A 107,371-nucleotide genomic window follows, 5' to 3' on the forward strand; every position below is an offset into this window, starting at 1 on the left:
AGCCATCTTCTACTGTTCTGAATTCAGATTATATTTACTTTTATAAAATTGATCATAAAGTCAGTTTCCAAACTTAAAATGAGATTCTCTCTGGGCCTGTTGACTTTTCTCCCATAGCATTATGCAGTCGCATACAAAACATCCAAACAGTGTCACAATTTCCAGATTGAAGATGTGCACTTTGAGATGATTAGATCTGGGAGGTACACTCAGACATTCTACAAACACATGCAATGGGACAGTGATCTATCACACCCCATCTTAAAAAGTGTTCATTTCTGGAAGACATTTTGTGTTACTGTATCATTTCACCAGCAGGGATTGCTGTTCTTCACTGCCTTTTGCACCTTCTGGAGACACTCATGTACAAACGTGGTAATTCCACAGAAAACTGGAATTTTAACTTTATTAAAAAATAATTTTTGATGAGCCAAAGTAACCTTCATTACATGTGATGCCAGCTTACCCACAGCGCACTGGAGGTGAGGGATAAGCACCCTCCATAGCGCTGACATTATACAGGCTGGTTACAACAGAAACCACTGGGTGGGGATGAGCAGGAGAACTGCAAGAATTAAAACTGTCAAGCACTCCCCCCCCCCCACCCCTGTTCAACGTTTGTGAATACATGCTAACTCTAGTGCAAAACGTATCTCAAATTACATGGCAGCACTTTGATCATTTCTAAACCGCATCTCAAAACTAATTGAAACAAAAACAACCCTTAAAACCACAACTGATTCAACCTTAAATTTGCCTTCTTCCAGCCCAATGATACTTCCAAAATTTGTGATATTAAATATTAACTATCCAAACACCAGATAAATTCAACAGTTCTGGCTCCTGAATAAAAACAAATTGTAACAAACATTGCAATTATTTGGCCTACTGAGACAAAAGTGGTTTAGGTTGGGGTCTGGAATATCATGTTAGTTTCCCATGGAGTTCCCTCCCTCGGCTGTTCAAACTTTTCTGAAGAATCCACCAAGACTACAAGTGTGCACCACCTAGTGTCCACTATGAGAACTACGCAATTAGGTCCAAGGGAACGAATGACAATGGGCTAGGGGTGCAGGGGTCAAGAGAAAATAAATTTAAAGAGAGTGTACTGGTCACTTTTATAAAAATGTCCAAACAACTCAACTCAATATTTCAATATCAAAAAAAGGTTACTTGGATCAGGTCCCGAATTCTCCATCCATACAAAGGTCTCACAAGTGAATTGAGAATGTGGTGTTAGATGTGTTTCGATAAAAGGAACAGAAGACAAATGAAGAAAGCTTTGACAGAGCTCACAAAGGAGACAGCCTGTTGTTGTTGGCTTGTCAATTCTGTAGTTCAGACACTTTTCACAACACATCGGATGGATCTCAAAACAGGCAGATGTTAGTGTTTGTCAGCAAAGAGCAAAGTGAATTTGTCATTAAGTAACAGCTCCCAATCCATCCTCAGTGATGTCGCTACCTGCTACCTGGCTTTGGGCAACTTGTTCCTTTCAGTTGATTTACTTTTAATCCCATTTGTCATTTTATTTAGCACACCGTTGTGATTGGATGATGCAGACTTTGTTTTCATTCTCTCATCTTCCTCCTCCTCTTCCTCTGTCCCATCACTTTCATCATCACTCCTTTCATCCTTATCGATCTAGAAGAGATACAAAAAGACTACCAAAATTTTCCAGAGGGAGATTATACACTTTCAAACTCCACCACCTGGGCTAATTATACAAAATCCCAACCTGTACCCAATACCCTTCTTCCAATCTTTCTGGAATGTCTACACCATACTTTTATAGTCTTCCACTTCCACCCTGTAAATGTCCCAGCCTCATCTCAGGAGGGAAATAGAACAGTCGAGTAGAGAGTAGACATTCCTTCTTCCAGCCGGAGAATGGTCTGTTTCTTCCAAGTTAACATTATGTACTAAAACATGAAGTAGTGTTTGACTAAGAACAAATCTTTGAGCTCTGTGATACAACCTGTAATTTGCGAGAATCTTAAAATCTCAAGGACAACCTGTTGCTCTAAAAGAAAAGATTCCTTGGAATCCTGCAATGTTGATAATGTTGCTCAGCTCAGAGTACAACGGTCAAAAGCAAGCCAACATTGGGTACCAGTTCCTTACTCTTAGTTTTATCATTGAATAGGAGGGCATCATTTAGATAGTTGCAAGATCAAGAGTGTGAAAATATTCAGAACGTGGAGTGGATACAAGTCACTCCTATAACAACAGGAATACCTTTGAACAGTACAAGTTTAGCTTATCAGCCTTAAATCCAGTGGAACAAAATGTGTTGGAGCTCCAGAATTACAAAAAGAAAAGGCAGGTGGACATTGAGTACCAGGCTGTTCATGATGCATGCACACAAACCATTTTCGCTATAGTGCCTGTGGACTTTAGGTCATTTCATGCAGGAATGGATATCTCATATTCACCATTAATTGGTATCAATTCACTTAGAGGAGGACTAAAAAAAGTGATGTACTCGGGATGCTCTACCATTTGGAAATGTTTTTAAAAAAAAGTGTTGAAGGGGGTACAAGATGGAGTAGCAAAATAAAAGCAATGCAATGCTAAGCTTAAAAAAATTGATTAAGGCCACCTAAATCTTAATTAGCCACCTTGCCTGGCATTAAGATTCTAAATGAGGGCATTAAGATTCTAAATGAGAGCACATCCTGACTCTATTAATAAATTACCATTTTCTGTCAAGCTACCATGATAACTCTCACTGGGACCTTATTGATCTGTGGTTACACAGCAATTGGCTATCACACCAACGAGGAGGATCTGAAGGTTTGGGCAGTTACTGGATCATCTAACCCATTGTGAATCTGCAACGCTTTGAATACAGGATCAAACTCCTTTTCCAAATGATGATTCAAGTTGGTGTTCAGCTGACCCGTGAGTGGAGTTCACGATCTTGTTATGAAACTAGCCCAAGTCAATTTACCAGCCCCAGTTGTGTTGCTTGCACCTTTAAAGTTTGTTCTTCATAGATCTCATATTTCACATTAAACACATCCTTACCTTACCAAGAAATATGAACTTGGCTACCATTCGCAGAATGAGATAGGCCCAAAATATATGCAACAGCTGCAGGACCATCAGGAGAATATTGAAAAAATAGTAACCAAAGAAGGGCTGGAAAATCTCCATGGAGTGGTAGAAGGTGGTGTAAATTACCCTGTAAACAATAGTTTAAAACAGTTAGCAAAGACAGATGGGCAGCAGGGAAAGAAAGTGTCAAACAAGCAAAGAGATTGAGACATCCAACTCACGTCTGTTGGGTCATGATTCACAGGCATAACATTCAGTTCAGTCTCACCTTAAAAACTGCACTTCGTAAATGACAGAATGTGAAGGTCTCTTTATTCAAAAGGAGGTTGTTTAGGGAGGGGGGATTAAAAAGTGGCTGCATGGATTCTGTACAGCCAAACACATGCACAGAAGAGGTGAGAGATATCACAGTGTGAAGCTGGTTGAACACAGCGGGCCAAGCAGCATCAGAGGAGCAGGAAAGCTTGATGTTTCGGATCAGGACCCTTCTTCCGAAATTCTTTGGCATTTCTGAAGAAGGGTCGTGACCCGAAACGTCAAGCTTTCCTGCTCGGCCCGCAGTGTTCATCCAGCTTCACACTGTGTTACCTCAGATTCTCCAGCATTGGCAGTTCCTACTATCTCATAGAAGAGGTGTATCTGGATATGCTGCAGTGAGTGCTACATAGCTCAGAGTTAACGTCTGCAGTTCCTTATTAAATTCTATTTTCACATGGCCAGGAATTAAAAGGGAGAAAGAGAATTAAGAACCAGACACTTAATCACTCAACTATATTGTTAACTGATAGCTGTTCCCAAATACTACTGTTTCATTAGCATTTACTTGCTTAACCTCTATTTGATAAATTTGTCAACTAAACAGTTTCCAAAAATACCCACCACCTATAAAACACAGATACATGATATTAGGGAGGAGCAAGTTACTGCAGATGCTAGAATCGGTACTGAAACAAAAAGTGCTGGAGATCACAGGTCAGGCAGCATCCATGCAGAGAAAGCAAGCTAACGTTTCAAATCTAGATGACTCTTCTTCAGAGCTGAAGTGAAGTGTGGAGTGGGCAGCATTTATACAATATTGGTTGGGGTGGGGGGCTGCGGTGGGTGTGGTGCTTGTTGGAGTGTTGGAGGAGAAAGGATGTTAATAGTTCAGATTAAGTGATCGGAATGTGAGAAAGGCAGACCAATGGTGTGGCTCAGTGGTTAGCACTGCTGCCTCAGTGCAAGAGACCTGGGTTCGATTCCACCCCGAGGCAGAGTCTGCACATTCTCCCCCGTCTGTGTGGGTTTCCTGCGAGGGTGAGATGCTGATAGGTGGATGCAGGTAGGGGGTTATTACAATTGGTCAGTGGGAAGGGTGGAGCACATGTGTAAACAGGATGATGGGCAGGTTAGGGTCGGGCCAGGTCAGGTAGTGGGGTGGAGGGCTGGAAGGATTTTGAAGCTGGTGACGTCAATGTCAAAGCCCGAAACATCAATTGTTGTTCTGCCAGTTTACATGTGGTGTCACTGGCACTGCAAGAGACCAATGACGAATATGCCTTCAGGGGAGTGAGAGGGGGAATTAAAACAGATGGCAACTGTAAGGTCAGGTTGGTTGATGCACGTAGAGCACAGATGCTCTGCGAACCAGTCCCCGGGCCTGCGTTTAGTCTCCGATATAGAGGGGACCACATTGGGAGCAACCAATCTAATAGATCACGATAGATGAAGCGCAGGTGAACCTCTGCTGGAACTGGAAGGACTTTTTGGGGCCTTGGATGGCGAGAAGGGGAGGTGTGGGGGCAGGTTGTGCAGGGAAAGGTACTGAGTTGTGGAAGAACTAGTGGCAAGTGTACAGCTGATGAGGGAGTCATGGAATGAATACAGAAAGTGAACAGGGTGGAGAGGGAACTATCTTTTTGGTGGAGGGGTCCGATTGTAGGTGGCAGAAATGTCCAAGGATGATGCGTTGGACTCAGGTTAGTGGGGTGGTACATGAGGATTAAGGGAACTCTATCCTTATTGTTGTGGGGGTCTTGAAGGCAGAAGTGTAGGAAATGGAGGAGATGCGATCCAAGATATCCTTAATAACAGAGGAGGAGAAATTACAGACCCTAAACTAGGAGGATATCTGCGATCTCCTGGAGTGGAAAGGCACAACCTGGGGGCAGACATGGCAGAGGTGGAGGAATTGAGTATGGGATAGGATTTTTAAGGAGGGTGGGTGATAGGAAGTATAGTTGTGGTAGCTATGGGAGCCAATGGGTTTGAAACGGATGTCAGTGATGAGTTGGTTTCCGGAGAAGGAGATAGAGGGGGAGGCGTCCAAGAAGGGCATGGAGGTGTCAGAAACGATCCAGGTGAATTTGAGAGTGGGGTGGAAAGTGTTGGCAAAGTTGATGAACTGCTTGAGCTACTTGAGTGTGTCAGGCTGCACCAATGTAGTCATCAATACAGTGAGGAAAAGTTAGGGGTTAGTCCTGGTATAGTTATGGAAGAGGGACCATTCCATGAATCCTACGAAGAGGCAGGCATAGCTCGGCCCATGAGTTGCCCATGGCCACCCCTTTGGTTTGTAGGAAGTAGGAGGAATTAAAAAAGGAGAAATTGTCGAGAGTGAGGACCAGTTCAGCCAGGCGAATAAGTGTCAGTGGAAGGGGCCTGGAGGTTGGGCCTATGGGACAAAGAGGAAGAGGGCTTTTAAGCCTTCTGTGTGGGGGCTACAGGTGTACAGAGACTGTACGTCCATGGTGAAGATGAGATGTTGAGGCCAGGGAACCGAAAGTCTTGGAAAAAGGTGGAGGGCGTAGGTTGTGTCACGAACGTACAGAGGGAGTTCCTGGACCGAAGGGGAAAACAATAGAGTTGAGGTAGGAGGAGATGAGCTCAGTGGGGCAGGAGCAAGGTGTCAACCAGGGCAGTGAGGTTTGTAGATTTTGGGTAGGAGATAGAAACAGGTGGTGCACGTTTGGAAGCTGTGAATGGAAGGCGATGAGGTTGATGATGATCTGGGAGACGATGGCTTGATGATCAGAGGTGGGGTCATGATCGAGGGGATGGTAGGAGGCGACGTCAAAACGTTGGCCTGTGGCCTCAGTGACGTGGAAGTCAGTTTGCCATGCTCTCATCGCGCTGCCCTTAGTCAGCGGGTTAAATAGTGAGGGTGGGGTTGGAGCGAAGGGAGTAGAGGGTTACATGTTCCGATAGGGAGAGGTTGGAATAAGAGAGAGGGGTGGAGAGATCCAAGTGATCGATATGGCAGCAGCTGGGTGCTGCCTGGCCTGCTGTGGTCTCCAAATGGTTGAATTAAGGCAAAAAAAAATCACAACTTTCCCTAGCAGCATTGCTCTCAAAGTCTGTTGCAACCAATCGAGTAAATATTAATGGTGCATAAGGGGGATTTTTCCACTTAGCTGTGGCATGGTCACTCAGTGGTTAGCATCGCTGCCTCACAGCCAGGGACCCGGGATTCAATTCCAGCACAGGTGACTGTCTGCGTGGAGTCTGTACACTCTCCCAGTATCTGCATGGATTTCCTCCCACTGTCCAAAGATGTGCAGGTTAGGTGGACTGGCCATGCTAAATTGACCAGTGCCTAGGTTGGGTCTTTAGAGGGTCAGTGTGGACTTGATGGGCCAAATGACCTGCTTCTATACTGTAGGGATTCTATGATTCCATTCTATAAACAATGCCAAAAGCAGTTGCTCTACCATCAAGGGACAGATGGTGGCATCACTGAGCCATCTGATGTCATTACATTCAACAGCAGCCCTTCTGGGACTTCAGTGCTCCTGAAACCTCAAGAGGAGTAACCTACCCCCTCCTCCTGCCCCAACCAATACCAAAGGCTGTTAATAAGCAGCATTGGCATCTCTGCTGAGAAGGTCCTTTACCTAAAGCATCAACTCCATCCTCCTCTCCACAGCTGCTGCCATGCCTATTTAATATTTCTCATGATTTGGTTTTATCCCATATTTTTGTTCATCTTTCAAGATGCAGTCTTTTCAGAGAAGCAACAAATTAGTATTTGATGGATTGTTGATTTGTGCTTCAATTTGAGTTTGTCCTTAAATGCAGTTATCTCCAACATTGGCTTATTGCTCAGTAGGATTGGTCAACTGAGAGTTTTCTGCACTGTATTTAACCTGACCCTGAATAATGCCAGTCAGAAATGTTAATCTTATTTTCTAGGCTCTGAAACCAATTGGGTTGCATCCTGGCCACAGACCAAGTAATTTCTAGCAAGAAGGTACCTGCAGGCAGCAGAGGTCAGCATTAAGTATCTATTATTCTAGATTGCTACACAATGGGTCGAATACCTCATTCTGAATTTGTAAGACAATACTTCAGAGTTCTGAAGAAGGTCATGTCTAGTATCCCATACAATGAAAGATGATCAGAGATAATGGAAATGGCAGATGCTGGAAAATCAGAGATAACAAAGCGTGGAGCTGGATGAACACAGCAGGCCAAGCAGCATCTTAGAAGCACAAAAGCTGATGTTTTGGGCCTAAACCCTTCATCAGAAAAAGAGGGAGGGGGACAGGGTTACGAAATAAATAGGGAGGTGGCGGGGGCGGGGGGGGGGGGGGTGGTGATCAGCTTGGTTTTGTAGAAGAGTTTATTTTGAATGATGGGAGATTCTTTGTGGACACTCTGAACCCTGGTTGACAATCCCAAATTACCCAGCATGAAAACACACCACAGGCTAAGCAAGGGGATACTCACACATTTGGAAAGATGAAAAGTCGTGTAATTAGGAAGACCACAGCAAAGACCGCAAACAGCACATCACAACTCCTGCGCCATCCTGCATAGTTCAACATTTTTGCACACTGCAAATTAAAGAAAATAATGAATTAATTTTAAGCGATCCTCAAACGCTTAATGGCATTTAGGGATGGATTTTTTTTTTAAAAAACTAGCTTAGCCAGGGAAGCCCACTTCACGTGGTTGAGGAAAAGAATGAGATTTGTTTGTTCATTGTTAAGGCTACACTTCAAGTTCGATATTTGGCAGATCGGTCTTCAGTCCCAACAACAAACTATTTCCTCGGCCACTGACTGCACCTCCCTCCCTGTCCAACATCTGAGACTGAACTCCGTGTAATGTCTGTTTGACCCAGACAGGAGTTATACATCCTCTTCATTACCATTAGCATTGATAAAGAACAAAGGCCTTGGGGTACAGGCTCATTTTTTTTCCTCGAGAGCGGACTCCCAGGTAGACAGGGTGGCAAAGGCAGATTTCAGTGTGCTTGCTTTCATTGGTTAGAGCATCGAATATGGATGTTGGGCTGTCTTGTTGCAGCTGTACAAGACATTGGGACGGCCACATTTGAGGTACTGTATGCACTTCTGGTTGGCCCATTTATAGAAAGGATATTATTAAACAAGAAAAGTGCAGAAGAGATTTACTAGAATGCTATCTGGGCTGGAAACAGTGTGTCATAAGGAAAGACTGGGACTTTCTTTGCGTGGGACGTAGGAGACCTAGGGGTGACCTTAGAGAAACCTATAAAATCATGACTGGTATAGATAAAGTAGCCATGGCAGGGGTGTCTAAAACTAGAGGGTATGGTTTAAGGTGAGAGGGGAGAGATACAAGCGGGTTCAGAGGCAATTTTCTCTGCAGACGGTGGCGAGTGTCTCAGCTGGGCTGTTGGTGGTGGTGATGGTGGCGAGTACCATTTTAATCATTTAAGAAATATTTGGAAGGGTGCATGGACGGGAGAGGTGTGGAGGGATATGGACCAAACCGCAGGTAAATGGGACTATTGAAGAAATGGAACTGGGCAGCACAGACAAATTGGGCTGAAGGGCCTGTCTCCATGCTCAGATTCTACAACACTTACTTCCACCTCAGTGATCTCATTCATTTTTGCTTCACCTCAGCTCACAAACTGCTGCAAAACTGTTCAGATTACTATCCAGATATCTTCCTGGCCAGCTTTCCACTCTCCTTTATCCAAACTCTGCTACTTGTATCCCAACTTGCACTGGGCTGATGGGTGAGTGGGATCCAGGACTCGCTAAACTAAACTGGCTCCCAGTCTGATAATAACTGACCTAGCTGCACTTAGACAGAAATTCTTATCCTTGTGTTTAAAAGACCAATCCATGGTTTTAACGCTCCCTGTTTTTGGGCCCACCATCCGGCCCACATCCTCCAAGATCTCCCTGCTGCTCCAATTTCATCCTCTTGTATGTTAGATCTTGTTGGTTCTACCAGGTGGAGATTGTGCTTTCAGCAGAGAACAAAGCTCTGGCATTTTCTCACTAAATGTCTCTGCCTGTCTAAGTCAGTCCCAATTTAAGACACCCCTTTAAAACTGTTTCCTTGACCAGGCTTTTGATCACTCGTAAATCTCCGACTGTCAAATGGTGTCTGGTAAAACCTTCTAAAGCATCTGGATGGTGTAACCATATTAAAAGCACCACATCAATGCACAGTTGGTCAGGATGTCAGCCTCCTCAACATTAGGCCTCACCTGTTGACCGTCCGAATGACCCCATCGCATAATCTGAAAATTCTAGACACAAGATCTTCATTTTAGTCAGTTAGTTCTCATTGCTGGCCTCTTAGATGTTACAAAACTAGTGATTTCTGGTGACAAGTGAGAGCTGAGAAACAGCAAGTACTGAGCACTGCACGGGGAGACATGGGTATGTGCAAACTGTAGCGACCTCCAACAACAAACTCACCCTTGGGATCAGCCAATCCAGCAAAAACTGATGATCCTACCAGTCACTATCCAGATAAATTGACTTGCAGGAGACAAGAACATTAGAACGAGGAGGAATGGGCCAATCAGCCCTTCAAGCCTGCTGCCCCATTTAATATGATCATGGCTGATCTCTTCTCAGCCTCAACTCAACTTCCCTGCCCGCTCCCCATAATATTTGGCGACTTTTTATTTTAAAAAAGTCTCTCTCCTTAATTTTACTCAATGTCTTGTCATCCACTGTACTCTGGTGTAGCAAATTCCAGAAACTCTCAATACTCTAGAAGTAATTTCGCATTTTCGTTAGAAATCTGCTACCCCTCATTCTAAAAACATCCTCTCCATCTACTTTGTCAATCCCCTTTAGCATTTTTTATACTTCAACTATTCTATTTTCATTCTTTCAAATTCGAGAGTGTAGGCCTAAATTCTCAATCTCTGTTCATAAGACCATCCCCTCACCTCAGCAGTCTAATGAACCTCCTCTGAACTGCCTCCAATGCAATTACAACCCCCTCAAGGGGATCAAAACTGTACACTATTCTACAGGCATGGTCTCACTAATTCTTTGTACAGAACCAACACATCCCTACTTTTCTACTCTATTCCTTTAGTAATAAATGCCAATGTTCTATTGGTGGTTCATTAATCCACAAAAAAGCAGGAAGCTTGAACACTTGCCCACACATTCATTTGGCTAGGTCAAAAGCTCACCTCCATAATGTAGTCTGATGCATCATGGACAAGCATCACTAGGGTTCCCACCCGAATATAGTTTGCACAATAGGAGAAGCCAATCAGAAAGATTGTCGCAATGTGATGAACAATCTGCTCCTTGAAGTCCTGCAACAGAAGAAATAAAACAGAAGAAATTTAAATTTGAACCGACCCAGCACACACATGGGTCATAAGATCAAGTTAAAAGCAGTCTATTGCCTTCAGGAAATGAGCATCTCAGGCTCATCAGGTTGACAATCTCTCCTTTCAGCCAAGATCAGCCACCCCTAGGGTAAGGGCATTTTCCACAACTTCTGAATGCTCCACTACCAGCATATTATCCAAACTCATTTAAACTAATTTCCAATTTTTTAAAAAAGGTGGGAAATACTGATACATTCAGGTCTGGCAGCAGCCGTGGAGGGAGAAGCAGAGTGAGCATTTCAGGCCAAAGACTGTTTATCAGATCCTTGTGAAACTGCTTACAAAAGGTAAAGCAAAATGAACAGGAGCAATTTCTCATTTGATACAGCTGTAAACGTGGAGTTAGAGTTGATTTTTAAGCCCACATTTATATTAGTGCCTAGCCACAGGGGCCTGTCATACATAAGATTACATGCCCAGTCTGATCTACACGAGGCTCCACATCCCCAGACAGCAACATGGCACACCTAGCTTGCTAGGCATTTCAAACAGTTACAAAGTCTGAAAAAAGAAGTGATAATTGATGGATCACCCTGCACTGACCACAGAAATCAGGAGTGCCAGTGATGCACATAGCCCTGTCCATCTGCACAGTAGTCCCTGCTAACATCGGGGATATCTTCTCAACGTCCTGTTCCTAATTTGGGAAAACTGTCTCTCAAACAGTTAAGCAACAGCCCAGAGTGTGACTGTGGCAAAGACAACGCCGAACCATCCCTAGGCTCAGTCCTGCCCCACTGACCAGACAGATCAACCAGTGGCAACATAGTGTACGTGCAGGAGGGAGTTGCCTTTGGAAACCTGCAACATGAACTCCTGCCCTACACCACCAGGTTAAACAAGAACAAGCCACCATACACACCTCCCCACCCTCTGTACTCCAGAATTAGCTGTGCCCCTGGCTACATTGACATCTATTCAGCAGCACACAAGATTATCAAAGTGTGTCCTGTTCTTAAGTAGTAATTCCAATTACTACCCCATCAGTTTACTTTCAAATCCGTTGGAAGGTGTCACCAGTGCACATTCACTGTTTTGACAGAGCTGTGCAGCTCCTGATGTTATAACAGCACAAGTCCAGAGATATTTCGCTGATCCTAATGCTAAAGAAAGAGGTGTGGGTGTTGGCTGTCAGCTCAGCTCTAGGACACTACTTGGAGTGGGGCGCTCAGCCCAAACAGGTTCAGTTGCTCCAATGGCCTTCCCTATCATAAAATACGTTAAAGTGGGATGGTCATCGAAGATTGCACAATATTTATCACCATTTGTGACTCCTCAGATACTGAACAAAGAACAGTACAAGCACAGGAACAGGCTCTTTGACCAATTAAAACTCCACTGACATGATACTGTTAACTAAAAGTCTTTTGTCTCTCCACAGTCTATATCCCTCTATTCCCTGCCTATTCATGCATCTGTCAAGATGCCTCTTATGCACTGCTATTATATCCGCTCCCCCCCCCCCACCAACTACCTCTTCAGGCACTTACCACCCTCTCTTTTTAAAATAAAAAATTGCCTCATCTCGTTTAAACTTTAAGTTTTACCCTTTTACTTTAAATCTATTTTTAACCCATGTAATTGAAAATTCTATCCTGGGAAAAAAAAGACTCCAACTATCCATTCTATCTATGCCTTTCAGATGTTTACAAAATTAGAGATCAGCCCCTCATCCATTGATGTTCAAGTGAAAAACGAACCATACTTGTCCAATCTCTCTTCATTGTTAATGCCCTCCAAACCAGGCAACATCCTGGTGAACTGTATCTGTACCCTCTCCAAAGCCTCCACATCCTTCTCATAAGTGTGGTGACCAGAACTGTGCACAATATTCCAAATATGGTCTACCATTCTGTACAGCTGCAAAATGACTGGCTAATCTTTATATTCTATGCCCCAACCAAGCATGCCCAATGCCTCCTTCCCGAACACCTTATCCATTTGTGTTGTCACTTTCAGTGAGCTGTGGAACTGTACACCTAAACACCTCTGGGTGTTGATGCTAGTAAAGATTCTGCCATTTACTGTACACTTCTCTTCTGCATTACATCTTCCCAAAAAGAAAAATGCATTACTTCACACTTGTCCAGATTAATTTCCATCTACCATTTCTCCTCCCGTAGCTCCAGTCTATTTACATCCTGCCTTATCTTGGCAATCCTCCTCACCATCTGTAGCTCCCCTAACCTTTGGGTCATCTGCAAACATATAATCAGGCCACCTACATTCTCATCCAAATCATTTATGTTTAGATTACAAGCACCAGGAGGCCCAGCACTGATCCTTGCAGAACACCACTGGTCACAGATCTCCGGTCAGGAACAATCAATATCCAGGCTTGGGCCACCTGAGTAGCAAGTGACATTTGTGCCACAGAACTGCAGGCCCGTGACCATTCCCAGCGAGACAGAATCCAACAATTACCTCTTAACATTCAAAGACATTAGAACTGCCGATTTCCCCACTTTCAATTACCATTCACCAGAAAGTGAACTGGAGCAGCTATATAAACACTGACTGCAGGAGGTGGTCAGTCACTGGGAATTCCATGGCAAGTAACTTATCTCCTGACTCATAAACCTGTCTGTTATCTACAAGGCAGAAGTCAGACATGTGACAGAATACTTTGCATTTGCCTGGTTGAGCACAGTGCCAAAATAAAACTCAACACCATTCATGACAAAGCAGCCACTCAAACAGCATTCCAACTAACCCCTTCATACAGCTCTACACCTCGTAATCTCTGATTGTCCAGCATCTGCAGTTCCTACTATCTCTGGTGCAATTTTAACCCCCATTCAACATTCATTCACTTCACTACTGCCAGTAGTGGAGGTGAAGTGGCTCAGTAGCTGGCACTGCCGTCTCACTGCACCAGGGACCCAGGTTTGATTCCAGTTTCAAACAACTGAGTTCAGAGTGTGCACTTTATCCCTGTGTCCATGTGGGTTTCCTCCAGGTGCTCCAGTTTTGTCCCAAGTCTAAAGATGTGCACATTAGGTGTATGAGCAATTTAGCATTGCTGATTGTGTCCAGGGATGTGTATTTTAGGTGATTAGCCACAGGAAATGCAGGGCTGCAGGGATAGGGCAGGTCTGGGTGGGATATTGCTCAGAGGGTCAGTGTGGACTAAATGGGCTGAATAGCCTAAGTCCACACTGTATGGATTGCGATTCTCGTGCACAAGATGCATGGCAACAACTCACTAGGGTCCTTTAGATAGCATCCACTAGACTTAGAGGCACAAGAGCAGATACACGGGAACACCACTATCTACAAATTCCCCTTTAAGCCACACAACATCCTGACTTGGAACGATGTTGCCATTCTGTCACTGTCACAGTCAAAAATCCTAAAACTCTCTCCTTAGCATGTATCTACACCAAGTTCAGCTATTGGCCATGCAATAAATATTGCAGAGTATTGATGATAGCCACAAGTGCAAGATTCAGAAGTTTACCTAGCTCCGAATTCTTTTATCAAGCCTGTCGAGTAGCCACAAACCACTATCAATAGCTCATTCCACAGAAGCTGCCTTAAATATCTTGGAGTGATGAGGGTTATGGGATTTGAAGCCTCTGGGATGATAATTGCAAGATCAAGTGCAACATAAAAATGCTTCAGTCTTCAGGAAGTGTAACACAAGGCTTTATTGACCACACTGTCCAAGGTAAAAGGGCAAAACTTTGTTCCAGTTGTGGACTCAATTCTGTGTGTAATGTGATGCTGAATTGGGATATTGAAAAGGTCATCTCATTCCGTTAGTAATTCCTCATGCTTTTTTCGTTCTATAGCAAATCATCCCAAACATTCCCTTCAAAAAAAAAGTGCTGATAAACTGTAGCAACCGTTTGTCACAGAAGTAACTCAAAACTTTTGGGTTCTTTCCCTCTAGGGCACAGACAAGTCACATGTACAGACAATGGGATGATAAGTAATTATCCCTCAATCACAAATCCTGTTCAAGCTCATCAAATTACGTCTATAAAAAAAGAGCCCATGAATCCACCATTTACACAAAGCTCAATCTTATTACCATTGCATGGAGCAATCCAGCAGATAGCACTCCTCTCAATACCCCCTAGTCTCCAAAATATCACACTGTTCAGCCAACTAACATCAAGTCCTGCATGAACAGATCACTTCCTCTAATTATTCCTTGCCAGATTCCATTAAGACCCATTAACCAGATCCTGTAGGGAACTCCACACTCTGCTGGGCTTAGGCTGAGGCTGGTGGTAGTGAGGCATGGCCAGGAGCAGCACAATATTTGCCTCTGCCTTGGGGTATCTTATTACATTAAGAAGACTGTATAATACAAAGTGTGATTGTTGTTAATGAGACATTACCCTGTTGTTGATCAGGAAGTCACTTACTTTCCTCTTCACATCCCACGAGATTCTGAAGACAAGGGACCAGTAGAAAGCCAGTTCTAACATGTAGTACCAGTATTGGGAGGGCAGCAACACCTGAAACAGAACAATAACTTGGGAAAGTATAAAAAGTGGATCAAAAAAAACAGAAACCAATAAGATGACAGCACGAAAAACAGCACAATAAAATATTTTCTATCAACAGAATGCAAATAAAAACAAAACTACAGTTAAATACAAAACTGGACTTAATCAACTAAAAGGGTTAGAAAGTAATCAATTAGAAAGCAATGACCAACTTGGATTGCCCTATGATTGAGCAGCATGGGGATGAAGCCGGAATTATGGGTTTTTCATGTTTTTCTGTTTAACAGATTAGATGATAGATTGGAGAGCTAGACATCTCAACTGCTCCAAATCATTATGACAGAAGCAGTAACCAGTCAGCCTGTTAAATCAATGCCAGCCCTCCACTGCATCAATCCAATCAGTCCCATTCCCTCACTAGATCCCTATACTTCTGCAAGTTGACTTGTGCCCAATTTCCTTTTTGTAGTCATTGAATAGTCCCTCTCCTCCCACCACGCTCCAGAGTGCTCCAAATCATGATCATCCACTTTCCTTTATTCACAGCATTCTCTCAAATAATATCAGTTTTGCACTCCTTAACTTTTCTTGACTCCAATCTCAATCCTTCTTTCTCAGAGCAGGGGGCACATTCTCCTTACAGCAGCCATTGCTTTAAATCAAGGCGAGCTGGACTGAGCCAGACAGTGTGTCAGTCTATTTCCATGAATAGGACATTGATCTGGGTTGTTGCTATCATTAATTTGTTCTGACCATCCCATAAACAAGCAGTTCTTTAAAATTTCAATTGCTATGGTGATCAAAATTAATGTACAATCTGTACATTATTGCTCCTTTTAAAGGAATCAGACCAGACCCTTAACCTTTTGGTACAGCTGCAATCACCTCAAACACTAAAGAGCCTTATTTTCTACAGCCTTCACCATAACTCAACCTTTTTGAAGTCAGATGGTCATCTTTGTGACTTTGTACCACCTCTGCATTTGAATCAGTCACTGAAACAAAGTATACATTATACTCAAGAATCAAGATGCAGTACAATTAGCACAGCACAGTGTAAGCTCACCATTCACTAACTTATGGATCAACAATACCAACTGAATACACTGAGAACACTGCCAGGGATGAGTTGTCCCTAGAGGAGGGGTAGACCAGCTTAAACATGACTCATTGTATTGAACTATTTAATTTGGAAATACAGGCAGTACATACTTGCTGAGGGTATCCTTTCCAGCATTCCTTTTGATCCCAAAACCACGGTTTCTGTGAATAAAAGACAACATTATTGCTATAATTGACTACTAGATTTACAAGTTGGTTGGAGGAAATGTCGATAAATAGACATGGTTAGAGTCAGTTACGGGCAGAGGGGTGGTGGTGAAGGGTTGACAGATTTAAGTGAGCAAAATGGGCCATTGCCATGTTGCAACTTCTGGGAATTTCCATAATCAGTTCTGGATGTCTCATCACAGCCACACCTTTCACTTTAATGGACACCCTCCTGCTCAATGATCTAATAATTGAAGTACAAGAACCTGCTACAGCCAACTGAATTCATGCTTGAAGATTCCTTTCACAATGCGGCATTGCACATGATTATGCAAAAACAATACATCCTCTAACCTTCTCGCCTGCTGTGCAGCCAATTTGTTCTATCAAGCAAGGTGGAGAGGGGCACTCAAGTCAAATGTCATGATTTCATCTAGCAGTCTTAGAGATCTGTGCAATAAATCAACACCCCATTTTTCCTCCTTTGAAAAATAGGGGGCCTGTACTGATGATAATGTAAAATTGTTACATTATCTTTATACCAGAAAAGACTTTGGGAAGATGTACATCATGACGGGATCTAGATCTTAGACAATTATCACGACATAGCTGCATAGCTTTACACATTGTGGATAAATACATACCACGTTATAAATATCTGGTAATACTTCCAATAAAATCATTTTGCATGACAGATGGTTGGCTACATGCACCTGCGATGTGTTAAAGAGTCAGAGTCATATTGCACAAAAACACACCCTTCAGTCCAACCAGTCCATGCCAATCATCCCAAACTAAACTGGTGCCATGTGCCTAAACTTAGCCCGTTTCCTCCAAACTTTTCATATTCGTGTACATGTCCAAATATCTTTTAAATGTTGGATTGCATCCAACACTTCCCCCAGAAGTTCATTCCACACATGCACTACTGTGTAAAAAGAGTCAGCCCTCATGTCCTTTTAGAAATCTGTCATCTTAAAAATATGCAGCCTAGCCTTGAAATCCCTACCATTGGGGAGAGACACCTGCCAATCACCTCATCCATGCTCTTCGTGATTTTATAAAGTTCCATAAAGTAACCTTCAACCTCTTACGCTCCAGTGAAAAAGTTCCTGCCTATCCAACCTCTCCCTATAACTCAAATGTTTCATACCTGCAACATCCTGGTAATTTTTTTTTTGAACCCTCTCGTTTAATAATATCATTCCTATAATATGACAACCAGAACTGGACACAGTACTCCAGAAGAGTCTTCAGAAATGTCTTGTACAACCTCAACATGTTATCCCAACGCATAATCAAAAAGGAGTGAGCAATGAAGGTAAATATATAAGTGCCTTAGCTGTCCTGTCTACATGTGTTTCCTGTTCCATTGTAGTAGAGACTATGGTTTGTGAAACATCGTAATAAAGTGGGCCAGACACGTCATAGCATCCTTCCACAGATTCGAGTACTCATACAAAAATAGCAACCCTTGGTACTTGCCCTAGTTCAACTTGGGATAATTGTCTGATCTTGTACCATTTTCTCCCTCCATTCCAACAATGTGTGGTGTATATGAGGTGGATTGGTAAGCCTTGGAAGAAAAGATGTTTCAAGGCAGTCAGTGCCAGTAGAACTGTATTCATTAGACAAAAAAAAAATCACAGGAAGAGTGGAAAAAAGAGCTATACAAATTGGAGAAGAAAAATCTACTAAAATCGCGACACTCAAATCATTTCCCATGTTAAATAACTATTATCCTTGCTCACGGAAACAGACATTAAACATTGTTAGCTTTATCTAAGCTTAATGCAGGACATGTGTTATCTAGGTACCAATTAGAACTTTGAACTGAAGTACAGGCTGTTTAAAAACTATAGTAAAACAAACATGATAAAATGCTTCAAGTTCCAAACAGCAGTGCTATAAGCCTGTGACTTTCTTCTTGAATGTCTTGCTTTTGAAACATTCGGCATTTTACTGGGACACAATTGACTGTCTAGCTTTGTTGCACTACATAAATAACCATCAGAAGTCATCTCAGTCTCCATAGCGATTCGAACACAAGAAGGGGGTGCAAGGGCAGAATTAGGAATTGCCTGCCAAGCCCTTTCAAGCTTGGGCCTCTTTCCAATAATGCTGCCAAACAGAAGGATTCATACTTACATCAAGGAGCACATAGAGACCAGCAATAAAAGCAAGCAGGTAAAACGCAAACCTCCAACTGCAACACAGAAAAACAATGTTAAGTGATTTCAGGCTGGGGGTCAGAAGCATGAGAAGTCAGAGCCAATAAAGCAGGAGGAAAAGCCCATTTGCTTGGTGTTAAAGTTTTGCAAACGAGCATTAAGCAGACACAGTTTCACTGCCCCGACTGCACAAGCCATATCAGACAGGCAAATAGTCATTATCTTGATGAGATAATCTGTGATGTTAAACAGACTGAATATGGTTACTTGAGATAATGGGAACTGCAGATGCTGGAGAATTCCAAGATAATAAAATGTGAGGCTGGATGAACACAGCAGGCCAAGCAGCATCTCTGGAGCACAAAAGCTGACGTTCCAGGCCCAGACCATCACTGAAGGGTCTGGGCCCGAAACGTCAGCTTTTGTGCTCCTGAGATGCTGCTTGGCCTGCTGTGTTCATCCAGCCTCACATTTTATTATCTTGAATATGGTTACTTCCCTCACTTGCATCTCAAAGACAATAGTTACTGATAATGTATCAGAAAAGAAAGCCACAATAAACTCACTCCAACTATTCCCTCTCACTCACCCCTTACTATCCCTGCCAACTCACTGCCCAATCCATTCCAATTTGAGGACCGAGATCACAGATTGTCAATCTTCCTATGAATCCAGATGCCCATGTGCCCTGTCATTTTTCATCTTTCCAAATAGAAATGTCAAGCGATATTATTAAAATTGAATGATACATGGAGGCTTCAGACCTGGGCTTGTGGTAGCATTGGGAGTTGTCCTTGGACCTGGTAGTTTGAGGATTGAGGAGGGGATGAACTGAGATACATGGCCAGAGACAATAACAGTTCAGTAGACAAAGTACAGAGGAGGAGAGATTGTTGAGGCAAGACATTGTTATGAAATAGGGGAGATAAATACACCTTAGGAGGATCAGCAAGGAGTACAATTCAGTGGAAAGAAAATAGGAAGTAATTGGAAAATCAGACGATCAAATACAATATTTAAATAAAGACTTTCAGAGAAAGTGTTGTCAATTTTATAAAAAAAGAGGCATTGAACCAAAGTGCGCACCAGAACTTCAAACAAGGAAATGGTTGTGGGATAGATTGTGTTGTGGAAAGTTTTGCATAGCTTTATTTAACAGTGAGAATTAAAACCAACTTCCATTCATTGGGACATCAGGAGATGGGATACTGGGACTGTCAACTGGATCTGAAGGAATTTCATTAAAACTCTTGTAACATTGTGAAGAGGCTGGGTCAAGCTAAACAGGAGAATAAAATCCTCTCATTGTGGAACTGGAGGGTTATTTGGGATGAAAATTCCCAACCTCACCCAAGAGGCTATGGACCAAGGAGTGGTACCTGGAAATTTCAAAAGGTTTCACATTGTCTGAAACAAGTTTGTCTTACTTGGCTCCCAGCAGTGGCAACTAGTTGAATGCTGCACTTAATGGATTGAAGTTTACCTGGTGGCACACACAGACTCCTTCCTACCTCGGCGAGGCAGTGGGGCTGGCTTCACAAATGCAAGAGGCCATATGCAAAACATTCAAGCCTTTTATTCATCCAGTGTGCCCAGCAATGCCTAAGCAGAAAGCTCCCCAGCATAGCCACTTCAGAGCAATGCAGTTCCTGCAAGTGATGCTGCTCCTCATGAGGCCAGCAATTACCAGAAAGGCAACCAGTTATCTTAACCAGAGACTGCCTTGCACAGACTTTGCAAAAATAGAACCTGGTCACCTTCCTCAAATTTGGAGGACTCAGCTTTATTTTAAGAAAGGTCAAAACGGGCTGCCTCTGGGAAGATCATCTTCCACTGCTACTTCTAGGTTTTCTACCCAAAAGAATCTGCACCACAGCTCGGCCAGAATCTTCCACCTTTAAAAAGCTGTAGCGAAACAGTTTGTTGTCCCTGGACAGAGGATAGTAAATAAATGGGACCCTTCACAACAGCATACAAAGCAGTGGCTCCTGTTATTTTACTTCTAGGGCCAAATTAGACAAATTTAAGCAGAGGATGATGGAACTCAAACAGCAGAGAATTGGAATTCCTTCTGGGTTACCCCAGCAGAATGCAGGATACATTTGAAGGACTAAATGATCTCTTGCTGTAATTAGTCTTTAGTGACAAGCAAATTACACCTCTCCTACCCTTCCTGTGTGAAGTCAGGGACATGCAGATACACATGACATTTACATACATGCTGGGTTGCCTTTTGTTTCAGAAGCAAAGGTCTGTGGAGGGAGTGGAGCAAATAGTGAAACTCAGCAGCCTCGAGGTATTTATGAGACAGCAACAAACCTCAAAAGATTAGATCAGAGTGGAAGTCATCAGTGCAACTGATAAAAAAAAGTACTTAGCCTTTAAAAACTAATCGATTGCAGATAGTGAGGGTTTATGGAATTATCTATTTGGCTTTGAAGTCCAGAGACAAGCCAAACCATCTACACAGAGTTCCAATACCACAGGCTGGATTAATTGTGACGCCAAGCTCCTTCTCTGGACCACACCGAACACCTCTAGGCTACAAATTTGCTCAATACCAAGGTCCTACTGGGCATTAGCTTCATGGTCAGCTAGTACCCCCAGGATCATAGAAGCATAGAATCTGTGCAGTATAGAAGCAGGCCCTTTGGCCCAACAAGTCCACACCGATACTCAGAGCATCCCACCAAGACCTATCCCCCTAATCTACACATCCCTGAACACCATGGGCAATCCACCTACCCTGCACATCTTTGGACTGTGGGAGGAAACCCACGCAGTCATGGGGAGAATGGGCAAACTCCACATAGACAGTCGCCCAAGAGTGGAATCGAACCCAGGTCCCTAGTGCTGTAAGGCAGCAATGCTAACCATTGAGCCACCGTGCTGCTCTAAATCCTAATCAGACTGGGCATTTGTCAGGTTAGCCAAATACTGGCACCACTGATCTATGGTGTGAAGGTGCCAGTGTTGGACTGAGATGGACAAGGTCAGAAGCCACATCTCACCAGGTTATAGTCCAACAGGTTTATTCGAAATAGCAAGCTTTCGGAGTGCTGCTCCTTCATCATGTGACTTCAGACCACTGATCTAGTGATCAGGTGTCCAAATCCTTAGGAGATAGGCTGAGGTCAAATATAGCACCTTAATACCATGATGGCATGTTTTTATCAGTTACGACCAGGGAGGAAACCTACAATGTTCTTGCCCCTTTGTTTAGTACAATCCAGTTAGAAGAACTTTCCTTCATGAAATATTCAGAGGATCTCACTCCTCCTCCAACAATAGGAGCTTTTAACTTTACGTATGGCACTGTTTAAAGAACGTGAAGGAACTGTAGGACATTGAGAATCTACTTATAGAGAGAAAGTCCTGCCCTTCACTCTGATGAGCCTGCCACTCCCCCTTCTACCCCACCCCAATGTTGCTGCTACCCCTCCCCTTAACACTGCAACCCTATTCAAAATGCTCCCCAGTTTTGCAGCATCCTCTACCCAAGCCTACTCTCTCAATCTATCTCCTCCACTGTCCTCTCTGACTGGCACCCCATATCCCTCAATAACTCATGCAAGCCTCTGTAACCCTACCATTCTCTGGTGGCCCTAGCCTTCCCTGCTTACTGTGGCCAATTATCCTCTTCCCATTCATCCTGTGCCCTCCTCCCTCAAAACCATCCATCCCCACCCCCATGAACGCCGTTCTATTTCTAACCCTGCAATTCCCTCCTGCCCACCTCCACAGTCCCCCAACACCCTGGGAGCTGACTGTCCTCATTCTCAGTCTACATTCATATTTCATGGCATCCTCTGGCCACAAATGAGCTTCAGGTTTTCTGTTGCATACAGCATTGCATCTGTATCTGAGAAACAGCTTGCAAAGAAAGTATCCCCCATATATTCCCCAGGGAAAAAACAAGCCTCCCACTCAACATTTACACCCCCATGGAGCCACATCTCCCCAAAAAGGACAGGTAACAAATCTATGATGAAACACCATAGAAATTACACTGAAAAGACCAAATTATTAGAGCAAACTCCTACATAACACAAATTGTTCATTTAATCTTGCTCTGTAAAAACAGATTACATTAACTCATTACATTTTAACTATAAGTTCCAATATGGAATACACGTGCTGCAGTCCTTCCTTCATTTCTCAATCCAGTCCTCCCACTGTGATAAAATGCTGGAACGTCCTTTCTTTGCACAATTGGTGCTAAATCTGGGAACTGCCTTTTCACAAAGCTATAAATATTCAACTTGGATTAATTACTGCCAGACAAGTTGTTGCATACAGTATCTCGAATAGATACATTCCATCAAATGAGTAGTTTTGGGAGAAGTCTAGTCAAGATCTACCTGAGCAAGGACAGCAGCCAGGCGCGATCGGAGCTCAACACCTTACGTACTAACAGTAGTGGTAGAGGCAGAAGTGGGCAATCCTGTAGCATCAGTAGGTGCGAGCTCTCCAAAAGATCGCATTGCCTCCAAGAGCAGCAAGTCAAATTGTAGCCACTAACTCAGAACATGGATAGAACTGGATACTGTCCATCATGTAGTTTTGTCTCACATCAGGCAATGTACTCCCATGAGATGGTGCATTTAGCACAAATGACCATTTCGTTTCAAAGTAACTCTCAAACACTGTTAGAAAAGTGCAAAAACAAAGAGATGCATCCGAGCAAAGGAAAGGCAGCACCTCCATATCAGAATAAATGCAGATCTCTGAATTATTCAAAGCTAACATATCAGAGTCATCTCCATCTCTCTTCAGGCCAAATCTACAGCCCTTTGCTTTAGTCACGCAATCATTATTCTCACCTGGCTTCACAGAATTTCTGGGAGATACTGGGTCGGTCCTGATTTCTTCGGCGCCGAAACCATACCTTCACCTCCTGGACTGAGAGGTCACACTGCTTGGAAAGGGCAAGGAGTTCATTCTACAATAAATGGAGATCAAAGCACGCAGATTAACCTTGCTGCACGAACACAGCCTATACTGGCAAGCATACTACACTGCTACATGGCTGAAGCCAGGCAATGTGGGCACCAAGTGACCTCTCGAAAAACATTTGGAACAAACTGCAACTTAGTTTCTTTGCCCATCACTTCCAACGCCATCAGGCAGGGAAAGCAAAACTCAGAAACAAGTTCACATGTGTTGACAGACAAGTGGAGGTAGCAGTGTTTTGCATTGGGTCACCATTCCTCAAAAGGGACGTGGCACACTATTTCATCAAATGTCAAGGGTCGTCTCAGAAATTAACATGGAGACGAGCCTAAAAAGGGTCCTGTACTGAGGTGGTAGTGCCCCCACCTCTGGACCAGGAGGAGTGGGTTCAAGTCCCACCTGCTCCAGAGGTGCAGAACAACATCTCTGAACAGGTTGATTTAAAAGTTCTGCAAAGACCAGGCTATGAGGGGTTTCAGGAAGAGCTTTATTTCTCTAATGAAGGACCATTAAATTTAAATTACTACTTCACCTAGGATTTGCTAACAAACATTTCTGATAAAGCAAAGGGAGAAATTGCTGAAGAAACTCAACAGGTCTGGCAGCAGCTGTGCGGAAAAAGCAGAGACCCAAGTTTCATCAATGAGTCACTGGGCTCGAAACAACTAAGCTGCTTTCTTCTCCCAGATGCAGGCAGACCTGCTGAATTTTGCCTGCAATCTGTTTGTGTTTCAGATTTCTAGTCCTTTATAAAAACAAAATGTTTTTGTCCTTTTTTTCTAAAAAGAAAAAGAACTTTTAGTCCTTTGCTATTTCAACTCCCTATCTGTCAATCCCACTCCAAGTGGCTCTGGGAGATCATGTCTTATCCTGAGGAATGTTCAGATCCTCAGTAGGCCCACTCTTTGGCACTCAGCCAGCAAGTTGAACAAATATTTGTTCTAGGTCATCACAAGATCGACAGCTAGATGCAAACAGGAATTTCTAGCAATTATTCCTTTGTAGTGAGTGCTGAGCTACAACTCTATGTTAACAGCTACCTCTATTGGAATTCCAACACCCCAGGGATCCAATACCAATCCTGGGTCCAGAGGTTGATGCTATAGAATGACATCTGATTGTTTGTTAACAAAAAAAATAGATCAGTTCAAAGCAGACAAGACTACAAAAGTCAAAGCCATTCAAATGTTGCACAGGCCAGGTGGCAAAATGCCAGACTTGTACACTCTCCCTCTCCTATAAAGTTTAGAGTCTCACACGGAATTCAGTTCCAGTTGAATCAGGTTACCAGGCAGGGACACAGAGGTGAATAATTTATCAAACAGAGCTAGGCTTGGAGATCATCAGTCAGGCACTGTGACAAGTGTTAAATAGTAGAAACTACTGAAGGAAGTACATCAGCCACAGGCTTAATTAACACTTCTGCTGATCTAAACAAAATATTGCAATAAAACACACCACTCTCTTTTTAATTCACCCCCTATACGTTTTCCACAAGTGAAACCTGCCAAATGGCCATTTGCAGCCTATTTACTTGAATCAATGAGTATTACTGAAACCTGTATAGCCAAATGGATTTCTTAATAGTATTGCTGGATCCTTTGTTTAAAGAGCCAAGCATCCATTGTCCTGTGTTCAGCCAAATGGTCCACATCTCTAGAGTGCTGACAAAGGGTCACTGACCTTAAAACGTTAACATTTTCTTCTATCTAGATGCTACCAGACCAGAGTTTCTCTAGAACTTTCTGTCCTGGCTGCACATTTCCAAGGTTACAAATCAGTTCTCCAGCTGTCTGCCTTTCAGCGTGTTGCTGTTTCCCTAGTCTCCTGCTTCCCACATCACAGAAGCATCATCAGCAGTTTTCGGAGCTCAGGGTCAATGCCACATCCTTACATTTGGTTTTCCTCAAAACAGAAGAAATATTTCACAAGGCAAATATTGTACTAATAGTTTATTTTTCTTCTTTATAATCACTCTTCTGGGTAATAAAACAAAAATTTTTTTTATACTTTTGAGGGGGGATTCCAAGCAATATCTAATACAAGCACACAATGGTGTTAGAGGTAACCTCAGTCCTCTGTCTACTAATCCATTTGTGTCATTGATCAGGGTACACATCTCAAGCCACAAAAAGATGCTAATTATCCAATGAAAACTGTTCTTTTGCTTTGAAGCTTTTTGGAAGTGTAGAGAATTGCTTTGTCAAACTGCAAGTCCTTCCCACTCCAGTTCCTAGATTAGAATAGTTAAAATAAACTTGCCCACCTCTTTAGGACATGTGCCGTGTGATGTATACGCTTGCTCCAAGTTCAGTTTCGGAGGGGCTTTCCTTCTAGATTTCTCCTTCACACCCATCTGCTTGCTCAGAGGTAAGGCAATCAATCTGGATACGCAGCAAAAAGCAAGACTTGTCAATGCACTATCAGTTCAGTTAGTAGTAGTCTAGCAGATAGCCACAGTGGAGTGCAGGCTCAGTATGAAAAAGGTTAAAATTTAACTGTTACCACTGCATAAAGAGCAAAGAGACCACAGGTAGTTATTGCCAACAATGGCCTGTAGCTCCCTTTTCAGTTAAATCCTGATAATGCTATGTGAACATTTGTTGTACACACATTGAAATAGCACAACATTATTGCAAGCAGCCTAATTTTAAAAAATTTTTATCAAGTGTGTTGGGACAATGAGGTATCGCACCATAGAAGAACAATGACATAGGTGTCGGCGTAGGCCACTCAGATCACACTTCACCAGTCAATAGGATCATGGCTGTTGTCCTACCTTAGCTAAACCATTCCACATTATATTATCATTTCCTAAATATCCAAAAATCTTTTCATCCCCAAAAAAAAATTCAATGACTGAGCCTTGTGGTCGCAAATTGAAAAGACTTAACTCTGAGTGAAGATATTCATCTCTATCCTAAAGTGGTCAATTGCTTAATTTAGCTTTCGATTCTTTGTCCTTGACTCCCCAGCCCGACGACACCTTCCCAGCATCTATCCTGTCCAAAGATTTGTTTTTCACACGGTCACTCCCAAAAGTCATATTTTTTATTTGAGCACTGCGAGGTATTCAGAGGTTGTGGAAAAAGCCATATGATATAATCCCCATACTAACCAAGTCTGTAGAATTCTAGCTACGCGTTGAATGTATAGGGTGGCACGGTGGCTCAGCGGTTAGCACTGCTGCCTCAAAGCACCAGGGTCCCTGGTTCGATTCCACCCTTGGGTGACCGTCTGTATGGCGTTTGCACATTCTCCCCGTGTCTGCGTGGGTTTCCTCCGGTTTCCTTCTACAGTCCAAAGATGTGCAGGCTGGGGGGACTGGCCATGCTAAATTACCCATAGTTCTCAGGGATTAGGTGGGCTACAGGGGGATGCTCCGAGTGTCAGTGTGGACTTCTTGGGCTGATGGGCCTGTTTCCACACTGTAGGGATTTTTATTCTATTCTATAATTGCATTCTCAGCAAACTCAGCTGCCAGAGTTGACTGTGATACAGATCAGTCCCTGACGTGCACAGAGTTGGGATTCAATCCTGAAATTACTGTCAATGTCTTGTTCACCCAGATTAAAGCCAAAAAGTTCCTCAACTCAACTGAGCAAGAGCAGTTTTTGGCACATTTCAAATAATCACCTCCCATTCTTCAAATCTTTAAATTGTAGGCCAAGTCTCCTCCAACTCTCCACTTCCAAACAATGTAGAGAACTTTTGCTTTGCTCTTTCCTTCAAGACTAGGGAAGCATGTATTGCCAAAGGGATGTAAACTATATGGTAGTCTAGGTCTGGTCAGCCCTATACATCTGAGGCAAGGTTTATTTTACTCATGCTCCAAACCCTTGGTTAAAGTTAATAAACCATTTGATTTCTTAATTGTTCTCTGTACCTCAAGTTAACTTACTCCGATTCGTGCATAAAGACACCAGATCCCTTTGAACGCCAACATTTTGGTCTCTGACCATTTGGAACATTTCTGCTTTTCTATTTCGTGCTTCCCTAGTTGATTTATTGTATCAGCAATGCTCCTGACCATCCAGGTAACCACCTGTTTTCCTTGACAACCTCTCAGTCCTCCATTCTGCTCACTTTCTTCTTTGTATCAATAGCAAATTATGCTAATATTAGCATATGCACCCGACCCTGTGCAGTGAAAACTGGCTGGCCTCTGACATGGCTCGTGTCATTCACTTAGGCCATCAACATGGGATTCCCAAAGCTTGGTCTCCGGAATTGATCACAACAGCAGCTCAGTATAGACTGAACTCCAATCATGTAATTCATACATAATTTACAACTGGGATTCAGCCAGTTAGCTTGGATAAGTCCAAATAAACCTTAAAAGTTAGAGTACATGAATTATTTGCTTGTGCCCACTTAACTTGCAGATTGCCATTACAAGGGCATTAATTATTCAAATGGAATTTCCATAGGTGCTGTTTGGGAAGGAACAGCGTGTCATAGTCATTGCAGACAGAGTGCTGCTGGCTGGAGTGAAGCAGCAACTAAGCCAAACACCCAAGATAATAAAGACCTTGCATTTATATACAGATGACAGCTTTCCATCGAAGTGATCTCTTGCACTGCAATGATCAATTGTATTAAGCATTGCTTGGTGTGGCTCAAGTTTTCTACCCTGGCATCGCAGGTTGTCAGATTTGCTGCAGAGGAGGACATAGCGTTAAGGTACTGGACTCCTTGGCCTCTATGTTCAGGGCCTTCTCCCTGACCAGCCAAGCTCTTCATTTCTGTTCACCTCTTTCCATCCAAACCCTCAGCCTTCCCGAAGTTACAGCCAGTGACTGCCTCCCAGCTGTCAGCATCAATAGCTACAAACTTCACATCTTATTTCCTGGTGTCCTTATTACAAAGGTATGGACATCCAAGTGGCCAGTTCACTATGCAGGGGTCTTTGGGGACATGCCCTCAGATGAACTCGGCCAGGCCAGCACAGAAGACATTGTATTAAGAGTATGTGTGCTGATGGAATTGTCACCCTACAGGACCCCAGAGATGATAACCCAATCCTGGGTATCTTCTGGTAGGATGTGTCACAGAAAGGAAAGTAGAAACCATCCCTTCTTCTAACCTACATTGTCCAGATCTCATCACTGCAGATGAAGAGGGCATTGATGATGCAGGCTTTGTAGACTCTGATGTTCTTAACAGCTGCAGATTTTGCTATGTATACATTGGTTCCAGCATTGAGTGAGACACTGCTGGTGATTGATGGCCTCTCATAACTAGGTTCAACAACCTCCACTGCACTGGAATGTCAGACTACATCTTGTGTTAAAGTATTTTAGGTGGAACTTGAACCTAATAATATCCAACATTTAATTTGATACCCTCCCCTCATATCTCCCAAGATACAAGGTCTGGGATCTACACTGCTGCTTCCCCGCATCCTCTCAAAAAAAATTACAGTAGTGTATCCTGTTCCTAGCCTTGTTGTGGTGTTCTTCGAGGCGTGGAGTCAAAATTACAGCACAGAAACAGGTTCTTCAGTCCAACTCATCCATTCCAACCAGGTATCCAATATAAATCTAGTCCCATTTGGCCCATTACCGTCTAAACCCTTGCTATTCGTATACACATCCAGATGCCTTTTAAATGTTGCAATTGTACCAGCCTCCACTACTTCCTCTGGCAGCTCATTCCGTACACGCACCACCCTCAGAAAAAGTTGCTCCTTATGTGCCTTTTAAATCTTCTCCCTCTCACCTTAAACCTATGCCCTTCACTGTTGGACTCTGGAAAAGGCTTTGGACTATTCACTATGTGGAGACTCAATAATCAAAACACAGGAGGCAGCCCAAGCAAACGTCTCAACCAGTGGGAAAATCCTGCACCATGCTCCCTTTTCTTTTAAAAAGGAACCACAAAATTCCCTTTCGAATGCCCTTGACTGAACCCGCTTCGATCTCACACTCAGGAAATGCATTCTAGAGCATTACCATTCATTGCACGAAAACTACTTTTCCTCACATCCCTTTTACTTCTCTTACAAATCACTTTTAAACCTCTGCCCTCTTTCCTCCCCAACCTTCCCGGACAGCCAAAGGCTTCTCCTTATTTATTGTGTCCCAATCACTCGTGATATTTAAAACTTCAGATTGTTTCTCAGCCTTGTCCTTCCTGAGGAGAACAGGCCCAGCTTCACCAATTGATCTTTACACCTGAAATGCTTCAGCCAGGGATGATTTTTTTTTAAATTAGCTCACAGAATGGGGTGCTGCTGGCTAGGCAGCATTTGTTATCCATCCCAAATGGCCCAGACAGCTGTTCTGAATCAACCACGTTGCTGTCGGTCTGAAGTCACATGTAGGCCAGACCTGGTAAGGATAGCAGTTTCCGTCCCTAAAGGACATTATTGAACCAGATGGGTTTTTCTGGCAATCAATTTACAGTCATCATTAGAATCTTAATTCCAGATATTTATGGAATTCAAATTTTAACCACCTACCATGGCATGATGATTCAAACCCAGGTCCCCAGAATGTATCCTGGCTCTCTGGATTAACAGTCCTGCAATAATACCATGAGGCTATCACCTTCTCCACAGTTCTCAAACTCTTCTGCATTCTCTCTAAATGTATTCACACCCTTCCTAAAGTGTAGTGTCCCCAACTGGACAATAGCCCTGCTGAGGTCAAACTGGTTTTATGCATGCTATACAGATACCTCTCAAACAGATAGCGGGCAGCGATAAACACAAACGCATAGGGGATGGCGATGAAAAGATCACGAGGCCGCGGATATCGGACATGATTGGAATCTTCCATATCCTCCCACGTGATCCCTGGAGGAAGCCAATATTCATGATGCCACAGCCACTTGTCCAGGAAAGATGACATCCTAGAGACAGGAACAACAGGTGGTCAAGTAGATGTCAACAGTAACATTTTCCAGTTCACACTCTTACACGTCCCCAGAATCCATCACAATCTGTCTGAGACTTTTGAACAAAACGTGAACCAGCTTGTACTAGAGTTTGAGTACAGTGCAGAATCTTACTCGTGCTGATATACAAGGAGTTCAACCTCAAATAAACCACAAGAGAGTGGTAGACACTAGGATGGGGAGGCTCGGTGGTTAACACTACTGCCTCAGCACCAGGGACCTGGGTTTGATTCCACCCTCGGGTGTGTGTGGGGGGCTTGCACATTCTCCCCAAGTCTCCTCCAGATGCTATGGTTTCCTCCCACAGTCAAAACGTGTGCAGTTTAGGTGGATCGGCCATGCTAAATTGTCCCACAGTGTCAAGGGATGTGCAGCCCAGGTGAATTAGCACGAGAAACGTGGGGTTACAGGGAAAGCATGGAGTGGGTCGGTCCAGGAGGGATGCTGCTCAAAAGGTTGGTGTGGCTGAATGGCCCATTTCCACACTGTGCAGATTCTGTGACTATGATATATAAGAAAAACACCTGGGTACATATCTGGATGATGACATTAGTTTAGAAGAGTTTGCTTTTATGTAACTAAAATCAACTCATTTTTGAAACTGTAATATTTTCACCCTATTTGATCCACACTAATACCACCGTGCAAAGAGACATTCCAGGGCTTGAGCAGATAAAACATTGATGCTCCAGCACGGTACTCAAAGACAGCTATGCTATCAGAGGGGCCCAGTCTTGCTTTACTCTAGCGAATGCAAAAGATCCTGCAAAATTATTTCAGGCAGGAGGGAAGTTACCTACCACCACCCCGATGAATTATATATCTCAATCAACATTACAAAAGGATCATCTGTTGACATTTACGATAATAACCACATTTCTTCAATTGACTGTAAACTCCATTGAGACGACCAGTTGTTGAGAAGGATGCTATATAAATATGCATATCTTTTACACATTCAAAGTTTAGACAGAATTTCTCTCCGATGGTTTAGCTTCCAGTACAGTCACTGGGATTTAAAGAACAAAATGGACATGGCAAACATTCACATTGCCCTAGATGAATCCTGAGATGAACACTACAATGAATACTGAGCAGAGACCAAATCTTTAACAGTTAAACCCTATCCACAATGAACCACAAGTGCATATCCCAGAACTGTGAACTTATTCCACACCAAGCCTGAATATTATTTGGGATTCACCAACTGAAGAATGTTGGGTCTCTAGCTTTATTGTTGACAGAAATCCCCGTTGAGGAACACTGTCAATAGGGAGCTTTGTACCAACAAGGTGACTTCGGCTTTGGAAGCATCTGACACTGATGCCCCCTCAAAGTTTCAAGAGTGAAGATTGAAACCCTGCCCAAATGCCAGATGCTGGCCCCATGGCATGATAACCTAAATAAGGCTGTAGTGCCTGCAGAAAATGGGAGCAAGTTAAAAGCCAGGCAAAAAAGTTTCTCATTTAACCAATCTAAGAACTGCAGATGCTGGAAATCAAACAAAATCAGAAAGGTGCTGGAAAAACTCAGGGTCAAGCATTAGTGGAGAGAAAGCAGAGTTAATGTTTTGGGTCCAGTGACCCTTCTTCAGAATCTTCCCAACTCAAAACTTTTATTCTGCTTCCTCTCCACGGACGCTGCTCAGTTTTTCCAGCAATTTCTGATTTTGTTTTAAAAACATTTGTTGAGTGTTAAGAGACCTATGATGAGCCCAGGCATAACCTCCTCACAAACTTAAGGTCAATTAAAACATGTTTATTCTATCAGGCCTCCTAAAGGACAGTACAATATTCAGCTCCTCATTCCCACCCACACCAATGCTTTTCTTTACAGTAATTAATTACAAGTCACTTTCTATTGTTTTCTTGCTGAACCAGTTTCTGTCCGCATTTATTTCACTGCATCACAATTCACGTTGTTGAAACTTACTGCAGTGAGGAAGTAATATTCCTGATTTAACTCATGCTCACAACACTTCATGCTCCATTGATTAAACATTGGGGGACACAGGAAGCAGAGAACCTTTTATTTCCTAACTGTTCCTTAGATATACAGTGGCTCAATGGGTAAGTGTACTGCATGATAATGGTAATGAGCCACACACAGCAAAGAGTCACAGGCTGTAGACCAGATACAAGGCCATTTGGCCCATTAAGTGTGAACTGGTTCTATACTAGAACATTTCAAAATGCTCTGTTGGCTGCCTGTAGCCTAACACCTGTCTCACAGCAGCTTAAAGGATGTAATGGTCTCTGCCTTAACTACTCCTTAATCTGTGCAGAGTTTAGGAACCTCAAACAGGCAGGGACTACAAACAGCTCAAGCACGCAGGGCAGAATGGGAAAGGGAATCAGGCAGGGTTATGAAGACTGCTAAGTGGTACCATCATTTAGACAGATTGGTGTGCATCATACACACTGACCTACAAAAAACTAAAGAGAGTAACTTTGAACTACTTTGCACCCAAAAGAGTTGAGAAAACAGCATCAAGTTCAAAAAAAAGATAATCTCTCCAATGGATTTGAGAATTTTAAAAAAAAGTGTTTTCAGATTACACATGCAATTTAGTTTATCTGTCAAAACAGAAACCTAATGATTTCACTTTGGACACATCAAAACAGCCAACAGGAATCAGTGGAAGAGGTAGCTAAGCCCAAGGTCCATCAGTTATGATGTTGCAAAAAGAAACTGAAAAACTCTCAATGCGTCAGTGAGTTTAGCAGCCTTTGAAGATCCGACTTAGGTCTGTTCAAATTTAGATCCAAAAAAATTGTTTGCTCAATTCATTTAGCATTTTTCCCTCAAACAGAAGCTGGTGGGTTCAGGCATCACATGCTGACCCTTCGATGCAGGACTGAGGGAGTACTGCAATGCCAAAAAGAGCATTTTTTCAATGAGGTACTAAAATAAGGCCCCACCTGCCTGCTCACATTTTAAAAAACTAAAAGCAGGCATTCTTCCCACTACCTTACTAATACTCTTCAAATCAATGTCCAAAACAAATTAGCCACTCGTTTGTTTAGTGCTGTCATTGGGCTCTAAATAAAAGGGCAGTCGTATTTATACATAAATAATGACTGAACTACAGAAAGTAATTCAGACAGACAATCTAATAAAAAGGTGCTACATTATCTCCCGATTTCACAGCATCCCACTCTTCCTTTAGAGAAAGATTGATGCGCAGCTTTTGCATCTCATTTAAATATTTTCCGTTGCTGCTCCATGAGCAATACAATTTTTCCTTCCATTTAATCTGAGCAGGGTCACACCACACCTCAATCTCGAACATTTACCTATATTTAAGCCATTCACTGTCACCCTGGACAGAAGTAAAATGACACTTTTCTTCATTTATTGACAGAGAACATTGTTCAGAATGCAACCGCCCCTTTGCACCACAAACAAATAACTTCCTTGTTCCAGTTTGCACATTTGTAATCTCTAGCAACTATAAACATGCTAAAGCACACCTCGCTAATTTGAGAAGTTTAAATTTCCTTTCCATTGTTTGGTATTCTCCAACATACTCCCAATAATTCAACCAACCCTCAATATTCCTCAGCTCAACTCAAAAGGGATCAGTATTTGGATTAATATTTAAACCCTCACAAAGAACAGAGTCAAAGCTTCAAAAATCTCCTATTTCAATAACATGCTGCAATAAGAGGGTGGAAAGATAAGCAAAGTGTTCAGAGCAGATGTGATAGTGTGCTGGCATCTCTGCAAATGCAGCTAGAAATGAACCAAAACGTGAATTCTGATAGCACTTACTGCAATCAAAACCAAGTTTCAGTAACAACAGTGAAAGTGCAAGATTCTGCACCAATATTCTAGGGCATTGTAGAGTTCAAACCACATTTGAAGGCCACACTAACACAAGGAGAAAGATATTAAAATTAAACATAATTCAAATTCTACATTTAGTTATCAGATTTAATTATCTCCCTATCACACAGAGTTAAATGCTAAGCAGGCAGGTACAAAGTATCTACAGGAGGGACCAAAGATCAAACCAGCGCCATTAGTGATAGCAATTTAAAACTGTACTACAGATAAACCTTGTCATGAATTGGCAGCAACATTTCACTGGTAGGGTCTGGTGGTGCAGTGGCAGTGTCACAAAAGCCTCTGAGCCAGGAGGCCTGCGTTCAAGTCCCAACCGGTACGATAACATTTCTAAGATAATAAAACGTGAGGCTGCATGAACACAGCAGGCCCAGCAGCATCTCAGGAGCACAAAAGCTGACGTTTCGGGCCTGGACCCTTCATCAGAGAGGGGGATGGGGAGAGGGTTCTGGAATAAATAGGGAGAGAGGGGGAGGCGGACCGAAGATGGAGAGAAAAGAAGATAGGTGGAGAGAGTATAGGTGGGGAGGTAGGGAGGGGATAGGTCAGTCCAGGGAAGACAGACAGGTCAAGGAGGTGGGATGAGGTTAGTAGGTAGGAGATGGAGGTGCAGCTTGGGGTGGGAGGAAGGGATGGGTGAGAGGAAGAACAGGTTAGGGAGGCAGAGACAGGTTGGACTGGTTTTGGGATGCAGTGGGTGGAGGGGAAGAGCTGGGCTAGTTGTGTGGTGCAGTGGGGGGAGGGGATGAACTGGGCTGGTTTTGGGATGCAGTGGGGGGAGTGGACAAACTGGGCTGGTTTTGGGATGCGGTGGGGGAAGGGGAGATTTTGAAACTGGTGAAGTCCACATTGATACCATATGGCTGCAGGGTTCCCAGGTGGAATATGAGTTGCTGTTCCTGCAACCTTCGGGCGGCATCATTGTGGCACTGCAGAAGGCCCACGATGGACATGTCATCTAAAGAATGGGAGGAGGAGTGGAAATGGTTTGCGACTGGGAGGTGCAGTTGTTTATTGCGAACTGAGCGGAGGTGTTCTGCAAAGCGGTCCCGAAGCCTCCGCTTGGTTTCCCCAATGTAGAGGAAGCCACACCGGGTACAGTGGATGCAGTATACCACATTGGCAGATGTGCAGGTGAACCTCTGCTTAATATGGAAAGTCATCTTGGGGCCTGGGATAGGGGTGAGGGAGGTGGTGTGGGGGCAAACCCCACCACACCTGGCACCTTCCCCTGCAACTGCAGGAAATGCTACACTTGACCCCACTCCTCCTCCCTCACCCCTATCTTGGCCACATTCAAGACGCCCAAAGTCCACCCGATGAAACGCTGATCAGCAACGAACAAAGACCAAATAGGAATTTGATTGTGGCATTATTCCAGCACAAAGCAGCCAGCAGAGCCGATAACTTTAGGCCGAAAAACATATTTCACAGCCAGCAATTCCGTGCAATAACTCAAGTCAGAAAGGTACTTCCTCAGTACTTATTTGTTCCAATCAAGGCACAGGCACTCTCTCCTCCCACCCATATCCTAGACCTAACTGCATTCCAGCAACCTTTATCTCCACAGATTGTGCTGAGAATGTGGGCATGCCAACCCTCCAGGATTGCATTGCAGTCTTCATAATTAACATCACCACATTTAAAAATCCATGCAAAAGTGAACAGCCATTTTTTAAAATTCAAGTTTGTTTAATATGATGTAGTTATAAAAGTACTGGAGATGAGGAAAAGCCTATGTAACTGGATAGGCCTCTGGAGATGGAAGATTGTTTGATGGAACCTCCAGGAGAATATCCAATTAAGGTTGGCAATCCAAATTTCAGGAAGGCTGCTGGTCCTCTGTTGGATCAGTAAGTGGTGATGACTGGCACACAGGGAAAAGTTTGTGCTATTTCATGGTGGGATCACCCTGCAAACAGTAGTTAGCACAATAGTAGGGAGGGACTGGTTTTTACATCCATCTGCGGATCATTTTCATTTTGCTACTTGGAACTGACAGACAAGTGAGTTGAATGCAGTGTAATTTAAATGCGCCCTGACTAATTCATTTTGGAAATTCCTGCACGTATCCAAAAGCGACTGACTGCAATTGGGTTAGGGTTAGTAAAATAAAATTAAAGTAGAAATTATATGGAACATGATAACTAGTGAAAAACAACAAAAGGAAATTCAACCCTAAAAGATGGTGAAATTATAATCTTGGGACCAGAAAGGAAGTCAGATTTGGCTGTTTGGAATTGAACAAAAGTAGTTTGGGAAACCAGGAATTCTGCATAACTGTTGGATTCATCCAAAGCTTCTATCCAATAGAAAACAAGATATAAATAAGGTTTCAATTCATAACTTACTGTTGTATGAAACAGGGAGAAAATGATTTGGTTTCCCATTCTGTATATAAACAGTTCTTACATGATGATATTTACAGCATCAGATACAGGACCCAAACCCGGTCATTAATCCATAGTGCAAGCTCAAGGATCAGAATTTAGGTTTTTTTGATGGCCGAGTTTTGCTTTTAAAAATTGAGAAACAAAAAAAGTAACGAACCCACTGACCATGACAAACATCAGAGGTATTAGACCTCTAGAGCTTTACCACCACCCTAGAAATCTGCACTCCTCGAATGCTCCGGAGACTAGCATTGTTGTTCCCCCCTCCGCCCCCCCCAAAATTGACTCTTAGCAGAGTGCCTGCATCTCAGTCACTAATTATGGAATTGCCTCCCTAAACCATTGTACTTCTTTCCACTCTTCCAATATTTCTTGAAACCTTATTTTTAGACCAAATCTTTCACCTTCCTTCTGCAACTCCGTTCATAACCGAGCCAGAGTTTATTTCTCCAGTTAAAAAAAATACATAACCTTGCTTACCCATTCCCAACCGCCTACGATTACAAAGAGATCAGTTGGGTCAATGGGCTGAAGTGTGGCACATGGAGAGTGCCTTGAATAAATGCAAGGAATTGCATTTGGGTAAGACATAAAAGGACATATACAATGAAAAGGGCAGCCTTCGGCCTTGTAGAATAGAGACAATAGGGTTTGGGCAGATAAACGCAAGTTTTGTTACAACATTTATAAGACATTTGGATAAATACATGAAAATTGTTTGGAGGCTTATGGGCCAACTTCAGGTAGGTGGATCTAGTTTAGTTTGGTGTTTTGGTTGGCATGGGCTGGTTGGACTGAAGGATCTGTTTCCATGTTGCAAGACTCTTTTGGAAGAGCAGGGATTACTGCTTGTCAATTAAGCAGTGATGGATGTTAGACTTCATAAAGGAGTCCTTCTCCATTGGGGATCCAGTGCTTTTGGGCTACAAATAATGAATTTTGATTGAACAGCAAAATTTAATTTTAAAAAATTCAGTTCTGTTTAAAAAGTCAATTTGTGATGAATATCACTGAAGCCAACCTTTACTTCAAGCTTCTACTATTTACATTGCGAGCATTCACCTCCTAGTCAGAGCTTCATTGTTTCTTACCTGGGACCTTTCACGTGTTAGGCAAAGGCACTAATCATTGCATTGTGTAATATTCTCAAGTAAAACCGTAATTAAGAGCTTCCACCTGTATATAATTAAACACAATTGAAACGCAATCAACACTTCGAATGCGAGCAGTCCTGCAGAATGTGGATTGCACCCAGCCTACAGCAAAAAGCCAGGAGGAAACAAAATAAAACAGAACTGAGATGCTAGAGATCTGAAGCAAAAATGGAAAATGCCAGTCATTGCAACGTGATTGCAAGAAGTTTGTCCAATCCCAAATGAAGCCAGTTCCCAGTGAAACAAACATCCCATTGCAATGGGGAGAAGATCTCAGTTTTACAGGAAACTTGGGTGTTGTCAGCTTGTGGTGTTGCAAGGAAAAAATGTTTTTAATCCAAATACTCTGTGCCCTCTCCTCTTCATGGACGTAGTGCGCTTTGGGCACTCATCTTCCAATTCAGGGCAGAGGTTAGGGAATCTTTACCAGAACAGTGGATCTGTGTGGATAATCCAGATGAGCTATAGAAAAGGCCATTCATTTATATTGCCCATTGCTTTGGTTTACTTCCCAAGATATGATCAGCCCAATGCTCTGTGCTAATGGAGAGGCTGGAACATTGAAAGCAAAGTTATTTTTTTTAAAAGAGGGAGCACATCAGCCAGAAGTCTAATTCTCTCAATTAAGCAGCATTTTTCACAAACTCCAGGCCTGGACATAGCACAACCTTTGCACTGGGGTTAAATCCTGTTCCATCTCCAGCTAGGAAAGCCTTTAACCGGCAATGTTGACACAACAAGCAGCAATCACAGCATTGCTGTTGTCAAGACACCACCCACACAACATTTTAACCGCATGTCACAAAGTAGCTGGGTTCAGTCAAGGATCTTGTAGAAGATAGTTCATCTTAGCCTGTCCTTTCTTTTTGAAAAAGAAAGGACATTTGTATCCCAATACATGAAAACTCAAACATGCGGGTTCTTCGGTCAAGCGAAGATCAGCACTGACACCTCAGGAACCCATTCTCAATTTGAGTACTCGAATTCTTTCCCCGATCCTTCTCCTGAAGAGGGCGTCTCTTACTGGGTTCGTTCTAACACTAGCCAAACAATTATTCAGCATATAATGTCACTAGGCAACTGGGGATTGATACCAAAGCCAAGTTGAGTCCATCTTTCACCCAGAAGAGATTGTTTACAGAGGACCAGGAGAACTCCCAACTCCCATCTTCTCACAAACAAATAACTCACTCCCCAGTGCTGTCTGACAAAGGAACCAGGACAGGGGATTGAAACAGACTTTCCCAAATTGAAATGGTCTGTCTTGTCCTTTCTCCATATTTTATGTTCCACTTGATACGCCCCAGATTTCTCAACAGTATCAAGCTCATCACTGCTTTATCTCAGCACTTGCATGAATGCTCATGTCAAGATGAGACAAACAGAATTGATTCATTAAGTCTTACATTAAAATTTGGACAAAAACAAGCCCTTAAATAACCCAAAGCCAAACAAACAAGGTACTGAGCAGAGGACAAAGAGTCAATTAGAACCCTTTAATGCTGATTTCAGAAAACCTCTAATTAAAAAAGCACTCTGGTTACTTATTATTGTAGTCAGCTTCAACAAAAGGACTGGAAACTATCGGGAGTACAGGACAGCAAATAAACCAAGCTTGGAATATTTCCTTCCAAAATTGGATCGCGAAACCATATAGTGTAAATGTATTCAGCAAGAGTTTTTTTAAAAAGCAATTATTAAAAAGTAAAAGCAAAGTGTGCTAGACTTCACTTATCCTGTACTGCCCCATCCACTTCTCTAGACATTCCTGATCATATTCCTGTGGAGTAAAGCATTCCTTGCACCAGTATTCCAATTATATCAACTTATGCACATGCTCAGTTTCTATGCCATGATGTCAGAGCACATGGAACTGGGACACTAGAACACAGGCTTCCAGATACATCCCCTTGTATGCGCTCATACGTAGTCTATTTACTTAATAAAATTTTGATGTTCACTGACATTGGGTCGGATAATGGGTCTGGTGGATGCTCTTCAGAGGGGCGGTGTGGACGTGTTGGGCCAAATGGCCTGTTTACACACTAAGATAAAGCATAGAGCTGGATGAACACAGCAGGCCAAGCAGCAGAGGAGCAGAAAGGCTGGTGTTTCGGGCCTAGACCCTTCTTCAGAAAATGAAGTTTCCACACTGTAGGGATTCTATTCTATGCTAAGGGTACACTTCCTAACAACCACCCAGATACAATATTACTGCATGATGGCAAACTGCCTGGAGGACAAGCCTAGCAGTAGCAGTGAGTTGCACTGCATGAAGGAGGTGACCAGATCAGCAGTTCAACTGCAGAGGAGGGACAGTGTGTAGCAACAAAAGGAATGACGCAGCCACCAGACTAATCTAGCAATGCAGGCAGCACTAAGGCCGACACAGACTTCAGTTTGGTGAGTGGCAAATTCCACCAAGGTCAAGCTGTTGCAAGCTGAGGGCTGCAATAAAAGTAATCATTTTACAACTTTGGATCACTTAAATTGTTTGCATTCATAAAACACAAGGCATCCAACTTTAAATGTAAACTTAAGACAGAAACTGCAACTAAGGGGAAAAAAAAAATCAGACAATGGCCAATATTGGAGTGAGCTAACAGTAGCGTTGATGAATGCCATTTAAATTGGATACAGCGCTGGAGTCACTGTACTGTCAGATGGCCTTTAATGGTTGAGAAAGACTACCCTGCAGCCTTCATCTAACATCAAAACCCAGGAACCAGCCTCAAAAGATCAACTTCAAGCAATGTTGAGACAAAGACAAAAGCAAAATCTTAGGTGCAGTTTTTCCAAATATAGCCACAATCACTGTTTAATACACTGGTTCACTGCACAAATCTCTTTAAAAGTGGGAAGTGTCAACAAGCAGCAACCATAAATCTGAATAACAAATTTCCAAAACTCAGAGGCATGGGGAAATAAAACACTGTATACCATATCAAACTGAAAGCAGAGGCTAATCCTACCTGCTTGTTCATACTTAGAAATGTCCCATACTCAATTTAAAAATGGGTACAAAGTGACATTGAGCCTTGGCTTCAAACAGTTACTCCCCTGTCTCACAACTAACCCAAGTGGTGCACTGCTATGGTGTCATTTCTTAAACTGGATCCACTAGAATTTGCATCAACTCAAATTTGATTAAGGCAATACAAGTGGAGAAATGCATCAATGACTAAAACTTCATAATTCCTTCCGGGTGCTATTTCATTTGCCTGCTTTAGGATCTCAGCCACACCTTAGATTGGACATTGTCCAATGGCCAACATGTTAGAAGCTATGTAATATGCCATTTACCACAATGTCTCAACTATTGGCCCGTTAAAGCACAACAGGAAGAAAGGGTGTGGGGAATCTTGAAAACATTACAAGTTGCTACATTTAGCGGCAGGTGTGAATTCTCAAAACCAATGTCATTTTGAGTCTTGGTTGTTTAAAGAAGGAGGGAGTACAGCCAACCTGCAAAAGACAGGAATCATCAGGAAATTTCTACTGCTCGGGAAGCACTCCAATGATTTACAGCAATAGTGAGCCAGGTGGGAAAATTCCTATCCCACCTAACCCAGGTGAAAAATTCTCTCTCTGACAAGTTTTGAAACAAAACCAGGCATAACCTTGTAATGGTTAACAACTGTAATCACTTGACCAAAGCAAATGCAGAGAAGGCTGGAATCGTACCCAGGTGCCTGAGCCACCGTGCCATCTCAATCTCATCTAAAGCCAGTCTAAGTGGGGCACTTCCCACCTTGATTGTACATGATAGAAGAAGTGAATAACCAGACATCGTTGCAAGTGCAGGCACATTAGCCCGACTGCAGATGACTGGTTAGGAGGTGGTTAATGTGCCACATCAACCATCAGATCCATAGGTCCACATCAACCCAACAGCAAAAACCAAACAGCCCCCATAAGCAACAAGTAGCACAGAAGCATTACTTCCTGATAAAACAACATTATCCAAATAAAACAATAACAACAACACACAGACCATTTTAAGTCATACTAGTCTCAAGGTTGCGTGGATAACATACACAAACTGATGGAAATCAACTGCTAAAGCACAATAACAATTGTCATGCATATGATTGGGAACTTGGGTAACTTAATAATAATGCATGAGATTTTTCTTTTGTATCAGAAGGGAGATGTTTGGACTGAAATGTAATAAAGTATAAACATCCAAGACTGCCAGAGTTATTTGACCTCGACCATGGGGCACACACCCAGTGGGGCAGACATCTCAAGCTTCACTTCAATGAAGTTCAGGCTTTGAACACGGTGCTGTGTTGTACACTCAAAACCACTTGTGTCATTTAGTCAGAAAACAGCTTTTCTCAATTAGTGAGAAACAATAAATTTTAAAGGTTACAGGTTTCAAATATGACAATTACTGGCATAGCCAAATTCTTGGCCTCACTGTGCAGCTACAAAAGAGTGTTTCCCGAGGTAAGGAAAATAAATTTAACAAACATTTCAGTGACTTTATTTTACTAAGAATGAGAGCAAGATCATGTGACATTATACATCACAGGAAGTCATGCATATTACAGTTAGACATAACCTATAATAAAGGAGACATCTTGGTAGTTTAGCAGTTCACTGGAATCTTGATGCTTTTGGCCAGCAATCATAGCTGCATGCTGGACTCCCAAGGATATATCAGTCTCAAACAGAAAACCTAACAGTACCCCACAGTGCCCTCTCCTCTCTCTTAAACAGATGTTGCTTGCCTTCATTGAATGCTAGCACTCTCAGCTGTTTCTGAATCAGAAGACCACAATTTCAAACCCTGTTTCAAGGCACTTGAGCACACTTCTGACGACTTCAAATCTATTCTTGAAAAATGCTGGCTATAGGATGAGATGTTAAATTAAGGCTCTGTCTGTTCTCTCAGGAAGATATGAAAGATTCCATAGCATTGTTTAATGAGAGTTGGGTGTATCCCTTAACATTCATTATCGACAAGTTCATTGTCTACGGTCTTGATTTGCAGGATATTGTCTGTGCTTACGGGTATGTTTCTGTACAGCTACCGCAGTAGATGTACAATACCGCAAAAGACATAAATTGGTCTATCTTCGAGTCACCAGACCCGAAACGTTAACTGGTTTTCTTCACAGATGCTGCCAGACCTGCTGAGCTTTTCCAGCAACTTTGTTTTTGTTCCAGATTTACAGCATCTACAGTTCTTTCTGTTTTTCTCAAGCCTGGCAAGATCCCCAGAGGTTTTTCTCTTAGCTTTCAGCTAGAATCTCCAAGCTGGGTGTCCCTGAACCACTGTTTCCCGATTTACTGCCGTCTCTCACAACCTCTTTTCAAAATTTAAGGGATTTGGCTCTCACCAAGGTAACTTACAACTCTAGCACCAGAAAATGGCACAAGCAGGATCTGACCACAAATAGGATAGGAGGGGCTGACTAGCAGAATGCATTTGAAATTCAATTCATGCAGTTTTAGTTAAAGCTGAAGGATTTAGAAAGGTCTTGCATCTTAATTGATTGTTACTTTTGCACAATATACATTGAGACTAAGTAAACAGCATGTCACAATGTTACCTTGTTTCAAAAGCTGTTGCATACAAATCTAAGAATGCCATTCTCATGCTAAAAATACACATTAATATTATTCATGCATAGCTACCAACTAACCAGGAAGTATCAGAGGTACTCGTGTTTTAACTTACCGGATCAGGCATTGAGCAAGCATTGGTCACACCCTATTACCTGGAAAAAGGAATGAGTGGGGACCAGTGGTTATTATTACAGGGAAATAAAAGGATAAAAAATGACAATTGGATTCAGCTCAGCCTTCCTAAAAAGCTTTCTTGCAACTTAATCTGCTGCTTGCACATCACTCAACATTTGAAGCACTGTAAATAGTAAACAAAATCCAGGGTAGGGCCTTTAACCACAAACTGTGAACGTGAAACTATTTAAAAATTCTCATCCACTGATTCAAATTTCTCCATGGCCTCACAGCTCCCATTCTTTGGAGCCTCCTCCAGTTCTACAAGCCTCCAAAATCTCCTTACTCCTCCACAGTTTAGAACTCCTGCCTATCTGATGCTAACAACCAGCATTCAGCTTTCCAGACCCCAAACACTGGAACTTCATTCAATACTTGAGCTTTTAAAAAGGAGTGTAAAAGAAATTTTGGGATTCAAACAAATGTCATTCAATGCTGCATGTCATTATTTTCTGTTTACTGGTTTGACAATACTTAAATTCTACATCCTTGTAAAACTAAATGTAATTAACACACTTTCAAGCAAACCTTGTTTGGGTCACATTTATTATACAATGTACATGATGGTCATTTTATCAAAAAAAGAAACAGGCTTTGGAGAAAATGCAGAAAAAGTTTACAGGAGTGATAACAGAACTGAGAAATTACCAGGAATGTTTGAACTATTCGGGATTTTATTAAAAAAAGGGAATTAGAAAATCTTAGATAATAGGAACTGCAGATGCTGGAGAATCCAAGATAACAAAGTTTGGAGCAGGATGAACACAGCAGGCCAAGCAGCATCCGAGGAGCAGGAATGCTGATGTTTCAGGCCTAGACCCCTTTTCAGCTTGACCTGCTGTGTCCATCCAGATCTACACCTCGTTATCTTGGAAAACCAATAACATTTCCAAAGTTCTCAGAGGTCACTAATAAATCTAATGGGGAAATAGGAGACATTTCTTCACCTTGGAAGTAGAACTTACCATCACAGAAAATAGTTCAATAAGCTAGCAGTAAAGGAAACTAGATGAATTCAGAGACAAGGAAATAGAAAGATACGAAGATGGTCAGAATTTAGGCAGAGAATGAGTGTGGATCAACGGACTAATTGGGCCAAGAGGCCAGTTTCAATTTTTAATATTCATTGTCAACCCTTTCTCCCCTTCATGATGCTATTCAGGTCCAACTTCTGACTAAATTTTGTCACCTGCCCCACCTCTAGTTATGAAAGCTGGTGTCAATTGTACAAAATCACTCCCATGAAGCACCTGGAGTCGTTTTACTTCTAATCCACTTTCTTTAATAAATGCAAGTTATTGTTAACTTGTCCATTCCCACCACATTTAAATTACAACCTACTTTGTGTGTTTATCCTGTTGTTTTTTTGTTCCAATTTTTAAGATGTTGATAACGCTGCAATGGCAGTATTCCTTGTTCATCCCAAATTGCAATGTCACAAAGGTCCTTCTCAAATCATTGCAGAGTAGGAGGAAGATCACTGCACTTGTTCACATTGGCCATGATTAAATCCCTATAACTTTTGTTAAAATCAGGACGCTAGTTGACAGCAGGATCTGGGCAGTCTTATTCTCAAATGAGCTGCAAGTAGAGCTGAGTGTTGGGCAACAAACAACCCCTTTTGTGTCCTTAAGGCAGGCAACCACTGAATCAACTGAAACACAGGACTTAACTGACATTCTCTTGACACAAAAGGGAAAGACAACCACTTAGACAAATTGTGCAAATGCAGCCACCATTGTAGTTTGCAGGACAAGTGCGCCATAGTAGCTAGATATGTTGAATTCAGTTTATAAAATTCCAAAAATTTAAAATAAAGGGTCAGGTCTCCTTCTGCAGATTTTGGTCATGTTTAATCACGAGGGCCATAGATAAAGTGAATGACAGGTCTTTTCCCTAAGATGAGGGAGCTCAAAACTAGGGGTCATTATCACGGCGAGGGGAGAATGCTTGTAAAAAAAAAGACAAATTAAAAAAGGGGTCCGTGTGTGGAATGAACTGCCAGAGGAAGTGGTGGATGCAGATACAACTACAATGTTTAAAGACATTGGATACATTCATGAACAGAAAATGTAAGTGGGATATGGGCCAAGTGCGGGCAGGTGGACTAATTTAGTGTGGATTGGTTGCACTGAAGGGTCAGTTTCCATGCTGTATGACTGACTCTACAACTGCCTATCAACACTTGCAAATGGAAGAGTCTGCATGTAGTTTGTGAAGATTAGTAATAACACATATTGACAGAATAGAGTTAGGCGTAATGTACTGGATTTACTGGGGCCTGGGAGAGCCAGAGAACCTCCCGGGATTGATGTTTTGGCCTGTTCTTTAGTACAAACGATTGCTGGTGAATTGTTCCTAATGATCCTTCTCTGCCTCCACATCTCACAACAGAATAAGACCCAGGAGCAGGGGAAGGTCATTCAGCCCATCGAGTCTGTTCTGTCTTTAACAAGATTGTGGATGACCTGATGATTCTTATTTCCGTTTTTCTGCCTTAGCTCTATAACCCAAGGTTCCCTTGCTAAATATCTGGACTATCGCAGCCTTGAATACACTTAACAACCCAGCCTGAATACCCCTCTGCTGTAAAGAATTCCAGATTTATTACCCTCAAAGAATAGTTTCTTCCTCATCTCTATCTGAAATGGGTGACCTCTTATCTGGAGATTTTACCCTCTGGTACTAGACTTGCCCACAAGGAGAAAATAACCTTTCCATATCTATACTGTCAAGCCCCCAAAAGAACATGTTTCAAAAAGGTTTCCTCATTCTAATTCCAACAAGTACAGGTCTACTTGCTCAACCCCCACCTCAGGGAAGCCCTTCCACGTCCAGAATCAATCTAGCAAAGTCTTTGTGAACTGCCTCCAATGACAACCTTTCCTTAGATAAGAGGACCAAACTTTCTGTAGTATTCCATGTTTGATCCAACTAGTGTTTTAGTTTTAGCAAGACTTCCCTAATCTTACTCTGTATCCCCTTTGAAATACAGGCCAACATTCCAGTCCTCTTCCCTGTTACTCACTGAAATTGATATTCATGCATAAGGAGCCCAAAATCCCTTGGTGCTGCAGCTTTTTGCTCATTTAAATAACACTGAGCTCTTCTATTCTTCCTGCAAAAAGTGCACAACCTTATATTTTCCCACATTTTATTCAATCTGCCAAGTTTTTGCTCATTGAACTTGACCATATCACTCTGTAGATGCTATCATCCTCACTACTTGCTACCCCACCTATTTCTTCCGGTCATCTGAAAACTCAGTGACAGCACATTCACTTCTGTCATCCAGGTCATTTATGTATAGTGTAAATAAAAGTCCCAGCACTGATCCATGTGGCACTCTATTAATTAGATTACCTTGCTGAAAATGCCTCCTTTAATCAGATTAGAGAATCTTCCATCCACGCTAATATGCCACCCCCAAGCTCTTATCTTATTAATTAGCCTAATATCTGGTATGGAATGTTGTTTGGATATTCAAATGCATTACAACTAATTGTTCCCCTTTATCTACCCTGCCTGTTAGCTCCTCAGAAGAATTCGAATACATTTTTCAGGTACGACTCCCCAGTCATGAAGCTCTGCTTGATTGTGTAACTCTAATTGTTTTGCCATTTAGATTACATTGTGCATTTCTCAAGTAAATGGAAAGAACAAGCTAACAAATCTACAGTTTAAGAGATAACAAGATGTGGAGCTGGATGAACACAGCAGGCCAAGCATTTCAGTTCCTTCCTGGTTGACGGATACAGGTTTCCCCTATTTACTAAATGTGTCACCTAAATGGCATTTGTCCCATACACAGTTTTCTCAAAACACCATCCCGGGGATCGACACACAGGTGGTCGTCATTCGGCTGAACCATTATTACTCCCCAAAAACAGTACAGTATCCCTCATGGGAATAATGGGAGCTGCAGATGCTGGAGAATCCGAGATAAAGTGTGGAGCTGGATGAACACAGCAGGTCAAACAGCTCCTCTGATGCTTCTTGGCCTGTGTTCATCCAGCTCCACATTTTGTTATCACAGTATTCCTCATGGCCTATTTTCAACCTGTGACCATATCTGATTATTCTCATTCAAACAAACAAGTGCAGATAGAGTCAGAGTTGCACAGCATGGAAACAGACACTTCAGTCCAACTCGTCCATGCCAACCAGATGCCCTAAATTGATCTGGTCCCATTTGCCAACTTTTGGCCCACATTCCTCCAAACCCTTCCTACTCATGTACCCATTCAAATGCCTTTTAAAATGCTGTGACTCTGCCAGCCCCCACCACTTCCTCTTGCAGCTCATTCTGTACATGCACCTTCTATGAAAAAGCTGCCCCTCAGATCCCTTTTAAATCTTTTCCCCACTCAGCTTAAACCCAAGCCCTTTAGTTTTGGACTCCCCTACTGTGGGGGAAAAGATCTTGGCTATTCACCCTATCCATGCCCCTCATGTTTTTATAAACCTCTATCAAAGGGCCCCCTTCAGGCTGACACTCCTGGAGAAGTAGCCCCAACCTACTCAACCTCTCTTCACAGCTCAAACCCACCAACCCTGGCAACCTCCTTGGAAATCTTTTCTGAACCCTTTCAAGTTTCACAACATCTTTCCCATAGCAGGGAGACCAGAACTGAACGCAGTATTCCAAAAGTGGCCTAGCCAATGCCCTGTACAGCCACAACATGACATCCCAATACCAATACTCCTGGAGATCCGAAACAAAAACAAATTGCTGACAAAACTTAGCAAGTCTGTCAGCATCTGGGGAAGAAAACAGTGAATGTTTTGAGTCTGGTGACTCTTCAGAAGAATGTTTACATGGTCTCTGCTTCAACCAACTCTGCTAGTGCAGTGCACAGTGGCTGATAAAATGAATTTCCTGATCCCCATCTTAGGTTGTATTGACTTAATCTTATCTGTCCCCTCATTCTAGGTTCTATAACAATTGGAAGCATTCTGTTGCTGTGTATTCTAATCCATCCTCTCATAATTCTAAACACCTTCAAATGAAATTAACATTCTTCCTAATATTTCCAAGTCTGCCTTTTGAATTTCCTCATGCCAGACAGCACTGTAATTACTTTATTCACCCCATTATCTCATTCCTTTACACTGATGCAATACTCCCTTCATTAATGACACAAGCACGTAGTCCCTTAGATATGCCAACAGTCTAGGGTCTGAGCACCAATTTCTCTGCCCCTTCAATTATTTCATTGACCTTTCAAAGACATCCTTTCTCATTTGGATTTTAAACTTCACTTTAGAATAGTCACTATACCTAAGACACTCAGTCACGTTCAACTCCTTAAGCTTTGACTCTAAACTAGAAGCATCATCCTCCTAACTGGCTTGTGACCATCTAAGGAAGAAGCCTTGAAACATCTTAGGAATTTCATTTCCTTGTCTCTGTAGATTCTCTTCCGAGTACAAGTTAGTTATCATTGTTGTAGGAGGATTTAAATGCACTTACTCTGAATGCAATAGCTTTTACAGTATTTCATACAGACATCATCTGGGGCCACAGAATAGAAGAGTGGATCGGGCTTGGGGTGAAGGGTGAAGAAAATGGGGTGAGAGATAAGGAAAATCAGTGTAACAAGAAGGAACATTAAAATCCAACTGTGATAATTGGAGATAATGGACATAGTCATCCATAATGGGTCAGTATACAGGTGTCCTTCAGAGGGTGAGGCCTGGTAGGGCATTGCCTGATTGTTATGACAAGTACAAGACCCTGCTGCAACCTTCCGCCTAACTTCACCACAATCAGTTGATCAACCTTGGAAGGATTTTGTTGTAACAGGACTAAGTGAACAGCGGCCCTTGCTCATCATGTCACCAGGTGTTGTGAATTAGGTTAATTAGAGCTTTGAATGATGTAGAAGTAGTACCTCTTGCTTTATCCCATCCTCTACACCCTTCCACCCATGTTTGTGATTGGCTATTGGAGGTTTTTTAAAAAACTATCCACCACATCAACCCACGGTAACAGAGTTCCTAACCTCTCACTGTGTCAGTTTCAAAGTTAGTTTTTCTATGTCATTCAAAGCACTAAACACAAGCGGGTTAGAATGTACAAAGTGTTTGTGCAAAAATAAGATATAATAATTCAACCAAACTAACACTTCAGATTTGCATTGATTTCAATAGTATTGAAAGTCTGGAGAGAAGTATTAAACAGGAAGCTTGATATCACCTGTTAGATGAAGTCTAAAACATTAGTTTTACTCCCAAAGGTTGACAGATGGTCCAATAGAAGTTTGCTAGTCTTCATGCCTTATCCTGAACATTGCCTCTTCCACACTCAGCCCTTGCCTTGGCACAGCCAGCTCTGTCTCCTCTCACCCACATTTGCCATCTCCTCGACTTATCCAAATGCTCATCAACACTAATTGCTGATAATTCAGTCCAAATTAAACCTTCTGTCTCTCTCTCCCTCCTGCATAGCCTTAGCTAGGTACTGAATACAGGAAAATCACTAAGTGAATGAACGAACAAACTAATGCATGAATGAATAAGTTGAATAGTATTTCTCATCCACAATTATCTGAAAAATAGCAGACGGTTTGGATACAGATTCAGTCTTCCTTGCCAATTGAAGCAAACCTAATTACACTTGGGCAAACAATCCTCATGTGTCTTCTTTCCTCATCAAGATTAAATGCTGGATGTCTTCAACGTTAAACAAAGGTATCATCATTTTGATCCCCTCAGAGCAGGAGCACACCATGAATTATTGAATTAGCAGTTCATCCCAGTTAAAAAGGTCCAATACCCAGAAGCTGATTTATGTGCCTGCAAAACACAGTTTCCTGATTCACTATTTTCTCTTGTTTCTAAAGTCTCCATCAAAATGTATCAAATCCCTCAATTCTCCACCAAATAAAACTGGCAGTGATCCATGATAATGGTTTAAAAAAGACAAAAGACATGTTTAATAAAGCAACATTTCCATGCTGTGTATTAACATGACGACTTCTGTTTCACAAAAAGCTCTGCATTTATATAGTGACTTATCACATCTCAAATTGCTCCCTTGAAGAATATTGTAAAAATATTCTAGTAGCTGCTTACTCAGTAGAAATTCAACCGATGAGATGAGCAAACCATTAATCTACTATTGGAAGAATAAGTGTAGCTACTTCAGAACTCTCTGGTCATCTTTGAAATCTTTGATCATCTGGATAACTGAAGGCAGGCAGGCAGAGCTTTGTTTTAATTCTTCATTTCTGACTGCTCAGAGCTCCCTCAGTGGTCAGGCTCAACCCTGGAGGCTGTATTGAGCATCTTGTCTCTGCCACCCAAATGCCACTAATCTATTGGGAGCTAGTGAAGGATAGGCTCATATGCCAAGCAGCACATTCTAGTGCACAATCCAGAGCTTCAGTGTGTTAGCATGTAAAACACAACCCACCCTAGGTAGGCAAAACATAGTCTGGAAAAGCTTCTTGCATTTGAGCTTGTTGAAAAGAACGAACAAAGATTTCATTGTCAGGATGCCAATATCCATTCAACAGTGCAGTATTTGAATTAGAACAATGGGCAGTCTCAGCCAAAAGTTGTTTTTAAGTTTACAAGGACCTTGACATTGAAGAAAAAAAATACTGAGATTGATCTTAAATATTTTGACCCTTAAATTGTCTGTTTGTCTGTCTGTTGTGGCATTCTCTCTCTCACCTTCCCTGCTTTGACCCAAATTTGGAGTGGCTCAGAATAATTCAGAGTTTCACTGTCTCTGGAATTTTCAGAATACTGATGCAATTTTAACAAACACAGCCCACTAGAGAATTAAAACAGACATTGCTGGAAAAGCTCAGCAGGACTGGCAGCATCTGAGAAGAAAAATCATTGTTAATGTTTTGGGTCCGGTGACTCCTCCAGGGCAACAGGCAATTTGGGATGTGGTAAGTCACTAAATAAATGCAGAGTTTTTGTGAAACAGAAGTCACTGTCAATACAGAGCACAGAAGTGTTCCGAGGAAGGGTTACCGGACCCAAAACGTTAACTCCGATTTTTCTTCAGAGATGCTGCCAGATCTGCCAAACTTTTCCAGCAACTTCTGTTTTTGTTCCAGATTTACAGCATCTGCAGTTCTTTTGGTTTTAATTCTACACTTCCCAATGATTGTTCGTGTGGGATAACCATTGGAGCAGGGGCCAAGCAGGGTTTATGGAGGGATCCCAAGTGAATGGGCCACTTGAACTGGTTCCTTGCACCTGCCAGCTTATCTGATCTAATTATGAACTGTTCTTTTAACTTTGCTACAATTGCCCAGTCAAGCTATCATTTGAGCCAATGTAAATGTAAAGAACCCCCACTTACCTCCTTTCCATCCACTCCTATAAAATGAAAATATCTAACAAGCAGCTTGTCAGACATCAGGCTTAAGTTGGCACTACCACATCTTAAAAACTTAAATTATACAAGTTGATCATTCCTTGAAGATTGGAACTTAAGAGATGATCTAATTAAATGCTGTTGATGAGAGGGGTTGATGGAGTCAAAGTTGATAAGCCTGGCAACAAATTCTGCTAGCAGGAAGTTCTACAGCTAGGCCATTAAGGATATCTGATGATGTATTTCAAATAAAGGTTGTGAAAAGATGTTGAGGCCGGGAGAGGGACACTGAAATTTTGTGCTAGATTTGTATCAGGTGTTGTATTAGGAAAATGAGATAGTGAAGTAGGTTTGCATTAATTATTAAAACAAATGTGAACATGACCATTAATGTATAAAGTAGCCACCATTGAATTTAGCAGTGGTACAGTTTTGAAGGGGTGACTAGTCTCATTCTGTACACATTATGAGCAACACAGATTGACACAGCAGTGACATACATAGAGTCCCTGACAATTTGGTTCCACCCAATAGGACAACTGCCTGCCCATCTCAAAGCCAAATCACAGGAGAGTGAGTGTGCCAGAAAATGACAAGTTCATGACCCAAGTTCAAATCCCACCTGATCCAGGAGTGCATCATAGAATCCGTATAGTGTGAAAGCAGGCTGTTTGGCCCATTAAGTCCACATCAACCCTCTGAACAGATCCCACCCAGACCCACCCCCAAACCCTTACTTCATCCCTATAACCCTGTGTTTCCCATGGCCAATCCAGCTCTGCTGCACATCTTTGGACTGTAGAAGGAAACCCACATGGACACAGGGAGAACATGCAAACTCCACACAGTCACCTGAGGGTGGAATTGAACGTGGGTCCCTGGCACTGAGCGGCAGCAGTGCTAGCCACTGAGCTACAATGTGTAGCAATATCTCTAAACAGGTTCATTAGAACACATCTACACACTCAGCCAAAATAAGTCTTCTGTCAGGCCATTCCTGTGAACCAGTGTGTCTTCATCATGAGATAGGAGCTAACAACAATTCAGAAGGACTCAACTGGGACAACTGAGATCTCAGATGTCCAAAAATCAATATTCCAGATTAGATTTACACTTAAGCTTCAGATGAGTCTTTATGCACGAACCTTTGACCAGCTTCTGACTCTCCAGGGGGAAAGCTGAATCACTCTTCCCTGAATTTGGATCTTTTACCTTGGCACTTCAATCATGGATTTCAAACAAAAAAAAACCCAGAAACCCCACCTCTATTTCTATGCGCAAGTATCCAAAAGAAGAACAATTCAGAGACGTCATCTGGTGACAGCAAAGTGCCTTTTGCTCCTCAGTCAGTAATTATAAGCCTTCAGAGTATGCTGTCTCTGCAAAACAGTAGCCAACCCTTTGGATAACTCTTGTATCTAATCATTTCAATTCAATATTAGGAACAGTATGAATGTTTTAAGCAGGGGGAAGTAGAAGCTACAAGGTTGAAAGAGAATCATAGTCTATTAATTTATGACGTAAGAAACTCCACTGCTTCCAATAAAAGAGCACACTTTACATATACAATTGCAACTCAGGCAGGGCTCGGTGGAGACTTAATTCTCCAGAACTTTAGGTACAATACTGAAAGGGAAACCAACTCTACTATAGCATTAAAACTAAATAAAGACAACTGGAAAACTGGTCACATCACACGTAAGTTAGAAAGAACTAAACAAAAGTAAACCCATCTTAAATTCCTTCCCTACTGCTATCTCATTCCGTCTGCCCCACTCTCTCTGCTGTTGTCTCTTTACTCTTGCTGACAATTTTACCCTGTACCTCATTCAACCTTTTTCGACGTTTCCTTTTTTCCTCTTTTCATCTACACCCTCCTGTTCCAAGCGAACTCACACCAGCTCCAGCTCTTGCCGATTGACCAACACAAACAGAAAGCTTACGGTTAGAACTGACCAGCTGAAGTTTCTTACCGACCTGCCGCTTTTCGCTGATGTAGTTTCAAGGCACAAACTGCTTTCTGCAATAGGAAAACCGGCACCAGAGAGGACGGAATAAAATCAGGCTACAGGCAGAGAAACAACCTAAACAACAGTAAGCTAAACTCAAGCTGCCACCTAGTGCAAACTCTGCCACTACCGGCCAGCTGCTAACTGGGGGAGGAGACACATTTTCCAATCGGTGTTTAACGGATACAGCTGGGATTGGGAGAACACTGACATACACCTGTACCAGGGGCGGGGGCAGTACAGACATACACATGGAACCCACACAGAGAATGCTGGGGACATTCAGGAACTCTGGCCCCATCCGTGCAGAGAGAGAAACAGAGATAACTTTCTAATGTGGTCAGAGTGGACCTCAGAACATAGACAACTGTCCTTCAATTGGTGGCTACACCAACATGCTCCTGTACCTTGGCGCTGAGGAGAACACCAATTGGGTGTTCAGGTCCATTGTACCCTGAAGGTGGCCAAGCAGGTCGATAGAGAGGTCAAGAAGGCATACAGCATGCTTTCCTTCATCAGACGGGGTATTGGGTACAAGAGTTGGCAGGTCATGTTACAGTTGTATAAGACTTTGGTTCGGCCACATTTAGAGTACTGTGTACAGTTCTGGTTGCCACATTACCAAAAGGATGTGGATGCTTTGGCGAGGGTGCAGAGGAGGTTCACCAGGATGTTGCCTGGTATGGAGGGCACTAGCTATGAGGAGAGGTTGAGTAGATTAGGATTATTTATATTAGAAAGACAGACGTTGAGGGGGGACCTGATTGAGGTCTACAAAATCATGAGAGGTATAGACAGGGTGGATAGCAAGAAGCTTTTTCCCAGAGTGAGGGACTCAAATGCTAGAGGTCACGATTTCAAGGTGAGAGGGGAAAAGGTTAAGGGAGATATGCGTGGAAAGTTCTTTACGCAGAGGATAGTGGGTGCCTGGAACACGTTGCCAGTGGAGGTGGTAGAGGCGGGCATGATAGCATCATTTAAGATGTATCTAGACAGATACATGAATGGGAAGGGAGCAGAGGGATAAAGACCATTGGAAATTAGGTGACAGGTTTAGATAGAGGATCTGGATCGGCGCAGGCTTGGAGGGCTAGAGGGCTGTAATTTTCTTTGTTCTTTGTTCAACACACACCTGTACCTTGGCACTGAGCGGAACACCAACACACACCTGTACCTTGGCACTGAGGAGAAGAGGAATACCAAGACACACTTGTACCTTAGGACTGTGGAAAACAGCAATATTACATTCTACAAAAGCCTGGAATAAAAAGCTGTCCTAATGTTGACCACATATGCATTGTGATTTTTTGTAAAGCTCCATCTCATTCATTAACTCCCTTTAATTTGATATCCTCACCTGGTCTGGCCTACATGAGACTCCAGACCCATAACAATGTGGTTGTCTCTTAAGCTCCCCCAGGGCAATTAGGGATTTGCAATAAATGCTGGAGTAGACAGCATCACCCACATCCCATAAGATGTTGGAGTAGAAGTAGACTATTCAGCCCATCGATTCTGTTTTACCATTCAATGTGGACAAATGAAAAAGAACTCCTGTGCTATGGGAGTGGGGGCTAATGCCAACATACAGTTGTAATGTGGGACACAGAGGAATACCAACATGGAAGAGAGTTTCCCTTTTCCCACCTCCTGTCCAGGTTTGTCTCGGATTTTGCTGACTGTTGTTGGGGGTCAAACTGCAGGGACCCGATTGGAAACTTACCCCCAGTGTGTGACTGCAGTGAGGAACTCAGGAGGTGCTGCGTTAAAGCCCTATCCTGTTCTCAAACCTGCATGCATTTACTTTGTAGCTCAGTTATTGAGCTGTGAACCTGGGGCCATTCTCCCCTATCCTACATTGTACTGAAGCCAATTGCACCAGTCTTGCTCCTTACCCAGCTGAAGTCAAACAGGCCATCACAAAGATGGTGTAAAACATGGGTCTGTCAGGCATGTGGGCCTCAATTATTGACTGCCCTGACCAAGCTTATGGGCTTGTGGTCTGTTAAATCTCTGTGAATATTGAAAAAGAACGTCTTTTGCTCAGCTATCTGCTTTTCGCCGTTATCTCAATCCTGCTCCATGAAACATAGCTGTTATTCCTGATTCACTGCTCTTCACTTTATAGACATGTTTCATGTGCCCTAATCATGCTCCTTTTTTTTTGCACTTTTTATCCTACGTGCCTCAGCTAAGCCCACTAATCCATGTCCTATTCTATTACTGTTCTCCAGCTGTCAGACCAATACTGTGAATGGAAGTTCAAAGTGATAACATTGTGAGTTTTGCATTCTCCTACACTGTTATGAATCTGAGAACACAGGAGCAGGCAAAGGCCATGTGGTCCATCAAACCTGCTCCATCATTCAATAGAATGATGGCTGATCTGATAGTGTCTCATTTGGGAATGGGACATGCTGGAAGTCACCCATGCAGAACAGGAGCTGGGGAAGCTGACATCAAGGAAGGTGTTCTTGGTCTGAAACGGTTAAACTTGATGTTGAGTCCTGAGGGCTGTAAGGTAACTAAGTGGAAGATAAGATGCCTTTCCTCCAGCATCAGTCCTGAGTCAGGAATGCTGGTTTCAGAGAATAGTTTTGTGTCTCACTCCTTCAGAGCAGCAGATTAATTGAATTGAAGTAGGAGGGTACAGAGTGGGCGAAGGGCAGTAAAGCACTGTCAGCACGGACGGGGAGATGGTGTAGAGACAAATGTCGATGTGCAACATTGTGTAAACAAATAACAGTGAGCTTTAATGTCAGATACCAATGGAGATTCACAACAGGGGAGGAGGTAACCTGGCTGATGTCTGAAAGATTTTAATAGTGTTTGATAGGATAGAGATAGAGAAGAGGTTTCCAGTTGTGGGGAGTTCAATCTTGGGGGATATCAGTATAAAATAGTGACTATTAAATCTCATAGGGAATTCAGGTGAAAGCCTTCACCCAGGGAGAGTGGTTAGAATGTGAAGCAGTTACCCGCAGCAGTTGCAGGAAATATGTTTAATGGATTCAGGACAATCTAAGTGAGAAGATGAAAAAACAATAGAAAGTTATGTTGTCAAGACCGTAATTACATATAGTGGGAAGAGGTTCGTGAGGAGTGTAAAGACAAGGTGGGCTGAATGACCTATGTCTGTGCTGTAAATAGGACTGACAGGCACCAGGATTATGATAGATATAACACAGTGTGGAGCTGCAGGAACACAGCAGGCCACGCAGCATCAGCAGAGCAGGAAAACTGACGTTTCAGGTCAGGACCCTTCTTCAGAAATGGGGGAGGGGAATGGTGCTCTGAAATAAATAGACAGGAGGGGTGGGGCTGGGGAAGGTAGGTGGGATGGTGATAGGTAGTGCAGGTAGGCAGTGGTGGGGATTGGCTAGTGAGGTGGGAGGAGTGGATAGGTGGGAGAGAAGATGGACAGGTTGTGTCTGGTCAAGGAAGTGGGGATGAGAAGGAGGGTTGGTCATGGGATGAGGCAGAGTGTGGAGAGATTTTGAAACTAGTAAAGTCCACATTGAGACCATTCGGTTGTGGGCTCCCAAGGCGGAATATGAGGTGCGGTTCCTCCAGTTTGCGGTGGCATCATTGTGACACTGGAGGAGGCCCGGGATGGGAGGGGGAGTTGAAGTGGTTTATGACCTGGAAGGTGTTGTCATTTGTTGTGAACCGAGCATAGGTGCTCGACAAAGTGGTCTCCAAGCCTCCGCTTGGTCTCACCGATGTAGAGGAGGCCACATCGGGAACAGCAGATACAATACGCCACATTAGTGGACGTGCATTTGAACATCTGTTTGATGTGGAAAGTTTTCTTGGGGCCTTCGATGGAGGTGTAGGGTGAGGTGTAGCACCTCCTGCGGTTGCAGGGAAAGCTGCCGGGGTGGTGGGGCTGGTGGGGAGAGTGGAGCAGACAAGGGAATCGCGGAGAGAGCGGTCCCTCCAGAAGGCAGATAAGGGCGGGGAGGGAAATATAGCCTTCATATTGGGGTCAGATTGCAGGTGGTGGAAGTGACGGAGAATGATGCACTGAATCTGGAGGTTAATGGGGTGAAACGTGAGGACACCGGGAATTCTGTCTTTGTTTTTATTGCAGAGAGAGGGTGTGAGGGCTGAGGTGTGGGAAGTGCAAGAGATGTGGTGGAGGGTGTTTTCGACCACTGAAAGGGTGATGTTGCAATCCTTGAAACATGAAGACATCTGGGATGTTCAGGAATGGAACACCTCATCTTGGGACCAGACGTGGTGGAGGAATTGGGAGTAGGGGATCGCATTCTGGCAGATTATTGGGTGAGAGGAGCATATTCTAGGTAGCTGTGGGAGTCGGCGGGCTTGAAATATATATCAGTTTTGAGATGGTCACTAGTGACGGGGACAGAGAGATCCAGGAAGGAGGGAGGTATCAGAGATGGTCCAGGTGAACTTAAGGTTGGGGTGGATCGTGTTAGTAAAGTGGCTGACCTGTTCGAGCAGCTCCTGGAAGCATGAGACAGCGCCAGTACAAATGGAGGAAGATGTGGGGGATGGGACAAGTGTAGCTGCGGAAGAGGGATTGTTCCATGTAACCTACAAAGAGGCAGGCATAGCTTGGGCCCATGTGGGTACCCATACCCACTCCCTTTGTCTGTAGGAAGTGGGAGGAGTTGAAGGAGAAGTTGTTAGAGCTAAGGACGAGTTCGGCTAGGTGGATGAGGGTGTCAGTGGAGGGGAAGCAGAGGCAATCTGCATGGGGAATGCAGGTGTATAGGGAATGGATGTCCATGGTGAAAATGAGGAGTTCGGGACCAGGGAATTGGAAGTTTCGGAGGGTGTGGGTGGTGTCACGAATGTAGGTAGGGAGTTTCTGGGCCAGGAGGGAGAAAACAGAGTCAGGGTAAGCGGAGATAAGTTTAGTGGGGCAGGAGCAGGCCAGGGCAGTCAGGTTTGTGGATTTTGGGAAGGAGATGGGCGGTGCGGGGTTGTGGAACAATGAAGTTGGAGGCTGTGGGTGGGAGCTCACCTGAGGTGATGAGGTTAGGCATGTTCTGGGAGATGATGTTTTGGTGATCAGGGGTGGGGTCATGATCAGGTGGGTGGTAAGAGGAGGTGTCAGAGAGTTGGTGCCTGGCCTCGGCGAAATAAAGGTCAGTGCACAATATCACAACTGCACCTCCCTGGTCCGCAGGGTCGATAGTGAGGTTAGGGTTCGAGCGGACGGAGCAGAGGGCTGCATGTTCTGTGGGGGGGAGGTTGGAGTGAGTTGGGGGTGGAGAGGTTGGAGTGAATGAGAGGAGGTGGGAGGGGGTGGAGAGGTTGGAGTGAGGGGGGGATGGAGAAGTTGGAGTGGGGGGGTGGGAGGTTGGAGTGAGTGAGAGGGGTGGGGAGGTTGGGTGAGCGGGAGTGGAGAGGTTTGAGTGAAAGGGGGTAGGAGGTTGGAGTGAGTGGGGGGGGTGGGGAGGTTGGAGTGAGTGAAAGCAGGTGGGGAGGTTGGAGTGAGTGAGAGGGGGGTGGAGAGGTAGGAAGGGGGGTGGAGCGGTTGGTGAGGGGGGGGGTGAGAGGGGGGGGGTGAGAGGGGGGGGTGAGAGGGGGGGGGTGAGAGGGGGGGGGTGAGAGGGGGGGGGTGTGAGAGAGGGGGGGGTGTGAGAGGGGGGGGGTGTGAGAGGGGGGGGGTGTGAGAGGGGGGGGGTGTGAGAGCGGGGGGGGTGTGAGAGCGGGGGGGGTGTGAGAGCGGGGGGGGTGTGAGAGCGGGGGGGGTGTGAGAGCGGGGGGGGTGTGAGAGCGGGGGGGGTGTGAGAGCGGGGGGGGTGTGAGAGCGGGGGGGGTGTGAGAGCGGGGGGGGTGTGAGAGCGGGGGGGGTGTGAGAGCGGGGGGGGGGTGTGAGAGCGGGGGGGGGTGTGAGAGGGGGGGTGAGGGGGGGGGTGAGAGGGGGGGTGAGGGGGGGGGTGAGGGGGGGGGTGAGGGGGGGGGTGAGGGGGGGGGTGAGGGGGGGGGTGAGGGGGGGGGTGAGAGGGGGGGGGGGTGAGAGGGGGGGGGTGAGGGGGGGGGGGTGAGGGGGGGGGGTGAGAGGGGGGGGGGTGAGAGGGGGGGGGGTGAGAGGGGGGGGGTGAGAGGGGGGGGGGTGAGAGGGGGGGGGGTGAGAGGGGGGGGGGTGAGAGGGGGGGGGGGTGAGAGGGGGGGGGGGGTGAGAGGGGGGGGGTGAGAGGGGGGGGGGGTGAGAGGGGGGGGGGTGAGAGGGGGGGGTGAGAGGGGGGGGGTGAGAGGGGGGGGGTGAGAGGGGGGGGGGTGAGAGGGGGGGGGGTGAGAGGGGGGGGGTGAGAGGGGGGGTGTGGTGGTGAGGGGGGGGGTGAGGGGGGTGTGGTGGTGAGGGGGGGGGTGTGGTGGTGAGGGGGGGGGTGGTGGTGAGGGGGGGGGTGGTGGTGGTGAGGGGGGGGGTGGTGGTGGTGAGGGGGGGGGTGGTGGTGAGGGGGGGGTTGGTGGTGAGGGGGGGGGGGTGAGGGGGTGGTGAGGGGGGGGGTGAGGGGGTGGTGAGGGGGGGGGTGGTGGTGAGGGGGGGGGGGGTGAGGGGGGGGTGAGGGGGGGGGTGAGGGGAGGGGGGGGGTGAGGGGGGGGGGTGAGGGGGATGGTGAGGGGGGGGGGGGTGAGGGGGGGGTGAGGGGGGGGTGAGGGGGGGGTGAGGGGGGGGTGAGGGGGGGGTGAGGGGGGGGGTGAGGGGGGGGGGTGAGGGGGGGGGTGAGGGGGGGGGTGAGGGGGGGGGTGAGGGGGGGGGTGAGGGGGGGGGGGTGAGGGGGGGGGGTGAGGGGGGGGGTGAGGGGGGGGGGTGAGGGGGTTGGAGTGAGTGAGCGGGGGTGGGGAGGTTGGAGGGGGTGGGGAGGTTGGAGGGGGTGGGGAGGTTGGAGTGAGTGAGCGGGGGTGGTGAGGTTGGAGGGGGTGAGAGCGGTGAGGGGGGTGGGGAGGTTGGAGGGGGTGAGAGCGGTGAGGGGGGTGGGGAGGTTGCAGGGGGTGAGAGCGGTGAGGGGGGGTGGGGAGGTTGGAGGGGGTGAGAGCGGTGAGGGGGGTGGGGAAGTTGGAGGGGGTGAGGGGGGTGTGGAGGTTGAGGGGGGTGTTGAGGTTGGAGGGGGTGCGGAGGGGTGGGGAGGTTGGAGGGGAGGTGAGGGGGGTGAGGGGGTTGGAGGGGGTGCGGAGGGGTGGGGAGGTTGGCGGGGGTGCGGAGGGGTGGGGAGGTTGGAGGGGGTGCGGAGGGGTGGGGAGGGGTGGGGAGGTTGGAGGGGGTGCGGAGGGGTGGGGAGGTTGGCGGGGGTGCGGAGGGGTGGGGAGGTTGGAGGGGGGTGCGGAGGGGTGGGGAGGGGTGGGGAGGTTGGAGGGGGTGCGGAGGGGTGGGGAGGTTGGAGGGGGTGCGGAGGGGTGGGGAGGGTTGGAGGGGAGGTTGGAGGGGGCGTGAGGGGGGTGGGGAGGTTGGAGGGGATGAGGGGGTTGGAGGGGATGAGGGGGGTGGGGAGGTTGGAGGGGGATGAGCAGCTGAGGGTCTGAGGGGGGTGGGGAGGTTGGAGGGGGTGAGGGGGGTGGGGAGGTTGGAGGGGGTGAGGGGGGTGGAGGGGGGGCATGAGGAGGGGGGGCGTGAGGAGGGGGGGGCGTGAGGAGGGGGGGGGCGTGAGGAGGGGGGGGGCGTGAGGAGGGGGGGGGCGTGAGGAGGGGGGGGGCGTGAGGAGGGGGGGGGCGTGAGGAGGGGGGGGGCGTGAGGAGGGGGGGGGCGTGAGGAGGGGGGGGGGCGTGAGGAGGGGGGGGGGCGTGAGGAGGGGGGGGGGCGTGAGGAGGGGGGGGGGCGTGAGGAGGGGGGGGGCGTGAGGAGGGGGGGGCGTGAGGAGGGGGGGGCGTGAGGAGGGGGGGGCGTGAGGAGGGGGGGGGCGTGAGGAGGGGGGGGGCGTGAGGAGGGGGGGGGCGTGAGGAGGGGGGGGGGCGTGAGGAGGGGGGGGGCGTGAGGAGGGGGGGGGGCGTGAGGAGGGGGGGGGGGGCGTGAGGAGGGGGGGGGGGCGTGAGGAGGGGGGGGGGGCGTGAGGAGGGGGGGGGCGTGAGGAGGGGGGGGGCGTGAGGAGGGGGGGGGGCGTGAGGAGGGGGGGGGGGCGTGAGGAGGGGGGGGGCGTGAGGAGGGGGGGGGCGTGAGGAGGGGGGGGGCGTGAGGAGGGGGGGGGCGTGAGGAGGGGGGGGGCGTGAGGAGGGGGGGGGCGTGAGGAGGGGGGGGGCGTGAGGAGGGGGGGGGCGTGAGGAGGGGGGGGCGTGAGGAGGGGGGGGCGTGAGGAGGGGGGGGGCGTGAGGAGGGGGGGGGCGTGAGGAGGGGGGGGCGTGAGGAGGGGGGGGCGTGAGGAGGGGGGGGCGTGAGGAGGGGGGGGCGTGAGGGGGGGGGGGGCGTGAGGGGGGGGGGCGTGAGGGGGGGGGGGCGTGAGGGGGGGGGGGGCGTGAGGGGGGGGGGGCGTGAGGGGGGGGGGCGTGAGGAGGGGGGGCGTGAGGAGGGGGGGGGGGCGTGAGGAGGGGGGGGCGTGAGGAGGGGGGGGCGTGAGGAGGGGGGGGCGTGGGGGGCGTGAGGAGGGGGGGGCGTGAGGAGGGGGGGGGCGTGAGGAGGGGGGGGGCGTGAGGAGGGGGGGGCGTGAGGAGGGGGGGGGGGAGGTGGAGCTGAGGGGTGTGGAGGGGTGTGGAGAGGTTGGAGGTGGTGAGGAGGTGGGTGGGGAATTCTTCTCCAGGTTTTAAAGCACTTCTGGCGCCTCAAGTTCCTGATTTACTTTAGCTAATCACCAATTAGAATGATGCAGTTATATAAAAGCAAAATACTGCAGATGCTGGAAATCTGAGATAAATGCAGAGCGTCCTGGTGAAACACAGCTTCTGGAGAAGAGTCATACCAGATTTGAAATAGAAACTCTGCTTTCTCCCCACTGATGCTGCCAGATTTGCAGACTTTCTTCAAATCTCTCTGTGTTTGCTTAGAATGAAGCAGTTTCTGTCAACTGAAATCAGATCAATAGCAGTGCCACTCCCTTTCCCATTTAAAGGTGCAGGAGCCAATAAACTAGTTTAGAAATTTACTAATTGGATCAATCTGTTGATCACAGTCTCCAGTCAGTGCAATGCGCACCAGTTATAAAAGTTCTCATTCTGATGGATTGTAGATCAGAGTTCACAATGGTTTGAAGAGCTAACAAAGAGGATTGATGAGGGTAGAGCAGTGAACATGAGCTATGTGGATGTCAGTAAGGTGTTCAACAAGGTCCCTCATGGTAGACTGGTTAGCAAGGTTTGATTGTATGGAATACAGGGAGGACTTGACATCTGGATACTGAACTGATTTGCATGTAAGAGACAGAGGCTGGTGGTGACGGGTTGTTTTTCAGACTGGAGGCCTATGACCTGTGGTGTACCACAAGACTTGCTGCTTTTTGATACTTACATAAATGATTTGGATGTGAACATGGGAGGTGTGGTGAGTAAGCTTGCAGATGACACCAAAATTTGGAGGTATAGTGGATGGTGAAGAAGGTTATCTCCTGATAACAGGCTTCTGATCTGATAGGCCCATGTGCTGAGGAGTGGTGGATGGAGGTTGAACTAGATAAATGTGAGGTGCTCCATTTTGGAAAGGCAAATCAGGGCAGGACTTGTACTTAGTGGTAAGGTCCTGGGGAGTTTTGCTGAACAGAGCCCTTTGGCTGCAGGTTCATTGTTCCTTGAAAGTGGAATCACAGGTAGATAGGACAGTAAAGAAAGTGTTTTGTATGCTTACCATTACTGGTCAGTGCATTGAGTACAGGGGTTAAGAGGCCATGTTATGGCTGTACAGGACATTAGTTTGGCCACTCTTGGAGTACTGCATACAATTTTGTTGTCCCTGTTATCAGAGGATGTTGTAAAACTTGAAAGGGTTCAGAAATGATTTACAAGGGTGTTCCCAGGGTTAGCGAGTTTGAGCTGTTGGGCAAGACTGAATAGGCTGGGGCTATTTTCCCTGGAGAATTGGAGGCTGAGGGGTGACACTACAGAGTTTTATAAAATCACGATGGGAAATGGATAGAGTGAATAGCCAAAGTCTTTTTCCCCTGGGTGGGAGAGTCCAAAGCTAGACAGCAAAGGTTTAAGCTGAGAGGGGAAGGATTTGAAAAGGAACTCCGGGTCAACTCTTTCTCTCAGAGGGTGGTGTGTGTGTGTGTAGACTGAGCTGCCAGAGGAAGTGGTGAAGGCTGGTACAATTACAGCATTTAAGAGACATCTCGCTGAGTATATGAATAGTAAGCGTTTAAAAGGATTTGGACCAAATGCTGGCAAATGGAACTAGAATCATTGATATCTAGTTGGCGTGGACTTGTTGGATAGAAAAGTCTGTATCTGGTGTGCATTTCTATGATTTCTGAGATGTTACAGTACAAGATGGTAAAGAACAGCAATGGTGTGGTATCCTCTACACTGGGTTACCAAACACACAGCAGAATGCTTTACAGAGCATCTCAACTCAAGTCACCAACACGCCCCTGAACTTTCAGTTGTTTGGCATTTTGAAACAAAATCTTGTTGCTTACACTTTTATCCCAGGTTTGCTACGATAATAGTTCACGTCAGCTGGAGGAACAGCAACTCATTTTGGTGCAACTTTGAGCTCAACCAGCATGAACTCTGTTTTATGAGTTGTTTTCCCCAGTCGCGCCCCCCCCCCCCACTCCAGTTTCTAGTTTTCTTTGTTTTGTTTTCAACAGAGCCAACCAATTCTGCAATTAACATCTACAGCTAATACCTACTCCAGACCTACACTCTTCTCTACAACCTTACCACTCCTTTTACCTGTTGTTCTGCGACTCCTGTGAACTTTAATCTCCTTTAATCGCAAGCCTTACCGCTCTTATCACCTTTGTTTCTGTGTCAATTGCTCCTTCCTCATAGTATAAATCCCATCACTTTTCCAAATCTCTCCCCAGTTCCAATAATGACATATTGGACTCAGTGTTAATGCTGTTTCTTTGTCTGCAGATTCTGCCAGACCTGCTGAGTTTCTCCAGTAAATTCTGTTTAATTTTGTATTTCCAGCGAAGCTCTCAAGCCTTCAGAATCTAATATGTATTAATGAGGCTGTCTTTTGTTCTTTTAAACTGCAGAAAATATTGGCTCAATTTACCCAGCTTCTCACTGGGGGCGATGGGGCCGAAATTTAATTATACCACTTTCAAAGCAAGTACAGCCTTCCTTAACTATGGAATCCAAAATTGTACACTGTATTTCAAACATGGTTTCACTAAAACCCTGTACAAGTTTGGTGAGATTTCTTTATTCCTGCACTCTAATTCTGTTGCCAACACTAAACATGCCATCTGCCTTCTTAACCTTCACCCTATCATTAGTGATTGTGCCTTCAGCTCTTTAGTGCCTCAAAATCTCTGATTCTCTCCCTAAATGTCTTTCCCTTTTCTACTCCTTTGAGATGTTCTCTCAAACCTGCCTCACCAGGTTTCCAGTTATTTGTCTTGAATATTTCTCACAAAAACTGGGGCTAATGTACAGTGTTGAAGACACAACATAAATGCAAGATTTTTGGGTCTGTCATCGATTCATAGAAAACCAAAAGGGGGCAAGGTCTTTTCACATGAAACAATCTTAACTGAAAGCGTCCTCACCAAAAAAAGGAAGGACACAAGGACTTTCATTGCTCAGTCCACTTGAAGAGCTTCGGAAACAACAATCTGGCAGGATTGTTTTCTGCACTCCTCCTCCATGTGTTGGTGGAGCAGTGAGTGGGACAGCCCTCAGATACGTATTCACTCCTTTGGAATAGCTGCATTGCTGGGACGCTGGGCATTATTGTAACTCCAATCAAACTCTGGAGAGCGGAGTCATTGCTATGCCAGGGGCGTGTAGCCTCCCCAGTAGTGTTGTTCCATCCTCACCACCTGACCAAACAGCACACTGTCTCTGCGGAGAAGGTTCAGCTAGAAGATAGGCCTCAGTCTGGTCTGACTTTGGGAAATTGGTTCCTCTGCAGTGGGTCCAGCATCGAGGCACATCCAACTCCCTCTGGCTGAGGTTTATCTCAGACCTTGAAAAGGGCCTGAAACTGTGTCTCTGTGCACATGAGGCGACTTGGCTGATGTATGTGTCATGGAGGTCACTCATCCCCAAACTAACACTCACTCCTACCATCCCAGCCACAATGCCACACCGCCTCAGGGTGAGGCTGTGCCTTTCTGCTCCCATTGAATTTGTCATTGTATGAAATAGATTCCTGCCCAAAACCACCAGCCCCACTCCCCAGCCAAGTGCATTCACACATGAACAATATTCTGTACAGACCACAGCTGGGGGGTTTGTTAGCTCAGTTGGCTGGTCAGCAGGTTTGCAATACAGAGTAACACCAACAGCATGGGTTTGATTCCCATACTGGCTGAGGTATCACAGAACATATAGTTATTCCAGTCAAATGTTATGTGCAAACATTACATTGCTTAGGCTCGAGTGCCTGGGTTAACATTAAAGTATTATTTACGATAGGACAGCATGCTTACAGTACTGTGTCATACTTCAAGTGACCCAACATCAGATGAAGTCTGAGATCTTTACACTCTTAAGGGTCGCACCCTATGATACAGTGATGATATGATTATATGTCTCTTATGCTGGCCTGCTGACTGTGATGTCCAATATAGCAGTCTACAACAGACTCCTCCAAGGCTCAAGCACCTTGAGGGAAAATTGGATCAATTACATGGTTAACAAAAGAAGTTAACAATTGCGTTAGGCTAAAGGATGTGGTTTATAAAGATGTAAGAAAAAGTGGTAAGCCTCAGTATTGAGACAAATTTAGAACCTAGTAAAGGAGGTTGGGAAAGACCATAAGACCATAAGACATAGGAGTGGAAGTAAGGCCATTCGGCCCATCAAGTCCACTCCGCCATTTAAATGATGGCTGATGGGCATTTCAACTCCACGTCCCTGCACTCTCCCCATAGCCCTTGATTCCTTCTGAGATCAAGAATTTGTCGATCTCTGCCTTGAAGGCATCCAACGTCCCGGCCTCCACTGCACTCCGTGGCAATGAATTCCACAAGCCCACCACTCTCTGGCTGAAGAAACGTCGTCTCATTTCTGTTTTAAATTTACCCCCTCTAATTTTAAGGCTGTGCCCACGGGTCCTAGTGTCCCCGCCTAACGGAAACAACTTCCTAGCGTCCACCCCGTCTAAACCATACATTATCTTGTAAGTTTCTATTAGATCTCCCCTCAACTTCTAAACTCTAATGAGTACAATCCCAGGATCCTTAGCCATTCCTCATACGTTAAACCTACCATTCCAGGAATCATCCATGTGAATCTCCACTGGACATGCTCCAGGGCTAGTATGTCCTTCCTGAGAGCCCAAAATTGGACACAGTATTCTAAATGGGGCCTAACTAGAGCTTTATAAAGCCTCAGAAGCACATCGCTGCTTTTATATTCCAACCCTCTTGAGATAAACGACAACATTACGTTCACTTTCTTAATTATGGACTCTACCTGCAAGTTAACCTTTAGAGAATTCTGGACCAACACTCCCAGATCCCTTTGTACTTCTGCTTTACGAATTTTCTCACCATTTAGAAAATAGTCCATGCCTGTATTCTTTTTTCCCAAAGTGCAAAACCTCACATTTACTCACATTGACTTGCATCAGCCATGTCCTGGACTACTCTCCTAAACTGTCTAAATCTTTCTGCAGCTTCCCCCCCTCCTCAGTACAACCTGCCTGTCCACCTTCCTTTGTATCATCGGCAAACTTCACCAGAATGCCCACAGTCCCCTCATCCAGTTCATTAATGTATACAGTGAACAGCTGTGGCACCAACACTGGAAAGTGATAAAGGGAGAGAAAAAGAATATGAATGCAAACTATAAAGGAACATAAAGACAGGCTATCAAATCTTCCTAAGGAGTGTGAAAAGGGGAGGGTTAGTTAGAACAAAGAGAATCTATTATAGGTTGCAATGGACCAGATCTAAGAAGATAGCCTAGATCATAACTATTTCCAATGTTAAAGGTAAGTGTAAGGTATTGTGTTCCAGATACAACTTGATTGCTTAAACGAAAAAAACCTTTATTTTTATTTTTACAGTAAAGTAAAAAGGGGAGAAAGTAAAAAGAAAAGAAAAAAATTAGTTTAACTATACTTCCATCCAAATGTTTAATGGAACAATACATAAAAAACTACTAATTAACTATTCTAATATGGTAACTTCCCCTAAACACACGCTTTGCAAAGGCAAATTCGGTAAAATAGATTATCTCACATGCAATTCTAGCAGCAGGAAAAGAACCCCATTTTTAGCTGTAACAAAGAGAGAAATAAGAGCTTCCACATCCAGCTACAAGATTCCAGCAACTGCTACTGATGGTAAAGACTAAAAATCCTGGTTCTGTGAGAGCTTGCACCCACCCAATTCAAGCTACTTCTATTGTTCCAATTAAAAAAAAACCAAGGCCTCACAAGCCGTTTGCTTTATTGGCTTTGAGCAGACTGTTCTACACATCTGTTTTATGAAGCAACCAGAACAAAATACATTTCTTAAAGCCATAGTATCATCACACAGGGATAGAGAGGAGAGAATTTGTACGACAGGTTAGGGAAACCAAGGAGAAGCTAAATATTTACTTGTACCTGTATTTTCTGAAGGTAGAGGAAAATATATATGAGATACTAAGTAACCAAAGGACTTATGAAATGGAGGAATTGAATGAATCAATATTAATGAACAAATACTTCCTGAAATGATTGATAATTCTTGAAAGTTGATGACTCTCCTAAACCACATAAGCTATAATCCGGAGTAGATGGCGTAAAAAAGTGAGTGGCTCTTGGGATAATGGATGCATTAATGATTATCCATTAAATTACTACTGATTCTGGAAAGGTTCCTGCAGAGTGGAACGTAGCAAACGTCACCACATCATTGAAGAAAGGAGGAGGATGAAGAATGGAGAACTATAGAGTTTTAAGTTGGAAGGAGCTCTCAAAAAATGCTAGAATCTATAATAGCAGATATGATAACTGGACACTTGGGAAACAATGGTCGGATTGTGATTGCAGAGTCAACTTGGGATTCATGAAAAGGAATTCCTGTTTGACAAACCTGTTGAACTTTTTTGAGGGTGTTACCCATATCATAGATAAAGGTGAACCAGTGAATGTGGTGCAATAAATTTTGAGGAGGTTTTTGACAATGTCTTGTACCAGAGGTTAATAAACAAACCTTCAGTGTTTCGCATTGGTAATAACTTACTAGAGTGGATTGAGAGCTGGCAATACGCAGAAAGTGGAGGGTCGGAATAAATGGATCCTTCTCAGGTTGGCAGGCTGTTATTAGAGGGATTCTGTAAGGATCACTACTTGGGATGCCTCTCTTCACAACTTATGTAAATGATCTGGATGCAGGGACTAAATGTAATTCTTCCACAATTGCTGAAGATGTGAATGTGAGCTGTGAGTAAGATATAGGGAAACACCAAGTAATTGTGGGATGTGGAGATAATGTGGGTAAGTGACAATGAAGTGGTTGTTCAGCCATGATCTGTTTGAACAGCAGAGCAGGCTCGTGCGATGAATAGCCAACTCCCGTTCCTTTATTCTCCCACAAAGATAACAAGGTGTGGAGCTGAATGAACACTGCAGGCCGAGCAGCATCTCACGAGCACAAAAGACATGGTAGGCCAAAGCACTTCCTTCTGTACTGTAGATTCTTTTCAGTGAAACTGGTTCACATTGTTCCCAGCTTCAGGCCAACCTCTCAAGTCTGAGACGGGAAGGTCTGTTTTTCATTTCTCCTTACTCAGACATCCCCGCAACGACTATGTATGCCCTTTTAAGGCAGAGGGACGCCAACAAATGACCCCAAACAGGCTGAGCGAGCTGCTATTTCCACCTACAGTAACAAAACTGCAGTGCCCTTCTGACCAGCAGGTGGCAGCAAGTCCTCACTAGAATTATATATCACCCTTAAAAAAAGTTCAACAGGTTTGTCATCGTTTTGAAACGGAGAAAAGGTTGAGTTTCAGGATATTTAATCAGTTTGACCGGTTGTCACTCAAAGGAAAGAAAACACTTGTTTTTATAATCTCTTTCATCACTTCTGGATGTCCCGAAGTGCCTTAACAAACAAATCAGGATTTGATTTGATTTATTATTGTCACATGTATCAAGGTACAGTGAAAAGTTTTGTTTACGCTACAGTGCAGGTAGATTATACTGTATGCTACGCTGCAGGTAGATTATACAGTACAAAGTGCATTAAGGTAATAGAACAGAGCAAAGAATACAATGTTATGGCTGCAGAAATGAGCACTGGTATCCACACGGCACATCTCGTGCATCAGTCCAGTCAAATCAGCAGCAAGGATGTTACACACATGCTGTGCATGCCAATGCACTCGACCCAAATCCATCATTGCAGTATGTGAACTCACCCTGATCATTTCTCTCAGGCCTCAAATCTCTGAGCCAAAATGATACTCAGGAGCTGAACAAGCTCCTCCACTCTCAGCCCGTGAGCCCTCAGGGTATTCGAACTGATGGGTACCCCCTTTCGTGCTGTTGGTCAAGTTGTGTGTCCTGAGGCCCTCCCTCTGCACTCAGCTGAGCAAGGCCATTATCCACTCCCCAGCCCCGCCTCACTGTGTTTGTGTGCCTACAGGGGCAAGCTGTGTCTGAATAAGGGATGGGGTTGGCTCTGAAGCTTACACCTTCAGGTGAGGTCCCTGGTAAAGTCCACCTGACATTGGCTTGTTCTGCCAAATGACATGGAGGGAGACAGAACAGGATTATGAGAACCCTGCACAGTGGAGACATCCCAAAGCAACATAGGTGTTGCCAGGCTGTGACATGGGAGAAATGCACTCTATCCCCTTAATCTATGGAATTCAACAGATTTTCCCCTTCTCTGATAGGTATTCCCATCTCCATCACCACTCCCTCATGTGCCTCGACTTGTGGCATGTCAAATGCAGTAAGGTGAGATGGGACATTCTGCCTCCTGTGCGAGCCATCTCCTTGGCACTGTGTGCCCCCTTCTCCTGGTGTGATTGTGAGAGAGAGCTCACCTGAGCTCACTAGCTTGAAGCTGAACAAGTAAAGATGCCAGTGACGATGTCTGAAGTCAAGCAGATAGGTCACGTACTGCCAGAGAAAGGGTTTCCCCTGGATCACGACAAGGTGAGAGCTGTAGCAGGGATGCAGCAATGAACAGATGTGAAAGCAGTGGAACACTCTGTTGGATTTGTGACTTACTTGGCAAAAGTCTTGCCGAATTTATCAGGAGAATGTGAAAGTTTACTCACTGCTAAGGACACACTTAGGCAGTACTGGGACACAGGAAAGAAAAGCAGATTTCACGAGAATCAAACAACTAATCATGACAATGACAATGCTGAGGTACTGTGCTGTCAATGATGACATTATTGCAGTTTGATGCACCGGGACTTGGAACAATCCTTATGAAACCAAGGCAACAAATGCATTTGCATTCAGGGCATGAGTACAAGCAGAACTAAGCTACAGTTGGATACAGAAGAATGGTTGTATCATAGAATCCCTACAGTGAGGAAAAGGCCATTCAGCCCAACTAGCCCGCACTGCCCCTCTGAAGAGCAACCCATCCAGACTCATTCCCCTACCCCTGTATTTCCCCCAGTCTGATCCACCTAACCTGGGCACTGTAGGCATCTTAGCATGGCCAATCCACCTAGCCTGCAAGTCTTTGGACTGCAGGAGGAAACCAGAGCTCCCAAAGGAAATCCATGCAGACACGGGGAGAATGTGCAAACTGCACACAGACAGCAGCCCGAGGCTGGAATTGAACCCAGGTCCCTGGCACTGTGAGGCAGCAGTGCTAACCACTGAGCCACCGTGCTGTCCATTGTCTTTGCACGTGAATATTTTTATCACTATTTGAGAGATTCTGACCACAAGCCACTTTCTTAAAGAATCTTCCTCAAGCGGATTCCATCCCGCTCCAAAGAATCTGTGTGGAATGTTACTTCATTTGCAGAACTATCACCTGGATGTAAAATAGCATCAAGGGAAGAAGATTTACTAAGCTGACATGCTGTCGAGAGCAACACTCCCTAGGAAGACAGTTGGGGATGCTAGGACAGAGTGTAAAACCATCCAGATTCAATGGGAAGAAATAATTCAATATTCTCTGGAAGTCATCAACGCAGCAGAGACATTTGCCTGACTCTGATGGGATTTTTGGCTAAGTGTGACTTGCAATGAATTTTTTGGTCACCACTGACCCTGTATGCCCTCTGCACAGCATCCTCTCTCCCTAACATCCCATACCATAAACACATGATCTCTGTGATAACAAGGTATAGAGTTGGAGAAACACAGCAGGCCAGGCAGCATCAAGGAGTAGGTAAGCTGACGTTTCGATTTGGGACCCTTCTTCAGAAAAGAAGTGCCCCGACCCGAAACGTCAGCTTTCCTGCCCCTCTAATGCTGCCTGGCTTGCTGTATTCATCCAGCTCTACACTTTGTTATCTCAGACTCCAGCGTCAGCAGATCCTACTATCTCAGGATCGGACCCTGGACTGTTGGCAATCAGGGGCTTCATCTACCTGCATGGGTGGCAATGGACTGTCATTAACTTTATACTTATGAATAAATGTCATTGATTTAACCTTCCATCTAGTTGTCAGTCTCTCTGTGTAGTCTCAAAATGGCGCTGTGAAACCATCAGGCATTATTTCATGGTTCTAGCTGAAGTTCCACAGATTGGGGTCTACTTTCAGAACCATGACCCAGCTCCCAAACTGCAGACCCCCTTGACTGAGATCACCTTGAACCGACACCCAACCGTAGCCAATCGCCTGGACTCCCTTGATTTACAGCTGACTGCTCGGTGCCTCCATTGACTTTGAGACACAGCTGCCAGTTTGCTCCACCTGCAGTGAGTGTGCCTGCTGCATAAGTTACTGCCACATGGTGCTTAGTGAGATTGATGTGGCAGGCTGACGTACCACAATGCTCACCACCCCCAAAATGAGTGCTTCTGAGCTGCTAAGCAAGCTGCCCGGCTGTGTGGCTGTGATGATTGGAAACGACAAGCCAAGGAAAGGATGTTGTGAGCTTGCAGGTAGGTGCACCATGCAATGTGAGTCGTTGAGTCCTGAGTGGCCAGCTCAGCATTGGTGGGGTACCATGAAGGTCATGAGGAGTTAGCAGACAGTGACCGTGGGGTGTGCGTGGCTAATGCCCAATGATTGCGCCGAGATGCTGTTTGGTCATAAGTAACATCGAGATCATTTGGATCATGTGAGGAGTTGAATGGGCCCGGTGTCCACTCTGGTTTACGTATTGATTTTTCTCAATGTCTGGCTGGTTTGATGGCTATGGAAAGAAAGGAAGCTGAATATTGAGGTGTGTTGGGCTGCCAACAAGGGTTTTAATAAGTAATAATCCCCTTTAACTGGCAACTGGCTGCTGCCTGATGAGAAACTCACCTCACCGCTTGCGAAAACTGTGAACACTGGAGCAAGATGCTCCCAATGTCAAGATGTGCCTCGTTATTTTTTGTCCAATTCTTCCACAGATCTCACCATAGCCCACATCACTTTGTCGCCTATAAGATCCTCTACAGTGAATCTGAAAGGCAAAACCGTTTTGCTTAAACTGACCAAATCATGTAATAAGATGTAACTCCCCAAGTGCACCAGGAAGTAATGGTGAAAGGGTGACCTGTACCAATTGCTTTAAGCGAGTATTGGCTGTAAAGAGACAAAGTGATTAGCCTGAGATGGCAGCTTATATAAAAGGAAATTGGACTGTTATTTCTAAGAAGATGAGCAAAGATATATTGCATCACATCCTTGCATGCCATCAAGAAATTGAAAGTAATTTCAGAACAGTAAAAGAAGTGCTTTGCTAACCATATCTGAGTTATGAGATTAAAGAGCAGTACAGTGCTAGTAATGAATATCAAGCTGAGCAAACTAAAGAACCATTTATGACACTTGATGTCCCATTCACACCATGGGACCAAGCTTTGTACAGTGTTTGCAGGAAATGTCAACCATGCTGACAGTGGGGTGTTAGACCAGCTGCTGTCAATGATAACCAGGCAGTTTGTTGAATGCCTTCCAGACATTGCAATGATTCACAATTATCCTGAATTCACAAGTGAAGAATTGAGCCAATTCATAAAGTATTGAGAAATTCATTACTATACAGGATCACCACACTATCCCCAGTCAAATGGAAAGGTGGTGGTGGTGGTGAAGATTACCAAAGGGACCATAAAGAAATTGGGCACAGATTTGTACAAAGCAATTTCTGAATGGAGAAATACGCACCATTGAAGACGTGGAAAGTAGTCCAGTCCAGACACTAATGTCACATTGCTTCCAAACTACCCTTCCAATAGCAATAAATTACACAAGCCAGAAGTAGGAACAAGCACAAGTGACAAAATCAAGATGAAATTATGGAAAGGCAAATTAAATTTGATTAAGCTGCCGATTCATTGCCAGAGCAGAGCATTAGAGATCCAGTCAGAGTGCAAACTTTTAACACTCATAACTGAATTCTCCCAATGGGGCCACTTGTTGAGCAGTTTCACCTTATTATATACAATGAGCGTTAGCTATAAAGGATCGTATATTTTTCATTTTTGGATTATAATCTGAAATGGAAGTCAGGCATTGATATGTAGGTAAAATTCCAGGAGATTTTGCAACTTAGAAAAATCAAGTGGTGCACATTTTCATCTGTGCAAGAAAATGTAGCCTTAGGAAGCAGTGAAATTGCACCAAAAGACTCTGAGTTGAGGATTGGCTGTCTGGTGTTGATTGTTTGATCTGCAGTTTGCTACAGATCTGTAAGTATAGGGTAGCAGTGACATCCAGAGCCAACAACTTGAAAACAACTCACTCTCTCTCCCACTCTCTCTTTTCTTAGAAAAGTCCAAGAAGATTAAAAGGAGTTGTAAAGAGAAAACACCTGGATCCACCCAGTGCACTATCAACATGAAGAATGACCTTGTATTACAGACAACAGTTTGCCATCATTGCTGAAACCTAAAGAAACTGTGAGAGACAATTTAGCCTACCTTGAGATCTGTACATTTTGATCCTTGAAATATTGTTCCAGGTCTAATTTTTCCTCCCCTATATGTCAAACCAATTGCTTTGGCCTGTCTTAATTGTTTATAGTGTATATCTAGGGTTTTTCAAGGAGTATAGTTGTCATATATAATAATAGATTAATAATTCTTCTTTTCCTTGACATCTGTTCAATTGAAATTTCTTACATTAAATAGGATTACTTTTGGTGATGATGTAACATGCTGTGAATTGCTTTTGTCCTGAATAGTAGTAGGTTAGGCAAATTGGTCATTTTAATGGTCTCACTAGGATTTGATACATTTTTGTGTTAGCCTGTGAAACCATGGGACGTGAATATCGATGCACTCTGCCCAGTTAAGTTGTAACAGTATGGCTAGCTTTATCATCCCAACTACAGACAGCTATGTACAACTAAAGACGTTGTACCATCACTGAAGATGACAGATCAACAAGAAATGAGCTCACCACCTGCGCAGACTACAGGATGATAATCCACCTCAGATGGCTGCTATTCCCTAGCAACAAGTTATCCTGGCAACAGCGCTCACCACAGGAATGAGACTCCCCAGAGAAGGAACATCACATGGAATACACTGGGAACTAACCATGTGGATACAGAACTGGCTCGAAGGGTAGAAGACAGAGGGTGGTGGTGGAGGGTTGCTTTTCAGACTGGAGGCCTGTGACCAGCAGTGTGCCACAAGGTTTGGTGCTGGGTCCACTGCTTTTTGACATTTATGTAAATGGTTTGGATGTGAACATGGGAGGTATGGTTAATAAGTTTGCAGATGACACTAAAATTGGAGGTGTAGTGGACAGCAAAGAAGGTCACCTCAGAGTACAATGGGGCCTTGATCAGATGGGCCAATGTGCTGCGGAGTGGCAGATAGAGTTTAATCTAGATAAAAGTGAGGAGCTGCATCTTGGAAAGGCAAATCAGGGCAGGACATTTAGTGGTGAGTGTTGCTGAACAAAGAGACCTTGGAATGCACGTTCATTGTTCCTTGAAAGTGGGATCTCAGGTAGATAGTATAGTGAAGCAGGTGTTTGGTACGCTTGCCTTTATTGGTCAATGCATTGAGGAAAGGAGTTAGGAGGTCACGTTGCAGCTGTACCGGACATTGGTTTGGCCACTATTGGAATACTAAGAGCAAGTCTGGTGTCCCTGCTATAGGAAGGATGTTGTAAAACTTGAAAGGGTTCAGAAAAAATTTACAAGGATGTTGTCGGGGTTGGAGGGTTTGAGCTATAGGGCGAGGCTGAATAGGCTGTTTTGCCTGGAAAATCAGGGGCTGAGGGGTGACTTTATAAAGTCTTATAAAATCATGACGGGAAATGGATAGGGTGAATAGCCAAAGTCTTTTCCCCAAGGTGGAAGAGTCCAAAACTGGACAGCATAGGTTTAAGGTGAGAGGTGAAGGATTTAATAAGGAACTCAGGGGCAACGTCTTTATGCAACAGTGGTGCACATCTGAATGAGCTGCCAGAGGAAGTGGTGGAGGCTGGTACAATGAGACAAATTAAAAGCGTTTGGATCGGTATATGAATGTCAAGGGTTTAGAGGGATATCGGCCAAATGCTGACAAATCGGGTTAGCTTAATTGAGAATATGTGGTCGGCATGGACGAGTTGGACTGAAGGGTCTGTTTCTGTGCTGCGCAAGCCCTGTCTTTCTATAACACTATGACTCTATGGCCCTAGGAATGAGCAGATGCAAGAGGAACAGACGGTGGCAATGTGCATGCATACAATTGAATGCCCTGTCTGATTGAAAAAGTATGTGTGCAATGCATGAGCAGAGATTGATGAAGTTGGAGCTGGCTAAAAATATACTTTTTTAATGAATGCAATTTTTTATGTTAGAAGGGATATTTGGAGAAATGCAATTGTACTCTCAGCATACTGGCTGGCTTGTCATAGTCATGTGAGTACAATCTCGGCTTTTGTGTGCAGACTGTGGGAGCCATTAAATACACTTTGCTTGAAACACATTGCATATTTAGCATTGAGCCAATTACAGACTGATAGAAAACTAAGCCCAATATCTTCTCAGCCTGTGCTGTTACAAATCAGCAAAGTAGCTTCTTATCACAGCTGGGCTAGTTTGATCTAATCCTGACCCACTGTGGTCAGAGGCCATGCTGGGACATTTAAATGTACAAAGAACAAAATACAGTTAACAGGAGGCTAAGGTCAGAGTTCTGGCAGTTCTGCGCTGGCCTGCCATGGAGGATTAACCTATGTGTCTGTTCATGCAATGGCCAGTCTAAGGATCCTGTCAGACTCCAAAGGACAGACGACCAGTCATTTTTGGACTGTAGCCAAGACTTCAACCTGTCACCACATGGCCTGAACTTATGTTGACAGAAATTACTTGAATGCTTAGTGGGTATAAAATGGAAAACTAAGCATGTGGGCCAGGTGCCAAGCTTGAGTTGGCTGAGAGTCCCACTAACTTTTTTGTTTGGTTAGGCTGCCTTCCAAACTTTGAAAAAAAATCACAAAGCCCTTCTTAGAGTCACTGGATATCAGACTTACACAATTTTTTCTCTGTAATCTGACCTGTGCAGCGCTCACTTTTCCGCCAGGTGTTTCAATGTGAGGCCTGCCGTGTCTCCTTGTTGCAACGGTTTCACCAATTTACAGTGTGTATATCTTTGTGTCTGTACATGTCTGTCGTTGTATGGCTGCAGGTTATTGTGTATATCTCTCTTTTGGGTGTTTGCTGGGCTTGGATGTAAAATCATGGATTTTTTTTGCGTTCGAATGCACATGCTCATGACTGTCTGCGCAAGTGCATGCATCTTTATGTGTCTTCACATTTTTAAAAATTCATTCGGGGGATGTGGGCCAGTATTTATGCCCCGTCCTTTATTGCCCTAGAGAAGATGGCTATGAGCTGCTTTCACTGACGCAGTCCATCTGGTAGATTCACCAACAATGCCATTAGTGAGGAACTTCCAAGATTCAGTGACACTGAATATGCAGTGATATATTTCCAAGTCAGGATGGTGAGTCATGTTGGGAGGTGTTTTTGGGTGGTGGAAATCCTAAGCATTCACATCCCTTGCCCTGCTAGATGCTGGTCTTCATGGGCACGGAAGGTGCTGTTTAACAATCTTTAGTGAGTTTCTGCAGTGTATCTTCTAGATAGTACACACTGCTGCTGCTAAGCTTTAGTGGTGAGGGAGTAGATGCTTGTGGGTGTGGTGCCAATCAAGTGGGCTACTTTGTCGTGGATGATGTCAAGTTTCTTGCATGTTATTGGGGCTGTACTCGACCAGGCAGGTGGGGAGCATTCCATCACGCTCCTGACTTGTGCCTTGTAGATCATGGACAAACTTCGCCAAGTCAGGAGGTGAGTTATTTGCTGCAGTCTTCCTAGCCTCTGACCTGCTGTTGTAGCCACAGTATTTATATGGCTAATCCAGTTCAGTTTCTGGTCAATGATAACTTTCAAGATGTGTTTTTAATTGAATGGGGTTGGAGCAGTGCGCGGCAGTAAGGTAAATTCAGTGATGGAAATGCCATTGAATATCGTGGACCAATGGTAAGATTGCCTCTTGTTGGAGATGGTCATAGCCTGGCACTTGTGTGGCATGAATGCTACCTGCCACCTATTAACCAAAACTTGGTATTGTCCAGGTCTTGTTGCATTTGGACCTGTACTGCTCTGTATTTGAGGATTTGGAGATGGTGCTGAACAGTGTGCAATCATCAGCAAACATTCCTGTTTCTGTCTTTATGATGGAGGGAAGATCATTCATGAAGGAGCTGAATACTGTTCGCCCTAGGACACTGAGGACTTTATAGAGATATCCTGAAGATAAGATCCCTGATCTCTGACAAGCAAAACCACCTTCCTATGTAACAGATATGCTGCCAGTGGAGCGATCTCCCCATGATTCCCATTGACTCCAGTTTTGCTCGAGGCCCTTTATTCCACATGCAGTCAAATGCAGTCTTGATGTCAAAGACCCACTACTGAGCCTGTCCTGCCCTGGTGATGCTGTTGTATGGGATATTCTCAGTAAGAAATTAATCTTTGCATATGGCTATGTGAGACTAGGCACAAAAAGAGGCCACAGATGAGGCATGGGTAGCTTGTCCACTTCACACAGTAACTACCCTGCAGTAGCATAAGTCCCTGGTGGAATGAAGGACGAAATGCCGTGGAGGGAGGAGATCAATTGATGGAAAATGCAACTTGTAGATATTGTAACTGTCAAAACAGAGAATTACGTTCAGAAGAATTGGAAAACAAATGTAGATGCAAACAATCCAAATAAGCTTAATGGAGAGAGAGCAGAGCAAGTGGGCGTTGATGAAGTTACAATCAGTTTCCATCATGGAATAGTGCAAAGGAGCAAACAGATCCACAAGTGAATGGTTCTGGTTCTGGGAGCTTTGTCAGGTATTGCAATGATACAGTGAAGGGTCAGTGCTTTCTGAAGGCCTGCTGATAAAGTGATGGTTACACACTCGCAAGGACCATTTCCAGGATGAGGGTCAACTCAGTAGTTTTCACCAGAGAGTAAAATCCTTGACGTCATCCCCCTACCATTGGTGCAAGGCCCATTTTGTTGGTTTGTGGACTGCAAGCCTACCCACTGTAAACAATTCTGCACTAGATGGAGGTATCAGATGTTTGCGAGGTCCCCATACTCAAAGATCAGAAACGAGCAGTGGATTTACCAACTACCTATTAATCTCTATACAATCAACAAGCTAAATACATGAAGGACTGGGTGCTGTTGGAACACTAAGAAATCAAAGGACAAATGAGGAAATGGAGAGTACGTTGGGGGTGGGTGGTAGGGGGACGGTGAAGGGGAAACTAGTTATTGGTGGAGCCCTCCCAAGATTAACATTGAAGAGCGATTCAGATGCTCACACCAGGTGGAATTCAGCCTGCATGGAACACACCAGCATGCAGGAAATGAAGTGCAGAATAAAAAACATCTGGGGTTTGCTTCATTCATTCAAGGGCTTCAGTAAGCCAATATTTATGTCTGAGAAGCAGCCTGCACCAACCAGGAAGTGACTGTGGCAAGATATCCAGCACAACCCACAGCAAAAGGTGCATCATAGCCAAGTTTTCTCTCAGCCTCTTCAGCCCTCTTATGGGTTATCGCTTATGGGGCAGAGAAATATTTGTCTGCACATCTCTCTGAAATTTTGGCTGTGTCATGAAAATCTGGTTTATTTTTTCTGTAAACCGGCCTCTGCCAAGATATATAAATAACCCATTTTCACCGAGATCCTGCCATTGACACTTCACACTAATGTTTATTGTAAAGCATCCCAGAACCCAATGCAGGTAACAGTACAAATACTGTTCCTGTGTTCAGAAAGTGACACATAGTAAATTTTCTCGTGTTTGGCATGCAGCGTCTGGATTGATAAATGTTGTCCGTAGTGATTCCTTTCTTACAAGACAAGGTTCCTGGTGTAGTATGACTGTAAGCTGGTTTCCAAATGCTATGAGCACAGTTGCATTACCAATTAGGAACTGATTCAAACAGAGAGGTCCTGGGCTTTTGAGCCCTACTCTGAGTTGAGCTAGCTGATCACTGATGACTGTAGCATGATAGACAATAACAATCATAATGTAAGGTTACATAGCACCTTTTAATGTAACAAAAGATCTCAAGGCACTTCACTGCAGTTTTATTTAAAATAGATGCCAAGCCAAATAAAGAGTCTTTCAAGGGGGTACTATGGGCCCTAAAACTGGAGCTATGTTTCTTCTTCTAAACATTATACAGTGCCCTCGGATATACCCTTCTAGAAAGAAAGACATCCATTTCTCAAGCATCTTTTGTCAGCTCAGGGCACTTTGCAGTCAATGACCTACTCTGAAATGCAACAACTTGTTCATTCTAGAGAATGTGGCAGTCAATTTGCACACATCAAGGTCCCATAAGCAACAAGGCAATAAGTGACGAATTAAGTTGTTTCCAGGGACAGAATTTTCCCTTTATAGGTTAATGTATGGTGTTGAATGTGTTGGATGGTGTAATTTCCACAAATACTAGGGACAAATTATCTCCCCTGATCACACGCTTCCCACGTCATTCAGTATGAAAGTGAAATGTTGTGCAAATTTGCACGTGGCAAATCACACAGGGAGCAAACTGGATGTTGTCTCCACTTGCTGAACTTTCTGAGTTCAAAGAGTCTGACACTATTTTGAAAGGCCAGCTAGACAACACTTCAGATGCTGTAAACTGTGCCCTTTCTCTCAGCCTGTGTTGGTCACTCCTGTAACACAAGACATGCCAGCAAAAAAGGCTTGGTCCTTTTCTACTTCGCTTCACAGCCTATGTCATGCAGAAATGGCTAAAAGGGGCCACAGAAAAAGGGGACGTCCTCTTCCTGCTGCATAGAATCAAGATGCCATCACGTCATACCCATCCAGCCTGGCACAGATGGCAAACAGTAGATCCCACAAAAGAGAAAGCAAACAGTGGTTTTATGTGAAAAAATGGCAAAAGGTGTCATTTATATACAATGTATTTATGGTCTTCAAAGTTAGTGAGGGAACCGGAATACTAAACTGGGGAACAGATCAATTGAGAAGCAGTGGTAGATATTTGAGAGGCATTTCAGAATACTTTAAATAGGCATACTTTTTAGTGAGTGGGAAAAAAGGCATGAAAATAATTTCTAACCAATTTATTGGAGTTTGTTGAAAGTGTAACATGCACTGTAGATAAAGAGGAGTCTGTAAATGAACTTCCAGAAGGCACTTGATGAAGTACCACATAAAAGATTATTGAGCAATGTAAAAGGTCATGATGCAAGACTGTAACATCTTAGCATCAATAGATGGCAGAAAACAGAACATGTGCGTAAATGGCTCTTTTTTTTTCTGATTGGCAGGATGTGACAAGAGAAGTATTCCAGGGGTCTGTGTTGGCAACAAGTCTTTAGATTTGTGGATGATTCAGAGATAAATAAAAAAGGATGTTGCGTAGAGGGTGTGAGGCCGTTACAGGCAGATATAGATGGTTTGAGTGAATGGGTAAGCAATGTTTAGCAGTTAAAGGACTACATGGGAAAATGTGAAGTTGTTCACTTTGACAGGAGAGAAAGTATAATATTAAATGGAGAATCTTGGCACATTTCCAAAGTACAGGGGAAGCTAGTTGATCTAGTGTACACAGGGGAGGCTAAGGGATCTAGTGTACAGGGGGATCTAGATGATCTAGTCTATCAATCACATCATTTTAGTAGGCAAATAATTAAGAAGGATAATGGAGTGCTTTCCTTCAGGGTGAAACGGATTGAAATAAAAAATAAGATTACAATGCTTTGGTTGTACAGGGCATCACAAAACCACCTGGGGAGTACTATGTACAATTTTGGTCTCCTTAATTAAGGAAGGATGTAAATGAATTGGACGCAGTTCAAACAATTTTTACTGGAACGAAAGAGTTGTCTGTCTTATGACGAAATGTCAGACTGAGTGGGTTTGTTTCCACTGGAGTTTAGAGCGGAGCGTTGACATGATTGAAGTTTATTAAATCTTGAAAAGGATGGATGTCAAAGTGATGCTTCGTCTTGTGGGTGAGCTCAGAATTAGGCAGCACTGTTAAAAATCAGGAGTTACCTGAGGAGAAATCTTTCTTTTTCTCTCAGAAAGTTGTGTGATTTTGGCACTTTTTGCCTCAGAAGTTAGTGGAGATGGAATTATTGAATATTTTTAAGGCTGAGTTTGAGAGATTTTCTTCGGGGAATGGAATTGGAGTTATTGCGATTAGGTGAAAGTGTGGAATTCAAAAACCATAATCTTACTGAATGGCAGAGCAGTCTCAAGCTATGCTTTTGGTCCTAATTCGTACATTCATATGATGGCAAGGCTCTGATTTCTGGACTCTCTTCCAGTTAACTTATTACATTTGCCACGTTATTCTTGTCACCTCTGAGTGGGGAATATTCCATGCCAAGGGTTGGCTGAGGGCTACAAATTGACCAAGACATACTGAAAAAATTAAATTGTTCTCCTTCAAATAGTACTGTGGGATCTTTTATGTCCATGCAAGGTTAGAGTCAAACAGTTAGTTTAACATTGCATCTGAAAGGCAGTATCCCTGACTGTGGTACATTCCCTCAATGTTACAGTGGTGTTAGCCTACATTATAAGAGTGAATGATGTCGGCTCACACAGCTGGATTGATAACAGGTTTACAATGCAGAGTAATAGGTTCAATGCCCGCTCTCCCCGAGGTTATTATGTAGGACTCTCCTTCTCAACCTTTCTCCTCGCCTGAGGTGTGATGAATCTTGAGTTAAACCACCACCAGTCATCTCTGTCTAATGAGAGAGCAGCTCTAAGGTCTAGTGACTTTACCAACTTTTCTCTTTGAATCACAGGAGATTGGTTTGAAGGCACCCCCTACAAAATTAGCACCACAGTGAGCCAAAGCTGAGACATCAATATCAAGTATCACTTCTTTCTGTATCGGACTAGAAATATATTGGCCCAGACAGTATCCTGGATGCATTTTAAAGAATGGTCCCCATCCTAACAATATACAATACTCATATTCCAATCCATCCAGCATTGTGGACCTGGTGAAATCACATTTCTTTCTGAACTCTCAGGAACTCTCTCCAACCCTTGATTCCCATTTCTGGTGGCCTGCAATGTAAACCAAAACCTGTACCTTTTCACTGCAGGAGGCTTGTTGATACAATTATTCATCTGATAATTGTGGCAGCATGGATTTGTGCTTTGAAAGGAGCAGTATACTGGACATCGAGCCCCACATCTCCACAAACCACATGTAAAGTCTAAACATTTTATTTCATAACCAAAACGGTAAACTTGTTTATCTTTTACACACAATCAAGAACAATACAAATATTGACAAGACTTCTTTAATTAACTTAAAAATAATTTGTTCATTTTAAGCAAACATATTCTTATAATAAGTGACAAAACTGGTTAATAACTAAGCCATTAAGCAGAGTTAAACTATATCCCCTTAATCTCAAACACACACATAATAGACAAGGCAATCCAACCAAGCAGAATGAACAAAAACTGAAGTTTCTGGAAATGTTCAGCAGGTTTGGCAGCATCTGTGAAGAAAATATCAGAGTTAACGTTTCACCTCCAGTGACCCTTCCCCAGAACTGATGGTAGCTAGGAAAATGTTGGTTTATATGCAGAAGATAGGGAGGGGAATGGAGTAGGGAGTAAATGATAGGAAAGAGGATAGAGTCCAAGAGAGGGAAGAGCAGTTGGATAGGGAAAGGACTGGATGCCAATCTGGCTAGGAGGGTGAATAGCTGTTAATGGAGACTGTAAGTGACTAACAAAAGGGAGTGTGTAGTGGCAGGCTATGTGATAACAAGGCCTGGTGTGTAGGGTAGGTGGCTACCAAATGGGAGAGTTTAGGCCCTAAAATTATTGAACTCAATATCGCAGGGTTTGCAAAGTGGAAAGTGAGGTGTTATTCTTTCAGCTTGCACTGGGTTTCGCTGGGACACAGCAACAAGCCTGAGACAGAGATGTTGGCCAGGGAACAGGGTGATGTGTTAAAATAGCAGGAAACTGGAAGCTCAGGGTCTTTTTTGTCAGCAGAACATAGATGTTCTGCCATACTGTCACCCAGCCTATGCTTTGTTTCCCCAATGTAGAGGAGACCACACTGTGAGCAGCGAATGCAGTTGACTGGGTTCTGGCAAGTGCAGGTGAAGTATGTTTGGGTCCTTGGATACTGGGGAGGGAGGAGGAAAATGGGCAGGTGGTACATCTTCAGCGATTGCAGGGAAAGATGCTGTAGGGCTGTGAGGAGTTGTTGGGAAGTGTGGACCAGGGTGTCCCAGAGGGAATGGTCCCTGCGGAAGGCAGACAAGGGAGGGGAGGGGAATATGTGTTTGGTGGTGACATCTCACTGGAGGTGGCAGAAATGGCATCTAATGATCTTCTGGATGTGGATGCTGGTGGGATGGTAGGTAAGGACAAGGGGAACCCCAGCGCTGTTGCAGGAGGGAAGACAGGGGGTGAGGGTGGAAGTATAGGAGGTGGGTTGAGCCTGGTTGAGGGCGCTGTCAACAATGGGGCTGGGAAATCCTTTGTTGAGGAAGAAAGTGGACATTTTGGAGGATCCCTTATCAAATTGGCAAAAATGATTTGGGTTGTTTGAAAAAAAGGAAAGGAAAACACTGCAATGGGCAAAGATCCAAAATCAAAGGATAAAATGGAAAAACCTCTCACCAGTTGAATTTACTGTCAGAGAGGTTGTAATGCTGAAAGAAGGTGAATCAATAGATCTTCAAATTAGGCTTAATTTCAGGAGACAGTTAATTAAAAACCATGATATTTGACTTTGTTAGATTCCCACTATATTTCAGCTGAGAGAGAGAAAGATCATTCAATGGTTCAGCCACAGGATTTTCTGTTTCGTTTTCAGGAGAAACAGAATCTTCTTGTTGGAGATAGGTTTACTGGGAAAAAAAACCAGTTCAGAGGCTGTTGCTAGATAACCTTCAGCACAGGTTCTCTTCCAAACAAGTTTATCTAGCAATTAAAGTCATAAAATTTATCTGTTATCTCTCTTCTGTTTGCCTTTGCTCTGTAAATTCATTTGATGTTTTGTAACCATAAGGTGAACGCTTTAACCTTTGATTTTTCAGTTCCAATAAGCTCTTTTCAATGCAGAAATTGTCCAAACATTTCTATCTCTACCAGCTTGCTTCACATAATTTTTTTGCATTCCCACTCATAGAAAGGAGATAATGGAATAAAGACCGAATGGCAGTCAATCAATCTTTTGGACTCAGGAATTATATAAGTAATCAGATCATTGGCATTAATCACATTGCCCATCTCAATATGTAATCAAATAATCAAGTTTTTAAAAATATAAATAAAAGAACAAATATTTCTAAAACAAAAGGATTGCATACCGACCCGGAACTGGTCATAAAGGAGAGGTGTTTATGTGGTGGGGGTGGAGAGGCTAATTGACTATGAAATCAGCAAACTTCCCTGCATTAACCAACTGACTTACCTTCTGACCCATGGAACTTTGCCTGTCTGGCAAATAAAAGGTAATTCTGTCAAAACTGCAAAGTCTCGACAGAAAACAGTCTGCTTCAGCAGACTGCCACTCCAGTCTGTGTTCAGGAACTGTGACACATGGCTAGACATACAGCTGTATTATAAGTTAAATTTTATTTTATACACTTTTTGCCCAGATGGAATCGCTGAATGTACAGTCCATCACTTTGAACACTTAGCTACAAAGGCAACGAACTAAGGAAGTGTGATTGGAAGCAGTGGCCTATCTTTAATGAGAGCAGATTGACTGTAAGATGAAGCACACTAGCTGGTGCGCACATGTATTTTACTGAACACAAATAGAGTTCTAGGAGACTCAGAATGTAGACAGCTGCTGAAAGTAATTCACTTTCAACATGTTCTGTGTTGCAGAAAAAATAAATTCAATCTGGGCAGGATTCTGCTTTCTTATAAATGTCCAGGTTAAGAGTGAAAAAAACAGTGGTACATTGTATTTCTCCCTCTCAGCATGTTGCTTTGTATCTCTGCGTGTCTCTGAGTATGTCTTTCTTCCCATCTGTGTGTGCTGCTCTTTCATCTGGAGTCTTTTTCTATCTGTCTCAATCTGATTGTCTCTAACTGTCTGCCTCTCTGTCTCTTTCTCTGTTTTTAATCTCTCCCTGTCGTGGAGTATGTGCGTGTGAGTGTTTCCATGTGTGTGTGTGTGTGTGTGTGTGTGTGTGTGTGTGTGTGTCTGTGTGTGTGTGCGCGCGTGTGCGTGTGTGTGTGCACGTGTGCGTGTTTCTGTGTGTGTGCGCACGCGCGCGCGTGTGTGTGTGCGCATGCACGCGCGTGTGTGTGTTTGTGTGCGCACGCGCACGTGTGTGTGTTTGTGTGTGTGTGCGCATGCGTGTGCATCTGTGCGTGTGCACGTGTATGTGTGTGTGCACGTGTGTGTGCGTGCGCGTGTATGTTTCTGTGTGTGTGTGAGTGTGTGCATGTGTGTGCGTGTGTGTGTGTATGTGCGTGTGTGTGTGTTTCTGTGTGTGTGCGTGTGTGTGTGTGTGTGTGTGTGTGTGTGGGTGTATGTGCACGCATGTGTGAGTGTTTCTGTGTGTGTGTGTTTCTGTGTGTGTGTGTGTGTGTGTGTGTGTGTGTTTGTGTGTGTGCATGTGTTTGTGTGTGTGCGCGTGTTTGCGCGTGTGTGTGTATGTGTGTGTGTGGATAGCTCTCTCTCTCTCTCTCTCTCTCTCTCTTGTTGATATCTCTGCCTGATTTGCTCCATCTCTATTTGGGTGGCATGGTGGCTCCATGGTTAGCACTGCTGCCTCACAGCGCCAGGGACCCAAGTTCAATCCCACCCTCAGGCAACTGTCTGTGTCATGTTTGCACATTCTTCCTGCGTCAGCGTGGGTTTCCTCCCATAGTCTAAAGATATTCAGACTAGGTGAATTAGCCGTGCTAAATTGCCCATAGTGTTCAGGGATGTGTAGATTAGGTGGGTTATAGGGGATTAAGTCTGGGGGGTGCTCTGAGGGTCATTGTGGTCTTGTTGGGCTGAAGGGCCTATCTCTACACTGTAAGGATTCTATGAATCTCAACTGGATCTTATGTTGGCCAAGTTCCAGTTACGCTGAGACATTTGGACCGTTTTTCACCATGAGACCTAACAAGATTTCACACCATATGTTACCAAACACAACTCATTAAATCCTTACTCTTCCCCTATGATGTTTCTCCCTTTCTCCTCCAATTCTAGCTACATCTTGCCAGGCACCCATTCCTGGAACAGCTCGCAGCTCGGTGGATATCCACTGAAAGACTGACTTCCCAGGTGGCCATGCCAAAGTTAAGGGGCTATTGTGCACAGGATGAGCACTGGCATTCCGAAGTTTCCCTACTCAGAGATGATGGCACCATGACTCTCCAACTCAGACCGAATGTTGCAAACATCCTCGTCCCAGAGGGCCACCAGATCTGGGCCAAGAAAATCACGTTAAGGCTTTGCATCTCCTCACTGTCCAGTTTTGCTTCCACATTATTAGACACTCACTGTAAAATCCCATATTGAGCATCTAAGGCTGTCCTGTGTGAGTCATTCTGTTTCTAAACATCCAGCGCCATTACATAACTAGAATAAACATTCTGCAACCTCCTCACATTTATGTGTAGAAATAAATATGAGACAGATGCTCATGCATTGAGATGTCAATGACTGAGGAACTGAAGTTAAGGTCGGTGATTTATGAAGTAATCTGTTTGACCATGTCACCATTTCAGACAGATAGAGAATTCTATTGGTGTTAATCAGTTAGAATTTGCTAACAATAAGTTGAAAGTAACAATGTTGAGTTAAAGGTTTCCATCAATCCATCTGGAATTTTCCAGAACTTTCTCTAAGTGGAATAACTAACCAGTTTTGTTATTGCATGGACCTATCACTTTGAGCTCATTATGAATTGTGCCACTCCTGGGCCCCCGTAATAAAATGCTGAGTGTGTCTGACATTTAGTCATCAAATCATGGTGTGCAAAGCAGTGGGGTCCTTGGAAAGGGGCAAGCACTTTTTTTATCTTGTTACATCTTTGGACCCCTTCCGGAATATTTCAAACTGTTATATATTATACCACTCTTTAGACTAAGCCCCAACTGTCTAAATCACTAAGAATGTTTCTTCCTTGCCTTGAGAGATCAACATCTTAGGGTAAATGAGCTGCAAACCAGACTTGGCCATTGTCTTCTTAGAATGTCAAACATCTGCTGTAAGGTGACTCTTCAATACTTTAAAAGTGACAGAGCTTCATAACATTTAAAATTCAACATAAGGTATTTTAAATGAATAATAGACAGTTGGGTAAATAATGAAACACCGATATCGTATCCTTTGTCTTATGCAGGAAACTAAAAGATAGCAACACCAAAATTGAAAATCAATTTTGAACTCACACACACAGAATGTTTTGTCTCAGTCTTAACTTGACAGCTTGTAGCTTTGGTGTCCCATTCAAGGTAGGGCTGAGTTTCTGATCCCGTATATACTTCATCACAAAGACCAACTCCTTCCACCTCTGCAAAGTAACTTTCTACAGCAGTGCCAATCCAACCTTTGCTGAAAACCTCATCCATAACTTTGCCATGACAATCCCAATGTTTCCCTGATTGGTCTCCCACATGCAAATCTCTGTAAACTTCAGTTAATTCCAACTTCTCACCATTTGATGACCCTTTCTTTGGTTCTTTATCTCTTCAATCTCTGTTTGTGCCTCTGAAGCAGTTTGGGATATTTTTTCAAAGTTAACGATGCTGCTGTTGTAATAATCCTGAGGAATATCAAACTATTCCAAAGTTTTAAAACAGCTATTTTGGTCCTTAAAGATCCAAAGATGTGTTCTTTTCATATTCTGAAGAAAGGCTTGGGATTTCCAAGAATTCTGAGTCATTGATCTCTGAAATTTAAAAGGGAATCCCCAATTAGACATGAGCTGAACAATGAATAGTAGGCTCTCTTTCAGGTCGTTTCTCACAAGAAAAAGATTTGCAAGGTCATATTAGAACCAAGTTAGTGCAAACTGCTGACCCAGGATGGTCCATTTAACTCATAATGGATGCAACTCCTCTTACAGATGGTAGCTAATGTCCAATTAACTTCCATTTATGCAAGCAGTCACACATATGTGCAATCTTTTCCCAACCTCGATTTTGTGTGTTTTAACTTTTTTGCTTGAAGTAAGTGCCTCCGTTTTGTTCCTAAGGAGACTTGGTACAAACCCGTTATCATTTAACTGCCTGGATTATAGGTTTCAGATTCTTCTAATCAAGGCATCTGTCTCAGACGACCCTGAGCCTCAGGCTGGTCCTGTTTCCAGGTCTCTCCTGGAAAGCTTTTACCCTGTTCCCAGGCTTCTTCAGATACTGTTGCCAATTCTGGTTGGATGTATTGCTGGTGGTTTTATCACTCATGTCTAACAGACACGTCTAATCAAACAGATTCTTTCTCTCCAATTTTTTTTTAGACTGGTAAACAAAGTGCTCACAAAAAAATGCACTGTTTTCAAAACTCCAACGGTATTTTTATTCTGAGTTGTTGCAGCAGGAATTACTCCTTCATTTCAGGAGACTCCAGGGGAATCCTGGAGTGCTGGCAACACTGTTTAGATTGTATGGCTGTGCTCCAGCCTTCTCTCCTCTGACCCTTCTCCTCTAAGATTTAGTTTTCAGTTCCCAACTGATTCCAAAGCTGTAGGCAATGTTGTGAATGCAAGTTTGCAATGTTTTATTGAATGTGTTGTTTCAATTTTTTCCCCCCAATAGTGTCAGATTTCCATCTCTCTAACAAGATTTCACACCTTTCATTGAAACCCGCGCCTTTGCCACAACGTTAACATTCCAATGCACACCTGACTGCCCCACCCCTCACTCTCTATCGACCCAAAGCCCTACTGTCCCTATCCTAGCCCTCACTCGCTTCCTCTCGCACTTCAACCCTGAGCTCACTGAGCTATCTCCTCGTTAAGCAATGCCTTCATTTTCAAACACTCATTCTTGTTTTCAAACCCTTCCAAAACCTTGATCAGATGGGCCAATGAGTCAAGTGAAGTTTAATTTAGATAAATAGGAGGTGTTGCATTTTGGTAAGGCAAACCAGGGCAGGGCTTTTATAGTTAATGGTAGGGCCCCGGGGTTTCACAAACATTGAGAAGGTCACTCCTCAGCCTCTGATGTTCTAGGGAAAAAGTCCCAGTCCATTCAGCCTCTCCCAATAACTCAAACCTTCCAACTCTGGCAAAGTCCTTGTAAAGTTTTACTGATACTTTCAAGTTTAACAACATCCTTCCTATAGCAGGGAGACCAGAACTGAAGTGGCTTAACCAATGTCCTGGACATCCATAACATGACCTCCCAACTCCTATACTCAATTCACTAACCAATAAAGGCAAGCATACCAAATGCCTTCTTCACTATCTTGTCTACCTGGAACTCCACTTTCAAGAAACTATGAACCTGCATTGTAGGGACTCTGTTAAGCAACACTCCCCAGGGCCCTACCATTAGCTGTATAAGTCCGGCCCTAGTTTGCCTTACTGAAATGCAACATCTCGCATTTTTAGAAATTAAAATCCATTTCCCACTTATTTAGGGCATGGATAGAGTGAATAGCCCTCTTTTTCCTCGGGTAGTGGAGTCCAAAACTAGAGGGAATAGGTTTAAGGTGAGAGAGGAAAGATTTAAAAGGGACCTAAGGGGCAACTTTTTTCACACAGACGGTGCTGCGTGTATGGAATGAGCTGCCAAAGGAAGTATTGGAGGCTGCTACAATTACAACATTTAAAAGGCATCTGGATGGGTATACAAATAGGAAGGGTTCAAAGGGATATGGGCCAAATGCTGGTAAATAGGACAAAATCAGTTTGAATATCCAATTAACATGGTCAAGTTGGATCAAAGGATCTGTTTCCATGACATATAATTCTATGACTCTTTAACTTTGTCAACTCTTCGTAATATCTGCACTCATATTTCTGGCCTCTTGAACATTCTGATTTTAATCACTCCGCTATTGCTGGTGTTGTCTCCAGCTGTCAATTCACTAATCTCTGGAAATCCCTCCCTAAATCTCTCTGCTCCCACTTATTTTTCTTCTTTGAGGTGAACCTTAAAACCTATCTATTTTGACTATCTATCCCAATGTTGCCTTAGATGGTTCAGTGTCTTATATGACTTTGCAACAGTCTATGCAACATCTTTGATTATGTCATTTCATGAAAGACAGGTCCTAATTAGTAATTAATTAATCATTAAAAAAGATCAAAATGACCATCCAAGTGTGCTGCCATCTGATGAATAAATTGATGTCTCCCTGCCAAATGAAAAATAACGATGATCCTTTCCATTTCTGTGTCTTTCAGGCCCCAGATCCATTTGCTATGAGGTTGGTCTCATCAAGCGTAAAAATAAAAAAATGCTGGAGAAACTCAGCAGGTCTGGCCACATGTACGGAGAAGAGAAACACAGTTTACATTTTGAATCCAATACAGACTCTTCTTCAAAAATAAAAATAAAGGTTTATATACTGGATTCTAAGCCAGATGCTGGATTTTATACTGTACGAAAAGATGAAGAGGAGCAAGTAGAGCAGAAGGGAAGGCCAGGGGAAGGTGTCCCAGAACAAAAGGCGGAAGCAGTTGTGTGGTAGAGAAACAATACCCCACTACCTTTGCCTTCTGTCCACTGACACATTTCCCTGACCTTCCTTTCTGCTCCACTTATTCCTCCCCAACATTTTCTACAGTATAAAACTCATTACTTGTATACCACCCTTCAGGTCTTAAGAAGAGTCACATTGAATTTGAAATGTACATTTTGCCTGCATCTGCACAGATCTGCACTCGACTTGCCGAGTTTTTCCAATACTCCCTATTTTTATTTGCAATTTCCCACATCCTGCATTTATTTTTTGCTTTTGGAAAGCTGTCAGATTTGCAATAAGGCCACATGGGCCTCATTTTTTAGCAGGATCTCAATGTGATTTGTGAATAACACTGTCATCTGTTCAACACTCCGGTTGCAACTGTACAACCTGTGGGAAGGCATTGGGACTGGAGAAGGTATGATGCTGTCCTGGTAAAAGTGCCCACCAGCCTGATTTACATTGGGTGGATAGAATCTAAACTGCATCATTAGGGTTTCAGTTCTGAATTTTTTTTTGGTAAAAGCTATGTTTCAGCAATTTTCCTGATACTTCCGTACGTGGGAAACCTCAAAAGTCAAGAGTTGAACTCAATAAAATATTTCAGTTTTTACGCCTTTTAAGTCTATTTCATGGATATCCTGATTAATGGCCTTATTAGTCAAAAAGGAGAAAGGTGGGGAATTAAATAATTTTATACAACTGGTTACCAGTGGGATGGATAGAATGCTGAATGCCTCTGGAGATCGATCAATGAAGTTTTACTTAACAAAAATAAATTGTAACACCTACAGTTTTTGAGAGGGATAAACACTCTTTCCCTGTTGACTGATCATTTTTGACAGCTCAGGAGGGAATGACCGGTCAAAGGTCGTAGGTCACAGATCTCTCTTTGTTTGGGGGAGCCCTGCTGAGGCTCTATATGTTTCTTGAATAGTGTTCCTGTTCTAGCTGCCTGCATTTATACCTCTGCTTCAATGTCCAATGAAGCTGCGTGGACCTCTTTACAGATCCAGCTATTCAATAAAAGAGAGGTGACAACTGGAGGGTGTTAGAATTAAGCCAATGGTCAAAATAAAGCTGATTTACATTGAAAAATGTGGACATTTAATTGAGTGTTTCCCACAGGGTCCATGCGCACTTCATATCAGTGAGTAAAGCTGAACGAAGTATAACTATAGAAGATTCATGGAATTGATGGAATACCAAAGGAGCCATGTGGCCTGATTACCTTGTCCCTGCCTTCTCTCTGAAAGAGTACCTAGCTAGTCACACTCTCCTGCATATTTCCTGTAGCTGTGCATTTGTTTTTCTTGACAGAATTATCCAATTTCATTTTGAAAGCCATCTTTGACTTTCACCTATATCCAGCGCAGTGTCAGGCAGTACATTCCAGAACTTTATTCATTCACTGCATAAAAGAACTTTTCTCTATGTCATCTCTGGTTCTTGTGCCAATCACTTTAAATCGGTATCTTTGGTTTTCTCTAAAGGAGGGAGGAAATAAATGCAATAATTATCACTTGAGAAAAAGTGCTGAAGAACGTAATGGGGCCAAGGATAGACCTGAGGCGGTGTAGCCTAGGATCTTTAAGAAAACAGTAGAGATTGAGGATGGGCTGGTAGTACTTTTCCAAGAATCCTTAGATCTGAGTAAAGTCCCAGAAAATTGAAATCTGGCAATGTCATACCCTTTTTCAAAAAGGAATAGAGATAAATTAGGCTATCTCTGGATAGAGGTTAAGGTAACCATCCTTAGGAAAATGTTAGTGTCTATTACAAAGATACTTACGCAAGATTTAGGATGCATAGGATGGGGAAGGAAACTGCAGGAGCTGGGTACAATTGAAATGTGAAGCTTGTTCAAGGAACAGCTACTGTGTGCTCTTGATAAATGTGTACCTGACAGGCGGGGAGGAAGTGGTTGAGCGAGGGAACCGTGGTTTACTAAAGAAGTTGAATCTCTTGTCAAGAGGAAGAAGGAGGCTTATGTAAAGATGAGGCGTGAAGGCTCAGTTAGGGTGCTTGAGAGTTACAAGTTAGCCAGGAAGGACCTAAAGAGAGAGCTAAGAAGAGCCAGGAGGGGACATGAGAAGTCTTTGGCAGATAGGGTCAAGGAAAACCCTAAAGATTTCTATAGGTATGTCAGGAATAAAAGAATGACTAGAGTAAGATAAGGGCCAGTCAAGGACAGTAGTGGGAAGTTGTGCGTGGAGTCTGAAGAAATAGGAGAGGCACAAAATGAATATTTTTCATCAGTATTCACATAAGAAAAAGACAATGTTGTTGAGGAGAATACTGGGATTCAGGCTACTAGACTAGATGGGATTGAGGTTCATAAAGAGGAGGTATTAGCAATTCTGGATAGTGTAAAAATAGATAAGTCCCCTGGGCCAGATGGGATTTATCCTAGGATTCTCTGGAAAGCTAGGGAGGAGATTGCAGAGCCTTTGACTTTGATCTTTATGTCATCATTGTCTACAGGAACAGTGCCAGAAGACTGGAGGATAGCAAATGTTGTCCCCTTGTTCAGGAAGGGGAGTAGAGACAACCCTGGTATTTATAGACCAGTGAGCCTTACTTCAGTTCTGGATAAATTGTTGGAAAGGATTGTAAGAGATAGGATTTATAATCATCTAGAAAGGAATAATTTGATGAGGGATAGTCAACACGGTTTTGTGAAGGGTAAGTCGTTCCTCACAAACCTTATTGAGTTCTTTGAGAAGGTGACCAAACAGGTAGATGAGGGTAAAGCGTTGGTGTATATGGATTTCAGTAAAGGGTTTGATAAGGTTCCCTACGGTAGGCTATTGCAGAAAATACAGAGGCATGGGATTGAGGGTGATTTAGCGGTTTGGATCAGAAATTGGCTAACTGTAAGAAGACAGAGGGTGGTGATTGATGGGAAATGTTCATCCTGGAGTTCAGTGACTAGTGGTGTACCGCAAGGATCTGTTTTGGGGCCACTGCTGTTTGTCATTTTTATAAATGACCTGGATGAGGGCATAGAAGGATGCATTCGTAAATTTGCGGATGACACTAAAGTCGGTGGAGCTGTGGATAGTGCAGAAGGATGTTGCAGGTTACAGAGGGACATAGATAAGCTGCAGAGTTGGGCTGAGAGGTGGCAGATGGAGTTTAATGTGGAGAAGTGTGAGGTGATTCACTTTGGAAGGAGTAACAGGGATACACAGTACTGGGCTAATGGTAAGATTCTTGGTAGTGTGGATGAGCAGACAGATCTCGGTGTCCATGTACATGGATCCCTGAAAGTTGCCACCCAGGTTGATTGGGTTGTTAAGAAGGTGTACGGTGTGTTAGGTTTTATTGGTAGTTATTGTCATATCTAGCAAATGTATTGCAATTTTTGGGGTGGTAAACAGCAGGATAGATAAAGAGGATAATGTAATATATTTGGATTTACAAAAGGTATTTGATGATATAGCACGCTAAGATAAAGCTACGTAATAAGATAAGAGGCAATTGTGTTCGGGGTAATATATTAGCATGGTTAGAGGATTGGCTAACAAATACAAGACAAAAAGTTGGGATAAAGGGATATTTTCATAATGGCAACATGTAACTAGAACAGTACCACAAGGATGAGCGCTGGGTCCACACTTAATTACAATATATTAATGATTTGCATGAGTAAAATAAAGGCATTATTGCTAAATCTGTGGATAACAGATAAATAAATCAGGAGGCAGATCATGAGGATGTCATTAAGAGTCTGCAGAGAGATATAGATAGGTTAAGTAAGTATAGACAAAACTTAGAAATTGGAATATAAATGTTAAAAAATATGAGATTATGCAATTTTGCAGCAAGAATAGAAAGGCTGAATATTATGTAAATATTATGTAAAACTGCTCACACAGCAAAAAATCTGCAGCCCAAAGGGATTTTGGGGTCCTTGTGATTAAAAAAAAGCTAATGCACAAGTTCAGCGGGTAATAGGGAAGACAAATGGAATGTTGGCCTTTATTTTAAAGGGAATGGAGTATAAAAGTAAAGCTATACAAGGCTCTAGGCACTAATACAGTGAATAGTTTTGGTCCCTTTGTGTAAAGAAAGATATACTGGCATTGGAGGTAGTCCAAAGAAGGCTCACAAGGTTTATTCAGGTCATGAAGGCCTTTCTTATGAGTGGGGGTTGATTAGATTGTAATTTTACTCATTGGAGTTCAGAAGAAGGAGAGGGAATCTAATTGAAATATAAGATCCTAGTAGACTTGATAAGGTTGATACAGAGAGATAGTTTTCCCTTGTGGAACAGTGTGGGGTCTAGAATAACTTAGTTGTTCACCAGTTAATGCTGCTTGTTTAGGGAACAAGTATTGTTATAATAAACAAATTAATTCTGAGTTTATTAAAGAAACCTGGGGAAAGTCTCCATTGTTCTGGATATCAGTAATAACAGGAAATGATTTGGCCATTTTGGGAATTGAATTAAAATATTTACACGAATAGTAAAGTTTGTGGAATATTGAGGCTTGGTTTCTAGTAAAACTCCCCAGTCAGGGTCGTAACACTAAACACAAGCAAGAGTGTCTTTGTTCAGGGTGAAACTGTGCCAAAATGAGAGGCAGTACTTTTATGTGAGCCTCTAAGCCAGTGAGGAACAATGGGCTCAGGTCTTTTCTTGGCTATGTGTGAGTTGTGTTGAGATTTTTGTTAGATTTCTTGATGTATTCCTGTTCAGCACATTCAGTGAGATAGGTAGCTGATTATTAATGAGGTGAGTTGGACCATTAATAAGATGTTTAACAAACAATAATGCCCCTTAATTGGCAACATGCTGTTACCTAGTGAGAAACTCTTGACACGGCCGGCACAGGCATAGAAGACACAGTGAAATGCTCCCAATGTTGAGACAGTATTCACCAGTTTCCTCGTTCGATCCTGCCACAAATTTTGGCATTAACCACATTGCTTAGATTCTTATTGGATTCTGCCCAATAATCTCAGGGTGAACCTGTACACCAGTGAGAGACACTACTTTCAGTGTGAACCCTCATACCAGTGAGAGACAGTCGGTTCTGAGTGATCCTGTACACTAGTGAGATACAGTATGTTCAAGGTGAGCCCAAATACCAGTGAGATACAGTACCTCCAGGATGAACCTATATACCAGTGAGATACTGTTTGTTCTGGGTGAACTTATATCCCAGTGTATCTTTAAGGAGAGTCTATAGCACAAAGGAAGCCAGTATCTTGGGAAAAGAGAGGAAGGGATGAATTGGAGCGAATGAAACAATGGGAATAATGTGTGCTAAACAGATGTTCTGTTCTGTAAATATAATTAATGTCCGATCCACACAGATATGATAAAATGGGACCTGGGTTATATCTTGATTTACAGAGCTCATGTGATATAATCTCACGACTATAGCAATAAAGAGGCTCTAAATTTTAGTTAAACTGTTCCCAGTGTTGCACTTATTTTGCATTCGCTGTGAGTTTCACAGAAAAAATCAGGTTCATGAAGCACGCTCCGGGGAGAGTATTCTTCTCCCACTTCATCTATTGTCCATGTCACAACATTCATTTTCATTTCAGTGAACACTATATTCATCATGGCTCCATTGCTTGTTTATTCAGCTGAAGTTAGTATGAGGTTTAAGAGCACTCTGGAATTTGACTCACAATTTGGAAAGTTTCGAAGTTTATTTTTAAAGTGAATCAATTTAGGTTTGGTTAGCATCTCATCAACTCTAAGTTAGAAGGGACTTGGAGTAATAATGGTCTAGTACTGTGTTAGTGTTATGTTTGCTTTGAGATGTTACAGTGAAACGCTTTTGGCCTCTTGAGGTAGATGTTCTCCCAGTGTCCTGAGCAACATCTCGCATTCTTTAATGCCATTAAAATTAGATTAATCAATCTACCTTCTCGCATTTTTAATGAAATTTGAGTGCCAGACAGCTGTTGTTTTCAGCTACAAAACAGTGGTAACAGTGGGCAGAATCTTATTAAGGACTGAGCCATACGGACTGTGGTGATATTTATGACCCTCGTTTTGGAACACTGGGGAAGACTGTGTCTCCTTCAGGAGCATCTTTTGTGCTTTTCCCAAGTGGTGACATTTGTTAGCAGCAAGATGCTGTTTAAAAGAATTATTACTTGTTAAGTCCCTTGTTAACAGCCCTACTTACCTCATTAATATTGGGACCCAGAATACAGACTGGGCCAGGCTATACCTCTGGGCTTTCCACTCACGATCTAACTGGAGTGAGAGCATCGCCACAGCATCCCTTGCTGTGCCTTCTGTTTTTGTGTAAAGTCCCATCAGATGTTTTTTCTTTATTCATTCACAGGATAAGGGAGTCTCTGGCTAGTCAGCATTTATTGCTCAACTCTAATTGCCCAGAGGGCAGTTAAAAGTCAAACACATTACTGTGGGTCTGGAGTCACATGTGGGCCAGACCAGGTAAGGATAGCAATTTCCTTCCCTAAAGGACATTAGTGAACCAGATGGCTTTTTCCCACAATTGGCAATGGATTCACTGTCATCATTAAATTCTTAATTCCATATATTTATTGAATTCAAATTCCACCATCTGCTGTGGTGGGATTCGAACCGATCCCCAGGATTTTACCTGGGTCTCTGGATTAACATTGCCGTGATAATACAACTAGGCCATTACTTTCCCAGCATATGGGAAGCATATTACATTTATCATGCCTTGCAAATGTCAGGGCAGCTCCAGAAAGGCCACGTGTGTCTATGTGCACCCCCGGGTTTTACAGATGGTGCAGGTGCAAGGGATAAGGTGAGTTTTGGAATATCTGCAGAGTGGTGAGCTTTTGGAAACAGCACATAGTAAGACAGGACCGGAACTGAACATGGGGGATGCCTTGGGTGATTAATGTGGTGAGTTTGATAAGATAGGGACTAGTTTAGTTTGTGAAACGTGGTTGGCATGGATGAGTTGGACTGAAGGGTCTGTTTCCATGTTGTATGACTCTATGACTATAAAACTCACTCGGCCTTGTGGTGGAAACCTCTCCAAAAGACTTGGACCTAGCAGCAAAAAAGTGTAAGATTCAACCCTTGTACCTCAAAGTGAATTATTATTGTAGGGGGCAGGGAGGTGAATTGCTTCTCGATTAGATTCCCTACAGTGTGGAAACAGACCCTTCGGCCCAACGAGTCCACACCGCCCCTTGAAGCATCCCACCCAGACCCATTCCCCTATAACCCACACACCCCTGAACACTACGGGCAAGTTAGCATGGCCAGTCCAACTAATCTGCACATCTTTGGACTGTGGGAGGAAACCGGAGTACCTGGAGGAAACCCACACAGACACGGGGAGAATGGCCAATCACTCTGTTCACATCCTGATGTGAATTTGGATAGAACAGAAATGCTCAGTAGAGAGCACATAGCTCAGTGAGAGCCTTTTAGTGAGTCAAAGGCGCCTTATATATCCCTCCTGAGTCAAGTTTGAATCCCTGCTCCAGATATATCCTTTTGTACTTTCTCGTCCTCCTCATGCTTTGAGCTGTCCCCAGCTAATGTGGGGTCTTTCCTGGTTCTTCCTAGATACAGCAGCTAATAAGGATTACCGTTGGAATTTTGGCATTTATTGTTAATGGAATAAAGCACAAAAGTAGGTAAGTAGGTACGGCTTTTCTGATGAAGGGTGTAGGCCCAAAACGTCAGCTTTTGTGCTCCTCTGATGCTGCTTGGCCTGATGTGTTCATCCAGCTCTACACTTTGTTATCTTGGATTCTCCAGCATCTGCAGTTCCAATTCTCTCTGTATAAGGCATTAATCAGACTGCACGTAGTGTATTGTGAACAATTTTGGCCCTCTTATCCAAGGAGGGATGAAGTTGAATTAGAGGCAGTTCAGAGGAAATTCACCAGATTGCTTCCAGAGATGAGGGGTTTGTTTTATGAAGAGACATTGAATGGTTTAGGACTGTACTCTCTGGAGTTTAGAAGAATGAGAGGAGTTCTAATTGAGGTATAAAAGGTGGTAAAAGGGATTGAAACAGTAAAAGTGGAAAATATGGTTCCTCATGTGGGGCAACCTCGAATGGGAGTTCATAGTTTTAGGGTAAGGAGTAGCAGATTTAAAACAGAGATGAGGAGATATTACTTGTTTTAAAAGGTCATAAATCTGTGGAATTCACCACCCCAGAGTACAGTGGATGCTGGAACATTGTGTAAATTTAAGGAGAGAGACTGAGTTGTAAATAGTAAGTGGTTTAAGGGGTCATGGGAAGTGCACAGGAAAGTGGAGTTGAGGCCAAGATGAGATCAGCCGTGACTGTATTAAATGGCAGAGCAGACTTGAGACGCTGAATTGCCTATTCCTGCTCCTAGTTCTAATGTTTCTGCCCTAAAACTCCTGGAGGCGAATCTTTCAAACTGTCCATGTCTGTTGTTCCATTCTGAGGCAGCCAAAAACACAGCAACTTCAGCAAAGTCTTTTCCAGTTAGACAAAGTCAGCTTTTGTTTTGATAAAACACACCTAAAAATGTCCAGAAATGAATTAACAGTTGAAATGATGAGCCAGAAGATATCCTGCAAGAGGTTTGCTGACAATTCCAATCCCAGAATACTTGCAGATTCATTCAATGCATGTTAAACTACATTTGTGCTGAAACCCATTAGGATGGATTTGATTGCTACTTTAAAAAGAATATGAATCAAATTTAGCAGTCACATAGACATTACAACTCACTTACTGAAAATGCCAATAACATTTGGAGTCTGCACATGCATGGACTGAATCTGTAAACTACAGTAAATTGTTGTCTACTTCTCCACAGAGCATGCTGCTCAAATACACCCAGAGTACAATTAATTGTATGTTACTGATCTGACAAGAATTTGACCTTTTCACTATTAGGGCCAGGTATTTGCTACGAAAAGTGAACAGCTTGAGTTGGGTTAAAATTGTGATCAGAGATGCTGCTTGGCCTGCTGTGTTCATTCAGCTTCACACTTTGTTAGCTTGAGTTAGGTAGCTCCTTAATTTAGGAAATTTGCCAGAGTGCGTCAAATGCAGATGTCCCAGTTCGTAGGATATTTCAGAGCCGGTTGTCACTCTGAGAGCTAGCAGCAGGATTGAGTTGTTCTGTAGCATCAGAAACAAATTGTAACTGGCCATGAAAATGGGCAGATGCCAAGCTGGGCTGATTGGAAGACCTGCCTTTGTTCTTTGGGACATCTTCTCTAGACATCACCCTGCATAACTGTTCAATTCTCACCTCCTGCACATCCTCATAATCTGCTATCCATCACCACACCAAGTACTTTGCCCCAACTTACCACCTCATGCTCCATGCTACCTTCAAAGCCACTTAGCCAATATCCATTGTGGATGGGCATAAGGAGATGAAATAAAGACTTCAAACAAACTAATGTAGCTGGAAATCATACAAACTTGGCAGGGAAAACTCCAATATAAAGATATGTGGAGAGTTCCTGGAATCAGTGCCAGATTCAAACAAATATTGGGAAGAGTGAAATCCACAATGCAGGAATTGCTGGATTTTTTTTGTGGTTAATATATGTGGGCTCTGGTGTTGGGAATGATGTTAGTGGCTGTGGTATTGGGTGCTGGGGAAATCCAACTAAGCGGCCTCGAAAGGTTGTGTCCTTACTGGAAAACTCACACATTTAGCCAATTCTGTGGTCCTGTTGAGTGAAGGATGTCCAACTTTACACAGTGAAGGGGGATTTGTGGCTGAGATTACTGCACTTTTCTTAGATGAGTTGCACATTGATGGCCCAGGTAGTAATGGGCTTCACCCCATTCTTCATCTTCCTCCTCTTCATGTTTCTGCTGCTTTCCATAAAACTAGTGGCAGGGGCTGACCCATCAGAATGGTGAGGCTGTACAGGAGCAGCTCTCCAGCATCAGTTGTGGCACTCACTCTGCTGAGCAGTGCAAGGCTCAGCCCGAGTGCCCCAGGTAGGTGAAATATTTCTTCAGCTTGTCAATGGTGCATCGTATCACATTTCATGGGACAGGGACAGATTTTTAATCAGAAAGGGAATAAGGGTTATAGGAAAAGGCAGAAAAGTAGAGTTGAGGGTTATCAGATCAACAATGATCTCATTGAATGATGGATCAGATTCAATGGGTTGAATGGTCTACTTCTGCATTGACGTCTTATAGTCACATGGTCTTTGCATCACTGCCTATGTGTGTGTGTGCACCGTGCACTGAAGTCTTCAGCCATGACATCCAAGAATGTCTTTATCAAATAGTAACCACCCAGTCTGCCAATATGCTTGGCATGCAGATGTCACAGGATATTGGTCATTGATTGCAGACTAGCGGCACAACAGAGCAGGGAATCCTTTTCAGCTCTGGGATATGTCAGAGTGGACTCTTCCCCCTCCTCTTCCAGCAGCTTGTCCTGCTCTGCGTGACCTCTGATCATTCAGCCAGTCACACTATATTCCAAGGGCAATGCCAATTAAGGTGCCCATATCTGGGAGCAACTGCTTTATACAGAATAAAAACCAAAAGAACTGCAAATGCTGTAAATCAGGAAGAAAAACAGAAGTTGCTGGAAAAGCTCAGTAGGTCTGGCAGCATCTGTGAAGAAAAAATCAGAATTAACATTACAGGTCCGGTGACCCTTCCTCAGAACTCTGATTTTTTCTTCACAGATGCTGCAGACTGCTGAGTTTTTCCAGCAACTTCTGTTTTTGTCCCATGCTTTATACAGAAACTTGAAGTCAACAAAAACCCTTCAGCATCTGCTTTCCTGATGCTGCCCATTCACAGTCACAAACTACCCCTGAATCCATTGACAATGGTCACAGTCTAAACTATTCCTAATATGTTCAGTTGAATTAAAAAGACAATTACTCAATCTGCATACCTTACCGCAGTTTAAAAGAGTTATTCAGGAAAGTGCACAGATCTGACCTGACCCTGCAATACCTGTCAGAATGTATTAAAATACTATGTGTGACAAACCTTCTGCAATCTCTTCAGTTGAGGACCCTGGTTAACCTGAAGCGGGAGAACCAATAAACCTACCATCTTCTTACATTGACTCTGAGCTTCATTATAAATTTAATTTAAGATTTATTTCAAATATGATTTTGATCCTTATAATTATTTCCTGTGACCTTTTTTTGAGTTTGGCTCCTTTCCCGGTTCTCCTTCCTTCATCTTTGATATGTCCGTCTGGTTAAAGTCCATGCCCAGGTGACAGAAAGACATCACTAAGTGGTAAGAACACAGAAGTTGGACAAATTTGGCGAGGAGGTTAAGATGAACATTTATAAAACATTGGTTAAGCCTCCACTGAGGTACTGCGTCCAATTCTGAGCACATATTTTACAAACATTCAGAAAAGGTTTACAAGAATGATTCAAGGAAAATGGAATTGAATTGTATAGAAAGCTTGGAGAACCTTGAATTGCTATAGAGTCATTGAGTCATCCAGCACAGAAACAGACCCTTCAGCCCAACCAGTCCATGTAGAACATAATCCCAAACTAAACTATTCCCACCTGCTCCTGGCCTGTATCCCTCCAAACCCTTTCTCTTCATGAACTTATCCAAATTTCTTTTAAACATTGTAATTGTATCCACATCCACCACTTTCTCAGGAAGTTCATTCCACACACGAATCACCCTCTTGTGCAAAAATCTGTCCCTCATGTCTTTTTTAAAATCTTTCTCCTTTCACCACAAAAACCCCCAGTCTTGAAATCCCTCATTCTAGGGAAAACACACCTACTTTCTTTGAAGATTGAGAGGAAAATCACTTACAGAGAAACTTGCCCTTTTTGCAAAATGGGAATGTTTTTTCAGGGAGTGTGGTAGAGGCAGATACAATCATAGTTTTCTAATTGGAATGAGATAAATACTTGAGGAAAAACAAATTGCTGGATCTTAAGGAAAAGGCTAGGGTCAGTTGGATTGTTGTAGCAGAGACCCAGCCAATGTTCCCTCTAGGCAACAGGGCTTTGCCACTGTGCAGCTGCTCAGAGATTCCATGCCTGTTGATTGTGTCAGTGTGTTGGCTTCTCTTGCTGGAACCCATTGTTGTGCATATCCCACAGAGGTCTGTGCAGAAGAACAATCAATTAGAAGGGATGTTGGAACCTGCATGGACTTGATGGACTGAACAGCCTCCTTCAGTGCTGTAAGCATTTGAAATCTAACCACTACTATTATTAAATATTCAGACATTTCTCTTTTTCTCATCCTAAGTAATTGACTCATTATTTGGAGACTTTAACCCTTCATTCTAGGAAACATCCTTCCATCTAAGGTTAAGGATTTTATGTCTTTCAATTTGTTCACCATTCAGTCTTCTAAACTCTTGCAAACAAAGGCCTAGTCTCTTCCAAACCTCCTCACAGGTAATCTCCTAATCCCAGGAATCAGTCTTAGTGAACTATTGTGGCACTCTTTCAAGCATGTTAACTGATTATGATTCAGGTGCAAAGACAACCAATTTATTTTGAATACCATAATTTATCAGTTTCTTGCCATTCAAAAGTTTTTTTTTATGTTTCCTTCCAACTTGGATAACTTCATATTTCTCCCAGAATATATTCCATTGCAATGTTAACGTCCACTCACGTCATAAACTTGCTTGCAGCATCTATGTGTTCTCACAACTTGCCTTTCCCTGAAACTTTGTACCGTGAGGAAATTTAGACACATGGCACTTGACCTCTTCCTTTAAGTCACGATTGAGACCATAAAAAGTTGAGGCTTGAGAACTGACCCTTCAGTAGCCTTCTAGTTATAGCCTTTCAACCTGAAATAACTATTCATTTTCAATCTCCGTTTACTGCCCATTAACTGAGCATGTGCAGATTGTTTCTTCATGATTTAATTATGCCACCTTTTGCCATTGAAGAAATACCTGAGATTGTTTCAGAAAGCTGAAATGTATTCACAGATTCACATCCTGCCTTATAAGCTAACATATTCTCTTTAGTCAGATGTTGAATACTTTATTTGGTGACCACACATGAACATGCAGAATATCTCTTCAGCGTGCAATCCAGAACCAGTGAAATTATTGCTCAGCTGCATAGGTTATTAAAGCATTTAAATATAATGCACAGAGGAATCTTGATGTAAAACTTTATAGTGAGATTATTAAGGTGTAATTAAGTGCTTTGGCCTTCAATGGTCACGTCCAATTGTGTTTCTGCAAGAACTCAGTGAATCAAAAATTGTAATATTTGCTGCTGGCTTTAATGGTTATATCACATTTTGGCATCTTCAAATTTTACGGCCAACTCCAAAGGGAGATATAGTTTAATATGGTCTGGGAAGAGAGATAGACTTGATACCCAATCCTCTCAGACTTTGTCCAAATCTGTACTTTGTAGGTTATGTAGGGAAATGCCAAGGTGGTTTCCAACAGTCCCATTGTGGACATCAGGTATGTCGTCAGCATAGGAACACAAGCAGGCCATTCGCTTTCTGGAGCCTGTTCCATTGTTCAATTGGTCCGTGGCTGAGCTGCACCTTGGCCCCATCTACTGGTCTTGGCTCTGAAGCCACAATACCCTCACAAAAAGTTTGCTGTCTCAGTTTTCAAAACTGACCCCAGTCTCAGTAAATTTTGGGCAAAATTCCTGACTTCGACATCCTAACCAGCACTTCCTGACATTATCCCCGACTGTTCAGCTTAGTTTGTGAAGATCACGTTCCCTCATCCTGGACTCTTCTATCAGACGGCAAGTTACTCTCTAACTATCTTATTAATTCCTTTACATGTGCTTTAAAACCTCAATTAGATTTCTCCTAAGTTAATCCATTGTTAATTCCTTTGACAACTTCTCATGCTTATAACCTATACTAATTAATCTTGTACATTATTTTGTTTCCTGTTTTGCATTTATTCACTTTCAGTCTGTGATTTCTATTGTTTTAGTGTTTAAATTAGCCTATGTCACTGTTTCTGTCCCAACACATTCTCCTCCACAATGTGTCCTTCTGTTTCTTTTCTGTCTTTTATCTTCCCTTGGCTCAGCCTAATATGAACTGGTAAACTCCTGACGCAGGATCCATTGATACAGATCATTGGGAGACTGCTCTTCCGTAATTCACACAACATCAGTTTCCTGCCTTAAAGGCATCTACACATGAGATCAACTTGTCAGATAGCATTCAAGATCATTTTATTGACGACTTACTCAAAAAAATTGTCTAGGTGAAAGCTTTCCAAAATTAATCAAAAAATGTCAGACCTGTAGGAGTGCTTGACTGCATCCTGTACAGACATCATCACATACACATCGATCTGAGAACATTGTTCCATGCACACTAGTGCACATTTGCAATTATAGCTGTACATGAGTCAGTGCACAAGGTTGGCTTAGATTTCATCTCATGATTCACAGTTTGTGAATCCATTTCAGGTCTCACTTTTTTAACTGCCAAGGGCATTACTGAAAGTCCTAGACAAGTTGAAAGTTTGTTGACTACAATAATCAACTCTTCTTGGTGTCTGGCACTCAGCCATTATGTAGACATATAACCCATTGGGCTTTGAACAAAGGTGATTGCTAGATTTGAACATCATTGAGAAAAGAGACATGTTGTTGAAATTTTACATCTTGCACTCATCAGGACAGATGCTAGAAAGCCAAGTTTCACTGGGAGCAACAATTTATACTGGATAAGGAAGGGGAGCTGACTGTTTGTCAAAGTTGATTCTGATTGATTGAAATGATGTCATTGGAGAATGCATTAGGGAGCTATTTTCCCTCATGTTTTGCTTAATCCAAAAAGTGCAATGCATAGACAAAGCTTGGCAAAATGCAGGGTGCTAGAAAGTGCTGTGGATATTCAGGTCATGGCATATCTGTAGAGAAGTGATGATGACCCTGCATTCGCCAAACTTGATCCTGAGATTGCCCAAAACTAATCTTTAAATCACTCATGTGGATCCCCTTAATATCACTCTTAATTCCCTGATTAACACATCTCATCCTCACACTTAGTCTCCAGAATATCACACCAGATCCCCAGATTGTTCTGTAATTCACACAACATCAGAGTACTGCCTTAAAGGCATCTACACATGAGATCAACTTTGTCAGATAGCATTCAAGGTCATTTTATTGACGACTTGCCCAAAAAAAAATTTGTCTAGGTGAAAGCATTCCAAAATTAATCAAAAAC

At 43.6% G+C, this 107,371-nt stretch overlaps 1 protein-coding gene across 4 annotated transcripts; it reads right to left on the minus strand.

Moving 5' to 3' along the window:
- Positions 1-610: 610 nt before the first annotated feature.
- cers4a (ceramide synthase 4a) lies at positions 611-54,014 on the minus strand. Of its 4 annotated transcripts, none has more exons than XM_048559862.2 (11): positions 53,903-54,014; positions 30,219-30,392; positions 25,804-25,921; positions 23,408-23,526; positions 18,562-18,619; positions 16,357-16,407; positions 15,061-15,153; positions 10,478-10,606; positions 7,768-7,874; positions 3,031-3,187; positions 611-1,644 (listed from the first exon to the last, which is right to left on the minus strand). In XM_048559862.2, the coding sequence occupies exons 2-11, from the start codon at positions 30,389-30,391 to the stop codon at positions 1,468-1,470; spliced, it is 1,182 nt and encodes a 393-aa protein (XP_048415819.2). In that variant the 5' UTR covers position 30,392; positions 53,903-54,014; the 3' UTR covers positions 611-1,467. The 4 variants fall into 4 exon arrangements, with proteins under 4 accessions (XP_048415819.2, XP_048415821.2, XP_048415823.2 ...); XM_048559864.2 differs by having other exon boundaries at positions 53,899-54,014; XM_048559866.2 differs by lacking the exon at positions 53,903-54,014 and adding an exon at positions 53,071-53,118.
- Between the last annotated feature and the right edge of the window lie 53,357 nt (positions 54,015-107,371).

The sequence above is a fragment of the Stegostoma tigrinum genome, chromosome 30 (assembly GCF_030684315.1).
Source record: "Stegostoma tigrinum isolate sSteTig4 chromosome 30, sSteTig4.hap1, whole genome shotgun sequence".
In the NCBI taxonomy this organism is placed as follows: domain Eukaryota; kingdom Metazoa; phylum Chordata; class Chondrichthyes; order Orectolobiformes; family Stegostomatidae; genus Stegostoma; species Stegostoma tigrinum.

Coding starts and splice junctions, on each gene's coding strand:
- cers4a (XM_048559862.2), bottom strand. CDS start 30,391: ATGTCATCTTTCCTGGACAAGTGGCTGTGGCATCATGAATATTGGCTT. Junction 15,154..16,356: donor GGAAAGGATACCCTCAGCAA/GTATGTACTGCC, acceptor GTTCTGTTTCAG/GTGTTGCTGCCCTCCCAATA. Junction 7,875..10,477: donor CATCAGACTACATTATGGAG/GTGAGCTTTTGA, acceptor TTTAATTTGCAG/TGTGCAAAAATGTTGAACTA.